The sequence below is a fragment of the Sciurus carolinensis genome, chromosome 13 (genome assembly GCF_902686445.1).
Source record: "Sciurus carolinensis chromosome 13, mSciCar1.2, whole genome shotgun sequence".
NCBI lineage: Eukaryota > Metazoa > Chordata > Mammalia > Rodentia > Sciuridae > Sciurus > Sciurus carolinensis.
Genome location: NC_062225.1, coordinates 54,152,973 through 54,274,868, shown reverse-complemented (window position 1 = coordinate 54,274,868; position 121,896 = coordinate 54,152,973). Strand labels below are relative to the sequence as shown.

At 39.5% G+C, this 121,896-nt stretch overlaps 1 protein-coding gene across 1 annotated transcript; it reads right to left on the bottom strand.

Annotated features, from left to right (window-relative positions):
* Positions 1-1,209: 1,209 nt before the first annotated feature.
* On the bottom strand, positions 1,210-54,851 carry Lhcgr (luteinizing hormone/choriogonadotropin receptor). The gene is made up of 11 exons (XM_047523408.1): positions 54,682-54,851; positions 36,627-36,698; positions 34,283-34,357; positions 31,249-31,323; positions 29,153-29,227; positions 28,987-29,064; positions 18,734-18,802; positions 13,672-13,746; positions 10,350-10,535; positions 6,731-6,811; positions 1,210-2,362 (listed from the first exon to the last, which is right to left on the bottom strand). The coding sequence occupies exons 1-11, from the start codon at positions 54,849-54,851 to the stop codon at positions 1,210-1,212; spliced, it is 2,109 nt and encodes a 702-aa protein (XP_047379364.1).
* Between the last annotated feature and the right edge of the window lie 67,045 nt (positions 54,852-121,896).

Below are 121,896 nucleotides of genomic sequence, written 5' to 3'. Positions count from 1 at the left end.
TAGCATAAGAACTGAAAGCAAACTCCATGTGCTGAGTCTAGTGATGTTTAGATATGTATATAATGAAATGTTGAAGAAGACCTGAAATATGGAAATAGCCCAGATATCCATTGACCCGAAAATGCAAACAATCTTATTGTCATACACTGGAATACTAATCAGCAATGAAAAGGAATGAACTGATTCAGCAGTAAGATGAATGAATAGCAAAAATAGTATGTTGAGTCAAAGAAGAAATACACAAGAGTGTAAACTGTATGATTCCATCATATGAAGTTCTAGAATAGGCAGAACTAATCTATAGGAACAAAATTCAGATTCATCAGTACTTTTAAGGGAGGGGATGAACTGACTGGGAAGGGAGGTAGGAGAATTTTCTGATGGTGATATTGTTCTATGTCTTGATAGAGATGTATACACTTTTCAGAACCTTTTAAATGGTACATTTAAAATTTGTCCATTTCACCATATGTGAATTTTACCTAAAAAACCAAAATAAATAATGAACTGCTGTGAATATGAGTGCAGAAGTTTTAGGGCTGACAAGTACTGATGTCCTCTGCAAATTAGTTTGAAATCCATAAAAAATAAACTCTTCTGTGATGATGAAAATGTTTTGTATTTGTGCTGTTTGATGTAGTAATTACTAGTCAGATGTGCTCATAAAGCACTTGAAATATGGTTAGTGCAACTGTGAAACTACAATTTTCATGTAACCTTAATTTAGTCACACATGACTACTGGCTAGCAGATTGCACAGTGCAATCTCTTGAATGTGTCTTTCTAACTATCTGGGGAAAAAAGACCAATTACTTTAAATTTTCAATCTGTTATGCACTACTGTTTTTATAGAGTGCAATAAAAATTAAAAAAATAAAATGAGAAAATCAAAGACATGCAAAATACCATCTCAATCTTTCTTAATATTAGATTTAACAAACAAAATCACTCTGTCAAAATCATTAAAAATATCTTAGCAGCCTCTGAATTTTACATCATCACATATCAATGACAAATATTTCCCAGATTGGCAATGATCATGGATCACAATTTGAGCTAGGTAAAAGTCTCTTGACCAACATACCTAAGAATAAATAATTTCCTAAAACCAACTCTTTATATTAAAGTTACTGGTTCAGGTAATTTACTGGTTTAGGTAATTTTTTTTTCAGACTTAGGTATAATTCAATAATGCAGTTACTGATGTAATTAACATTCTTTGTAGCAAGTCTTGTCTAGGACAGCTGAGTATTGACAGTGCAACGTGGACAACTTCAAGGTCGACTGAGAAGGCTTATTTGATCCAGGGAAGCCATTTTTGCAGTTGGAGGTATAAACGGAAAATTCCTTCCTTCTATAAAGTTCAGCCCGACGTTTACAGCAGCCAAATTTGCTCAGCAACAGAAAGAAATCCCTTCGGAATGCCTTTGTGAAAATTGCATATAGAAATGGGTTGGCACAAGAATTAACTGGATAAAAAAGAACCAGTAAAACTTTAGAGTTGGTTACAGTGATCAGGGGCACTTTGAAGGCAGCCGAGATGGCAAAAAAAGAGATAGGTGCCATGCAGGTAAAGTCAGTGAAGATGAGGATTGCCATTTTCTTAGCAATCTTTGTATCTTTGTTGGTAGCCATCTGCTCTGGATTTTGAACTGCAAAATAAATTTTAATGTAGCAAGCACAAATGATGATAAAAGCTACCACATTGAGTATCAGGATGGTTAATATGTAGACTTGCGAGAGAGTGGTTTCCACATCCATGGGGAGGCAAATGCTGACCTTCATGTAATTGCTGACACCCACTAGGGGCAACACAGCAATCAGAGTTGAAAAGAGCCATCCTCCAAGCATAATTGGAATGGCATGTCTCAATCGAAGCTTTTGGTCCAGCTGAACAGCATAGGTGATGGTGTGCCATCTTTCGAGAGTGATGACTGTAAGGGTGTAGACAGAAAGTTCACTTGCAAATATTGTGAAAAAGCCCGCAGCACTGCATCCACTCCCTGTCTGCCAATCTATGGCATGATTATAGTACTGGCCTTTTGTCTGGGAATCAACTGAGGCAATAAGGAGCAGATAGAGCCCCATGCAAAAGTCTGCAAAGGAGAGATTGCACATAAGAAAACGGGGCACTGTCAGTTTGTAACGACTGGTCAGGAGAACAAAAAGGACAGTCAAGTTTCCCATGATGGCCAGGATGTTAATCAGCCAAATCAGAACTCTAAGGAAGTCGTAGCCCATAATATCTTCACAGGGATTAAAAGCATCTGGTTCAGGAGCACATCGGAGTGTCTTGGGTAAGCAGAAACCATAATCATAGTCCCAGCCACTCAGTTCACTCTCAGTAAAGATGGCAGAATAACTGTAAGAACAATATTGGCTTGATATAAACTTAAGAGATGTTTCTGTGATTCTGAATATTGAAAAAATTCATGAACCATTCTTACTGTGTTTTTAAAGCCTAGAAACAAAGACACAGCACCCTCAGCCTTACATTTATTTGTTAAATTATCTGATTTAATAGAGTTCCTTAAAAAGGGAATGAAAAGCCAATTAGACTATATAATATATGTCTATTTAACACATTGATGCAAAGACTTAAAAACTGTTTACAGAGGATGATTTTCTTTGGAAAACAAATTTAGAGACATAATATACACTTGCTAAATCTAAAATAATCTTTTCTTGGCATTTTCTTAGCTATTTATCTCATTTAGTTGTCGACCAAATTGCTACCAAGCTTTTTATAGTAGGACACAAATGAGATAGGAAGGCTTTCAGTGTTAAAATCTCAGCTACTGATGGACTTGTTTGCACTCAAGTCCCTGGCTAATCAAAATGAGGAATAGAAACCAAGGACAGATTACTAAAAACCCAGGAACAGAAGAAGAATAGTCATGGACAAAAGGAAGAAGTAGTGAAAATAGATACTTCTTAGGAATATGAGGCAAAGACTATTCCTAGTGGAGGAACAGTATTAATTTGGCCATTCCATTCCAACCACATTGTGACTCCTCAAGTTCATGTGTTCATCCTCTCTTATGGGGCAGTTACATTACTTTTCCTCTTGACATCCTTTCTTCAACTTTAGTCCTCTCCCTATTCAAGTCTGTATATACCTCCTAGAGTGACCTTTTCTAAGTGACCTCCAAGGTCTGGGTCTAAATTAGTTCCTTGGTTTGGGTTCTGTCTACTTCTTCAGTTTCATTTCTGAGAAGTAGTCATGCTGTACAATTCAGAGCATGGACTCTGGAGTGAGATTGCCAGGGTTCAGTCCTGGCATAGCTGCTTCCAGGCTGCAGAAACCCTAGAAAGTTAATTAATATCTCTGTGCTTCAAGTTCTTCATTTGCCAAATAGGCATAATAGTCATACCTTCTTTGTTAGAGTTATGCTAAGAATTAAATGCATTAAGATAGGTAGAATGATTAGAAAAATTATTGACATAATACCAGGAATACCTATAATTATCACTTGCAAATCTCCTGTGCACTTTTGATCGCATGGAACTACTTGTAGGTCCCTGAATGAAGCAGTTCTGTTGTTCATTCCTCTTTGTATGTGTTGTTTCTTCTTCCTGGAATTTTTTTCCTCTCTGGTGATTTCCTCCTCATGCTTAAAGCCAGGTTCCTCTATGAAGGCTTTCTTGATTCCACTCCCCAAGGAGTTTATTATCTTTCCTCTCTGCTAGGGTTGCACTTAGTACTGTTGGAGTTATCAAAACATATTGCAATGAACTGATGATACATGTCTGTCTTAATAGTCTCTTAGTTTCTGGAAGACAGAGGACTAAGGTCTTATTTATTTCTGAAATAACAGTGTTTAGCACAGTTTTGGCTCAGTGTCCTTTCAATAAATATAGAGTGAATAAATCTAAAGCACAACAATCCTGGCTCTGGAAGGAATTGATAGGTTACAGGGACAATGAGCATATCCTGCATGATGCATGTGGGCTCAACAAATCTTTTCTTTGATCACACTCTGCTAATATAATCTTGAGAACTGGAAAAATGGGTATAATTTTTCTGTGAAGGCCATTACAAATATGTATTTCACCTTGGGGTCTCTCACATTAAAATTATTTTTCTCTACTCTTCAAACTTCTTATGTTCTGTTTTATGAAGTATGTATCTAATTTAGTGAGTGGTTGAAATAATATATTTGAGGAATACAATACTAAAAAAACAATAAAAAATCTGTGACCCATAACTCTGAAAATATGTGAAAATATCATGAAGACCACTTTGGAACTAGAGAAATGCTGTTTTATATAGAAGACTGCACAGAAACCTTATCTGTTTTATTATTAAATATCTTTAAAAACAGCACACTTGTCTTCATATGACAGGCATCAACATAATTATTTTTCATCTCTAAAGAGAAAAGATGGTTATAAAGAACTATTAAAATTAGCATTAGGCCCTTACACACCATCTCACTGAACCCTCATTTAATTAGTGAGTGACTTACCCAAGGTCCCACAGAGGGACAGTAGCAGCATGGGGTCCCACATCCACTGTCTAGAGGCCTTTCTTCTACACCTCACTATCTGTTAGTGTTTCTCAAAGTGTGGTTCTCAGACCACCTGCATCAGAATCACCAGGATGTTTGTTAAACTGCAGATTCCTAGCTTCGCTCTAAGCCCTTCACTCTGGGCTCTGTCTCTAGAAATTCAAATTTCTAGAGACAGAGCCCAGAAATACGCAATTTAAGCAGGTTCTCTGGATGATTCATATAAAATAAAGGTCAAAAATCAGGTAAAAATTTTTCAACTATCACTGCCTTGATTACCTTTACTCCTAATCAAAACTATTTCAGCTGCTAGAAGAAATAATTTAAAACTTCTACAAATTCTGCTATGATTTCTGAATAAATTAAAATCAATAAAAGTTTCAACATGTTCCCTTCCCCCTTCCTCCTTAGTCCTCTGCCCTTTCTTCTTTTGCCTTACCTGTCATATGTCCAGCAGTTTTTCTCCTTAGCAATTTGTCTTCAGACCAAATACCCACCTGCTGCTACTAACACGTGTGTGTCCAGAGATGGCTTCTGAGGGAAGCCTGTTGCCTACTGACAAAGCCCAGCATGGAACTGTCTTTAATACTGGAGGCCATGACAAGGAATGTGAAAGGACTCACAGGGGCTTTGTAGGATCCCAGTCAGAGGAGGCAGAAAGAACAGTAGCACCACTGTTCCAGTTACAATTAAGAAATAAAGGGAAAAGGCGGGAATTTTAGGACAATGGGGTCAGCTACAGCAGTGAGTACCAATCTTATCTTGGAAGAACAGATAAGGTTTAGTGACTGACTTTAGAATTCCTAAACCCCAGAGACTGGCTGTCTGGTGAGAAGTGTGAAGTAGGGGATTTATCATTAAAAATGTTTTCACAGGGAGCCATTTAACTTGGATTATATATGAATTTTGGGTAGTTTTGGGGATGCTAGAAATTAGGGGATTTGTCTTAAAGCAGCATTAGCATAATAATTTGAGGTTGCATGCTTATTTGGGAAAGCTTGGGGTGGGGGCTGATGAAGATTATTGAGCATGGGTGAAAGTTTCTCTTCTCCCTTTGTGCCACCATTGACTGAACCCAGAAATGGTTTCCCATTGATGAGTGAAAAGTCATGCATTTGCCAGAGTCATGTGGAAGGTGTGATATTGAGAAGAGTGGGACCAGTGGGGGAAAGGAACATGGGAGGACAGTGTCAGACCCAAATGAAAGGAAATGAAGGAGACCGAATAATATGAATAATAATCTTTCCTAGGTGTTATCACATTCTTTTGCAACTCCTATCACTCTCATGGTTCTAAAAGCCAAATAATATTTACATTGTTTTTCATAGATGAGGGCACAAGTCTCAAAAAGAAATTTAGTGTTCAGTCGTCCCCTGCATTGCAGGAACATTACTGCCAAGGAGTCATATCCAATTCTGAGGAACCTTGAAGCTTAGGCCTTCCACCATACCTCCCTGATGCCTCTGAATAATTCAGAGATTGATGGGGGTGGAGGAGAGAAGAGAAAATAATAGAAATTGGCAAGGTATCTTAGAGGGGCATCTGGTTTTGTCTAAGGACACATGGGAGGACTAATAATATTTCTAAATCTCAGTAAGTATGGCATAGGGACACTGGGATTGTCTTTTGAAGTATGCTCTTTTACAGTTGAAGGTAAGTGAAATGCCAAGGCAACCAGTATTTAAATCAGGAAAAATGTTAAAAATTAGTAGACTAGAAATATAGCTGTCCAGTGTATGATGGTGATGACATTGAGATTAATTTAATGCTCATGAGCATAATGGTCAAGGTAGCTTAAGTCTCTTTGATGGGAATTGGTTACTTTCAGAAGCTATGTCTGCAATCAGTTTATCTTTGTGGAATGCTGATCATGTGACTAGTGAAAATTCCTACAAATGAAACATTATTTAGACCAGCCTTTAGTGACATCCAAATACCTGCAAATAAAAGTAATTTTTAAAAAATTTAGTATAAATGTTTAGAATGAACATTTAGGTACGTTTTAAAAATAGGCTTTGTTTGTAAAAAATAAAACATTTGAGATACCTGTACAACTAGATGCTACTTACAAAAAGAATTTTCCATTTTAAACTATTAAAAAATACATGGCAAACATCCCCTAATACTTTTATCAAAAGAAAGTCATTGGCACTGATAATAATAAGGCCTGCACAGAGCAAGACATGGCTTCCTGAGTTTCTTTGCATGCAAATACTTACAGTGTTTCATTATTTGGTTTTCTTACTGTGCTTTCACATTGTTTGGAAAAGTTTTCAAAAATGGAAAATGAAAAATTCTGTCTGAAAGAGAAGTGAAAAAAAAAAGTTGAACTTTTGGTCTTTAAATTAAACCTAATCATGTCTATTTATGCTTTGTTCATCCGAGTTCTTTACCTAATACACCAGGGGACATGTTCTGCACCATTGTCCTAACTGAAACACTTCCTGAGGAGAGTCAAGCCTTCTGAGTTGTCATTAGTGAACCTCCAGCTTAGATTGAGTGCTTCTGAATGCTAAATGTTTTGTGTGGGCTCTAGAGATGAAAACTCTTCAAATTGTCATAGTGGATCATGAATTTTTTAACACTTATTAAAAGCTACCTTTATGGTCTATTAAAGTTTGCTCCTTACCAACTCTCCTGTCCATATTGGTCTTGATTAACAATCATTCAGAGTTCATGGTTTTGAATTATAACAGGGACTCTTCTTGTAAGGATTTGAAGATGTTGACATGACATTACAATGTGAATTTTAGACTTTTTTTCTTATGGGCAGAAACCTTTGTGGGTGCTGCCTGCTCTTCCATCTTTACCTCTAAAAAGTTTAGCTTATGGAAAGGGGAGAAATGCCAAGAAAAACCAAAGAACATCTGAACCCTCCTAAGGGAGTATTTACCTAGGGATGAAACGTAGGGGAGGTATAAAAATGAATGAAGACTTAGGGGAAAGGAGAGCAGGCTCCTAGAGCATTAACCTTCACTGAGAAGAAAGGCAGTTCAAACTGGACATTTCTCTTATGTTATTCTTCTGCAATATCAACGAGATAATTCCTTGTAGAAATAACTTTACACGAAAGCAGAAAGGTGGGGGACTATGTCAGCATTATTTGATGTACCAGATTTTCAAAAAATCAACTTGTTATTTTGGACTAGGATTATAATTCCTCAAACTTGTATCAAATTGTGTGTGTGTGTGTGTGTGTGTGTGTGTGTGTGTGACAGAGAGAGAGAGACAGAGAGACAGAGACAGAGAGACAGAGAGATGCTGGCTTTGAGTATCTGACACTTAGAGATATTTTGTGGAAACGAATCCACAGTTAACAAGAAATGTGCATATTCTTGGTCTTCAAATGTTAATACTGGGTGCTGTCCACTCCATCTTCTTTCAAGTTTTAATCATAGATACCAAGGAAGTCTTGGGGGCCATCTGCCCAGGCAGCTGTGAGTTATCCAGGCAGAGGGATGACTCAGAGTTTGCACAAACATCTCACAGGCCCAACTTGAGGCTCTCCATCCTCACTGGCATCCAAGGCTTTAAGCTTCAGGGGCACAGAGGGAGTTAGTTAAAGCTTGTAATTCCAATCAAGACAATCTCTGTGTAACTACGTTCCCATCTTACCCTGATGCTGACCCATAATTGTGTAATCCTCCCCCCACCAGAAGTAGTCTCTTTCGTCTACTGTAGTAAAAGTTTTTAAGTTTTACAATTTGATAATTTCAGAAGGGATGTGACTTCTATCCCATGTAGTGTAGGTATCCAGAATCAGCTTTACCATATCTCAGCATCTCTGTTTTCTCCTAACTGGACACTCACCAGCTTTGCTCACCTTCATCTCATCCTTCACCCAGCAAATCTGAGTAATCTTGCTTCAAATTCTTCATTGCTTTCTATCCTCTAAACAACTTCGACTGGCACTCAGAACCCATCATGGCCCACCTCTCCCTGACTTCTCTCCTGACTCATTTTCCTCCACATACCCATAAGTCTTCTTGTTCTGCTTTTTCTGAATGACAATTCATCTAGTGTCTCATGTGTTTGCACTTTTATATGACAAATTCCATCTTCTTGGCATGCTTTCCCCCACATCTGCTCTCCAAGGCTCAGCACAAATCACCTTCTTTAGGAAGCTGTCCTTAAACCCTGCTGCCATTTAGAAACTCTTCCTCTGTGCTCCCAGAGCACTCTGCTGTATTCTCAACTTTTTTATAACATCTGCTATTTTTGTGTAGATACTGGGTCACTTGTGTATTGTCCCATACTCTGAGAGTTGAACTGAGCTCTTATTCATCTTTTCATCTTCAGACCTGATCCAGTGTTTGGAACACAGTAAATGTTCAATTAATGTTCATTGAAGCTCAGTTAGTGGTGCATAACTCTGAACACAGCAAGTGTTTTGTCTTCTCAGTCTACCTGTGCAAGGCACACTTAATGCATGCTGATTGATTAGTTATAAGTTGATTCCAAACAAAAGCAGTAGCAGCCTGGTGTTACTCTCTCAGTGCCTTATCTAATTAATTGGGAATATTTTCATAGGCTGCAAAAATAATCCTTCAGGGGAGTGGTTTTTTTATTCCCCCACTGTGAGTTGTGTCCCATTAGTGGGTCATGTAAACAATAGAATGCATCAAGACTGGCAGTGAAAACAAACATGAAATAGAATGGAGTATGACAGGAAGTATCAGAATATGTCACAGATTTAAAAGTTAAATATTGCTTTTTTAATTTCAGTTACACATGTGATAAAGTGCAGTGGGTGTTGCAGTGCATTGCATAAAAGGTATTTCTCACCAAGAGTCTCAGTCAAAAAAAAAAAAATCTGGTAAACAGTCCTCTAAGGAGAGAATGAAATCTTACTGCCCTGTCACCTGTTCTGGAGTGAACCGAATTAGTAAGATGCCCTTTAGTGAACATAAACTAGCCAGGAGTGCATACCCTTTCTGTTTGCATGCTAAGTTAGTCCTTAGGGAATTTGACTTTCTTTTTGAAATGAACCATGCTGTTCAGTAAGAAATAACTTAAAAAATCCCCTTCTATAGTTTTTTTTGGTCCATTTTTACTAAAGAACAAGATATTAGTTAATTTTTGCTCTTCTTAACCTCCTTCCCCCAATTCTTTAAAAATGATGCTTTCTAATAAGAATTAGGACGAATTGATCTTTGAGATGCCAGTGTTAACACTCCATTTTGTAATTGCTAAAGTAGGCCATCATTCAGTTAGCCCTGAACTGGCTATGAGGGTCTTCTGGCTACAGGATCAGTCAGTGATTTAGCAGTCAGTGATTTTTTCTTTTCTTTCTTTCTTTTTTTTTTTAAACCAGGGATTGAATCCATGGGTGCTTAACCTCTGAACCAAATCCCCAACCCTTTGTATTTTTTATTTTGAGACAGGGTTTCACTAAGTTGCTTAGGGGCTTGCTAAGTTGCGGAGGCTGACTTTGAACCTGTGATCCTGCCTTAGCCTCCTAAAATGCTGGGATCACAGGTGTTTGCCACCACACCTGGCGGCAGCATTTTTGGTGAGGAAACAGGGCAGCTCATTTTCTCATGTATCTGAAAGTGACCCCACAGTTATGGAGCTGGCCTGGAAGGCAGGGAGTAAAAGGGGAAGATAAATGCCCACTAGAGTTGACCGTCTTGAGATCAGACTCTCTTGCCCCAGCTGGGTTGGCTTTACCTTTTGCTTTTTTTTTTTTTTTTTTTTTTAATATTTTTTCAGTTGTAGATGGACACAATATCTTTATTTTATTTATTTATTTGTATGTGGTGCTGAGGATGGAACCCAGTGCCTCACATGTGCTAGGCAAGTGCTCTCCCTCTGAACTACAACCCCAGCCCTACTTACTCTTTTGCTGGCACATTCCTAAAAGCACAGCAGTGGCTGGGGTAAGTCAGTGTGGCATCCAGGAGATTGGTGAATTTTTCTCTCGATGGCATTTTTTTTAGAGAATAGGATGACGTGGCAATTAGCGTCTGAATGGACTCCAGGCCATAGCTAGGCAGGGCCTGTAATTTGGTGGAAGAAATATCCCTGAACAATAAAAAGGGAAAAGACTTTTTATTTATTTATTTTATACATTTTATTAAGAGAATGAAACCTCCCCTTACCAGTCTGTCATTCTAAGTTCTTAGAACTCTTTTCTCCATTTTTGTTTTTCCTTTACTTCTCTTAGTTACTCTCATTAAGATCTGAATTCAAAAAAACTGTTCTGTTTTTTTTTTTTCCTCATATGCACTCCATTATTCTTTCTAAGGTTGAGTGTAATTCCTTGTACCTGCCATACATTCATCAGCATTTCTTTTTTTAATATATATTTTTATTTGTTCTAACTACTTATACATGACAGTAGAATGCATATTAACACATCCTATATAAATGCAGTATAACTTCTCATTCGTCTGTTTGTACATGATGTAGTTTTACACAGGCCACGTAATCATATATGCACATAGGGTAGAGATAAACCAGTGTTCTCATTCTGCTTTATAGAGTTAATATCTCAGGTGTGTTAGGGATTGAGCACAGGGCTCTTTGCAGACTTGCTGTTTGTTTTTTTTCCTGAGTGTATATGTTTAAAATTAAGATCTTAGAAATGGCAAGGCCTTAGTACAGAGGATTACCTCTGATAGTAGATTTTCAGTTTCAGTGACAGATTGGGGTAGGGGAATTTGGGGGGTGCATAGAAAGGACCCTTCCCAATCCTGGGGGTGCAATGAGAACTCTTTCTTGGGAATGATGAGACCTTGGTCTGGCTCCACTGTTCTGGAAATGATAGCATAGGCACCTGCAGTGCCCATAGTCATTCCTAAGCAACCCACCAAGCAGTTCTTCAGGACTGTCACTCAGGGCTCTTCCAGTCACGCTAACTTAGTCATGTTCTGTACTGAGCCAGATGCAGCACTCTGTCCAGTGGCCGGTGGGGGGTGTAGGATGGAGAGTATTCAGCTTGCCAGACTGGTGTGCTTTGAACATGAGACATCTAGAAAAGATCTCCTAGGCCTAGTGGCCAGAAGCTGGGAGACATCGGAGAAAGCAGTAGGCAGCAGGCACAAACTAGAGGGTGCCATAAGCAGGTAGAAGTCATGGGGTTGAACACAGTTAGGATGGATTGCGGCAGCAGTCAGGGAACAGAAAGGATCAGGAATTTTAGAGGTAGGTGTTGGGAAGAGTCAGAGGTTGATGGGGGCAGAAATTAGAATCAGAATGAATAGGCCCTGGAGCTAGGAGTGGATGGCACCAGGAGTTGATGGTCCTGGGAGCTAGGCAGTGGCAGGATAGAGAGCAGAGCAGATAGCAGGTAGGTGTTTGGAGGTGTAGACTTGACAGTGGGAGGAAGTAGGGAGTGGATAAGAGTTTGGGGGTTATGGTGGTAGGAAGTAGAGTCCTGTGTTGATACTGGCAGGATCTAGGATATAAAGAATAACTCAGACAGTTCATATCCTTCCTCTGATCAAAATTATGATGCCTCCCCATCTCACTCAGAGAAAAAGTTAAGTCATCTTAGTGGCTACAAGACCCTATGACCCTGCTGTTTGTCACCTCTCTTGTCTTTATGTTCCCTTACTCTCTTCTTTGCTCCCTCTACCATGCTGGCCTCCTTGTTCTTCAAACATACAAGGCAGAATCCTGCCACAGGGCCTTTGCTCTTGCTGTTCTCCCTCCTGGAATGCTTTCCTTCCAGATACACAACTTGCTCCCTCACTCCTTTCATACATGTTTGCTCAACTGATATTTTTTTGGGTAGTCTTCCCTGACCATCCTCTTTAAAATGATAACTCTGCTTCTCAAGAACTTCTCCCCTGCCCACCAACTGAATTTTTCACCTCCACAACTGACACCATTCTGTGAAGGAGAAAATGTTTGTTTTATTCTATGCTAGTTCCCTATTGTGTAATCCAGTGCCTGGCACATGGTTTGGACTCATAAAGGAGTTATTGAACAAATGGAAGAATGATCAATAAATAAATCAAGTTGCCCTGCTTTTTAGCACTTTTTTTTTCCCTTTTTTTAAAATGACATGCTCATTTAGTGCTTTGCCTCTTTGTTGTTGTCTTCCTGTGTAGCTGTAATCTCTTTAAGGTCAGGGCCCAGAGCTGTTTTGCTCACCACTGTCTCTGCATCCTGGTGCATGGTGAGCAGGACAGGTTTGTGAATGAACAGCAGCACACTGGTGGGAAGTACTGGGCTGTGCCTCTGTGGAGAGGGTGAAGTGGTCTCCTATGTCAGAGCTGTAGAGTGTCTGGAACCCTGTCTCTCTGAAGCCTGCTTGCAGCTGCAGTTCTCCTCTGTAGGATGTTTCAGGTTCTTCAAGGCTTTGCCAGGAGACTACTGATTCACTTTCTTCTTCCTCCTAGTTTTCCCACATGTCCTTACCCTAAATCCCTATTAACTGAGGGGTTTTGCACCATATGAGAGTGTGATACACCACATGCCAGGGGGGACAAGTCAGAACTCTGGCCTTGGATTCCATGAGTAGATCCCAGGCAGGTAGCCATCCCCTCTGCTACCACATGAGACTACCCTCCATATTTGGTGTTAACGGATGAATTATGGTTCCCACAAATTCCTATGTTGAGGTATTAACCCCAAGTACCTCCAAATATGATCTTATTTGGAGGAAAGCTCTTTATTTATTTATTTATTTATTTTTTTGGAACTGGGAGTTGAACCCAGGGCTTGTGAATGTGAGGCAGATGCTTTGCTGCTAAGCTACATCCCATATCCCAGCCTGAGATAAGCTCTTTATAAGGTAACCCAGGTAAAATGAGGTCATTAGACTGAGCCCCTGTGCAGTATGCCTGTGTCCTTATAAAAAGGGAACATTTGAAGTCACACACACATGCATACACACAGAATGCCATCTGAAGCTTGGAGTTATGCTGCCGCAACCAGAAAGAACTACCAGAAGTAAAGAGAGAGACCTGGAGCAGATTCTTCCCTCACTGCCCTGAGAAAGAACCAAACCTGCCGACACCTTGTCTTTGGACTTCTAGACTCTAGAGCCGAGAGACTATATGTGGTGCTTTATTTTTGGCAGCCCAAATACCTTTTCAGCTGCAGAGGCTGATGCCCTGTAAACCAGGCTGGGCATGATGTGGCTGAGCACACTGCACAGGCCTGTCATGGTACAGTGGGTGGGAAAGGGAAGCAACACCTCTGTACTCACAAGATACTGGGCCCTGTGGCCCCCTGGAAGGCTCCATTGTGCATCTTCTCCAGGTGTACATTTTCTTTTAGCTCCCTGTGGAGAAGAACAGTTTCCTTAGTGGAGTTGGCACCTTATGTGTACCCACATATTTGAACAGGGTGCACAGTTAGGAGGGGGGAAGGGAAACTGTAGGAAAAATGGAAAAAAGACATACTAGGCCTTGCTGAAATTGTGAAATTGCTGGTGCATGTGTTTGGCCCCACCTTTTCTCTGCAGGGTCTCCCTCACTTGTCCTACAATTCAGAACTCACTCCTCCTGTCCTGGAGTTGTGAGTTTGCTATCAGACAGATGGGTGAAGCTGCTCCAAAAGGCCAAGGCTGGAGGGTTAACATGCAGCCTGCTCTGTCAGACTAGCAGCTGCAGCGATCTTGGAGGTCTCATAGTTTTTCAATAGTAATACACTGAATTTTGCAAATACTTAAAAAAAGTAGGAGCCTATTCAAAGTCAACCTTTTCATTATGTAAGTTGCATTCTTTTTCTTTCAGATTTGCATTTCTCAGGGGGTAAGCATGGGGGTGGGATCACAGCCTGAGGAGACAATTGCCCCATACTCTGGGTGCCAGTCTGTACTGCATAGACAACCAGGTGTGTGTGTATTATGCAAACAGCAGTGCCTAGGGCCACTACTCTGAAAGCTGTGGATGAATCCCAAAACTGCCAAGGCAGTAATGACACAAAGACTGTGTCCTGTAGCTCAAAGCAGCTCAGGCTAAATTAGCCAGGAGCAGCACACCCTGGTCCTGCTGAGAGCCTTCCTGTCCGGGCTCTGATATGGGGGGTCTCTGAGTACCAGGCTCTTTGCTGGTTGGACAAGAGACTTATAAGAGGAGGCCCTGGGCTCAGGCCTGTGAACCTTCTTTTGAGTACTTTTTTCCTTTAAGAATTGTGTCTAAAAGAACATTTTGGAAACCTTGGATAGTAGGCATAGTGTTTATGCATCCATTGTTGGTGTGATGACTTGTACCATGGGAATGAGTCTTCTGCATTATCATTACAGTGTGACACAGCAAAACAAATACAGCAACAGCCACTACCTCCCCTGCAGGGAGACTGGGAATCACCGGTGAGCATCTCACAGCTTTACATCTCCTTCACCAACTTTCTGCATGTTTCCACATCATGTCTGCCATTTAGAAACTGCAAAAGCCCCTGTATCTCATTCTTTAGATGATTGTTTTCCACATGCTTCTACTCAGTCTTTTCCTCGGAACCCTCAGCCTTTCATCAGAATGCACCTGTCAGTCTCTCAGCCTCCCATCCCCTGGGTGCACTTTCACATTCAAAGAGATGAGGTTGTCAGAGTCAATTGCTGTTTAAAATCTAAATCAAAAGAAAATTTCCCTCCTAAACCTCCATGGTTCTTCTTCCTGATTCAGTTTGTTTTAATTATGTTCGGTTATTGTTATAAATCGTTGAAATGGGGCCCAGTGAGCAGATAATCCTCATGTCAGCCAGGTCAAATTAATTGTTTGAATTTCAGGACAGAGCATTTCACATGTTTTATTAAAACTCAGATCTTTCTGTGTACTGGTAACTCTGCCTTATGTTACTTTATCAAAAAATAAATCTATTTAGCATGTTTTCCTGGGGGTCACTTTTTTGAGGATTCTTCCAAGTAACATGACCCACCGGTGTGAGAACCAGAGACAGGATGGTATTTTGAGGCACAGTGTGAGAACTCACAAGCTGCACCAAAGCCTCCCAACTTGTGTGCTCTGAGAATGGGAGGGACAGACTGCCAGATCCCTGCAGGTGTCTGAGGTCTTATAGAGTGTCTTGCTCTTCTCTTCCCTGGCCATGCTTAGTGAGTGGGTGTCTGAGCATGTTGCAGATTTCCCTATCATTGCTCTGAACAACTCTGGACAGGCTTATATATGAGGGAGGTGTTAGAAACTGGACTGAATGTAGAGTTTAAAAATGTTGTTTTGACAGTTTGGAAAACTACTTCCTCTGCCCTGTTTAAACTCTTCATTGTGTGTCTTTGTTCTTGGAAGAGATTCACACTCCTTCCCCTGGCCCCCCAGTTCTGCAGGACTTGCTTCTGCTATTTCTCCAATTTTCATCTTACTGAAGATCTTCCAGCCATAGAGGCCTCTTCTCAGTTCTTGGTACTTACCAACTTCTTTTCTTTCCCAACTCTGGCTCTTTGCATACAGTGCTTCTGCTTTCAGTAATATCGTTCTCCTCACTATTGCCACAGTGACTCTTGTTATCCTCTAGGCTTAGCCTAAATATGTTCTTGATGAGGGCTTCCACAACTGCCTTGTCTAAGTCAGTCACCTTCTGTACTTTCTCAGATCTCAATAATGGGTTGTTTCCTTCATAGTGTATATCACTACTTTTAATAATTTTATCTACTTACCTGCATTTTTGTCTGATTCCTCTACTAGCAAAGACTATTCATAAAGGCAGGGACTGTGTCCACTCTTTAATTGTAGCCCTAGCACCTAACAGAATGTCTAAGATATTGGTGGTGCTTAATAAATGTTTGTCGAAGAGTACATGAATAAAATCAATTTGTGTTCTTGGCAAACTGATCTGTGTTTTTGGGTTTCTTCTTTCTTGTTATATGAGGTACAGGAGTATATGGAATTTTGGTTAATTGGACAGTCCCATTTGGCACCTCTGTGACAACTGAGACACTATGGAGCATATAAATACTTCTTCCTGCTGTTTACCCTGACCTCCCAAAGCAGTGCTCTGCTGGTTTTCCTCCCACCTCTCTTTGATCTTGCTCTGGCTTCTCTTCCTCATCTCTTGTTTCTCCCTAATTGCATGTTCAGTCCTCTTATTTTCTCCCTTGCCTAGGTGACATCAGTCATAGAGGACTTCAATGACCCTCTATTCAGGAGGCCCCAGCATTTGTGTCTCTAGTCCTGTCCTGTCTCTTCCAGCCTTCTGTCCTTCCTGCTAATACATGAATTTCTGTAAGCCCCCTTCTCATAGTTCCCATCTCAGAACTTTCAGTGCCTTCTCATTTCTACAGAAGAGAGTCCAAATTCTTTACTCTGCCATCCAAGGCTCTTCTTTCTTTGACCCTAATTCATATTCACAACTTTCTACACAGTACCATTCGTTGGGTTACGAACACATCCCTTTGCTTCCTTCTTTTCTCTGGGCTGTTCTTTCTGCCTTCTGCCTGGAATGCATTTGTCTGCTGTCATTGCCTGCCCAAATTAGACCCAGCTTAAAGCCCACCTCTCACCAGGCTTGCTGTAACTTCCTTTCCTCCTGTCTTTGAAATCTCAGGGGACTCACCTCTATCAGCTCAGGCACCACACTTGCCTTCTGTTTTAGCTATTACTTAGTGTACAGATTATGTACCATTTGGAAATGCCTCTTCGTTGGCTGTAAATGCCTGTGGGCCAGACTCCAGGGATTATTCATCTTTATTTCCTTTCAAAATATAGCATGTTCCTCCAAACACAGCTGATGCCTGCTAGACCCTTGTTGAGTGAATGGCAGAATGAGGCCTCTGAGACTACTGGACCTGGAGAGGCTATACATGCCTCTGATTTGTGTTTCGTAGAAACAGATTCAATTGACCAGAGTGAATCCTTCATCAACTCCAGGGTCTTATTAATCAACCCTTCATTAAATGAAGCCAAGAAGAAAATGAGGACAGATTCAGTCCATGATTGAAAGGAAAAATTTTTAAAAGCTACCATGTCATGAGTACTTAGTATGTACCAGACTCTATGCTGAGCTCATAAAAATATAATCTAATTATTTATTCATCACTAATTATAAAATATAATAAAAATTAAATAAAGGACATACTATATGCCAGGTACTGTGTTAAGTACTGAGGATACAAAGCAAACCTTCCATTTTGTTGGGGGTATCCTCAAGTCTCTTAGCAGCTCAACTTTACTAATGAGTATACTGCAGTTTAGAGGGGCTCTGGAACTTGCTCAGGCTTATAAAGCTGATGAATAGGGGGGTTGGAGTTTGAGTCCCAGTCAGTGACCCTTAGGCCTGTTCTCTTAACCACCAAATTATATAGTATCAATGCAATAGGGCCTTTGGTTTAATATTTATAGTTAAAATAATTAGTGTATCATATAGAGTTGTGCTACTTAACTTCAAACTGGCAGAGCCAGCATCTCCTGGGAGCTGGTTAAAATCGCAAATTCCCACACCTCACCTAGATCCACTGAATCAGTGCCTGTTGGGTAGGGCCCAGGGAATCTGTATTTTGAACAATCTGCAGGTTATTCTCATGTGTGTTCAAGTTTGAGAAGCAATAGTAGTTTATAGAAATGACTTCTTTAAAAGCCTTTTTTTATTCTTTCTGAATTTTGACTTCAATCTAGCTTTTCATGTGCTCTTAGGTTTTGCTCTGCACAACTGTGTGGTGTTTGGCACCTCACCCTGTACCTGTGATGGGTCACATTTCCCTATGGGATTGGGCATGTGCCACTCTTCTGTAAGAGGAGCCACAGGAAAAAAAAAAAAAAAAAAAAAAGAGAGGTTGAAAGGATGAAGGGGACAATGAATGGGATCATTTCTCCTGAGGCTGTTAGACTGGGGATTAGGGTGGGGTGAGTTCCCTCACCTGGGAACAGGGGCTTCCTCCTCCTGAGTATGTGGAAGACAGCTTCTCTGGGAGGGGCTGTTGTGGCTAATTAGGCTGGTAAATGATGTCACCCTATTTCTCTGCAGTGAGGCCTGGGGAAGAATTTCCTTCTGAAATCATACATCCTCTAACACACCATCAACCTGAGCCGAGGGGGCTAGAAGGGGAAGCTGTGCAATGGAGGAGGCATCAAGTAGGGTGTTGAATATTTCAGCAAACTGTCAACTTCAATGTATTGCGGCTGCATCTGTCTTTGAAATCAGGGTGCTCTGGGGTTTCCAGACAGCCGGTTGCCTAGTAACATGTGTGAAACACTGAGGACTAGCCACTTGAAAGTTTATTTTTGCCCTGAGTTAGTTGCTGAAGATTGAATGTGATCTGGTAGCCAGAGTGATATTTCATTTTTATTCATGAGTTAGGGAAATAAGCACATACTTACAGTGAAATTAGCGTCGTTCCATTGAACGCATGACTTTGTACTTCTTCAAATCCATTTCCATATAGTTTGCTGAAGGAGGGAGGAGAGAGGATTAGAAATGGGAAGGAATTGATAGAAACCCAGTTTGGAAGCACACATTCTTCCTCCTGTGACATTTATTACCGAGATAATCACTGGCATTCACAATATCTAGCTCTGTTCCTCCAACATTTTAGATTCTAAGGGCCTGCAGGGAAGAAGCTGTTCTTTGTGCTCTGGTTTCCCTCTACCTCCTCCATCCCCACCACCACTAATTTATTAAGTGTTTATTAAGTGCCAGATACTCGACCAGCCATTGTATGCCTATTTTATGATTTAATTTTCATCATCATTTCCGTCATCCTGAAAAGAGAGCCAAGAGTCAGTGCTGCTGTGCAGCTTGCTTATTATAAAAGAGAAGTGGTGGCAGAGCTGGGATCTGAGACCAGAGCTGACTCAGCCTTTGGATTTGTGGCCCTGTGTGGGCTGTTGACTCTCTCGGCTGCTGAAAGCCAAGGGCAGAGCAAGGCTCAAGCATTGAGCCACTTCTTCTCTTTCTTGGATGAGTATGTCGTTTTGTGGATGCCAGAGTTGGTTCTAAGGCCAAGAAGATGTAAACATCTGTAAACAGTTCTGTGAGACCCAATAGTGGACAGTGAAATCAATTTAGTTGAGAGCCATCAGCATGGTAAAAAGTGAAATAGAGTAGAAGAGAACAAATGGAAAACTTTATGGTGTATTGTAAGTAGTTAGGGTAGAAATGTTTATGAAATGTCATTTTCACCATTTTTATGGCATACACGAGAACATGCTCAACACATGTGCGTACATACATGCACACACTTCTACCCAGACTGACATAAGAGAATCCTTAGAACACAGACATTGACAAGTATGAGAACCAGAAAGGGTCTGGAGGGACTCAAGAGCACTCCCTCATTTTATAAAGAAGGAAATAGGCTCCGTGAGGGAAAATAACTTCTCTAAAGTCCACAGTTGGCAGGAATGGGACCAGAATACACTTTGTCTGGGGCCACTTCCAACACATCAGTTTTGCTGGTTGTTTTTGCCTCCCACCCCTAAATCCTGAAGGTCTACTTGCTGTCTTCCTACAAGACTGAGTTCAATGTCATATTCTCACCTTGGCTGCTCTATTTAAAATACCAATCTCCCATCCCCAGAATTCCTTATCTCCCTTCCCCAATTTATTGTTTTCATTATCTGACCTATGATGATAGTTTACTTATTTACTTCTTCCCCACTATAGTACAAACTTAATGGAAAAAATAATTTTAAATTGCTTTGCATCTAGCATATCTTCCACATTCATAATAGTGCTTGGCATCTGCAGTATTAGAATAAATATATGTTAAATGAATTGGATGAACAAGTGGGTTTATGTAAGAAGGATCTCTTACTTTTGATCATAACCAAACAAATTGGAAAGCCACTGTCTTACATGTGATATTCATATGGGTTCTTTGTGAATGATGATGTAAGAACTCGGGTGAGAAAAGACTGGGATGCAATACATGATTAAGCATCCCATGTCTGGCAAGATCTAGCTTCTTCTCCAGGGTTGCTGGCAACTGGATGACCATTTTAGGGAATAGGCTTAGGGAGTGACTTGAGAAATGACTTAGACACATGCTCCGCTCTACCCACTCCTACTCCAGGTGACTGCTGTCCATGGGGTCAGGGTTTTCTCTAGACTTTGTTAAACAAAACGAACAGGGATTTTTACCTTGAGCTATATATGAATATGTATAATGTTTATGTGCGTCATATGTATATACACATGTAATGTAAGTACGTTTGATTTCTTCTCTTCATATCACACCTGACAAACCAGCAAATAAATGGAGGTGGTACTCATGTTGAGGTATGACATTTGAACTACAAAATTCAGAAAATATAAATCAGATATTAAAAAATGATTCTGGAATCCTTCTCATGAGATTGAGTTCAAAGAGAGCAAGGGAGCTTATTTATTTCTTAAAATCCCCTTATATATCATAGAGGTCAAAAAAGGGAACCTGAAGGCTCAAAACATAAATGATGAAGAAATTGAAATGTTGATTATCCTGGTTTGATCAGTATACATTGTATACTAATCATGTATTGAAATATCACACTATACCCCATAAATATGTACAATTAATAAATGTTAATTTAAAAAAAAAAAGAAAAAGAAAAACAAAAACACAAACCTGAGGCTTTACATGCTGCCTGGTACCTGGAAGGAGCTGTCCGTGGTCTGGCCGAAGCAGTAGCTTCGCCCTTCCATGGCAGGGAGAGCCTCCCTGGTTTCCCTTGCTCTCACCTCCTCTCCTGTAGGATTCCTGAGTTTACAGCTTCACACATTAACTCTTAAATATGATCTGCATTGGATTATTAGATGCCATTTTCTGATGGTTTTCCTCAACTTCTTTGAAAATTGATTTTTTAGCATCTAGGCCAGTATTTGTCAGAGCATTCTTCTGCATCCACTGAATCAGAATCACTTGAATTTATTTGTCAAAAATGCAGAATCAGGCCTATTGACTAGGGGCACTCCAGACTCACTGAATTGAGGTCAGGTAGTGGTATTCAGGACTATGCACATTTGTAACAAGTGCTCTCACTGAGTGGCAGCCATACCAATTTGGAAACCCTCACCATAGAATATGTCATGGTATGATGCCGTTCTCATTATTTCCAGGGTGCAAATCAGATGGTCTTTTGCCCAGTATTAAGTCTACTTAATTCTTTGCTTTCTCTGCTTTTAAGTGATGGAACTACATTTCTAGTGAATGAAGAAAAAGTAGTTCTTCCTCTGTTTTGCGTAAAGCAAAGCTGCTTGCAGTTGTCTGAATGGCCATTCCCCTTCATTTCTGTGTGCTGCCCTGATCCTAGTTTTGATACATTAGGTTACCTTTTTTTTTGTTGGATTCATTATGTCATTGCTTTAAGTGAAGCCTCATGGTTAAGTCTACAAACATTGAGCTCAAATGCCTGGGTTTCAATTCCAGCGGTGCTACTTACAAACTGAGCTAACTTTTGGCAAGTTACTCACCTATCTGTGTTTTAGTTTCTTAATCTTAATCTGTTTTGGAGGTTAGAGGAGTAAACATACGTAGAACACTTAGAAATAGGTTCTGGGACACAGTAAATGCTTAAGTTGGTCTTATTATAACTGTATTTTTCAGTGGTCTCCAGCCCTCTGACAGGAACAGAGGGAAAAAGTCTCCCTTTCCATTCTCTGGGCAGGATTTGCATGAACTTCAGGCAACCTGTTTAATTGAACTGTTTTTTTCTTTCTTTGGGGTAGGTACCATTTTGTTCTTGGGTAGAGCAGACCAGGTCAGTGACTAGGGCTGCTCCAAATGTCTTCCTTCTCTGAGGGCCCTCAAGTCCCTTTTGTCTGAGCTAGTATCATGGATGCTTTTGAATTTATATGATTTTCATGTCCTTTTCTTTCTTTTTTAATAGCCCAGGTCCTGTGTGTCCCAATTTTCCAAAGACTGGCTCACTATTTCCTTTTCAGCTGCTCCTCCTCTTTGTTTTCCCAGTAGCACACAATGGCATGTGCTGCCTTGTTTTGATGAAGAGAGTGGCTTCCTCTCTTAGGAGGAATTACACATGTGAGTGGGAGCCCTTGGGCTGTCTGGCCAGCACAGTGCCTCCAGTGCTCTTTCAGAACATCCAGAGATACTTCAGATAAATTTTTTTCCAAGACCTTATGGTGTCAGAATGAAATGAGAGGGGCTCCCTTTGCCCAGAGGATTCTGTCAGGGACATAGAAATGGAGGTTTCCCTCTCACTCCTCTATCACAAATAGCTGCCCCTTGCTTGGAAGCATTGTCTAATTGCAAATCAAGCAGAGTGAATGGCATCTTTTTATTCAAAATAATATTTGGGCTTTAGAAATTAATCACAGATGATATCCCACTGCTGAATGCTGCCTTATTACCAACATTATTCCCGGGTTCTAGAAGCACTTCTGGGATGCGTTCTTCTACATTCTGCTGTAGTTTCCTTTTGGATCTTGTAGTCACCTAGTTTTGGGATGATTTCAAAGAAGGATTAATTTATGTTTCAGGTCTTTGAGGTCTCAAAAAGTGGCCCTGTTGCGGAAGGACAATACACAGTGTTTTAGAAAACGTGTCTTCTGTTTGGATATCTATAAACAAATTGAATCAAACAACTGTATGTAGCTTCTCAGGTGGCATGTTGCTGAAGACATTCTGTGTCTGAAGTGTTCCCCAGGTATGAAGAAACTTCTCTAGTAGATGTATTGGCAGTGGTTGTGTGGTTAACTGTTGCCCTGTCATTGCTATGTGCTGCCATGATGCTAGCTCTGATTGTATGTCAAGGTGCCCCCTTTTCTTTTTCTTTTCTTTTCTTTTTTGCAGTACTGGGGACCGAACTCAGGGCCTTGTGCTTGCGAGGCAAGCACTCTACCAGCTGAGCTATCTCCCCAGCCCAAGGCACCCCCTTTTCTGTGAGTGTCGGTATCTCTGTAGCAAGGAAATTCTGTCCCTGACATAGACCAGCCTTCTGTCTTTCAACAGCACTGAGTTTTCATGTTTTTCTTCACCTTAGCCAAGTTCATGCCAACTTATATGACTTTACCATATATAGTAATAAAGAAGGTGACAGGCATCAAAGAGAATGATGACAGTAATAGATTCTGATATATTGAATATATTATCTGAGAAATCCACATTCCATAGTAATATTTAGAAAGAGCAAGGGAGAGAGAGTAATAGAAACAACAACAAAGGAAGCCACATTTTTGTAGACATGCTGGCTAATAAATACAGAGGAATGCTAGGATGTAAAAATTACTATTTTGTAACTTCCTTTGAAATAACCTGAGTAATCAGCTGATGTCGAAAGATAGTTAGCCAACTGAAAATCCCAGCAACTCAGGGTATCCCACTATGGTTTACTTATAAATGACAAAGGGAAGAATGTGTTCTTACAATAGAGGTCTGGCAGTCAACATCTTAAGCAAGTAGTCAACTGATGGTATAGCGTGCCTTCTTGGTTTGATGCAGTGAGAGACATATCATTCCCTTTTCAGTGCTCTGATAGAACTATCTGGACTGAATCTAGTCATGGTAATATAGTCAGATGAATTGAGACAGCCTGAGCTCCTCAGCAGGTTCAGTGTCATACAGAACAGAGAAAGAAGTGGAAGAGGTATGGAAGATGAGGTTGAGAGGACTAAGTATCAGACATAACAGCAAAAATACAATGTATAAACTTTGGATTCTAAATTTTGAAAAACCTATACAAGACATTTTCACTTAAATATGGGTTGTAGGCTAGGTGATGTCATTAAATTCCCAGTGATTTTTTAAAAAATTTATTCTAATTAGTTATACATGACATCAGAATGCATTTCAATTCATTGTACATGAATGGGGCATGACTTTTCATTTCTCTGGTTGTACATTATGCGTTCATACCATTTGTGTGATCATACAAGTACCTAGGGTAAAGCTGTCAATCACATTTGACCATCTTTTCCACTCCCCTACCCCCTTACCTCCCCTCATGCCCCCCTACCCAATCCATAGTTCCTCCATTCTTCCCTTGCCTTCCCCCTCATTATGTGTCAGCATCCACATATCAGAGAAAACATTTGACTTTGGTTTTTTGGGATTGGTTTGTTTCACTTAGCATAATATTCTCCAACTCCATCCATTTACCTGAAAATGCCATAATTTTATTCTCCTTTAAAGCTGAGTAATATTCCATTTTGTATATATATCCCAGTTTCTTTATCCATTCATCTATTGAAGGGCATCTAGGTTGATTTCATAGCTTAGCTATTGTGAACTGAGCTGCTATAAACGTTGATGTGGCTGCATCACTGTAGTATGCTGATTTAAGTCCTTTGGATATAAACCAAGGAGTGGGATAGCTAGGTCAAATGGTACTTCCATTCCAAGTTTTCTTGGGAATCTCCATACTGCTTTCCAGAGTGGTTACATTAATTTTCAGTCCCACTAGTAGTGTTTGAGTGTACCTTTTTCCCCATGTCCTCACCAACCCAGTGATTTTCATAAGGATAAAGATACTTTGTGGAGGGGGGAGTTACATGCTAAAGTACTTAGGAATTAAATGTCATTATGTCTATAAATATCTCTTGGATGGTTTGGCAAAAGGGAAATGTATATGCTCTCATATAGAGATGGAGTAGCTGTGGCATGCTGGTAATAGTTGATGAATCTAGGTAAGGTGTATAGGTATATTAATCACACCATTCTTTTTATTTCTTAGTGGAAAGACAAATGTAAGGTCATGTGTCAGTGGTTGAGTGCCCCTGAGTTCAATCCCTGGTATCCACCCAAAAAAAGGAGATGATGAGACAGTGTTTTCAGTATGGTCTAAAAAACTGATCTGCTCTGGGTTACTGCATATTAATTATAATAATTGGATCTGCATAAGGAGGCATTCATAATTCCATTAAATAGACAGAGATGGAAGCACAGAGATGTGGCCTGACTTGGCTAAGAATGCTTGACTGGTTAGATGCAAAGCCAGGACTAAAACCTAGGCTTCTATTTCAACACCCACAATCTCTCTACTATGGCTTGTCATGGGTGCAGCCAGGAATCTTGCTTTGCTTTGCCAGACACCCCTTCTCCATGACTTTCCCTTGTCTTATTAGATTTCAGATGTGAATAAAGGTTGCCTCCTTTTTGAGACTGTATAACCAATCATCCAGAATATTTTAAAGGTGGTGCAGTTAAGTGCTACTCATTTGGAGTGAGGTGGGGTGGATTTCAAGGTGGCCTCTTCAGAAGATTTAATGAAAAGCCAAAGTGGCTATAAAGGGACATAAGAGTATAATGCATAGTTTTAGCATTAGCCCCACTGAGCTTCTCCTGCATCAAGTAAAGTGTTTTGTTTTCATTAAATGAGCTCACAGTTGGTAAAGATTTAGGTGGGGTGAGGGCAGGATAGGTTCCACTAAAAGCAAAATTTCAAATACTACTAATATTGAAAAGAGAAGGCTTGCTTTCATTATTTTCTAATTAAGGAGTTGAACTTTATAGCTGGGAAAATAAAGCTTTCCTCTTTAAGTGTAATACCCTTTATCCAGCAGAGTGCTCCACATGATCCTTCACTCACAGAAGGACCCATTGAGCTGAGAACAAGTGCCAAGCAAACGACTAATCACTCCGCTTCCAGATGAAGGACCAAGACTGAGAAGGGAGATGGAAGCACAATGCTTCAAAGGCCCTCTGGGAGAGATGAATTTGAAGTCCTCATTAACTTCAGAGGTGGGGTAATTACACTGGGCTGGCATGTATTATTCCTCTTAAACTCATAACCAACACAAGTTAATGTCCCTGTAAAAAGAATGCCATGCAATTCTTGTGGGTACACACTGAAATGTGGTGTCTAAAAGGACTCTTTGGTTTTTTCCTCTGTTTGTTGGGGTGGCCCTGTCTTGGAGCTCAAGTTCCCTGTGGATTATCCCAGCACAGGCCTCATGTCTCCGCCCTTTCATTCCTGCTTCACTCCCCTCCAGCCTCTGCATATTTACCAATGGTTCTTGATTATTTAGGATAAAATTGATGGGAGTCTTGAATATTTTGATCTTTGAATAAAGGCTACTCTATTGAGTGGTTTCTTCTTAATCTTTTCAGAGTTTCTTCCAAGCCTTGTGCTTTATCTTGGCACTCAAAACCCCTGCAATCCCATGTCCTCTCCACCCTAACCATTTATCTGAAAACATCTTCCATTCCTTAAGCAGGATGTTCACATGCAGGTGTGAGCCTCACCCTGCCCATGCTCTTGCTCCTGCTATTTCCTTACTCCCCTGTCTCTGGTCTCTGTAGTGGTACCACATAACGGTAAAGAACATCCCCCCCAAAAAAAAGCCAAATGTTTTCTCTGATAAGTAGATATCGATGCATAAAGGGGGGAGGGCAAGGGAAGGATAGAGGAACTTTGGGTAGGACAGAGGGAAGGGAGGGGAAGGGAGGGAATCTGGGGGTGAGAAAGATGGTGGAATAAGACAGACATTATTTATCCTATGTACTTGTATGATTTCATGAATAGTGTGACTCTGCATTGTGTGCAACCAGAGAAATTGAAAGTTGTGCTACATTTGAAAAAAAAAAAAAGAACATGTGCCAAATAAAGGCCGTAAATATTAGGAGGGAGGAGGGGAGTTGGTATGCATGGGAAGTATGGAATAAAAAAAAAGAACATGCCCTGTGAAACCAGATTGCCTGGTTCCAAATCTTGGTCTCAGATTAATAATTAAGCTCTTCATGCCTTGGTTTCCTTATCTAAAAGTGTGCCTGAAGGTCCTTACCACATAAGGTTGCTGTGGAACTTAAATAAGTTTTTAAAAGTACTTAAAACAGTCCAGGCATTTAATAGTGCTATATAAATATTAGCTACTCTTAATACAAATACTACTGAATCTATGAGGTACAATTCAAGTCTCAGCTTCACTATGTAGTCTTCTTGGAGTTCTCCAAACCAAGAGGAATTCTCTGAGAACTTATTTCTAAATACCACCATACACTTGGAGGGGAATATCTACTGACTTGTATTATTCTTTTGCTATTTCATGTCCCCCACCATCACTGAGTTTATAAGCTTCTTAATGACATGAATATTGTCATGTCTTGTGTGTTCTCAATAAAGACATTGTGAGACTCAAAAGTCATAAGGCATGTGGTTTCTCCTTACTCAGAGTTCATGCTGTGAATACCCTGTGGAAACAGGGGATGTGGGAATGATGTATAATTCCAAATTTATTATGCAGTGGTGAGTTGGAGACAATTTATAAACAGCTGGCAGAGCCATGGTGTTGTGAGGGAAATGGCAGGAGTTGAAAAACTGTAGAAAAGTATTTCTGGGATTCCTAGTGTTCAAGAGTTGCTAGTAAAAAATTTGAGTTATTTTGAAATTAGTGTTGGTTGCTGCTCTGTATCCTTTTATTGCAATATTCTGAGCTGAGGTGATGTTAATCACAACTTTGTAACACGGCGATTATATGTATAAATTGTAGCCATACAAAGTAAAAGTATCATACAAATGCAGTGTGCTATAGATACCAGTTTTTAAGATCCATTGCTATAAAATGGAGTTAAGATGATCTCTCCTCTTGCTTTTACATTTTTCTCTTCACTTCAGGGTCATTCCAATCCGTATTCTCTCTCTCTCTCTCTCTCTCTCTCTCTCTCTCTCTCTCTCTCTCTCTTTCACTCTCTCTCTTAAGGTGAGCTTATTTATTGCCTCATCACAATCCTGCCATGGGCTGTAAGCAAGGCAGAAAGAATGAGAGGGATGTGTATGTGGGGAGCAGAAATGAGTATGTGTCACTGGGAATATGGGTCACATGAGACATGGTGCTCAGGATGCTGCTTCTGAGTGGTGGGCAAGGGAGAGTGTCCTTTGTGGAGATGGATGGCAGGGTTCTAGAGTGAAGGAAGTCACTGTAAAAGGGATGGTACTTAGTACAGTGCCTCTCAAATTATGATTACATGTGACTTTCTTGGGATCCTGTGAAAATGCAGATTTTGAATCAGTTGGTCTGGATGGGTCTGAGAGTCTGTATTTCTAACCAGCTCTCAGATGATGCTGAAGATGCTGGTTTATGGACCATACTTTAAATAGCAGGTCCTTAGGAAACACCATGAAAAGGAAAGGGCCTGTGAGCCTGGTAACCTAAGAGTGCCTGTCAAATGAAATGGCATAATTTTTAAGTATCATGGAATGGAGGGCCTGGGCATTGATGGTGTTGCTTCAAAAATAAAGTAAAAAGGATCCAAGAGGTAGGTGAAAAATCAGAGGGAGAGAACAAGGTCCATTGATGAACTACTCTACCTACTTGAAGAGTATCCTTCCAAACTCTGCTCAGTTGAAACCTTGAAATTTCTCTGCTTTCTTTTAGCCAGGGAAGCCATACCCTTTTAGGCTGTGTATTACCAGCCTCCGAGCATTCCACTGATTCAGTGAACAATTTTACCACTTGGAAATTTAGTTCTGTAAACCTTCAGGACCCATTTGATTAATTTTAAACCAAAGTGATTTGTTAGTTGTCCTACACCCAAAAGCAATCCTACACCCTCCCTGGACCCTTGGCATTTTAGGTTGAGAAGGACGTCACCAGTCAGTGAAGAATGTGTTAAAACATGAGAAAGAGCTCACCTCAAGCCAGAAGTGAGAATATCAGGAGGCTGTGTAGCAGAATGAGTTTCTGGGAGTTTACTCACAGTGTTATGGATTCGTTATTCATCCCTTGGAAAGCATTTCCTGGTATGGTGGTTATGTATAAGTTATCACAAATTTCCCTTGAGGAAATAAATGAGAAATATTTACTTTCCCAATTTTAGCCGCAAATAGGAAACTGTTACGCATAGCAATCAGCCTGGTACTTACAGAATGAAATTAAATTCGGAGGAGAAGATCTTCGTAACATCTGGAAGCATTCGAATGCCTGTGTTACAGATGCTCCTGTGATTCAGGGCAGGATGGTGATGTGGGCAGAGAGTGGGTAAAAGTGATTGTCATTAAGGCAAAAAGATGAAAAGGTGTAGAAAGGCACTTTGCAAATGCTATTTTTCACATTAAATAACAAAATACTGAATTTGACTTTATCAGTAACATTTCTAGCTAATGAAGACTGTAAGAATTTAAAGGGCCCCTACTGCTCTGGAGCAGTTGTTCTAATCACACCTATTTAGAGATCTAGCGGTTGGAACCAAACTTTCAGGTCTTTTCCATTTGTATTTCCAACCTGTCTTTTCCCATTAAATCAATTGTATTTTCCTATTATATTACATTCTGTTTCCTTCTGTTAATTTGTTCTTTCCATGCCCTTGATAGTTACAGAAAGCATCCCTCTCTTTTGGAGCAGGTTTTAACTCAAACACTTCAGGAAGATTAATCTCATGTGAGAAATTCATATCCCTCATTATTATCTACCCTCATATTTATCTACCTTGCAATTCAGGAAGTTCTTCCTTGTACCTCATTGAAACCATTGTACATTCTTGTGGTGTTTGGAGCCACTCAAGACTCCTCTTCTTTTCCTCCAGTCTTTTATTTAACCTCCAAAGAAGAGAGAGGCTTAAGTGACAGGTAAAATTGAACTTTTTATTGTAAGAATGGACTCCTTCAGAGGCATGCAGACAGTTGGATTTCCCCCAACTGAGTTTTAAATTCACCAGACCTGGGCTCTAGACAACTGATAGGAACTTCTGGTACCCTGGTGACAATGAAACAAAGCCAGGTTTCCTTTCTGGCTCTTGGTCTCCTTTTTACCCATAACTCTTGAATGAATGAATGAGATAAAGAAGCTCAACCTGAATTCATATCCTATCTGTGACCTGGGATAGTAGCTTGAGCTAAGTTTGGGCAAGTAGGTTTGGATTGGGGGAACACCACACTTTTGGGTGAAAATTCTGTTTAATAGATACTAACTCAGTTAATAAGGGGCAGTAGTGGGCAGCAAATTTGGTTCTGGATTATTTTTATTTTCTTCCATGGTGATCGATACTGCAGGATGCTTACGTGCCTTCAGGTCTCCTGAAGTTGGGAAAAGCAGAACACCAGGGTTGGAATTGTCCATTGTTAGAGTTGCCAAAGGAGCTATGCCAGTTCTAGCAGCAGCTCCAACAGGAGGCCTGGGAGCAAGACAATGGTGTGGACCACCAGAGAGATGTCCCTTCCCTGCCCCTTTGTTTTTCTTTTCTTGGGTGGTGGTGGAAGTAGACTTTACATCCTCTGGGGTGTTTATGAAATTTAATTTTTTAAAAAGAAGAGAGAGGATTATCTATATTAAGAGGACTTAAATTTTTCTGTGTGAGGGAGGACTTCATAGGTGAGAAGCTCTGTTAGTGATCAATTTATAGACTGTATCAAATTTCAGGAATTTTGGCAATGTTGGCAAGGACAATTGCTGTTGGACTACATTTGTACTCAATTTATCATGCTAACCAGTAACATTGGTATGATTTAATGGGAAAAAGAAAATAATGATTTAGTTTATTTCTCACAGTGCCTACCTCAAGGCTGTACTTAAAAAGTTTTCACTTGACAAATGAATGAACAAATAAAATAAAGGAGATACACAATTCTCAACCAGCAACTTTGGCCAAATCAGAATTGCCTCTCCTATTTTCATCTACTATCCCTTCACCTTAGAGAGTCGGATGTACCCTTTTTGAAATATTGTGATCCCCTCCTATCCCATGGTCAACTTTGAAAATCACTGTAAATGGTGATGTTCTTCTCAGGTGTTTGGGACAAAAAAATTGTTGGGAATCACTTCCATGTATGCAGAAGAACCCAGCATAGTGGCCAATAAGAAATGCTGATTAAATCAAGTTTAAATCAGAAGGCTAAAGAGGAGGAACATGCAAATAATACTGGGTATATGGTTTAAAAAATATTTCTCAGCCTTTTAATTGTTTGGGTTTTCATCAGATGCCCATCTTCCCCTTCCCAAATGGTTAAAAAGGAAAATTTCTCACAGGTATTTTAACCGGGGAAGATTTGTAAATGCACCAGGCTCAATGTTTACCAGGTTTTTGGTGTTCTGGATCAGTCTGTAAAGAGAGGGGGAAACAGGAAGCAGTTTAATTGATGGGTATTGTTTGGAATGCATGAGACTGTGATCACCAGAGGTTGCTGCCTGAAAATGGCATCAACAAAATCGAGCAAATTTCATGTGCTCGAGAGGATTCCTGAGACTCTGGAGGTGGAAATGGTTTGGTGAGGACCCATTGGTTATTTCAAGGGAGCTCTGCTCAAACCTTCTGAAGAGGTGGGTGCAGGTATCATAGCGGTATACCTCCACCCTTACCTCCTGCTCCCCATCAGATAGCTCTGATATCCAGGACTCCTGGCCAAGTAGATCCTGTCCCATTGTGGAGCCTGGGTTGGTGAGAGATCTGCACTCAGGAGAGAACAAATTAGTCACTCTCCTCTGCAGGCAAATTAGTCCTCTTCATATTGAACTGGCAACCACACTGAGCTATTTTCCAGAAGGGCACCCAGTGTATGGAACAGTACAGGGTAGAGGCTAGGGGTTTGGATTTGTGGAAACTTAGGCATAGTGTATAGATAATTTGCTGTGTGATGATGCCCAGCTTCCCTTAGCTAGTGTTTGCTTCTGCAAAATTGAAATAATAATATGTCTTCTTCCTATCTCACAGGTTGGTGGGTTTTGAGTAATAGACTAGGTTGAGATAATCTGAGGCAGTTAATTTGAGCCATGATACCATAGTGGTGTTACTGCCCTTCCCCCTATTCCATTAATGCCTGTGACCCTGTAAGAAGTAGCCACAGTTGTTGAGTCCTGTCTACTTTGGATTTAATAAAAGACCAGTAAATAGCTATGGCTTTCTTAACCTAGGTAATAACCACCTGAATACATGATAATTACCCTTGTTCTATAGAGAAATAGAGTATATTGGTTAGGAATATGTACTCTGGGACCAACTGTTTTTTTTTTTTTTTTTTAAATTCTGATTTTACCAATTGTATGACCTTGGAGATATCATTTAAAGCTCTCTGTGTCTTGGTTTCCTCGTAGGGTATTTTTTGAAGAAGAGTAAATATGGGTGTCTAGTTCACAGCAAGGCCTTATCTGGTGTTAATAATTATTGTTAGAGTCAAAATTAGGAAGTTGAATGATTCATCCCTAGTCACACAGCTGAAAAATAGCAGAAATTGAGCATGACCCAATTTTCTGACTCCAAGTCTAGTGCTACAGTTATCCACCATTGGCATATATTTCCACATAAAAGATGGTAATAGTCATCTAATTTTTCAGTGTGAGTGATATTTTGTGGTAATTATTTTTTCAATAACCAACTCAAGTAGTCATGAGCCATAGGGCATTATATGGGTGAGATGGAAGAGATTTTTACCTCTTAAAGATCTCTTAGGGTCTTACCTTAGACCATTTATTCATATATTCATTCACTCAGTGTACATTTATTGAATGACTACAAGAACCATTCTAGAGACTGGGGATACAGCTGTGAAAAATGCAAAAAGAGTGTGCATTGAGCTAGCATTCAAGTTTCAGGAACTTCTTTGGGAATCCATAAATTTTACCTTTAGAGTGCTTTATTTTTCTTTGTGTTGATAAATGTTGCTTTGCATCACGGGAAGCTTTATTATCATTAGCTTCCCTGGTGGTTCTCAATATAGTATGTACTTCAGCATTACCTGAGAAGTTTGTTAAAACTACAGATCTCTGGGTCTGTAGAGCACTGTCATTTACAACTACAATGGGCCCTATGCATAATTCAGCTTCAAAACCAAGTCCAGACATTATTGTTTGCACTAAGGTGCCCATTATTTTGAATATTTCTGTAGTCATTTGGTGAGTTAGTATCACCACCCTGGCTACACTATCATCTCCTAGTGGATATTTGTATTTTAGCTCCTCTGCATTCCAGTGGTGCTTGACTCAGAACTGGACACATGGTAGGTACTCATATACTTATGGATTAATTATTCTTTTTAGGTAAGTATTCATGGGAGCATTTATAGGAAGACCTTGTGGTATACCAGAAAATACATGAGCTTTGAAGAAAGATAGGCTCAGGGTTGAATTCCAGCCCTGCCATTGTCTAAAGTTACATTGGTCAAGTTGTGGCACTTCTCCCAGCCCCCATTCCTTTATCTGGGCTACAGGGATAATTATTTTACTCTGCAAGGTGACTGTGAGAATTAATGACACAACCTAGGGGAAATGCCAAACACAAGAGCTCAAAAAATATCCAGTACTGCCACATGTCCCCTTCACTTACATTTGACACTCCTACACAGGGAAAATTGAGTGCTCTTTGCTTAGGTTGTTAAGAGGTCTGGTTTGGAAGTCATGCAACCCCGTTCCTAGTCCAGCTCTGGAATAACTTGCTGTGTGACATCAGGCAAGTTAGTTGACCCCTTTGGGTCACAAGTTTGTCATGTGAAAACTGAATTGAGTTGGACTTCTCCCATCCTCTTTTTGGAATTAAGAGAAAATGATAAATTGGAAGGGGTTACTTTAAAACGTTAATTTCAAAACATCACAATAGCACACCAGCAAAATACAGCATGTCCAACATACACAGGCTCAATACGTGGCTTTTCATGGTAGGTATTCAAGAAGCATTTACTGACAGAAAGAATATGCCAGAACAGCCCCCAGTGAACCAATTCATGATCTCTAAGCTCCTTTCCAAAATTTCCAACTACCCCAAGTACTCTATACCTTCCCTTCCATAAGGCAAGAGCTACTTGGCAGAACTTCACAATGTCAATTTTAATTTCCAACATTGTGTTGTGATGTTTCAGGGTTTATACAGCTCCCAGGAAGAAGCAGTTGTCACCATGGCAACCTTCAGGCCACTGCAGCGAGAGAAATTAGTGCCTGCCCAGACCTAGTAATTGCTTAGTCTTTTCCTCTTGGATTCCTAGCAGTGGATGCTTGAATACAAATACCAAGTGGGCTCCAGCCAGCAAGGGTAATAGTGTACAGCAATAAACTATCTGTTAGCTGATGCTTACATTTCAGACAAATTGAGGAGGTTGTCAAAGGCATTAGCTTCTATCCTTTCCAGGGAATCACTCTGAGAGATTTCTCTGGGGAGAGAGGAAAAAAAAAGTGAAAAAAGAGAAACATGAAAGAAATGATTATGTCTACATAATAATGAGGTATATGTGTGTGTGTGACCCAACAACTAGGTGTTTCATTGTGTCCCTCTGGAAAAGAACAGAATGTGCAAGTTCTGCTTACATCATAAAGTACTAACATTTCCCTTTAGAAGCACTGATGGGTGTCTACAACCCAGGTGCAGTTGAAATGTAAGTTTCAGTAACCCCCATTTATATGACAGGCTTTTCTCTTGTTTATCTATGAGTCAGAATCACAGATTTGTTAGAAGTGGATAGGCCCTTTGAGAAAAATCTAACCAGACTCCCTTGTTTTATAACTCTGGAATTTGGGGCCCTGCAAGGAGAGGCAGATAGTATTTATGTGGTTTACAGACTAGGATTAGGAACACTGGGATCCCAATTCCATCACTGTATTGAAGCTTTAATTTGGCTGAATTAGTTGTTTCATAAATTCTTTTTCTTCTTGGTTCCAGGGATTGAACCCAGGGGCACTTAACCACTGAACCCAGACCTTTTTAATGTTTTATTTAGAGACAGTCTCACTGAGTTGCTTAGGGCCTCAGTAAGTCTCTGAGGTTGGCTTTATACTCAAGATCCTCCTGCCTCAGCCTCCTGAGCTACTGGGATTACAGGTGTGTACCACCACACCCAGCTATTTAATAACTGTTAATCTTGATTTCCTAAAACCCTCTCCTGAGGCCATTGGCAATGGTTAACCTCTGCATATGGCATCCATCATGAATAATAATTATCCTTTTCCTTGACTATTTTTCTTATTCTGTGAGTCAGTCAAGGACAAAAAAAATTTTGATTCCCTTCTGAATCCCTGGTAGCTTCATATTGCCTGGTACATAGTTAGAGAATGAATGAATAAATGAATGGGCTAGTGAATAAACTTACTTTTTAAAGACACAAACATAAAGCAACCATCTTTGTCATATACCATCCCTAAGCATGTCAGTAATGTCAGTGTTACCCAAAATCCCAACATGAGCTATCATTTGCTGCCAGCTAAGATAAAAGTCTCAAATTCACAAATTGTACATTTGTGTATTTCTAAGGTTAATGCTTACTGAACGCTTCAGACTTGATGAGAGCTTTAGCTCATAGAAAGGCAGAGCCTAAGGCAGTTAATGTCTTTTCTGAACAACACAGAAATGGATTGCCTGGGCTGATTCATCTTATTCCTACCTAATGTTTGCTTATTTAACTGTGTGACTGCTTTTCTTAGTAGGAGGTCTTAATGCATTAAAAGTTATTAAAACTCAACATTTAAACTTGAGAGCAGGCAGAAGAACATGGGTTAGACTCTAACTGACATGTCTGAAACCTGTAGCAAATATACTATAAGATGCACTATTCTTGAGTTTATTTTTAATATTCTCACAATTCTTAGTTTAATATTCTCATTGCTTCTATCCTTTTCAGTATAGAATGTTAATAATTTAATAATGGGAATATTAAATGCCCTACAGAGCAGCAGAGATGCCCAGGGAGCTAGGATTAACAGTGCAGCATCTTCTTTGGAGATGTAAATCTGCCTGAAAAGTCCAATGAATTGTTAAGATTAGAGATGCCCTATAGGAACAAAATGATCAACCTTTGACTCCGGCTAGCATTAAGGAGGATGCTGGAAAGTTCTTCCTCCTGAGAAAATTCTCTCTTTATGTATAGAGTCTTTGACCCTGGAAGCTGAAACCCAGGGACAAATGATTGAACTTACCTCTGACAGGCATGAAATCACACTGCATTATCAGGCTGCTTTACACTTTTGATAAATGCTTTTTATCAATAAAGCTATAAATACTGTGTTTTTATAATATACTTATTATATTTTAGATACAAAGATTATCTTCTGATGCACAATAAACTTCCAACACATTTCTTCTGTGTGGGAGTTATCTAAAAATGTGACACTAGGGAATAGCTGTTCTAGTAGAAGAATTTTTATGATTGAAATCTATCTTCTTTGTTACTTAAAAAGTGTATCATCACTTATCAAAATGCATTCAATTCTTTGAACCAAGGTTAATTATCTGGATTTTAATGACTCTTGAAAATCCTACCTTTTCTTCAAAGGCTCCTAGATATTATTTGTATTATGAAGATAAAAATATTTGGGTGTCCTAAACACCATTTCTCTCCTAGAAAAATTATTCCTTTTTGATTGTGTTTTTTTAGGATAAATTCATTATTTCTATTATGAATGTCTTTTGATATGCAATATCTTACTTACATTTTTACGACCTCATTAAGTCCTCTGAAAGCTTGAGATGGAATTACTTTGACAGGGAGATAGGTGAGTGAGCTAGAAAAGAAAAATGGAAAACCAAGAGTTTAAGTTTTCAGACTGACTTCCTTAAGTTTGTAAACTAAGTGTGCATGTGTGTGTATGAGAGAGTGTGTGTGTATGTGTGTGTGTGTGTCTACAGAGACAACAATGACTAGATGCAGGTTGAGAATTCTAACATATGATTAAAGAGATATGCCATGACTCATTCTTGGTCTTCATCAAAGCATGTATAATTGGGTGGTTAAAATCATGAACATTGGAATCAGATACATCTGTGATCAAATCCCCACTGTCCCACCTCCTGATTATGTGACTCTGAGCATGTTCTTTAAGCTCTCTGTTTCTTTTGTCATCAACAAAATTGGAATAGCAATTCCCATTACACAGGATTGTAGTAATTAATCAAGATTACCCCTGTAAAGGACAAGGCTTGGCACCTTTGTAAACAGTTAATAATGGTTTTAGAGTGTTCTTTTAGGCCTGGTTGGGAGGATGAAATAAGAAGCTTTTTGGATACAGTGGAGAGGTGAATGGTGAAAATACAATTGGAAACCATGCAGGTAGAAGAAGGGAAGATTCCCTAAGGACATGCCCCTTTCCACCTATCCTATCTTCCTCAGGCAGTCATTTCAATATAATCCCAATCAGACCACTCTGCTCCTATGGTTTTATTCATGTGGGTATCTCATGTCATTTGGGAGAATGTCTATGAGAGCATTTACTTCAGGCATTTCCTGACATCTACAGGAACAACTTCAGTATTCATAAAATTGAGGTGAAAGCTGTATAAGACATAGGAGTTGGGAAAAGAGCTACACTTGGCAACAGGAAAACCAGTTCAAGATGACATGGGAAGGTTACAGATCTTGAGGTTAAGATGATGCATAAGAAAACTTCTACAAGTTAGGGATGAACACTCAACCATTTATTGAGCATCTCTAATGGTTCAAGATTTTGGTCTCAGGACTGGCAGAGAGGAAGGGAGTGGATCAGGACATTTCAAGTGGAAATCCAAAGACTATCAGGTTGTATGAGAACAAAGGGTGGAGATGCTGGCTCAGTTTTTCACATGTCTATGCAGTAATGACCACCTTAGCTCTCAAGAAGAAACAAGTCCTCTATGATGAGCAGATTTCAATCAGTGAGGTGTTAGAAGGAACTTGCTATGATGTAAGTCTGTCACACACACCCACCTATGACTTTATTTTATCCATGCAGTAATGGTGGGAAGGGATATTTCCCTTTTGATAGCAGAAGAAATTGGGTCAGACAGACATTAGGTACTGTGGACAAGGTAACAAGCAAGCAGACTCACTCTGAATGCCTTTTCCAGTGTGCAGTACTGGGCTAAATGAAGAAAGTGATTCCTAACCCATTGTCTCTTGGTGAGTAAGGTGGAAGGACAAGCACTCCATTCTTGCTTCTTTTGAAAGGAAGCATGTCACACTCTCTGTTCCTCTCTCAGAGCAGCTTACCAGCAATTCCTCTCTTGGAGCTAATATAGAGGAGTTTTAGAGATTTCAGAAGAGTGCTTTCATTCAACAGTTTCTTAGAAATGATACAGCCTAGAGAAAATAATCCAAACCTGGTCCTCTGATTCTGTTCCTGATGACTGTCCCACCAAGCACATTGGTCAAAACCCCAAATTATTATTCCCTGAGAAGAACAGGGACAGTGGAGGGAGAAATCTTCTTGCCATGGCATGTTTGCTTCCTATATTTCTTCTGGAATCATGTGTACTTGGCTTACTGATTAAAAACACAGTTTTATTGCTTTCTGCACTGCCAAGCCAATAAATTTCCAGAAGAGAAAGCTGTATTCTACTGTACCCCATGCAACATCAATAAAACTGACAGCCAAATTCTGATTCCAGAATCTTTATTGCTGGGGATAATGCAGTGCAGAACATATTTTGGAGAGTGTTTACATAAAAGCTTCAACCAAACCCTTCAGAGGTGTTTATTCATGTAAATGGAACCCAGAAGCTGGTGCCTCTCAATAGGCGGTCTGTGCCCCTAAATGGGAACTTGCTACTCCCAGAGGAGCACTTTGGTTCAGATTTACTTGGGGGGGTGGGGGGGCTGTTGCCTGAGCTCTTGACTGATGTATGGATGAAGAATGAGGAGCAAAGGTCGGACAGAAGTGAGAGAAGCTACAGATCATGCACTGGCTGTCCCCAGTGACTGTGGAACAGCCCTGGTGCAAGATGAAATTTTGTAGAGTTGATGTCTATGCTGCAGAGCAGGAAAGGCAGCTATGATGAGAGTAAAAATAAGAGTCCCCACCATAAAAGGGACACCGATCAAACAGCAGACAGCTCTGTGGATGTGTCTGGGTGGAGCAAGAGGCCTGGGACCAGAGAGTGGGGAGAAGAGAGGGGTGAGGCAGGTACATTGTGCTTTTCACAGCAGATGTGTCCCCATGAGGCACTATGGAGAATGTGATTCTGTGAATCCAAAGCATTTTTCCCATTGCTTAATACTTTTATTTCAGGAAATCTCGTTTCCATTTTTGATTTGTCTTCAACTGGAGCAGTACCTCAGCATTCAATTATCGTTTGCCATATTTAAATTTATTTGTGGTTGTCTTGGTTTTTTAAAACTGTATTTTATTTTTAAATAACATGTAGTAATTGTCAATATTTATGGGGTAAAGTGTGACATTTTGACACACCTGTATAATGTGTAATGACCGGATCAGAGTAATTGGCATATCTATCACCTCAGACGGGTACCTTTTCTTTGCGTTGGCAACATTCTAAATCTTATTAGCTATTTTGAAATTTAAATGAATTATTGTGAACCATAGTTAACCCACTGTGCTATAGAACATGAAAAGTGATTCCTCCAGTTCAGACATGATTTGTTAATAACCGTTGCAATATACTCCCTTTGTAGGTGCTTCCTTCTCTGATGGATGCCTCTTTTGTTCTTCCCATGATGCCAGACACTTTTAGCAATGTGAACAATTATTGATATAATCCTACAATTCCATTCCTACAAATACATCCCAGAGATATTTTTAAACTAATCCCTAAGAGAACCTATACAAGAATTTTCTTGACCACATTGTGGCATCAGGGAGTTAGGTTTCCCTTCCCAGGTAAGGATGCAGTTACAATGTACACAGTTCATACCTAACCAAATAGGTGAACGCTTGGAAGCTGAAGGCACACAGAACAGCATGGGTGGATCTTAGAATCATGGGATTAGAGAAACAACTAATGTGATATATATAATGCTATTTGCAGAAATCAGCTTCATGCACACCAGACATTGGACATTTTAGAATAAAACACATGAACTATATTAGGATTGGTTGTCTATGGTGAGCTGAGGAACAGAAGTGGGAGAAGGGGATAAAATAAATAATTAAAAGGTGATGAGGGCTATTATAATTTGGATCAGAAATGACAACCCCCCCACCACCAAAATAAAAGCTCATGTGTTGAAAGCTCAGTCCCCAATTACAGCAGTGTTCAGAGGTAGACATTGATTGGTCATGAGGGCTGTAACCTCACTAATGGATTTATAGCTGGGGGGGGGTGTTGGAAACTTTGGAGGTGGGTCTTGTTGCAGGAAGTAGGCCACTGGGCATGTCCTTGAAGGGTAAATTTTGTCCCTGGCCTCTTTTTTTCTTGTTCTTCCTCTCTATTTCCTGGTCTGCATGAGGTAAGCAGCTGTGCTCCATCACATGTTCACTCTCACGTTGTTCTACCTCATCACAGGCCCAAAGGTCATGGAGCCAAGTAACCATGGTCAGAAACCTTTGGAATCATGGACCAAAATAAACCTTTCCTCCTTTAAGGTGCTTTTCTCAGGTTTTTTGTCACTGTGACAGAAAGCTGACTAATACCAGGATGTTGAATAGACCAATGACAATGTTATTTGAATAAAAAAACTATTATCAACTTAACCCTCTGTACCTGAGACAAATAGAAAAGTCTTATTTTGATATGCTGCCTGACACCCTCCCCCATTCCTTCTTCTTTCTTTCTTTTTTTTTTTTTTTTCTTAAGTTAGGCATATACATATTCCAAGAATTCTGTGAACTTCAGGACTCTTGTGGAAAGGTCTAATCATTTGATAGAGAGCAGAAGCTAAGGAGAGAGAGGGGGAAAAAAGCCCAAAGGAAGGGCATTTTAGCAGCTCTGCTGTTCTCCATCCAAAGAGAGAATGCAAACTGTGCATAAAGCAAGGGAAAATAAAGGAAGGACACTATCTTTCTGTCTCAAGCAAGAGGGTGACACTCCAAACTGTACATCTCAGATGGGTGGCAAAGAACCAGGATTACTGGGCAACATGTGGTTGAACTGTCAGGGTGCAGAGTTCTCTCTTGAAAAAATAAATGGGATGGCTATGGAAAAATATAACTGTGGAACCATGGAACTACTTATATGTACTACACTTTCACAGTCCTTTGACAGTTTTAAACTTTGATTTTTAAATGAATCAATAATATGGTGCAGGTGGCACCTGAATTATGGCCAAACCCCATAATTCATAATTCATAATTGCCCAAGTGACTTTGCCATAGAGGTTGAAACAAAGGCTTAGATGGGATGACTAAAGCTGCCTTAATGTCATAAGCTCTGAGATGTCCAGCTACTCATTAATCCCATCTGCAGGTCCCCAACTCTTCCATTTGTGGACTAGAGTTGAAGAAGAAGCAGTCTCTACAGCTTAGGGTTGGAATGAAGTCACCTCACCCTAGTCTGGGGATCTTGTGTTTGGTCATGACTCTGGCAAATCCCTGGGCATGGTCTAAACTGGACCACAGGGAGCAGGAATGCACTGGCAGGGCTACCTCCATGCCATGTTGGTGTTTGCTTTTGCCTTGATTCCTAATCCTGTAGCTATCCTCAGAGTCCATCTGGAAGTGGGGCTCCAACTAGTTCCTGCATTCCGTTCTTCCCAATCACCCTATTCCCAATCCCTGCATCTCTGTTCCTAAAAGGAAACTGCTGCTCCAGACCAGTTCCTAGTTGCTACCTTGTTAGAATCAACCTAGTATCTCTCACTACTGATTTCAGACTTTCAAATTGGGCCCCCCTGGCACAGATAGGGACTTTGCGCTGGGACTACCTAGTATAGTTGGGTTAGTTCCTCTAATGGATGCTCTGGTGGGCTGCCAAAATTACCCTTTAGGACAGAGGCTCATTCTCCCAGCTTCTGGGAGAGTGGGTGGCAGAAACCCTTAACTGAGTTACTCTCCTGGAATTACACTTTCATCCTAGGATTGCTACCTCACCAAGGATCATGTCTTTTTTCCTGAGCAGCCCTCATCCAATGACCAATCAGTGTGTAGAATAAAGTTGTGACCCTCTTATTTTACGGTGGGATTACTCAAAACAATTCTATCTTCAAGCTCCTTCTAATAACTCCCTTCACCTGGGCAACTGACGCCATCCCCATTCTAGCCAACCCAAATTGCCAATCGCCTAGTGTACCTGTGCCAGAGTAGAGCAATGAGGAAATTTACAGGATTCAGTTGTCTAATTAGCTTGAAAATAATGTCAGTTTATGCCCTCCTTTGTCATTTCTAATGTCTCCTAGGTCCTCAGAGATGGGGCTTGGATCCTCCTTCTTTTTGGCACAGTGGACCATGGAAGGAGTCATTTTGTCCAGTTCACTAACTCGTTAACTAACTCTGAAAACTGGAGAGCTTCATTACTCTCCAGGAGGGCTCTTGTGTCTCCTCTTCAAGGAACCTGGTGGTTTGGAAATCTTTGCTTATAAAAACCTATCAATTGAGAGACATTTGCATTATCAAAGGGTTCTTTGTTCTACAGAAGGATTCACTGCGGGATTCCTTTAAATAGCAAACTCCCTAGATGAATGGAAAATAGGGTTCAATAGATACACACATTCTCTCTTTCTCTCTTTAAAGACAGGTATTGCATAAAGTAAATTATAACCATAGGGCTCTCACCTCCTCTTGGTTTCTAAGAGTGCAAACTGGTTCCCAGGGCAGGACCACCCTCTGAAGCCCATAGGCTGAGCAGCTCCAGAGAGAGAAGAGAGCCAGGGAAGACATCCAGTGTTCATCTGGAATCCTCAAAGCCTGGGTATATGTGTATCTTTGGTACCTTGCTTTTCCTCTGTCCAACACATGGCACAAGTGAAATATTTCTATTCATTACCTTCTAATTGTTTAAGAAAACCTTCTATATTATTGATTTAAGACAGCTACAAACATCCATCCATTTTCCACAGACAATTAGTTTATTGCCAGGGCTACACCCTGAATTTAAAACAGTATAAAAACAAAGGGAGGGAAAAAGAAATTTGAGAAGGTCAAAGCTTTTTTTTTTTTTTTTTCCCCTAATGAACTTGTTGAAATGGGAGGGATTTTGTTTGAAATTTGAAAGAATGGTAATATTTTTATATTTATTACATAAGATCTTATTCTACATTTAGCAGAGACTTACAAATTACTGTGTTTTTTTCAAATCTGTTCACTAATTATAATAAACCTGCTTTCATCTTGGAATGAAATAAAAATGACTTTCCCCTTTTCAAATGATTTTAAACTTTGAGCTCTCCTAGGCATAGATCTATTTAGTAACTTCATTATGGGGAATGTCTTCATTTATTAGCCTCTTCAGTATTTACCTAGATGAAGCTAAGGCTTCAGTATTAATTGAAATATGAAGTCAGTATAGATGGACATCCAATATGTTAAACTTTACATCAGAAAATTTTAGAATGTTCTTTAAAAATACAGCTGATGGTTTTGATTATTGGTTGAGTACAGCTTGAAGCACTGATTGTCTTAGGCTCATGGAGTCAGAGCGAAGAGGCTGCTTACAAGTCCTTTGGTCCAAGCCCCTATTTTACAGAGGAAAAATCTTAAGTGAGAAAAGGTGAAATGGCTTCCCTGAAACCACATGGCAATTTTAAGGGCAGAGTTGAACTAGATCAAGGTCACTTCTTCCTAGTCCAGTGTGGTGTCCTCTGCCAATCAAATCACATCTGCATGTTCACTTGGACTTTGTTGATAAACCCTATTACACAGTTCTTTCTTCTTCCTGTGAAAAATCTAGCCTCGGGTTATTGAGGGGATGTGCCCAGGTTTCAACTTGAGGATGCACGTTCAAATTTCTATCCTTGAATCTTAGGAGACTGCCAGAATATTTTTTCTCTCCTTATTCTGTCCTCCTTTGTGCTTAATGTCTACTGTCAACATCGGTTTTTCCCCTGCACTTATTTGAAAATTTACCAGGTGCTTATATAACCATGCCCTCTGTCCCACCATTGAACACTTGGTCTCTTGTGGATTCTGCTTTCTTGCTCTTGTTTCTTGGTTCCAGTTGTTTATTCCTTACCTACTGCCACTTCTGGCCATTCTTTTCCCAACGTTGACTATTCTAGGGCCCCTCATTTGTTTCCCTTTACTCCATTCTGGCTCTCCCCTGCCTGGTCTTGATTTCTCTTTCTGATAGCTCCCTCTATATCACTCAAGTCACTCAAGTCTCTCCCATGCTTCCCCTTGGCTCCTGCAAATGTCTGTCTTTCATTCAGTTCTCAATCTTCATTTGTCAGTTATATCACACACTCTTCCCTTCATGTAACCAGTATATTAGACTTGCACTGTTCAATGTGGCCAGTCTGAATTGAGATGAGCTGTAAGTATGAAATAAATACTAGACTCTGAAGAATTGGTGAGAAAAAATAATGTAAAATACCTTATTAATAATTTTTGCATTGATTACATGTTGACATGATAATATTTTGTCCATACTGGATTAAATAAAATATATATTACAATTAATTTCACCTTTCAAAAACTTTTCCAATGTAGGTACCAGAAATTTAAAAATTATTCTTGGGACTCATATCTTATTTCTACTAGACAGTTTCACTAGACAGACCATTTGTGCTTCTCAAACTCACCTCACATTTTCCTGCTTCATTCACACTGTTTTTACCTCTACGTGACACATCTCCAGTCTTCTCTGCTGGTCAAATTCTACTCTTAGTTAAAGGCCCATCTCAGGTTATGTACTTTGAGGAATATATCTTCCGTATATAAATGCAATTGATTTCTCTCTTGAGCAGTACATGTGCACAGAATGTCTGACTTCAAATCATGGCTTCATTCAAATCTATGGAATGTGATAAACCTATACATTTTTTAGCTTAAATAAGAATATGTTTATATAATACTGGTACAACATCTAGCATAAGATAGTAATTCAGTAACTAGTTTAATTCACAACAACTCATTGTGAAAAGTTTAAGCTACACCTCATGATGACTCTACTCACTTGGTAGGTGATAGGATAGGTAGGTGGGTTCTGTACCTTGGAATTGACTTTTTCATGAGTCACCTGTCAGCCTGTAAAGTACCTATGACTTGTCTCTGACTCTTGACTCCCACTGATTATATATAGGACAATTGTGAGGAAGGTTAGACATTCCCATTTGGTATCTTTCTTTTGGCTTAAGATAAGCCCCTGGTATCAATAGGCTCCTGATAGCCTTTTAGAGAAATGATAAAGAACAATCTTTCATTAATTATTTCAACTCTAGCAAGCCATTCTGCAGAGTTTACATTTGCTTATTGATTTTCAAAAGTTCCATCAGTTGAAACCTTCCCATTGAAAAGCACAATTCGAGTGACTCTCCACCAAGACAGCCATTCCAGAGCACCAAAGAAGCTGCTGTGTGGAGTTTGTGAATTGTCATGTTAAGAAGATTCCCTGGGTAATGGATTTTCCAAGTCATTTGTGCAACAACTAAATTAAAAGTATAAAGCCTCAGAGGAAAATGGTAAACATAACTAAGCCCTTACTCAAAACCATTTAAAGTTTTCTAAAGACACAAAGCAAAATAACCCACTCTAACCCTTAATTCTTCCAGCAATAATGTAACATGACAAGAATAACTCTGGTAAATAAAACTACATGTTGAATTCTCCCTGGGGAATGTCTGTGTCATTTGTAATGATTTCTCAAAAATATTTTTCAGAAGCAGAGAATATTATGTTGTCAGGGCAGTGACATTGCAGATACGCTTCAGGAAGCTCTTTCATTACAAGCTTCTTTGCTCGATACTTAAAAAGTCTGTTTTTTTTTCCTCCTCTTTTGAGTGAACATGTAAATGCTGGTTGCTACTGATATACCACGTACTTTTAATTAAAGGATGGGTTTGAAATACCTGAAATTACTGGCATGTGTGCCTTCACTTTTCACTAATTTATCTATTCTGGTAGACACCAATTTGTGTGGTTTCTTGGTTCAAAAATCTCCCTTCTTCCGGAAACCTAGAAAAATCTCACTGACTGAGCAGGCTGATTCTATGCTCCAGGCTGGTGTGTGTGTGTGTGTGTGTGTGTGTGTGTGTGTGTGTGTGTATGTGTGTGTTTTCTGGAAATTGAAAACTTATAATAGACAGGAGAAGTCTTTGGAACTGATTCATTTAAAAAGTGGAATCTAGAGAAAAGTTCCTGACCTCCTGTTGCTAGGATTCCAGATTCTCTCTGGTTCTTACTGGCATCCTTTTACCTCCTTATCCTTCTAGTGAGTTCTTCTCTTATGATTAAATTTGTTAGAGTTGATTTCTAGTGCTTGCAAACGAGAAAAGCCTTAACTAGAACCCCACACCAAATTTCCATGGTGTATTCTACTATTCCATCAATCATGTGTTCATAACACAGAGCACGTGCTGATGGTCAGAACAGATTTTGAACTGTGCTTTCCTAGCAACCTTTCTAAGCTGTATCAAAGGCCAGTTCTGAGTTTATGGGGTCACCACATTTGCTTGTTGGCTTGGCCACCTGCTGTGATAGGGTGAGCCTTGAAGAACTGAGACTCCGCTAAGTTTCCTTTATTGCTGTGGCTACAAGGGATGGCGTCCTACTCGGATCTCCTACCTAGTTTTTGGCCTTAGTTTTTATCACCTTCTGCATTTCCTGCAGTTATTTGAGAACTGGGCCTTCATCTCCTATGTTTGGAAGACTATAAGCTCCTGGAGGGCAGGGATAATGTCTTTGGATTCTGTGCATTTCAGAGCATAGTTCCTGAGTGGTGAGCAAGTCCGATCTGAAGATTTTTCTGTGTCCAGTCTGAGATTTAGTGTGGGGAATAGGAGAAGGAAAAGATCCAGAATGGGCTTGGGTGCCCTACTGTGAAGATAGGACTAAAAACAACCTATAATAGGTATTAGAAGGGAAGTTTCAGAGGCAATGCAGTTTGGGCTGAAAAGGCCAGAGTATTAGACTCCAGACAATAATGACCTCTGCTATTTTGACATTCTAATTTATTCACCCACAGGTTGAGAAGACCTAGTGGGTAATTTTCTCTAATTAGCACCTTCCAGGAACAAAACTCTTTTTTCAGGTTTGCCTCTGATAGAGGATAGATGTTACTGTTCAACCTTATATATGGGCGGTGGGTTTTTGGTCTTCTTTGCCTCATCAGATTGTCACATTAATACTTTGTAGTTATGTGAAACCTTTATTTCCTTCTACTTTTGGCACTATTGTCTTATTTATTCTCATCACAGCAGGTCCCCTTCAGAGGCAGCGATCACCATGCTGCTTTTAAACATGGCATAGAGGTTTTATCACCAGTGAAAACCTATACTGAAAATTAGGGAATGGCCTGGCGCTAGAACTCAGGTCTGCCTGGTATTTGTTTTACTGATCAATTAAGATAATTTGAGGCCTGTGTTAGACCCTACCCTCTCACACCTGAGTTCCCTTTCCCTGTGAGCTCAGGAATGTTGTGTGCTGCTTTTCATGAGGATTTAGGAACTCATTGCATCAGAGGACAAATGTAACAGCAGAAAAGGATAAAACCTTCATTCTGAAAGTTGAGTTTTATTTATAAATTGGGCTTTTCTGAGCTTAGCTCAGGTGGCATTACAGGGTTACGGTACAGGACCACACAGAGAGCAGCTGTGAGTGATGCTGCCTGGGAGGGGGGTGACATCTCCCAGTGAGGTGGAAACTGGGAATAATGAGGACCCTGTGGAGAAGTTGCTAGAAGCTGCCCACCAAGCCACAGAGCCCACCTGACTGGTGGGTAGGACTATTTTAATTTTTTTCTCTATACAGAAAAAGCTGGTGGGAAATTTGCTAAAATTGGCTTTAAGTGTTTGTTTTTTGTTTGTTTTTCTTGAACCAAGGGGGACTGCAGGAACAGAGCACATATGCCCCATGGAGCCCACCTTCTCAGGTTGGCAAATGAGCAATAGGGCCTCTCTCTACTACCGTGACTGAACTGGCTTTAAAACCTCACAGGTTCTGGGCATAGTTGTGTATGCCTCTAATCTCAGCTACTTCGGAGGCTGAGGCAGGAGGATTTCAGTTTTGAAGTCAGCCTGGTCAACTTAGGGAGACCCTGTCTTAAAATAAAAAGGGAGAAGGGCTGGGAATGTAGCCCAGGTTCAATTCCCAGGACTGCAACAACAACAAAAGTCCCATGAGTATGATCAGAGTTATACATGCACTGTTTGGTGCAGCCATTCTGGGAGATAATAGTTTGAAAAGAGACTCTGTTGCCTCATTTCAAGAAAGAAGTCAATGGTGGAGCATACTTATAACCTCAGCAACTCAGGAGGCTGAGGCAGGAGGATTGCAAGTTCAAAGTGAGCCTCAGCAACTTAGGGATAGCCTAAGAAACTTAGTGAGGACTGTTTAAAAATAAAAAAATAAAAAGGACTGGGGATGTAGCTCAGTGACAAATCGTCCCTGGGTTCAATCCCTGGCATAATATAAATAAATAAAGCCAGATCAAAGGACTTGGGAAGAAGATAGAGGTGTATAAAGGAGCAGAGCTGATCCCTGAATTAATATGATTTACTGCTTTTGTAATAAAAACAATAAGGAAGAAAAAGCCCAAAGAATCACTGCTCTCTAAGGGAGGGCTGGGTCCAATGCCAAAGGGATCTGGGCATGAACTTTTTTGACTCTATACTTCCACTGAGATTTTAGGCACTCTTGTTTGTTTTTTAGTGTCCTGCTAGTGGATATCATTCACTTTCTCCAAGAGGATGATTTTTAAACTAATAAAATTTGGTCCTTCTAAAGCTTCCTATAAGGAGTCTGTTTATTAGCACAACCAGGTTTAATAATTGCCTCAAAAACATGGCTGGGAGGGCCGAATCAGAACTGAGGTTCAAGATCAATCCCTACCTTGCACCTTTTTGCCCTGTCTTCCCCTCCCTCCCTCCCTTCCTTCTTTCCTCTCCTCCTTGCTTCCTTGCTTTCTACCAGAGGGAGTGAAATAGGAAAGTAGGACATGAACTTTCTGAAATTTGGATATATATATATATTTTTTGGTCTGGCCCAGCTGCAGAGAAGCTATTCTTCTTGCAACAGCTTGATAGGTTTCTCTCTGTATTATAGCTGCTTTCCTAGGGGCTGTTACCTGGTATCCTGCACTGGGAACCCATCTATCTTGATTCTGGCTCCCTTGGCATTTCTGTTTGTTTTGGTTACATTTTTTTTTTTTAAATGGATCTTGGGCTGGGGACTGAGCCTTCCCTATTGAGAGGGTTAAAAACAACCAACCAAAATTAAAACATCTAGATGGGATATACTAACAAAGGTAAGCTCCAGGTCTGCTTCTTTGCAACTGGTATGTCTGCTATTTCCAATTTAAAGGACAGACTGGGAGCCTGCAGATTCTAGGACCTGGATGTTGACATAAACAGTGACAGGAGGAACTCCCTCCACTTCCTATAGCACCCTTTCACCTTCCCATTCTTAGGATGGAGATTTAAAAAATGATGCTTAAATATGGTACCAAGTTAGTTAATACACATGCTTCCTTTTTGCATCAATTTCTTGTTCCTTTGTAGTTTTCTGCTTAGTTTAGTCATCATGTAGCTCAGTAAACACTTTAATCATAATACATGCAAAATTCTGGGAATCCTTCCTTGATTAAGACCTCTTTAAGTGGTTCTCACTCTAGTACATTGATTCAAAACTAAGGACTGAAGGAGGATTTTGCCCTCCAGAAGGTGTTTGGCAAATATCTAGAGATATTTTTCATTGTCACAATTTGGGAGGGCAGTGCTACTGGCATCTAGTGGTTAGAGGCCAGGGATGCTGTTGAGCATTCTACGATGTACAAAACAGTCCCCCACAACAAACAGTTATCTGGCCACAAGTGTTAAGGTACTGAGGGTCAAAAATCTGCTCTAGTAGAAAAGGTACACATTGAACGGATGGTTACATTATGGTATGTGCAAAAATATGTGCAAAAGTGCATGCAAGTACAGGTTATGAAAGCAAACCTATCAGGGGAGAAGCTGGAGGCTGGGAGTGGGGTATGGGGGTTCTGGGTGGTGGATATCTGGGAAGGCTTCATGGGGAAGTGACTCCTAATCATGGTTTTAATGTCTTTGCAACAGCCATCCAAGATGACTTCTATTGAAAATTTATTATTGGTCCAGAATTACATAATGGAATTTGTTTTCTCTTTGTACAGCCTTCTGAGAAATTATTCAAAGATTTCTGATGGCTTTTTATCTTCCCGTAAAAAAATGTCTTCCCCAGAGAACCTGGGAGAAGCATGAAGAGGGAAGAATCCATTCAACCTTTATTTGTTTATTTATTTAGTTTTTGCTTTTCATCAAGGTCTCTTCTGAGCGAGTCTTTTTCCATTCTTTCTTTCAAGGTTTAGCTTCCTCACACTTGGCCCATGAAGTCGTCCCTTGGGTTCGTCATTCTATGGCGATTGACCTATTCTCTGAATCCTTAGAGGCTTGTCTTCTCTCTTCCCACCTAGACTAGTCCCTTGGGCTGTGTTGCTACTCCAAGGACAGGAGCCACAACCTCCATGTGTGCATACTTCTACAGCATTGAGTGCTCTTTGGGACCCTGACTTCCACTGGAGGTAGAAGGAAGGGGAAGACACTCAGGAAGGATGTCAAGAGAGAAACATTTTCCTGGGACTCTGGACTGGTGGATACACACATTTTATCCTTGCAGAGTCTCTGGATTGTGTCTTATAATATAGTCTAAAGGTTTCATCTCTGTTTAGCAGGCACAACATTCAAAATAAAAATTGCCATAATTATTATTAGCATTTTCTTACTAACAGATTTTTCAGAAGCTGTTTCCATATCAAGCAGCTCAACCTTTCTGTTGTCATAGAGACAAAGATCTTTATATAACCATGTGCAAGGTGAGATTTTTTTCCCCCCTCTTCTTTTTCTCTTTCTATTTACCTGGAACTAATAAGAAAGAGAAAGAAAAGGAAAAATTTTAAAATCAATTAAAATAAGTGAAAATATAGGCTATTTCTTGTATCATATTTTAGATTTTAAATACCAGTGTTGTTAATAAAATATGGAAAGGGAGGAAAGAGATGAACAATTTAAGTAGTGCCATTTTCAAAATTTTCAAGCAGGGGGCCTGTCCAAAGACAAGCAATTATAATTCTTCTTTTAAAACCAAATAGTGAACTCTAGATGAAGGTCTTAGAAGATAGAGTTATTGAGACCCAAAATGACTAAAGCATAAACTGTCATTTACTGAGGGATGCTGATGAATTTTAATGTACTCTGAGGTACTTGCTTCCTCCAACCCCCAGATTCTAGGGTGGTCCCCTTCTCTCTGCAGAGCCAACTCCTATGGATAAGTAAGGACAAGACTATACTCTCCTCATAATTTCAATTCTTTTATTTTTATGAACTCCTGATAACTTGTTATTTACAGCATTTTTCTATCTTGTAATGATTATTTACTGTTTCATCCACTCATGATCAAGAACAGGGGACGTCAGCATGAACGCGTCCATTTTTCCTCTCCTTTGCCTTAATATTGAGTAATCCTTTATGCACCATCTTCATTCCTGTGAACACAGAGCTATCCCTGCTCTAAAATTAACTACTCCCTTATATTCTTAAATCGCTGCTTCCCTCCTTCCTTGTTGAGATCTTCCTCCAATAAATATGACTCTTCATCATTTGTGTCTTCGGTCTGTCTTCTCCATGGATTCCTTCCTCTGTTCCTCTTTGCATAAAACAAACTTTCCTCCATTTTGCTTATTTTCATCTCTCTCTGATTTTAAGGTTTTGATTTTATTGCCTTTTTGCAATAGGTAGGTGTTGTATATGTGGGTGGATGGGCAGAAGATTGGGAAGGAAAATATATGACTGCAGGAAGTTTAAAATATACTTCTTGCTCTCCAAGAAGATTATTATATATGAAGAACAATGCCTGGGCATGGTAGTACATATCTGCAATCCCAACAATTTAGGAGGCAAGAGGATCATTAAGTTCAAGGCCAGTCCAGCCACTTGGTGAGGCCCTAAACAACTTAGTGAGACCCTATCTCAAAACAAAAAATACAGAGGGCTGGGGATGTGGGTCAGTGGGTAAGTGCCCCTGGGTTAAAAAACAAAAAACAAAAAAACAAAAAAACAGACAATCCAAAAAACAAAAAACAAAACAAAAAAGGTTTTCAGACTTGAGCATGCATCAGAATCACCTAAGGGAGTTGCCAAAATGCAGACTTCTGTGTGCTACCTCCAGGTGATTTGGATTCTGTACATTGGAGTGGGGTCTGAGAGCCCAGGTCTAACATTTCATGGGTGCTCATGCTACTGGGCCAGATCACACTTTGAGAAACATTGCCTTGAAGTAATAACCTTCCTATTGCTTCCTATACATTTATCTTGTCATGTGAATGTTGTAGTCACTGTGTTGTACCAAAAGTTATCCTACATAGGCTCTGTGTCTATTAGATTCTCACCTGAAAGACACCTCTCAGTCATCTGGTCTACAGGAAACATGACCTTATGGTTACCATACTTGGTTCAAGGCTCTAAACATCTAGGAGAGGATGTTGGGAGGCCAGGGTAGATGCTAAGATAGGGCCTGCAGATGGAGGAAGTAGAAAATTTCTCTGGAATACCTTGTGGGTTGTAAATAGCTTCAGAACCTGGTGAATGGACTCCCGTTTGAGAACCAGACTTCCCAGCTATACTTTTATTGTATGGGTCTCCCACTTCTATGCCTCACTCTAGTCAGCAACTGTAAAATCTTGAGGGCCAACTGAGGATGTAGCTTAGAGGTATAGCACTTGCCTAGCATATGCCAGTCCCTGAGTTCAGTCTCCAGTACTGCAAAACAATATGATTCAGAAATAAAAGTTGGGTTAGGGACATAGGTCAGTGATAGAGTGTGAGACCCTGGCTTCACTACACACACACACACACAATCTTTTGATGGGTTCTCAGTTTCTTTCAACCATGCTGTGGAATAATGAGATAGAGTTTTTTTTTTTCCCTTCAGCTTTTTTTCAGGGAAAGAGTCCCCTCCTGAGGCCAATGTAAGTGTGGCAGCATTTGGGGGTGGGGGTGGGCATTGTGAGATCTCAGTGAAAAGCTGAATCCCAGGTGAGCTAGGATTTGTCTCACCCATCCCTTCCCCTTCTCCTGCCACAGACTTTTCTCCACCCAGTACCAAACTTGAAGAAGTTGAAAGTTTTTTTTTTTTTTTTAATTAAGGAAGAGTTAATTTTCTTACAAAGAGATCTAAAAAAGATAATAGATAAAGTGCTATCTTTGCTACTCTATAGCTATGGGACCTTGAGCAAGTTATTCTATCTCTCTGGATCATAGTTTCTTCTAATCTGTGGAAGCACTAGGCAAGTGGAAATGGCTATTAGTGGCACAGTCGTTCATAAGAGCAATTCAGGAGGCTTGTCACGGAAGGGCAAGGGCTGGAACTTGGAAGGCAGGTTCCATGGATTTGTTGATTGATTGAAACAAATTCTATCAGCATGGTCATCACCTTCAGGGAATGGAGCTGACAAGATAATTAATGGAAACTAATTAATATAAACCCCTCAACCCTTAAACTGTTTCTCTCAACCACAACTATTCCCAGAAGGCTATTAATTCTTCCACAGGGAAAAAGTCCAGCCCTGTGGGGAGGGCGAATCCCTCCATGAACAGACCCCTGGACAGGCAGCTGGGTCCCAAAGGAGATGGGGAGTGGTCTCTTTCCTTCTCCAACATAGAATCCAGTCACCGCAAATAGTTAAAACATATTGAAGACCTCCACTGGCCTGGTGCGTTTTGGATACCATCCCCCAACATTTCTTTCCTAACAGTTTTATTGGGATGTAAATCATGTAAGATAAAATCCACCGATTTAAAGTGTACAATACCATGTTTTTTAGTATGTTCATGTGCAAACATTACCACAATCTAATTTTAGACATTTTTCCTCATCCCAGACCCACACCTGTTAGCAGTCACCAGTTGCCCCCAACTTGTTCAACCCCTGGGAACTTCTGATCTACTTTCAGTCTATCAGGCCATTCATATAAATAGAATGATGTGATATGTGGAACCTCTCTCTAAATCGAAGAAAGTAGACCTAATGGTCCCCGCCTCCTCTTTACCCTATGACTTCAACAAACAGCCTCCTGCACCTGCTTGCTGATACATACGTTCCCTTAATCATGTCTGTGGGTGTGGAGGTGGGGGCATGCTAGGAACCAGACACAGGCTTGGTTGCTTAGCTTACTAGACTGAAGTATAAGAATACCTGGGGCAGGGGCAGGGCAGGGACTTGTATGCTCACCAGGATAAGGCAGAGGAGGTGGGCCTGCCAGCATCCCTGTTGACAAATCAAGTCACCCTGCCCTAGGGGCTGAGCGCTTCATTCTGGCACCACAGGGTGCCAGAGCCCACCGACCTGGCTGGCCCAGGCTCAAACACCTCTGGCAGAGACCACTGCTGATTACAGAGCAGTGCACCCATGTTCCCTTCAGCAGAGGCAGAAAGCAGGACTCCTCTTGGGGCTTCTGGACTGTTCCATACTCCCTGCCTGGGTCTCAAACATGAGGAAAGTGTGAGTCTGGACTACCAGGGGCACCAGGTGACAGACAACTCTTAGGAGTATCATCCTAAACGGGCAGTTTGATAAAGCATTTTTCTCCCAACTTCCAGCAAAGAGAACTAAGGGCAGGGCAGGTGACCTGGAGTGAGCGAGGGTCCTCCATGGAAGGGCAGCGCCGAGTACTCACAGTCGGGTGAGGCCGGCCCGCGGGCCGGGGCAGCGCAGGGCGCTGTCGGGCGCGCAGTTGCAGGGCTCCGGACAGTGCGCTCCGCGCTGCGCTCGGGACAGCGGCCGCAACATCAGCAGCAGCAGCAGCAGCGCCAGCAGCGGCCGCCGCGCTGGGGAGCGATGTCCCATGGCTAGGGAGCCAGAATGCCGGCTCCTGCGCCTGGGCCAGTGTCCTGGACGGCCCCCGGGGGCGGCCCGCGTCCGCCGCCCGCCCCTTGGCCTGCCCTCCCACCCACCGCCCCCTGGCCCGCCCCTGCTCTCCCCTTCACCGCGCCCCATCCCGAGTCCCTGCTCCCCCGACCTGGAAACCTTGGCGGATGCCCCATCACCGCCTTTCCGTTGCTTTCAGTAACCCGTCCAGTCCTCTACACTCGCAAATGGTCCCAGTTTTAGGAGGCAGAGTGATCTGTGGCGAATGCTTTGGGTGAAGAGTGGGCAGTTCTCAATTCTGCTCTGCTGCAGAATTGCAGTAGTGAAGTTGGGTGATCTGTGGCACTTCCGGAACCTGTTCCACTTGATCCGTGAGTAGGTCAAATGGATAATTGCAAACACACCTCGGAAGGGGTGAAAGTGCCTGCTCAGAAGCTTCTCCTCTCCTTCAGGCCCAACGCCAGATCCTTGTCCCTTCTCCCCCAAGTCCCTTCTCAAGGCAAGTTCTCACTCCTCCCAGCTTCCCCAGTGATTCCTCTGCATTTCTCTTGTAACTGCTGTCCCCCTTACAGTATAGCTATTTGTGACTGACTTACATCTCCACTACAGACTGTGAGGTCCATGAGAGCAAAATTTAATTCAGATTTATTTTTGTATTCCTTCTAGCTTCTATTAAATCCTCACATACCCCAGCTACCCCAGTGGAAGGCCCATTATAGACCCTGTGACAGGTGCTCTGCCTCACATCATGTCTTAAGCTTCATGTCAAATTAGCGGGACTTTTACAGTAAGAAAAACCGTGCCCTGAGAGTTAATGTGACCGCCCTGGGGGCGGGTGGGTGTGTTGTGTGGTGGGGGCTTGGTGGCGGAGAAAACACAACTTGTAAATAGAGAAACTCTGATTGAACTCTCAGCTGTATCTCCCACTGTCTCTCATCAATGCTAACACTGCCATATGTTTTACATACCAAGGGACTTTGAAAAGAGCTATCAGATTTTATGGTAACCCTGGGATGCATAATTTTGCCTCTGATTTGATCATTAAACATTGTTCCTTCCAAGGATTTTGTTTGGACTCTGAAAAATCCCAGAAGTTTTGCTTAAAGAAGTAGACTTTGAGAGCGGGGAGGGTGTCTAAAGCTCTCAAGACAGGAAGCATAAGAGCAGATTATTTCTGAAGCTGATTCTCAAAGATAGGCTCCTTCAGTCACCAGTCTCTTGGCCAAGGATGGTTGATTATTATTGTTTTAGAAAATAATTTGGCTTTGCTCCTATTGTGCTTAATGGCACAGAATCATTGCTTTTGTCTATAATATGGTCTTCTCTGGATCTTCCTTTTAAATTGCTTATCTGATGACTTCTTATACTTTCATACCTCTGCATTTGTTTTTCTTAATACTTGAAATGATCTTCTCTTCTTTTCCCATTATTCCATTAGATAGACTCCTGGTTGTACTTCTAGACTCAGGCTCAGATCTGTAGCAGATGCTTAAATTATGTGAAGAACTTAACATTGTTTGGTTTATTCTCAGCCACACTGGATCTATCTGCCTAAATATAAGTAATTATCCATGACTACTTTGGGGTCATATCGTCTTTTCTTTTTTAGCTTTGTCAGATTTTGGTGGGAAAGTTGAGGTAGCACTGAACTTTTCAAATGATTCCACTGTGTGACCTGAATAGCAGGAATGAAACAATGAGTAATTCAGGGTGGCTGAATGGAATTTATTTTAAGTCTCATGTTTTATGTGGTGTTTTCCTTTTACTCCATAGCTTATCCGTTGTGTATATAAAAAATGGATGCTTTCAACTACAATTGAATATTTGAGAACAGTGGATATTTCAGGAGGAATTATTTATGCACTCTGGTAAGAGAAGGACTGGGCACTAATTACACTTGAATTTTCCTTCTTGCTCAGTCATCTGCCATGTTACTTGATCTTTGGTTTCTTCATCTGTAGAAGAAAGGGATGATTTCATAACCCCTAAGTTTCTTTTATCTGTAAAGTGCATGAACTTAGGGAGCAACTCCTGTAGTATTGTTGAGGGGAGAAATTGGTATGTGTACATTAACTCCTTGTAGTTCGTCTTGTATTAAAATTAAAATCCTGTTTATAAAGAGGTGAGGTTGTTCTTGTGGAAGAAAACTCACAACTATAATGAGTTTTCATAAACTTTGCTATCTATGATTAATTTCAGTTGGATCTTAATTATCACCAGTCAATTCTTGCAATGTACCCATTATCAGAATATCACATCATATTGCTTGTTATATATTTGTTACAATGGAATTCACCTTTCCTACTCATTAATATGTGACCTACTTAGAGTGAGTATTTTTAAATCCGAAGGACTTCTGTTTTATATAACTATGCCTATAGCTACTTTTGTCACAGAACTTCAAAACAGCATGGCCCATAGGATCGCTAATTACATTTTACTGACAAAATGAAGTTCATGGAATTCACAAGAAGTTTATCCCACCTTAGAGAAATGAAGATATCTGACACTACTACCAGAAATCCTAATTAAACTCCCCAAAGTTTTAGAAGAGAGTTCATGTTTTAGGTTACAGAAGTGTCATTTACAAAGCTTAGACAACAGATTCCTGGGAGTTCCTGAAAAAGGTTCTAATTCAATAGATATGCAACGTATTTGCATTTTAATAAGCTCTCCCATGTAATTTTGATGTATAGGGTTCCCAGAGCACAATTGAAGGAACACTAAACTAAATTTGCCTTAGGAAGACAAAGTTCAAGAATCCTTATGAAGGACTTTGAAGGAAGTCTAAGTATTTTGATGCATTATTAAAGAAACATGCAGGTTTGTGTGTGTTGTGTGTGTTTAAATATTTAAAATTATTCAATTGGTTGTGTAGCTGAGATTTTTTTTCTTTGAGTAGCAGTCTATTTATTCTAATTTACTATTTATTTATTTTTCAAATAAACAATATACAAGATCATAGAATTATTTTCTTTATGTCTTTCCAAGTCAAAACTCAATAGCACTTGATGTTTCACTAAGATATACTTGTGTCATAAACAGCTAGAGTTGGAGGAAGTTAGCAAAGTAATAATAATAATAAATAATAATAAAATAATAATAATATTAATAAACACTTAAGTAGAATAGACAAGGTTTTCTGATTCTTAACACATACCCTGTTCAAGTACTAGCAATATGGTTTTACTTGTCTCTTGGAAGAAAAGGTAAATAAGGGATAAAGGAAGAAACAAAAGTATGAAGAAAGATAAATACATTCTACCTTTGAGCTGATCATCTTGCTATCGGGAACAAAATCCAAGCCCAAACAAGGAGAACAAAAAAGATGACCCCTAAAAGTTATACTCTGAAATTCCATGCAAGCTTCCTGTTGCTTGCTTGGAAATTTCTTCTGCATTTTACTGCCTACATAGCACAAAACCAGAGATGTGATCAATTGTGATTGATTCTTGTGGGAGAGGAACCTGGGGCTCTAGCCCATAAATACCTGGATCTGGTCCTGGGATTGGGTGGGGATTGGAATGTGATGACTAGTCTGGGACACAAGAATACTTCTCTGGGACTGATGGGGAGAGAAAGAACTGGAGAAAGGGCCTTGTCTTTTTTGATTATGTTGCTGGAAGAATTTGAATAAATTTGGTGCCTGCTGTTCTTCTTGTCTCATGGGAAAAGCCTGTCTGCCCTGGCAATGACTAAAGCTCTGGAGATGACAATACAGCTGAGAAGCACGGTGGCAAGCAGAGTCTTGATAATAATACCTTTGACCCCACGGAACTGATCATACCTGAGGCCAGTTCCACCTTCATGTTCAAGTAATGAACCAAAGCATTCTCCCTTTACTTAAGCTAGGTGGTAGAGTTGGGTTTCTGTCACTTGCAGCCAGAAATCCTGATTTCCCTTATCGGCCATGCTGTGATTTTATTTGACCTGTCTACTTTTCTCACCTCTTACCAGAGAGGAAAGAAATGGTCTTTTTTTTTTTTTTTTTTTCCCCTTATCTCTGTCACAGGACTCGTCACATCCTCAGTGAATTTTTCCCCATTGTATCATACTGGTTCTGGGAATAAATAGTTGAATGAGTGAATGAATGAATGAGTGATTGAGTGCACAAAAGGTAATATTAAGTACCATGTTTTTCCCTTTCTTTGGTAAACTGCATTTTACTAAATAATTCACCAAACATTCTTTTCTTTCTTTCTTTCTTTCTTTCTTTTTTTTTTTTTTTGGTAAGGCCTTTTAATGAACTGTAACCTTGATTTAAAAATTAAACTTCACAAGAAAAGAGAGAAAACTTTCTGAAATTATGATATAAATCACAGGGAAATAGGATTTGAATTCTAAAAACTTGATGTAGAATTAATCAAAGTGTGTACCACAGGATACCTAATGGTTCCCTGCCATGCTAATTGATAGTATTTAGGAAAAAAAAAAGAAATCAAAGCCCAAGAAAATTAAGGTAAGTTTAGTCTAAAAAGTTAAAGAAGGTACTTCACTAGAGAGTTTCTAATAACTTTTAATATGCATTCTTTTTCTCTAAGGTCACAGTACATGCAATGGACTGGTGTTTCTTTTATTTATTTATTGGCTATTTTTTCCCATAGCTTCATTGAGGTAAAATTGAAGTATAATAAAATGCACATATTTGAAGTATGAATTTGATCAACTTTGACATGTATGTAACCAATACAATTAACATAACAAGCATTTCCACTGCTTTTTTTAAAATTTGAAATTATGCAGACCGTGTTTCCTGCATGATTTATTACATTAGGACTCAATCCCTTAAGGTATATAGAACCCCACCCCCACATCAACTATTTCAAAATTAAATGGCACACATATAAATATCTCAGAGATCAAGGAAGAAAGCACAAGAAAAGTAAATAAAAAGTGCTTTGAACTAAGTGATAATAAAAGCCTATAGCTACTTTTGTCTCTGGGATGAAACAGTACTCAGATGAACATTTATAACTTAAGAACTTGTATCAGAAAGAAGTTAGAATAACAATCAAACTACTTTCAAATTATGTAGTAGGAAGGAAAAAAGAAGAGTAGGAGCAGAAATATATGAAACGGAGAAGAAATAATACAGCTGAAATTTGATAAACATCAAACAGTTCTAATCAATAAAAAAACAAGAACACAAAAATTAATATCAATGGAAATGGAGTCATCAAAATAACCCTACAGATATTAAAAATATATGAAGGTAATATTACAATTGTATGCCAACATATGTGAGAGCTTACATAACATGGTCTATATTAGAGAAGGATCTGGGTGCTGCTGAGAAGAAAGTGTGTTCAATCATTGATGGGTGAAAGAGTCTATATGTCTGTTAAGCCTAAATTATCAATTGTAATTTTTACTTCTGTAGCTTCTTTATTTAGTTTTTGTTTGGAGGATCTATGCAGTAGTAACAGAGGCATGTTAAAGTTACCCAGTATCATCTATTTGATTCTTAAAAATTGAGAAGAGTTTGTTTGATGTACATAGATGTTCCATTGTTTGGGGCATAAATATTTATAGTCGTTATGTCTTGTTGATGAATAATGAACACCCTTAAGCAGTATGAAATGGCCTTCTTTGTTCCTTTGATTAACTTTGGCTTAAAGTCTACTTTATCTAATATAAAGATAGAAACCCCTGCTTGTTTACATGATCCTTATAAGTGATATGTTTTTTCCCAAACTTTCACCTTCAGTCTCTGAATGTCTTTTCCTAGGAGGTGAGTCTCTTGAAGACAGCATATTGTTGGGTCTTTTTAAACAATCCAATCTGCCAGTCTGTGTATTTTGATTGATGAGTTTAGGCCATTAATGTTCAAGGTTATTTGTATTCCTGGTCATTTGTGTTTATTTCTAGTTTTTAATTTGAATTATTTTTCTCCTTTGATTGACTATTCCTTTAGTGTAGTTCCTCCCTTTGCTGGTTTTCATTTTTTTTTTAAAATTTCCTCCTCATGGAATATTTTGCTGAGAATGTACAGTAATGCAGGCTTTTTATTATTATTATTATTTTTATTTAGCTTTTAATTTTTTACAGACTGCATTTGATTCATTGTACACAAATGGGGTACATAATTTCATTTCTATGGTTGTACACAATGTAGATTCATACCATTTGTGTAATCATACATGTACATAGGGTAATGATGTCTGTCTCATTCCACTGTTTTTCATACCCCCCTCGCTCTCATTTTCTTCTACATATTCTAAAGTTCTCCCATTATTCTCTCATTCCCCACCCCCACCCCAATTATATATCATTCTCCACTTATCAGGGAAAACATTCGACCTTTGGTTTTTTGGGCTTGGCTTATTTCACTTAGCATGATATTCTCCAGTTTCATCCATTTATTTGCAAATGCCATAATGTTATTCTTCTTTATGGCTGAATAGTATTCCAGAGGCAAAAAACATACAATGGAGAAAAGATAGCCTGTTCGACAAATGGTGCTGGCAACACTGGAAATCCATATGCAGTAAAATGAAATTAAACCTCTACCTCTCACCCTGCACAAAACTCAACTCAAAATGGATCAAAGACATAGGAATTAGACCAGAGACCCTGCACCTAATAGAAGACAAAGTAGGCCCGAATCTTCATCATGTTAGCTTAGATTCAGACTTCCTCAATAAGACTCCCAAAGCACAAGAAATCAAAGCAAGAATCAATAAATGGGATGGACTCAAACTAAAAAGCTTTTTCTCAGCAAAGGATACAATCTAGTGCAGGCTTTTGAGTTGCAAACTTTTAAAACTTTTGTTTGTCATGAAGGTTTTCATTTCATTTTCAAATCTGAAGCTTAATTTTGCTGGATATAGGATTCTTGGTTGGCATCCATTTTCTTTCAGAGCTTGGTATATGTTATTCCAGGACCTCATAGATTTGAGGGTCTGGGTTGAGAAACCAGCTGATATCTGAATAGGTTTCCCCCTCTATATAATCTGATATTATTCTCTCACAGCCTTTAGAATTCTATCCTTATTCTGTATGTCAGGCATTTTCATTATAATGTGCGTGGTGTGGGTCTGTTGTAATTTTGTATATTTGGGGTCCTGTAAGCCTCTTGTATTTGATTTTTCATTTCATTCTTTAGGTTTGGTAAATTTTCTGATATTATTTCATTGGAAAGATTGTGCATTCCTTTTTTTTTTTTTTAATCTCTGTACCTTCATCTATCCCAATAAATCTTAAATTTAGTCTTTTCATGTTATTCCATAGTTTTGTAAGTTCTGCTCATGGTTTGTTAACATCTTCTCTCCGTGGTCAACTCTATTTTCAAGATTATATATTTTGTCTTCATTGCCTGAGGTTCTGTATTCCAAGTGGTCTTGTCTGTTGGTGATGCTTTCTATTAAATTTTAATTTGGTTTATTGTTTCCTTCACTTCAAGGATTTCTGCTTTTTTTTTTCAGAATCTCTCTTTATTGAAGTGATCTTTCACTTCTTGTATTTTTTCTCTGATTTCATTTTTTATACTGTTCTTTACTTTGCAGATAAGTTTATGTACATTCTTAACTCCTTGTCTGACATTTGTTCCACTGTGGTGTCAATAGATTTTGTTATTGGAGTATCTTGGTTTGTTTAGGGCAGTTTGTTCCCTTGCTTTTTCATGTTGTTTATGTGTCTACCCATGTAACAGTATGGATCTGAGGCAGTTGAGTTTCTACCCTGTGGGCTTATAGAGTCTCTGAAGGTTTCTAGTACCTAACTGTTTAGGGGGAGACAAATAATAATAACAACCAATGCCAAAAATATAGAGCATTAAACCAAATAGTTCCTACTATGATGTCTACAAGGTTAATTATCACAATAAACAGAAATGATATGATCAGTTATTACCTGCAATAAACAACAAGTTTGCAGAAGGGTTTGCAATTTCAAATGGTGGATAGGAAGAGAACAGAAGTGATATAGGATATGATGATTATGAGGGAGGAGGAGAGAAGAGGAAGTAAAAAATTAAAGGAAGAGTGAAAGAGAACAATAGAGATTGGCTGTTAGCAGAAGAAAGGAGAGAATCAAGGGAAACAGGTAGAAGAAAAAATATATAAGTAAAAATTTAAAAAAATAAAAATAAAAATAAAAGAATACAAAACAAAGCTAAAATATACTAATCAAACATACTAGTTCACAAAAAATTAATCCATGAAAAATAACTGGCTTCAAAAATGCAAGAAATGAGAGAAACATATGAATATACATGTCCATGTACCAATAAGGTCCAATTAAACAGAGAAAAAGAATTTAAAAAGAAAAGATCTTGATGAAAAGTTAAAGAATTCTTTCCATTGGAGTTCAAAAGATTCTTAATTTCTCTTCTCAGCAGTTTTAAGTGGAGTCATCTGGAGTTGAAGGCGCCACCCTTGGGATTGCTGAGTGAGAGAAGTAATCTCATAGGTAGAATTCCTGGAGGCCGGGGTTAGGTGTAGGTGGGCTCCAGGCTCTTTGCTGAATGCCAGTTGGTCTTGAGAATTTAAATCAGCACACCTCCAGCATGCTGGTCCATGCTGCAAGACTGAACCCCAGGGATCTCCCTTGGGTTCCACTTGTGTGGTGGGAGACCTAGTTCTTAGTCCCCTGTGTCACCTGTGGACTCCACATTTCTTGGTCTTGGGGTCAGTCTCCAAACAATCTGTCTCGCCCCCGCCCTTCTGAGTTCCTAGCTGGATGTGTCTCTCCCACCTGATCCTCCATACAGTCGGATTGGAGGGCGAGGGGTAGAACTGGTGGCTTTCCACGACCAGTGGAAACCTCTCTCCTCGTTTGATTTTCTCCTGATCACTTAAGCACACTCTATGTCATGCAGTGTGTGTTTCCTGGGCCTGAATTTCAGGCCAAACTCGGGTTTGCCAGGAATCGGCCCCCTCAGCTGCCAGCCCCTGTGCAGTGGCTGCAGAATGATTCCTTCCTTTGTCTTCTGCACACTGCCTAGAGAGATGGTGGTTTCTTTCCCAAACACAGATATTGTGCAGCATGTCTTTCAGGTTTGCTGGGCAATGTCCTTGATCTCTAAACACTTGGGACTCCCCACAAAATGCAGGTTCTTTTAATTCTCTTATCCCTCCACTGTGCTCATGAGGGACCACTGTGGCTGGTGCTTCCAGCCTAGCCATGGCAGTGTCTGTGTTGCTGGGGGTTTCTTCCTTATTTTATTATATCCAACCTCCTGAGTTCATGATCTGCTTTGAATGTCCAGTTTTAAATTCCAGTAAAGTCCACCCACTTTTTTTTTTTGTTCACCCAGCTTGCTGAGAAGCTGCTTGTCTGCTTTCTTTGTTTCACTTCATGGAGTAGCCAGGAAAGTGACCTCCTCTAGTCCACCATCTTGAAATTCTCCTGGACTGGTATTTCTTTGAGACATACTTTTAAAATATTGATTTGGGAATACACTTTGAGAAAATGGATTTATTCACACATTGCAGTTACCTGGGTTTTATGGCAAAGAACTCTTCCACTGGGTTGGAAACCAGAACTGCCCTTAGCATCTGTACAGCAGATCAATGTATAGACTTTGTGTTGAATGGTGGATCATTTGGATCCCTCTACTCCCCTTCTTCCCTTGATGTCTAGAAATTCCAAAGTTATCAATGTATCCCATAGGTTAAGAACCCCCTTTTCCAGATTCTTTTATGAAAATGAATATATAGCACAGGTGGCAACACTTTGAGTCAATTATATCTTTATCTGAATAATCTATTTTTAGGATAATTTTTGAAGACTTTCCCAGGTGATGTGGGGACACTGGACCTATGGAGATTAGGTGTGGGTCCCTGGGGAAGGGAGGAGTCTTCATTAGAAGCTTCTTCCCATCAGAGCTGTGCCAGAAGCAGACCCCATGCGTGACTTGCCCTCAGATGCATTCAGAATAGAGAGTAGGGAGAGTGAAAAACTGTTATGGTTTTCTTCTGGCTGTTTTGAGTGGATGCAGTGCCTTCTTCTCTATCCCTTTTCCTCTCATCCTGTTTGGGGCTGCTTGCTGTGGTCCTAGCTCTATTAGGGATGCACTGTCCCTCTTCCTGTTGCTGATAATATCTGTCACATTGAATTATGCCTTTTGGACATCATGTGTCATGTAGACAAACAGAGGCCAGCCATTACCCCAGGGCTTGCAAGGTCTTTATCAAAAGGGAAATCTCCAAAGAGTAGTTTTAGAATAGCAGGCAGTCCTGAACCATGCATTTGGGGCTGACAGACTGAAAGAATGGTACTCCTGTTTTCAGCAAAAGGGATATAGTGATAACTGCTTTGCAACAGGCTGAGAGTGCCTGCAAGGGATGGGAGGGACAGGAGGGATAGATGCCCAGGAGTGCTGTTTAGGATGCACAAAGTTGAGATGTGATCCTTGCCTGGAGATATCTAGGAGGGAGCTGAACCCCACTGGTGCAGAGCAAAGGAAACACTGAAATGGGAGAGACAGATCTGGGAATCCGACATCAGTGGCTGTCAAACTTGCTGTGGAGAAAGGGACTGGACCGTGTGCTCTCATCTGTGTGGTTTGTTAAGGCTCCTTTGCCAAGTCTCTCTCTACCTCTTGCACAGGCCTGAACTTCTGTTTCTGGAGGACCAATGCTTTTCTTTGTTCAAGGAGAGGCTTTGCGACCTTCGCACTATGTGCTAATGATAAGGCTGATTTCAATATCTGTGAGGGACAAAGGCTGCAGCAGGGGGAGGCTGAGTACACTGAAATCTAGCTCCTTCTTAAGTGCACTCAGACTGAGTCTAGATTCTCATTTTAAATGATCTCCATTGCTTACTTCTGAATTCTCTCTCTTTTACTGAAAAAAAAAAAATCAAAGGGCTGAAAGAGGCTGGGCGTTGCCCTCTAATTTATTCTCTTGCCCTCTATCTGCAACATCAAATCATTCCAGTGAAGTATGTCTGTCCTGTTTTTAAGCACCAGAAGAGAATGTTCTTCAACATGCCTCAATCATACATTCTTCATTTGACAAGTTCATCCCCAAAATACCTCTTCAAGCTAAACTTCCTAATTTCCTAACAATTTTATAGTCAGTTTCTTATTGGATTGCCACTACAGATTAAGAATTTTAATCATAGCCCTTTAGAAGTTTTACCTGAAAGCTCTAATTAGGTGGGGGATGATCATCTAGCCCTCTTTGATTGATGAAACTCAGAGGTCTAACAACATGCTCAGGGGCCTACGAACTTAGAAACCGAGGGCTACCCTTTGTAGGTCTTGGTTTGCACATCTGGAAAGTGAGGATCCACCTCTCTCCTCCTCACAAGGGTCTTGTAAAGGACCCAGGAAGATAACATGAAATAAATTCTCTGGGAATATAAACAAGTTCCAGGTATTATTTAAATATTTCTCACTTTTCCTCTTGAGTCTTTTTTGCATTTTTTAACCCTCTTCTTCTACAGCACTGGCTTTGACACCTCATGATATTTCAGTCAGAATGCTCACAGGCTTCCCTCTCTTGCCACCTAGCTTGCGACTCTGTTCAATCCACAGAGCAGAGTTTCCAGTGGTTAGGTCTAAGGGATGGACTGGCCTGTGTGGACTCAGGTTCCTGACTTTCTTTTCCTCCTTTATAACCTACTAAATCTACACAGACATGTGGTTTTCAATTGGGGGTCCTCCAGCCCCTTCCCCACTAGGGGACTTTTGGCAGGGACTGCAGTCATCTTTGGTTAAGTGTCTGGAGTCTATTTTGGTTGTCAATAGTGGTGAGGTGGTGTTACTGTCATGTAGTGGGTAGATCCAGGGGTATTGCTAAACATTCTACAATGCACAGGACATCCCCAGCACAACCAAAAAAAATTATCTGGCCTAAAATATCAGTAAATGTTGAGGTTGAGATACTGCTATATATTAAAGCTCAATAACTTCATTTTCATTTTCCTATTTGAAATGTTATCAGGAATAAAGGTATAATTGATATACAATAACATGCACATATTTGAAGTGTATAATTTGATGAGTTTGGACATCTCCACATGTGAAACCATCATTACAATTAAGAAAATGAACATATCCATCACCCCCAAAAGATTTCTCCTGTCCTTTTGTAATTCAGCCCTGCTCTTCCCACCCATCCACTTGCTGTCCCTAGTCAATCACCGATTTTGCTTTCTGTCTCTATTAATTAGTTTGCATAGTCTAGAATTTGATATCAATGGAATCATACAGCATGTCCTTTTTGTTTGGTTTCTTTCACACAGCACGATTGTTTTGAGATTATTCCATGTGTTGATAAGCTACTTATTCTTGAAATAAGCTTGAGGTAAGCTTATGGTTAAGAACAAAGGGTTATGACTTCTAGGTCCTTGGTCACCACTCGACACTCTTGATGATGTTATTTCCTGGATGGGATGCATCAATTACTGTTCCATATATTTTTATTTTTGTTTTGTTTTTATAATCACTTTCCTTATCATGGCCCTCATTAGTTGGCTGGTGAACTACCTCAGTGGCTCTTTACAGGAGACTTCTGGTCACTTGTGTCTGCTCCCTTTCATTCATGAAATTCTATTCTCCTTTCCTCAAAAGAATGTCAAAGATCTAAATTGTGGGGTACCAGTTTGAGAAGTGCTGACCTGACATAGATATTTTGTTTTAAAAATTCTATGTTTTACTCTTCATTATTGTATAGTACACACAGAGAGAAATAAATTGTGGGACACCATCTGTGGGCTGCACTGATTACCTGGATTTTTTCACTTTATTGCTCAGAATTTTTGTCGGAATGATATCCAGGTAATGGATAAGTGTTTAGTAATGGGATGGATTCTTTGACCAGAGACTTTATAAAGACCCTAAAAATATTAGTTGATAATAAGTGAACTCAGACATTTTAATGAGAATTATGTATATTTTACTACAAAGTAGACCTAAACGACTTCCGTATAGCAATGACGTAAGGTTTTGGAGTGGGTTCCTTGACTAAATCTCAAGTTGCACCTTTTAAGATACCTGGTAAAATTTTTATCCCTAAGAAAACAGTTCTCTTTGTTGTCTGTTCCATAGTTTCCTTCTCTAGTTATCCTAATCCTATAGGATATGGCCTACTCTTTTCTCTTCCCATGCTGTCAGTTCTGGGATTGGTTTATACTTTTATTGCTCATATTATTTTTCTTCAGTCAGATTTTGGTCTTGCATCTGCAAATGTCCCATGTTAATTTTGATATCAAGTATAACTAGTTTGCTGGGATGTTTTGTGCTCCTCCTGTCAGTGTATTACCTAGAGAAGCTCTGTTCTGTTGTGATGGTCATTAGTCATTTTTCCCACCTAGTATGCTCTTCATTTGGTAAGAGCACTATTTTCTGCAGGGGGCAGGGCTGGGGGTGGTTGAAGGGACTTTCCATTTTCTCTTTAATGTGTTTATTTGACCTATGGATTTGAGCACTCCTTGGCCTTCAACCCCTCTATCCAGGAGACACTGAGAACATAACCTGGGTTAGGCCTAGTAGATTCTCTCCTGGGAGTTTAGTTTTCAGTGAATTGACTTGTGGACAGAGGTGGTGGAGATGAGTCATTCTTCTTTCTTCTGTGAGATTCTGACTGAAATTCTGGGAACTGTTCTTTTCCTGTCCTTGAGGACTGATTGTTCAGCTCTTCCTTCAGTCCTAGGACATTACCCAATGTTCTTTCCTCCCAATAAATTATTATTATTTTGTCTATACTTTTTCAGAGTCAGTTTCAGTTGCTTTCAACCAAAGAACCTGATGGTTATAACAAAGTCTCTCTACTTTGCTTCCTGCATGTGGTCTTTTCTGTTCTTTGCTCCATTTCCCCAAAGTGGAAAGAACTACTTTTTCTTTTCCTTTTAGCAAGCAGATTGACTTCCTAATTGTGGTTCTAGTAAGAGACTGCCCTACCTCAACTGGCCTTGGTGACCTCATTGAAGAGACTCTGATGAATACCATTGAAAATAATAAGTGGAGAAGAAAAGTGATTTCTTTGGAGTCTAATAAGACACCATGTCTCGGGAAGAGTCAGTGAGAAAGTTCAGAAGAATTGGGCTCAGCAATGGGACAGCCCCTTGCCTAGAGTGGTGACAAGATTTTAGAGGGTGAAGGAGGCCTGACTTTAGGCCCTGGGATTCCAATGGTAAAAACTCCCCTTCTTCCAATACAAAGACATTAGATTTTGAGGGTTTCTTCCTCATGGGCTGGGGTGATGAGGTTGTCAGTAAAGACCATGAAGGAGAAGAGAACAGAGGTTTAACTCTGATTTTTTGAGCACTTGGAAGTCTCCTGGACTCTGGAGAGACCCTGAGGTGAAAAGAAACGCTAGTAATGCCTGGGATTGAGACTCTTGCAAACCTAGAAGGATAAAAACTCAAATGGAAATTAATTTGATTTGATGAAAATAAAGAATTAGATTTTTTTTCATATGCTTCAGTTTGTAGGTTGAGATTCATAATGTCTATAAGCACTTAAAAAATTCTTATCCATACAGTAATGAGTTTATTGAGTTCCAACTCTATTCCAAACATAAATAAGACTGTGGGTGAAGAAAAGATTTAAGTGGCCCTACTTCAGTCTTTCAAGAACACATAGCTTAGTTGAAAAGAAAAACCTCAAACAGCTAGGAGAAAGTTAATACTTATGAGAGATAATCATCAGCCTGACAACTTAAGAGGTACCACTTGGACCTAATTAGTAAATGAATGGCCATATTCATCAGCTATAACATTAAAGAGAAGTGGGAGAAATAAAGAAAACAGCAACAATAATTTAATAGCTTTTGTTCCTCTAAGGGTGAGTTTGTAGGGCTCATTGTTCTGAAGAAAGAAGTTTGTTTCTGCAGCTTACCACTTCCTAGGGATCCTGTGCTTCACTAGCCTATGGTTTCAAGGGTTCCTCTTCCAGAAGAGGGGTCAGGTCAACTCTCATGTCTTGCAACTCTCATAATGCGCTTAAAGATGTTTTGTACTTGTCCTTTCTCCTCTTCCCAGATATATAGCACTTGTCCAGGTCAATGTCAGAGGAGCTTATGTTGCTTTTAAGCAATAAGACCCAGCAGGCAGGGAATTGCTCAGGGATTAGGGAGACTCAAAGTGGCTTTGTGTGTCAGGGACACAGGCCTCTGCTTCCATGCCAATATCCAGCACAAGGTTGTTTGAAAGCCTTGCTTTAAAAAAATCTGAAGTTAAGCCCAACATGGAGCTCTTGGCTCTGATATAAGCAAGATGAAGAGATGAGATGACATTCCGTGGAGTCCCAGGCTGTGAGGCATAGTGAGTAGGAAAAGGATTTGAGTCAATAGTGTGAAATTAGTCCTAGGACATTCTTGGATGAGACATAATTAATCTTTCTGGAGTTGGTTTTATTACCATGACTTTGCAGTAAAGTGACTACAAGCATAAAGGTAGACCTTTAATCAAAACCAAACATATCTAAATATTCTACATTTATACATTAAGGAGTGGTCTGTGGCTTTAAAAAAAGAATTGTCACCTTTATAACAATTCACAGTGAAGTCCATTTATAGGGGCGTTGAGTTTTAATTTTAAAGAAGAGTTTAGTTAGTCAAATGTGATTGCATTTTCTGCTTTTAAGAACAGTGTTGGTTGCAGAAAGGGGATTCTGCATATCTTCTTGTTCATTCCTCTTTTACCCCTTTATCCACTCTTCTTTTCCCTATGAAAATTGTGAAGATAATATTTACATGGTGCTTAACAGATGTTTAAGATCTGAGCTGAAAATTCAGATTGATAACAGTTTATTGCTAAAGCCAGTTTCATCCTCCAGTGGCTAGTGGACTGGGTGGGGTGAGACCATGTTCTGATCCAGGTTTTTTCCTCTTAATAACTGTGCCCCTTTGGGCCAGAGTCAGAATTGTAGAGCCATGTATAGGAATGAAATTAGGAATCCTCTAGTTGGACCTTCTTTTGATGAAGGCGTTTCATCTATAGTATCCCCGATTGGTGAATATCTACTTTCTTTATTTCCTAGGCTTCTGTGTGTCCATCTGTACAATGAGGGGAATTGATCTCCAACTTGAATAACCTTCAAGGTGGAGCTGGGCTGGTAGTGTCCAGAAAGTCTCTGGAGCCAGGTCTCTGGAGACATAATGACAAAACAGTTAGGCAGAAGCCAAGCTGTAGATGTAGTGTCTAAGTAAGAATCTCTGGGAAATGTGACTCTATATATCTTCCTTCTTCATGGGTCCACCCTCTTGATGAATAGTGGGGAAAATTTCCCAGACTTTGAGATACTTGGATTTAGTGTGGATCTGCTGATGGCTCTACCTCAGTGTTTTTAAAGGAGGATAAAGTTGGGATGTCAAGTGAGCTCTCTTATTTGAGCTGAGTAATTCCAAGATTGTGTAGATTCCTGGGCTCTTTCTCTTTGCTTTGCATCCTATCTCCTTCTTCCCTCCTCCTCCCTGCTTTTCTTTTCTTTTTTAAAAATAGCATGCAAACCTCAAGGGCATGCGGCTGGATCTGGTTGAAATCAGCTGAGTGTTTTCAGGATTTATCTGAGGAAGAGACCTTGGGTCATTGTCATGGTAATTTTGATAATCCTGACAGTGTGCAGATGTGGCTATCCAGAGTGATCTGAGAGTGCTTGCCTTAGCCACTGCTTGGGGTAAATGGGGCCTGCTTACTGTTTTTTATAATCTGTGCAGAAAACATGTTCTCAAAATTTGTTATAAAAATTCTGAGTCAAAAAAGTTTTATCAAACACTTTATCTAGAATGAGAAAAATTCTCTGAAAGGGCTGGATGAGTCACTGGTAGGACTGGGAAGATAACCCATTTCTGAGTGTACTACATTTCTTCCTTACTCTCTTGGAGCACATCTATTCACCCTCTCCAATCCTGTGTTCCTCCCCCTACCCCTATCTGCGCTTATATCTAGAGTATGGGCTTCTCAAGGCCCCGAATCTTTTCCAATTTAGCTCTTGATGTCTTCAAAGCCCAGTGCTCTGCCAAGGCACTTCACAGGAATTCAGTAATGTTTGTTGGATGATTGAAGATGTTGGCATAAGATGGCAAAAAGTTGTACATGGCCACTCCTGGTGGATGGAGACTGAATAAATATAGGAATGAATAGCAAGAAAAGATGGACTTCCAGTTCAGATGCCAGGATGAAATATAGGCAGGAACGAAGCTGGTGGGGCAGGATGAAGATGCTGTGCTTTGAGTGTTAGCCAGGGCTCTTTAGCATGGAATTGGTACCATGAAGATCAATTCCAAGAAAACTATATCTTGTTTAAAGACCTATGAAGAACTAGGCGTGGAAAGAGCTTTGAAGCAGTGAGTCCAGAAATGGAGTGTGAACCTGCCTCTTCCAAAAAAGGGTAAGTCAATACTAGGGGAGTCCATTCTTCTGACTGGAAGCATAGTCTGAGAGCGATTCACATGCCTAAAGAATTGGTTGTCAACTTGTACATGAATGTTTACGGCAGCATTATTCATAATAACTAAAAAGTGGAAACAACTCAAGTTTCCATCAACCGATGAATGCATGAACAGTATGTGGTACTGATACACGCACAGCATGGGTGAACTTTGAAAACATTATGCTAAGTGAGTGAAGCCAGTCACAGAAGGCCACATGTTGAATTATTCTACTTATACGAGATGTTCAGAGTAGCTAAATCCATAGAGACAGAAAGTACATTAGTAGCTTCCAGGGTCTGGGGAGAGAAATAGGGAGTGACTGCCAGTGTGCATGGGTTTTGTTTTTGGGGTGATGAAAATGAACTAAAATTACATAATGGCGATGGATGTATAACTGTGAATATATGAGAACTTATCAAATAATGTGCTTTAAAGGGGTGAATTGAATAGAATGTAAATTATGTCTAAATAAAGTTGTTACTAAAAAGTAAGAGTCATCCACCTGAGCTAAGGTTTCAGTGTCTCCTAGCCTTTGGAGGAGAGACTGCAGGGATCACAGAGAATAAGAATGGGCCAATAGACCCTTGAAACACCTTGTCCACATCAGAAAATAACCTGTGTGTGCAAACCAGTTCACAAACCTGCAGGTGGACACCTCCTTTTTTTTTCCTTGATTCCAAATATAGGCTGGTCCACCCTGGGCTCTTGTTCTGTGTGGCTTAGGAATCCCCAAAAAGCACCTCTTACAGGTTTCACCTACTCTTCATTATAGTCCCTCATTCTCTAGGACTCATTCTATGCTGGAAAGTAATTTTGAGGGACAGACACTATTTTTTCTTCAAAATGGCTTCTCCTGTAAGTCCTAACCTGTGAAAAATCAAACTATGAGCCATGATGCCATTAAACTGAGAGGCATTCTTGGAAACTGCCAGTGCTTTATGTTAGTAGACCACGTTTCTAGAAAAGAACTTAAATAAATAACCAATGAGCCAGGACTAGAACCCCTGTCACTCTTGACTCCAAAGCAGGTGCTTTCAATCACTGAACTGCCCTATTTACCCTTAAATCATTCATATTAGTTCACAAGATCCCAGTTGAGATCCTCAGAAAAGAAGTGGCCCTAGCGAAGGGGCATCATGGATAGAATCAAGCCTAGAGAGTGGATGTCATTCTAAAGCCTCCACCATGACTGATTTCAGGGTACCAGTGTGATGTCATTGAACACAGAGTCGGGGAGGGAGAGAGGAGCATGATTGGTTCTTTATGGGAGGAATGAGCCCACTCTTCATACCATGGCTATCAGGTGTTTGGTGTAACCCCACTGGTGACTTTTCACTAACTCTTCAGACATATTCTGATGGGTGTGTCCTAAGGTATTCAAAACACATGAAATTTCTCTTTTTTTTTCTATATTCATTTATTTGACATTTGTGCAGGCACACAGGAGAGGGTTTAGTCATTTATGAGGAAACTATATACAAGATTTTTTTTTGTTTTGTTTTATTTTTTTTAGGGACTAGGGATTGAACCCAGGGGCTCTTAACCACCGAACCACCTCCCCAGCCCCATTTTATATTTTATTTAGAGACAGGGTCTCACTGAGTTGCTTAGGGCCTCACTAAGTTGCTGAGGCTGGCTCTGAACTTGTGATCCTTCTGCCTCAGCCTCTCAAACTGCTGGGATTATGGGTGTGTGCCACTATACCCAGCTATATACAGGTTTTGATATGACCAAAACCTACTAATAGGAATGGAGATTAGATTCTTGTTCCTAATGGACACAGTTTGATGGCTATGTAGTCAATTTTAGGAAGCATATGACTATGTGGGATGAATCCATATACATTTTTTATGGAGCTTAAATGTGAAATGATAGACTTCTTTTAAATATCATTAGTCTATTTTCTGTCACTATAATAGAATACCTAGGACTGGAAAATTTATGAAGGAAAGAAGTTTATGTATATCACAGTTCTAGATACTGAAAACCCAAGACTAGGTGACTGCATTGAGTAAGAGCCTGGTGCCCTTCACAACAACTTGCTTTTGTGGTAACTATTTCATTCCCACCAGAGAGTAGTATTGATTAACACTTGACTCAGTGTAACATTGACCCAAACACTTCTTACTGGTTCTACCACCTTTCAACATTGTAACACTGGGGAACAAATTTTAATGAGAGTTCAGATGTGGATAATCCACATCTAAAATATAGCACATATTCTACCTGCTTCCTGGTTTTCAACCTGATAGAAAAAGCAAAACTTTATTTTAGCATGCCACCAACTGTTTTTCTTATATTTCCATCCCTCCTCCCTTTATAATTAAAACTTTCTGAAAAATCATTCCATCAAAATTTAATTTTAGAACATTTTCAATAACCTTCATACACATTAGTGAAAACTCCATAAATCTTACTGGTGATTCTTCATTCTTCCTTCTCTTTCCACCCCCTTGACTCATTTTTAGGCACTAACCTACTTTTTGTTTTTATAGATTGACTTATTCTGGACATTTCATAGAAATGAAATCATATAATGCGTGGCTTTTTGTCTGTCTTCTTTCAATTGGCATAATGTTCTCAAGGTTTCTCTAGGTCATAGTATCTTAGTCTGTTTTTGTTTTTGTTTTTTTTTTTGCACTACCATAGAATACCACAGACTGGATAATTTATAAGGAACAGAAATTTATTCTTCACATCTCTGGAGGCTGGCAAGTCTAAGATCAAGTTTCCTGAATTTGGTAAGACCCACTTGCTGCTTCACCACATGACGGCAAGTGGAAGGACAAAGAGCAGGTGACAGAGAAAGGGCAAGAGAGGTCCAAAGTAATCATTTTGTAAGAAACTCACTGCTATGATAATGAATCCACTCCCCTGACCACAGCATTAATCCATTCATGAGGGCAATGTCCCTATGACCCAAACACCTCCCTTTAGGCCCTATTGCCCAACATCACAGAAATTTGGAGTTCAAATTTCTAACACACAAACTTTGTTTTTTTGGTAATGAATTTTTAAATTTTTTACTTAAAAATATTTATTAGTGCATTATAATTATACATATTAATGGGATTCATTGTTACATATTCATACATGCACATGATACAGTTTGGTCCATTTCATTCCCTGGTACCTCCCTGTTTCCTCCTTAACTCTACTGGTCTTCTTCTAGTTTGCAGGACACATTTAAGCTATAGCACATATCATGTATTAGGACACCTTATTCTCTTTTATTGCAAGATCATGCTATTATGTTATATAGATATACCTTAATTTTTTTATCCATTCATCATTTGATGGATATTTGAATTTTTTCTGTTTTTTGAACATTTTGAATAATGTTGTTATGAACATTTGTCAACAAGTGTTTGTGTAGACACAGGTTTTATTTTTCTTGGTTCTACACTTAGAATGACATTGCTAGGTTATGTGTGACTCTATGCCCAAGCTTTTTAGGAACTGTCAAACTATTTGCCAACATGTCCATCAGTAGTATCTGAGAGTTTAAGTTTCTCTATAACCCTTTGTTAGTCTCTCTTTTTTGATCATAGCCATCCTAGTGAATGTAAACTGGCACCCTAGCAAGTGCGAGTAGTGTGTTTTGCCTTTCACTAATAATTATTCATGTTAGGCACTTTTTCATTGCCATTTGCATATAATTTTTGGAGAAATGTCTGTTCAAATTCTCTGTCCATTTTTAAATTGGGTTTTATCATTTTTATTGGTGAATTACTGGAGTTCCTTATATATTCTGGGTAAAATACCTTGTCAGTTACATCATTTACAAATATTTTCTCCCATTCTCTGTGTTGTCCTTTCTTGATTTTGTTTCTTGGAGGGCAAAATTTTTTAATTTTGATGAAATCTAATTTATCTATATTTTCTTTGATTGTTGTGCTTTGGTGTCATATCTTAGAAACCATTGCCTAATTCCACGTCACAAAGATTTATTGTTACATTTTCCTCTAGGATCTTTATAGTTTTAGTTCCTATGTTTAGGTTTATGATCCATTTTGAGATAATTTTATGGATTGTGAGATATCCATAACCTTGGATATTCTCTTGTCTTAGCCCTATTTCTTTTTTATAAATTTTTTTTTTTTTTTGCAAATGAACCTTTATTTTTTATTTATATGCGGTGCTGAGAATCAAACCCAGTGCCTCACACATGCTAGGCAAGAACTGTACCACTGAGCTACAACCCAGCTCATAGCGCTATTTCTTGACTGTTCTTTCTCCTTTGAATCGTCTTGGCACGCTTGTCTAAAATAATTTGACCAAAAAAATGATAATTTATTTCTAGATTCTTAATTTTATTTTATTGATCCATACATCTATTATGTCAGTCCCACACTATCTTGATTACTTTGTGATAAGTTTAAAATTATTTTATCATGAAAACATGTTGGATTTTGTTAAACATTTTTTCTACAAGTATTGAGATGATCATGTGATTTTTATACTTTATTAATATGGTATATTACAATGATCAATTATTTAGGTGCCAAAACAACTTTGAAACTCTCTTTTGCTTTTTATAATCTGCTAAATCCATGAAAAAGTTGGAAAATCCTCGTTGCTCTCTTCTGTTGTTTTTTGACATTTGCTTTAGAATGAGGTTTAGCTTAAAGGTGACAAAGTACAAATATCTTGCCAAACCTAGTCTTGGAATTGGCTCCTAGGAGAAACTGGCATCTGACAGCTACATATCCATTATGAGATGGACAAACATCTTGTCCAAGCTAGCAGGGCTGGACCTGGTGTTAGAGTTGGGAAACCGTAAATGGCCTGGGCATCAATGGGAGTCACAGGCAGGTGTGCAGAGCTGTGTCTTGGGAAGGGATCAGAATGGAAGGAGAAGAGGCAGATTGGAGCAGGGCGTCCTGGGTGAGATTAGAAAAAGAGAACTTGAGACCATGTTGTTTCAGAGTTTCCATACTATTCACTTGGGACTGATTCACCAGATAGACTTTCAATAAACTGCGACCCCAATCTTTTATTTAATTTAACACTGAATTTGTTTTAATACTTGCTTCCAGTAACTGGGACTTTCTCAGTCCATGTATTTCTTTGTTGCTATCTTCTGGCAGTTGGACTTGTCTGTGGTTTAGTCAAGGACCCACTAGGTGGAGGCTACTTGTTCCAAGGCCCCAGGTTGTTGATGAGTCCAGGAGCTAGTCCTTCCTGCTGATGTCCAGCATGACTTGAATGTACTTAGAGTGGCATCTACTTTCTCAGTTTAATGTAGTCTGAGACAGCTCATGGCTTGGGTCATTTACTTTCTGATACATTTATTGCCAAGGATCTTGCGGACTAATGTGATTATGTTTGAGTTAAGTAGGGGCAGTCCAGTGATTAAGAGTACCAGCTTTAAGATTAGAGAGACAGGAGCTCTGCCACTTACTACTAACAATCTTTAAGTCTTGGTTTCCTTATCTGAAAAATGGAAATAGTTCAAATTCTTACCTTATAGGTTTTATATTTGATGTACATGAGTTTCATAAATAGTGCATGGCCCATCAGTGTTCAACAGTAACTGTTTCTAAAACTAATAATGATAATGATGGTACAAGTGCTCTGACCCTTTGCTATCCTCTGATGGTTATTTGATATTAGATCCAGGTCACTTTGGAGAGTATAATAAGTGACTCTCTAGCTTGGGGATTAGAGAGGGAAAACAATAGTAGGAAAAAGTTGTTGACAAGTTTGTGTTGAGGTATGTAGAAAAGGAGTTTTTGCATTTGCATTTTATTTAGTTTCTCCAGTTAAGAAAATGCTAATGAGTATGATTAAATGGTGTTACTTAATGCTGCAACTTAAGAGGGAAAAGAAGTCATTAGCAAGTTGATTATTATTATTAATACTCAAGGTAATCAGGCTTTTTATAGAAGCTGATTAAAAGTAAATGTCCAAATGAAAACACTGGGTTTAAATTACTGAAAGTTGAAGTCCCAAATATTTAAGATGATCACTTGAGGTACCACAATAAGATTAAGACAATTAAATTATTGGCAGTATTTAAGCAAGAACATGTGTATGTTTTGTCTGTTTCTCTAAGAAAGAATAGGAAGTAGAGATTTACAAGTCAGATACCTCAATAAAAGTTTTAGTTTTCTCACTTGGATATTCACAAACCATAGTTCCTTGATGGTCAATGCATTTATATAAGTTCTCACAAGAACTCATAGAAATGTCTCAAATGAAGAGACTCCTAATCTGCTTAACATCAGTCATTCTTTTCCAGGTTGTACTTTTACATGAGATTAAATACTTAGCACCAAATTTCAAAAGAGAGAGCAGATTCTGGCAGGTCACTAGGGCTCTTGGCAGAAGTACCTTGCCTAATTTTTGGCCTTCTTCCCTCTCCACTCTCTCTGGATGATATTGTCTGTTTAGCTCCTTTTTATGTCCTCTCAACATGTTGCCCTTCAGTCACCTGCTAAGACAGCAAACCCTTTAGTGCTGGCACACTTTATTTTAAGAAATGTGTGTTCTTTAGAAAATGAAGAATTGCAGGTTAACTATTTTTTGTGTTAGTCTGCTTTCACTCACTGTAACAAATTACCTGAGATAATAAACTTATAAGGAGGAAAATTTTATTTTGACTCATGGTTTCAGTCTAGGGTCAGTTGGCTTCATTGCTTTTGGGTCTGCAGTGAGGCAGAACACCATGGCAGGGAGAGTATGGTTCAGCAAAGCTGTTTACCTCATGGTGTTTGGGAAGCAAAAAGAGAAATAGGAAGGGGCTGGGGTTCAATATCTTCTTCAAGGGTACAACCCCAATGACCTAACTTCCTTCCCCTAGGACTTATTTGCTAAAAGGTTCTACCACCTCCCAATAGAGCCATGGACTGGGAACCAAGCCTACAACATATAGGCCTTTGAGGGACATTCAAGATTCCAACCATAGCACTAATGAAATGTTATAGGATAGCTCTATCCTTAAATTCATTAGCTGGTGAATTCTTTTGGCAAGAGCTGTCAAGTGTCCCTATTTCTTATGCCTTCTGTTGTTCACTTTTTCTTAATTCTTCCCTTTTTGCCTGGGAAGTTGCTTGGTACCTCCAGAATCCTAAAATCCCTCTCTTGACAAAGGGGCTCCTCATTTTATCCTTCCTTTTCACTGCCAAATCTCTCAAAAGAGTAGCTTGTTTCTGCTGGTTCCATTCACTCTCACATCATTTACTCTTCCCTCTCTAATACTTCACTGAACTTGCTCTTGAAGGGGTCAACCGAATCCTCTGTGACCTTCTTCTTGATCATATAGTGCTCTTTATTCTTCCTTTTTTTTTTTTTTCCCTTGAAATAACTTTGTTTTTTTTATGTTCCAGAACACTAACCTTTCCTGGTTCTCGTTCTGCCTTCTCCTGTCTCCTCCATGTCTACATTCCTCTTCCTTTTCCTGGCCTTCAAATGCAGGTTTTCTCCAAAGATTGGTTCTTTGCCTACTTCTCTCTTTACTCTCTCTCTGGGCAATTCTGTCTATATTCATCAGTACAGCTTTAATATGACCTTTGAACACATAACTTCACAACTTTGTTTATAGTATTGAGCTGTTTCCCAAGTTATAGATTGATTTTCTCACTGCCTGCAAGGTATCTCTTCCCAAAGTTTCCAGAACAATCTCAAATTTGGTATAACCAACACTAAAGTCATGTGTTCCTCATGTTCGCTGATGATACTGCTTTCCTTCCAGTCTCCAAACTTAAAACACCAGTGTCACCATGGGTTCCTTCTCCTTTGTCCCTGTTCATTCTCTGTCTTGCATTGCTAACTTCCCTAGGCCAGGTTCCTCATTACCATTCTCCTGACTTTTCTAGTCTTACTGCCTTCTGTCCCCATGGCCATCAACTAAGGGTAGCCCTGATCATATGACTGTCCTCATGAATGTTCTCCATTCATAGCTTACCACAAACATTCATTGAGTACTTTCTCTCCACCAGACTTCACTGTTTTCCCTGCTTATATTACCTGGTTGAATGTTCATGTCAGCTGGTAAGGTAGGATTTCATCAGCTTCATTTTAAGCAGGGGTTCCGAAGAGCTTAGTCTGCTGTCACCACTGGGTACAGATATGTTTGGGCCCATCTGGAGGATATGGGCCCAATCTACATGTTCAACCTCATATTCTGCTTTTTCTTTGTAGGGGAGGAAAAATATCATTTCCTCTATCCATTGTAGGTTAATTGGCTAGGGTCCCTGTAATAAAAGGCAGATTAATAGGAAAAATATGCAAATTTATTTAATGTAACTTTTACATGACACAGAAGCCTTCACTAACCACCAAAGAAGTGGTTAAACCTGAGTGTTTTTATTTGGATTGATGAAGTGTGGAGAGTTGTGGAGAAATAGGATAGGACAAAGGGAGTGTGAGCTAAGTGTAATGAACGTTGTGTGTGTGTGTGTGTGTGTGTGTGTGTGTGTGTGTGCATGTAGGGGGTGTTATTCAAATGCTTTTTGGTTTCCCCATGTCTTTGGAGATAAGTGGGCTCCTTTCCTCTGGGTATAGGAGTGACTCTCACATTAGGATCTTATGACATGATTCAAGAGGAAGTTAGAAAACACTTCCTATACGTGCCATTTCTCAAGATCTTTCAGTTTAAAATATTCATTATACCATGACACCATATTTGAGGGAGTGTTTCATAAACTCCGTCACCTTTGTACTGTTTTATTCTCTACAAAAATGAAAATCTTTCTTTGTCACACATGCTGTATATTCTTCTGACTTCGTGCCTCTGCTGGTCCTGTTTCCCCAGGCAGATTATCCTTCTCTCCTTATATGTCTAAAATCTAGCCATGCCTTTCTAAATTTTGACCACCTCAACCCATCTCTTTTTCTTTCAAAGGCCATAGAGTTTTATCTGTACCCTTATTTACTTAGCATTAAGGCACCAGAATCCTATGTCTGTGCTCTCCCGCTCTGCTATAAACTCATGGAAAGCAGAATCCTGTATTTTCCTTCTTGATACCTGCCCTGCAATAATGGGCACGTTGCCATGCGTGTAGTAGGCATTCATTAATCATTTATAGTATAAATGAAAGGATGAGTAAAGGCATGAACTAAGTAGGAGATTAGTTGTAGCATAGTTCTCTAAGCTTATGAAGTTATCAAAACTTACCTTTTGGACGTTTTGGTGCTCCTTGCTGGGCTCATTATCCTTTTCCACATTGTTTCCTTGGCACTCTCTGCTCCAAGCCCTACTGCCCTTTTACTTTCATCATTTCTACCAACTTTGTTATCCTAGGAAAGTCACATAAAATCTCTCAACCTCATCTTTCCAGTTATAAAATAGGCATGATGTTACTCATCTCCTAGGTTGTGAAAGTTAAATGTATTAATTCTACATAGCTATATGTATAGCATACCTAGCACAGCACTATGCATATAGTACACATTCAATAATTGTTTATTTCCTCAACCTTTTTCCCTTTTAAAAACTTTCATACAATAAGGATTTAAAGACAATGAAATTGTTTAATGAGGTGTTCTTTGGAATATTTGCATTTTAGTTTGAGTAAGCAGCTTAATCATTTATTCACTTATTCCATATCAATAGATACTTTTGATGGGTCTCTGTGTGTTCTGGAAACTATTAACTTTGACAACTAAGAAGTAAGCAACAAAATATTTGGATATAGATATTCTTGAAATTTTATTGAGTAGTTTGACTCTAAACAGACCTGATAAAATACTTGAATTGTCTTAGCAGTCTGTTATACCTTACATTACTAGGGTATCTTTCCTTTCTGAAGTTTTCTTTACTGGTGGAATGCCTAAAACTGGCTGTCAGACACAGCCAAATCAATGTTTATAGCAGCTCAGTTCACAATAGCTAAACTATGGAACCAACCTAGGTGCCCTTCAACAGATGAATGGAGAAAGAGAAAATGTGGCATATGTACACGAATTGACTATTACTCATCCATAAAGAAGAATGACTTTATGACATTTTCCAGTAAATGAATGGATCTGGAGACTATCAGATGAAATAAACCAACCTCCCCAAACCAAAGGTCCAATATTCTAATATGAGGATGCTAACACACAATAAGGGGGGCAGGGCAGAGAAGACTAGAAGTTCAGTGGATTAGACAAAAGTGAATAAAGGGAAGAGAGGGACAGGAATAGGAAAGACAGTGGAATGAATCTGACATAACTTCCCTATATAGGAATACACTAAAGTGAGTCTCCACATCATGTACAATTACAAAAATGGGATTCTAATTAGAATAAGATATACCCTATGTTTGTATCAGTATGTCAAAATAGACTCTACTGTTGTGTATAACTAAAAAGAACAAATAAAAATTAAAAAAGAAGAAATGACATATTTTGTTGGTACAAGAAACAATTCTTACATTTAGTTCTTTAAGAAAGTTTGTCAAATGATATTGTCTCAAAAACTGAGTAAATAAATGATATTGAGCTTTAAAAAAGTGGCTACCAGAGTCGAGTACTGAGTCATCTCTGAAGGCAAGGACAGGATGAGACTCAGGAAAGGCAGCACGCTAAGGGTCTTCCCAAGAGTTGTTGTTTTGTCCTAACAGGCATCTGTTTTTGTAGCAAAACTGTTTGATGGACATGCATTTGGCATAATTCTCTGAGGAGTCTGAATCTCTTGATAAAATGATCCTGAATATCCCATGGTGAGAGGCACTGAGAGGAGCCAGTGATTTCCTTGGGACTACTTTAGCCATAACAGAGATAGGACCACGTACAGAGCTAGGGGAATTCAGGAGACAAGACAAGGACTGGAGCTACAGAAGAGTGTGGATGATTAGAGCAGGGACACACCCCTTTCGGATTCTTGAGTACTTTTATCCAAAGAGCTAAAACATCCTCTAAGCTCTTTATGAAAGATTGTGGCTCTGCATGCATAATATCTATCACTTTGCAGGTGGGGAGCTAAGGAGCACAGAGAGATGTAAGGCAGCTGTTACTTGGTTTTGGCTTATATGTTCCTTTTTACCTGTAGTACCTTAGCCCCACCTTGTGTAGCTCTCAAGTTACCCTTTTTTTTTTAATCATTCCCCAATTGTGCCACGTTCCCCTCCCAACTCTAGGGTAGAAGAGGGAGGATACTTATCCCAATGTACTACTGAAAAAACTGCAGCTCAGAGAGATCAACCACCTTACTCAAGCTCACCTGGATAGGTTGAGTCATAATTTAGGCCCCCTGACTGCCCATCCATTTCCCTGACTTCTCTACCCTTTAAAACATAGGCAAGTAGAACTTCTAGGAAGACCCCTCATGCATGCTGAGCACCAGAATCGCAGACACAGCAGGTGGGAGAAGGGAGGAAGCTCTATCCATTCATCAAGCTCTATTATTCCTTGCCTGAGGTGTCTGCTCTTGGCAACTTAACCACTTTCCAGAGTCAGCATTTAGTGATAGTTGTAAAAACACAAACAATTTAGCACACAACACTCTGAACTGTAAACTTTGGTAAATAGGATTAGGGAGAAGATTTAAGTGGAAAGGACAACAGCTATAAAGACTTAACAAGAATTCATTAGGCTCCACAGATAAAGCAAATACAAGATCCATAACCACAGGTAGGATGTGAAAGGAAAATTCTAAATCATTAAGATGCAATGAGGTCCTGCCACAACTCATTAATCAGATCATCCTCAGGGGCACTGACTCTAGCATTTGAAGGAACCCAGAGAAGGAACACTCCAATGGCGTCTGTTTTAGAAGAGAATAAGTTTTACTGGCCTGCATAGTTTTAATATCATTGGACCAATACTAGAATTTCTCCTTTGATCATTCTCGGTTTCTGTATGCGATTATCTTCTTCCTAGCTCTCTTGTACCCTTTGCTCCTTACTTTATCCTCTTTGTTTTCCCCTCACCCTCCCTTAAAAACAATTCCTGTTCTTTTTCTTCTGTCTCCATCTGCCTCTGCCTTTACCGTCTCCTTCCTACTGCTCTTCCTACATGTTTATTCCACATCCTCCTCTGAGGCTCCCTTGACTTTCCTTCCTTCATTAGTCCTCATACTAGTCTTCTGTACTTGCCCTGTAGAATCCAGCAATGTCCCCAGTCTGCCAAGTGCAGGTTGTGTGTGTGGGCGGATCCACCAACATTCCTTCTTACATTTCTTTTGACATTTTTGCATGACTGAGAGAAGGTAGAAGGGCAGAGCATAAAATAATCAGTTAATTTGGTCCTAAATTGTTTGCTTTTATCATTAAATTAGATGTCCTCAGATTTCTCTGTAAAAACCAACCACAAGTGGGTTGAAAAATATCTCACTGTTTCTCCAGACATTTAAAGGGCCATGTTTGAAGAGAATAACTGTTATCAAAGGTAAGGTGCCTATTTTGCACCTCATGCTGATTAGTACAGATTTTTCTGAAGAAAATGCCGGTGCTGGCTTTCCATTCTCCTACTTCCTGACCTTCCCCCAGAAGAGACATAACAGATTCTCAAGAATTGAGCAATATTTTATTGCAATTTTTATACAATTTTTTTTAGGTAATTACTTGTAAGTGGAAATGAAGAACTAAAGAACTTTGGAGCAATGCAGTGTCACTTTCAATAAATCAAGATCGGGAGAGTGGGTGTTATTAAGTGACAGGGGGAAAATGCTCAGAGAACAAATTGTGTGGTGTTGTGAGTGTGTGTGTGTGCGTGTGCGTGCATGCTGTTTCTGTAGCATCTTGAAGATTCATTCTAGCCTCATGAGTTTTATAAAATTGCTGGTGAGATTGTGGGATGACAAACATCTATGGTCCCTTTCATAGTAAGGCTCTGACTGTAACCCCCCACCCACTTTTGGCAACAGAAAAAAGCAATTTTCCATTCACCAGGAGACTGCAATTTGAGTATTGTAATGATTAGTGGCTTCATCTAGTTGAAGTCGACCCCCTGCTCATTTTTATATATTAAATGTTAAAAAGGAAAGGAGGAAAACTTGAGAGTACTAGTTGATTGAAATTCCAAGAGGAACTTTCATGCCGATAAAACATATTGAGAGAAGCCAGGGTGCTGGGAATTTCAGGGCAAAAATGAGAAATAGGAAAAGAAAAAGATAATAATCACAATAGAGAGGTTCCTCAAAGTCTTTCTGACTGCGAAAAATGTATATATACTTTTTAGACTGTACGACGTGATGCTTCCATATCTAATGACTTTTCACCTCCTCTCCACCATTATGTTCCTTCTAACCTCTCCTTATTTTTCCAACCTGCCTCTCTTTCTCCCTCTCCCTCCCTCTTCTTTCCTATTCCTCCAGAAGGATGCTGTAAAATGTCTCCTGAGAGGCAGACTCTGCGATGGTGCTGGTTGTCATGGAAATACACAGATTCCCAAGGCCTTGAGTCCTGCCAAAAATGATCTAGGATCAGACCCCCGAATGGGTCAGAGGTCAAGACTGTCTCTAGGACTTCAGGTAAGGGAAACCAGGAAATGTAAGGCCATTTGAGGTATCGCTTGGTGTCTTCAGGGAAAGGCTAGAAAAATGGCATTTAAATAGCTGTTTCTTCTATTTTAGACCATTCATAATTACATTTGCTGTTAGGAATATAGATGAATGTGGCTGTCAGTGTAAGGGATAGAAAAATAAAAATAGTTGCAGTGGTTTCTGGTGTTTTCTTACTATTGTTATGAAATTACAAGGTTCATGTCTCTGAGAAATGGTCACAGTTTGAGGAAATTTTGCCAACTCTCCCATATAAGCATGGTGAGTTGCTATTTCAATAGAATAAAAAATCTCAGGTAGTTTTATAGATGCCAATATTTTCTTTCTTCTCTCAAATAAGTAACATCACATTTGTAAAATACATCAAATTTCACTCGGGTCATTTCATTTCAGCCCAGTATTTCAACCTAGGTAACAGAAGTGTCGCTTCTGTCTCAGACCAGATCGAGTGTAGACTAATTCATAAAGACAGAATGCGTCATGGTGGTTACCAGAAGCTAGCAATAGGGGAGAATGGTGGGATGTTGTTAAATGAGTGTAGAATTTCAATTTGGAATGATAAAATAGTTCTGAGGATAGATGGTGGTGATAGTTGCACAATAATGTAAATATACCTAATGCCTGTGAACTGTGCACTTAAAAATAGCTGAATGATAAATTTACTTTATGTATATTTCACCATAATAAAAAAAATTCTGCCTGTCCCCCACCTCCACAAAGAAAAGTTTGGCTATGAAGGAAAAAGAAAGGTATTTAGTGGTTCGTAAAAGGAGGCATGATGTTAAGGACTACACTTTGAATGCTTTCCATATTTCCTTTTTTCCCCCTCTCTCATTAAGAATAGAGAAGACTTGAGCATACTTACAAGCTGAGTAAAAAGAACCAGCATGGATCTGGGGTTCAATAGAGATGAGCAGAGGATAATTGGTGGGAGGAACATGTGTACCTAACAGGTAGCTGAGCCTGGTGATTGAGGCTTCCCTGCACTGGATGAGTTAAAGTTTGGACCACGTGTGGTGGTGCACACCTGTAATCCCAGAGGCTTCAGAGACTGAGGCAGGAGGATCATGAGTTCAAAGCTAGCTTCAGCAAAAGTGAGTCCCTAAGCAACTCAGTGAGACCCTGTCTCCAAATAAAATATCAAAAGTAGGGTTTGGGATGTTGCCCAGTGGTCAAGTACCCTTGAGTTCAACCTCTGGTATCCCCCCAAAAAAGGATTATACAAGCCCTCATTGAAATGTCATAGATGGGAACAATGTCTCCCCTCCATTCCTGAGGACCTTATACATATTCTGAATGCCTCAGAAAATCCTACTGAGAAAAATACATCAACCGACAGCCAGTCACTTAACATTTATGCATTCACCAGTCAACCTGCCTGGTGAACTAGTGGGAGGAAAGAGTATTTTAATATGGACTGTATGGTCAAATCTTGGAAACTAGACTGCATTTTATTGGTGGTGTTTTTCTAAAGGGTGAACTATAAACACTTTTCTAGAATGACTAAAATAGAAAACTCTCTTGCCATCATAGAAAATTGACTGGTTTTGAATGATTTGGGCTCTTGGCGTCCAGGATCATCTGAGTGCATTGTGAATGAACAACAGGAAAGTCCATTTAGAGGTTGAGAAGGGAACAAGAAAAGGAGAAAAGAATGTCTCAGAAAAATCTAAGGAGATGATTTTCCCCAAATTAAAAAGGGATCAGAGATCTTCTTGCTCCATCCTCACATAATTAGTCCATGCCTTCACCCACCAGCCAGGACAGTATGCAGTCACCTAGAGAGATGTTACCCCAACACCCTTAACACTGAGGCAGTGGAGGGAAAGCCCCATGCCTGTGTTTAAATTGAACAGAGAGGAGAACAATGTTCTGGAGATCTGGTCTGAGACGGAGGTGATGCTGAAGCATGCATCAGAATTTTCTTCCTTTTAAAGATTGTATAATATTCCACTGTGTGGATATAGCACATTTTGTTTTTCCATTCATCTGTTGATGGACACGTGTTATTTCTGCCTTTGGTTATTATGAATCATACTGATATGAATGTTGGTGTATCTGTTAAAGTTCCCACTTTTACTTCTTTTGGGTGTATATCCATAAGTAGAATTGCTAGTCTAGTCAAATTTTCTAACTATTGTTTTGCCTTTCAAAGTAAGCACTTATTCGTAGTTTTAAACATCAAATAGTATTATATGGCTTAGAACAAACAACAGCAGTCACCTGTCTTGCCTCTTTCTACCCTGATCCCTTCAAGAACTTCAAGTCAAGAACTTCAAGCTCTTCAGCTATTTGTTCACATTTTTGTATTTCTAAATTACATTGGGTGTTTACTGATATTGCCACGTTTGATATTTTGCTGATTTCTCACTATAGAGGACTGAGTCTTAATTCTCATGTATAATTATGGTAGCATGTCTGAAAAGGTGACCACAATAAATTCTTTCATCCCTGCATGCACACTCCTTTCCCAAGTGTCTTTGTAGTTCTTTCTAACAAGAAGTAGGATCTATTTCTCTCCCCTTTGGCTCTGGGCTGGCCATATGACATGCTTTGACCAACAGAATGTGTGGCAGTGATGCCGTTGGGACTTCTAAACGTAGATCTCAAGAAGATTTTCAGCTTTGCTCTTGTCCTGTTGGACCACTGCCCTGAGCCTGTCGTGTAAATAAGCCCAGTTTAACTGATTTGAAGGGCATTAGGCCACATGAAACACAGATGGACTTGTTGTGTCCTAGCTGAGAGCCTTGGACCTGCCAGCAACCAGCCAGCACCAGTCCCCAAACATGAGGTGAGGCCATCCTAGATAGCTTGTCCTAGTTGAGTCTCCCAGATGACAGTGGCCATGAGTGAAGAACTACCCATCTGAGCCCAGTCCAGATTACTAAGCAATACATAAGTAGGGTTAAAGTTGCTTTAACTCACAAAGTTTTAGAGTGGTTGGTTATACAGAAATAGATTTCTGATATAATCCATCACTCATATATTTCACCCCTCTATATCTATCTTCTCAATATAATTTTATCATTATTTAATAATGTCCACATTCACTATTTTTACAATTAATAACTATGTTAACATTGTTCAGTGCTGAAATAGTTTTTGTTCAGAACAGCCTTCCCTTTCTTGTTCAACTTTGGGTTTTCTTGAAGTTCTTTTTGCCTTTAAATTTTTTTTTTATATTTAGTTTTCTTCCAATCTCTTGCTAAGTTTCCCTATATCCTTCAATAACTGTGTAAAATGACTACAATCCAATTTTCCACGCTGTTAACCTGTCATAAGATCTATCACTTTTATTTTCTTCTGGAAACTTCTATCTCAGAGCCTTTTACTCTTCTCTTTTAATCTGGATTGGTTGTCCTATAAAATGGCTGCCTGACTGTTGTCATGAGATTTACTTTTTTCTCATTCGGGGGTCTTATTCACCCATTTTGCCCTGCATCTCATGTTTCATGACTCACATCTTCCTCTTTATTTTTTTCAGTAACCATAGTGTTTTACAGGGGTTTACCCTCCAGAAATTTCCTGACAAAGCATGCAGAGGAAGTAATTTTTTTTTGAGATTTTGCATATAAGGAAATACCTCTATCTTCACTCTTGATTCATAGTTTGCCAGGGTATGGAATTATAAGTTAGACATTATTTTCTCTGTTGACTTCACAGGCATATATCACTGTCCTCTAATTTAGAATGTTGCTATTGAGAAGTCTGTTGCCATTATTATTTCCAATTCTTCATAAGTCATTTGGGTTATTTTTTTCTTAGAATCTTTTCTTTATTATCAGGATTCTTAATTTAAAGTCATGTTATGATGTGAATTCTCTTTTTTTTCATCATTATATTAGGCTTTAGGACTTTTCAATCTGTAAGTTAATTTCCTTCAGAAATATTTTTTGTATGTTTTCTTTGATAATTTCCTATCCTATGTTTTCTCTGTTTGCTTTTTTAATAAGTCCTAATTTTATATGTTCTGTTTCCTGGATCTCCTAGTTTTCATTGATATGTTTTTCTGATTTGCTTTCTAAAGATATCCTTAACTTTGTCTTCTGGTTCTTTTCTTGACTTGCACTCTGAACCTACATATTCAGCTGCCTGCTTGACATCTGCATGTGGTTATTCTTTATACTCTTCAAATTCAACCTGTTCAGGACTAAATTCAATTTACCTTTAGCAAAAGGCTGTTGTTTTTTTTCTCTGCCTAAATGAAACTATTATCTTTCAAAGAAACTCAGCTATAACTGACACCATATTTACTCATCCACCAATCTGAATACTGTTTATCCTACTTCCTTAATGGTTCTTAAATTTATCCACTACTTTTAATTACCACTGTCTCTTCCCTGGCTTGGGCCACTTTCATATCTTACCTGTGTTATGTCAATTCCTCTCTAATTGTATCTCTGATCCTAGTGATTTCAGTCTGATTGTTTATACTGCAATCAAACCTTGAGATTAAACTCAAAGGTGACTTCCCCACCTTCCACTCCCATCCTACATTAATTACATACATTATTATATATTTTTTAAACCCTGGGTATTATATTTGCCTATTCTCTTGCTGTCTTCCACTCTCCACCCTGAGTGACTTGAGGGCAGGGTAATGGTTGTTATGCAGCAGTTTCATAATAAATACTTGTTGCAAAAACCTCTACTCTTGAGATAGAGCATTTTGTTTTTGGATAACAGTGTTAGAATATTTTTCCTTATACTAAGCTAGAATTTATCACCTTAGACTTTCTATTCATTTATTGCAATTATATTCTGTGAATATAACACCCAGATTTTCCAGAACATAATATCTGGTTTCAAGCACTACTGTCTTATAAGCTTTCTCAGAGTTCTGGAAATTTCCAACTCTCAGTATTCAAATCATGCACTGTGTATATTTCTTATATTTAAATGTGGCACAAAAACTCTTTGTCGTGTAATGTGTCTTGATTTTTGGTTTGGAAAGTGTAGGAACTATGTAGTAGAGAATCAATCCAATACCTTCTACTTAGTGCAGACTTTCAAATTTGGAAATCAACCTTTATGTCCCTCTTTTCCCCAAATTGCTATTTTTCAGACAGCATCTTATGGAACTGTCCTTATATTTACTTCTGGATCACTACAACCTTATTTAAGGTATGTGTGGTACCAGTTGGTACTACCTGAACAGAATAGACCAGGAAACCACTCCCAGCAGTAGATACTGACCTGCTTTTAACACAGCCCAAGTTTGCTTTTGCTCTCTTTGGAGCAACCATATTATATTTACAACTCCCAGTGTTTCCTTCCTGTGTTATCAAGCCATATCTCCTACATCTCACACTTAAGTATTGGGTTTATTTCTGTTAAAATACATCTGGTTAGGTTTGGACCATCATGCAATCTTATATTTTACTCTGGATACCAATTCTGCCACCCAGTGTATTCTCTGGTCCTCTCAGACTTGTGACATTAAAATAATGTTAGTTTGAATTATTGGCCTGTACCCAGTGTGGCTGGAACTTTGAAGAACATTTGTGAGAATTGAATTCCCCTTGCAAGTTGTTTTTCCTCTGATGTTTGTTTGCTTTGTGAATACCTGTTTATGTGTTTGAATTTCACCCACTGTTATATATCACAGTAGGAACTTGGGGTCAGAAAAGTATCTTTTGAGCTAACACATATTTAAGGAATATGGTTTCTCTAAGACCTTTTTTTTTCTTGATAGAGGCCATAGTCCTATTAAAATACCTATTCCAAAATTTGCTCATTGTTTTTCTGCCATGTAAACATTTACAGGTCCATTTGAGAAACAGACAACTTGTTACAAACATTCTTCATCTTAATCTGAATAGTTTTAAAAACTAGAGACTTCAGAGTCCTCAGGGGTTTGGTTGGTGTTTCATGCTTGCTGTAGTTTGGATAAGATTTCAGTGTCCTCTAATGATTTGTATAATGAAGCTTAAAGGCATAAAGAAGGTGGAAACTAAATTTGATTAAGGTGTTTAAAGCAATTAGTTTAGATAAAGTCATTAGGGCACAGCCCCTATGATAGAATCCTACTGGATTTATAAGAGGGGAAGAGACCAGATAGGCACACCATGGATGGATTCCCTGTCTCTTGCTGTTGCCGTGAGATGCCCACCACCTTGACTGCCAGCAAGAAGGCCGGCACCAGAAGCAGGCCCTTGGCCTTGCACCTCCAGAATTATGAACCCAAATTAGCCTCTTTTCTTTATAAAGCTAGTCTCTCTCAGGGATTTCATCATATATAAAACAGACTAATACAGTGCTTCTCTACCAGGCTATTCCTTTACCACCAAGAAAGTTCCCTAGGAAGACAAACATTTTTCTCTTTCCTATGTGTATACCTTCCTTTGTGCTCTCTCTTCTTTCTAGAATGGTTCTCATCCCATTCTCTGTAGGCTAAATTCCAATAGTATCTCAAAGCCAGCTTTAATTTCACATCCTTTGAGAACACATTCTCCAGATTCAGTGGAGCCTCAATTTTTCTTCACCTTGAATTCCAAAGGTACCCAATATGTTATCTACTTTTTTTTTTTTTTTTTGATACAGGCTTGAATGTTACATTGTTTTCCTATTTAAACATGTATATTCTTTCTTGAGCTGGATTATAAATTCACTGAGAGTAGGGGACATATTTTCTTTTCCTATAAGATTCCCTACTCTGGCAAAATTCTATGTCTATATTAATTTAGTTAAGTTGATATTTTGGAAAACTCAAGGAAACAAGTCTCAGAAAGCAGGGTTGAGAGATCATTACTTTTCTTTAAAAACAAAGACAGCAAAATTATATTTTCTTTTAAATCTTTAGAGGAACATTTCCTAGAGCTGCTGAAGTTCCTCACAAAAACATTCAAAGTCTAATTTGAGCATTTGTCATGATAAGAATTTCCACTTCCTTTCTATGGGGCCACAAGAAAAGGAAATGGCTGTGGAGGAGAGGCTATGTTGGATGTGTACAGGGCAAGACTGTGAAACTGCAATTCCCGAGACCTAGCAGGGTGCATCTGGAAGCTTTCTTGTTTCCACACAAGGGATGCATAGTTCGAGTCTTTATATTCTGTATTTTTTCTCTTTTCTTCTTCTCTCTTCTCTTCTCTTGTCTTCTCTTCTTGCCTCCTCCTCCTCCTCCTCCTCCTCCTCCTCCTCCTCCTCCTCTTCCTTCTTCTTCCTTCTTCTTCCTTCTTCTTCCTTCTTCTTTCTTCTTCTTCCTTCTTCTTTCTTCTTCTTTCTTCTTCTTTCTTCTTCTTTCTTCTTCTTCTTTTCTCTCTCTCTCTCTCTCTCTCTCCTTTCTTTCCCTTTGGCCAGGGAAAAGAAGAGAAAGTCCTTGGATATTTTAGAAGAGTTTTATCAGTGTTAGTTATATCACCCAATCATTTGGTTTCAAGGTAGCAAAACATCCTTCTACCACCACCCACTTCTGTCCAAACTAATCTGGGAGGTTAGTACTAAAAATTAGGTTTGTCTCTCTTTTAAAAAAATAGCACAGTTTAGTTTGCTTAAGCAGACCATTTTCCTCTCTCAGACCTCAATTTAAGTAAAAGAACCATCCATTTAATCTTAATAAATGTTTGACATTTATCAAAATTCTAGATAGTGCTGTTGAACTGAGCTTCACATCTGCTCTCAGGAACTCATACCTTTTAAACATGCCCCAGACACATTAAACATGTTTTTGTAGTGAAAAATTGAATTTACTCGATAACAAGGTCTCACCTTTGTCCCTGCTTTGTGAAGTGACTTCTAAATCCTTGGAATTTCCAGTGATAGGAGTGTCATTGCTATTGATAGTGGGTCTCTCAAACCACATCTGACCAGATAGTTTCTGATAATGAGTGACTCAGGATGGGGACTGTCCACACCTGAAAGAGCAAGCACATGATTAGAAGGTTTGGACTCTGACCAATGTAATAATCAGCCCAATCTCTCAGGAAGGGAGGGAGACTGGAGATGCTGTTCAATCAGGAGGACAATGATTCCATCAGTGCCTACTTCATGAAGTCCCCCCAAATAGCTGGACATTGAAGCTTGGGTGAACTTCCCTGGTTGGCAGCACTCCATGTGAATTGTCACACATTAATGCTGGGAGGGTAACAAGTCCCTGAGGGATGCTGGAAGCTTTATATTTGGAACCCTCTCATACCTGAGTCTATATTTCTCTCCACCTGGTTCTAGTTTGTAATCTTTTGCTGCAGTATGACAATAATTAGTACAACAGTTCTGTGACATTCTAGGAAATCATAGACCCTGAGGGTGATTATGGGGATCCCTGAATGAGTAACTGGTTGGTTTGAAGTGAGGGTGGACTTTGGGACTTCCATGCTTGCAACTGGTATCAGAGCAGTCTTCCGGGGACTATATCCTCAGACTCAGCTGTTTGTTCAACTCATCATAGTAGTTTATCAAGGAATAGAAAATCTAAAGATAACAAGAGGAAGGAAAGAAAACAAAAATATTCATGTCAAACAATGAAACCCAAGTGACTCAGGAGAATTTTTAAAAATACAATTTCTCCTAAAATGAAGTTGAATGAAGAGACAGGAGGCTCCATAATTGTCAAATAGTTGAGAGGAATACTTGCATTTTTTTAAACCTGGAGATCAAACATGGAGGGTGGAATTTCAACCCGCATTTGAGGTCAAGCTATAGATTCTGAGGCCTGAGAACTTGCTCTGTGGAAGCTCCTGCCCAGGCTGACTTCCATACCTCTCACTATTATTCTACATTCCGATGATGTTCCCAGGCTGCAGAAGGGGTTGTTATACTCCTTTGAGCATCCCTGGAAAAGAAAAACCAATTTTGCTAGCAGTATAGAGGGGTGACTATAAGAAGTTAGTGATTCATGAGTCATGATGGTCCTTAGCAATAGAATTTTGAGGTGACTCTTCATTTCATTCAGACTCAAGCTAAGGACAGGTAAAAGTCAGGCCTAGAGGTGGTAGTTCCTCTTGTGTGAAAATACAGGAGGGTCTGTGCTCCCTGGAGCAGCTGTGGAATTCTAGACTAGTTCACTGCTCCTCTCTAGACTTTAATTTCTTTATGCATTAAAAGAAGATGTTGAATTAACTGTTCCTTAAAGACCCTGTAAAGAAAAGCACTATGATAGTTAGCCTAGGGGTAAGATTAGGAATTAAGAAAGGTATTCACAAAAAATGAAAAATTTACATAAGGTCAGGCTACTCAGAGGCCCAAAATACACTATGTGTGGCCTGAGAATTTTCTTTGGAGATTATTTGCTTTAAGACGAAAGGAGACGTGCCATTCAGGGATCTCAAATCTAGCACCTTTTGATAGTAGGGTCCATGGAAGAAGCAGAAAGTGGGAGTGCAATTCAGTTGGTGAGGAGAAATGGACAACCTGGGTCATTCTTCAGCTTCCTCCTCCTTTCATTGCCGCGTAGATAACCTCCCCTGTGAAGAGGAGAAAGGAATCACTGAAACCTTAGATCTTTCCTACTTTAAGAGTGCACATTATGACAGCATTTTCTAACCAATAAGTCCATGTCCAGGACTGGTCCTCTGAAAATTGGTGAACAGGGTAGTCTTTATCCATCTTCAAACGTCTCTCACCTCCTTTTGTGACCTCTCCCTTTACATATTCTCAGCACTCCTCTGAAAGGAACCTATACTTTCCTAATTAATCTCAAATGAACCCCAGCTCTTCTGTAGTTGGCCCTGTATGAAGGAGAATCTCCTGTGGAATGGGGAGGGGACTGACCTGTTCATTAATTTTTTTTTTTTCCTTTGGGGGTTTCTTGGATGAGATCAGTAATAATGGTGATAGTGGCTTCATGAGGACTCTGAACCAAGTGAAATACAAGTGTCCTTTCCCTTGCTTCTCAGTAGTCAAACTGAGGCAAGATTGGATCTTCCCATGAGCAGGACTGGAGCAGACCTAACCCCGAAGCAGGATGGTAGAGTTGAGCTCCTGCCATCTGATATCCTTGGTTATTAGTGTGTTCGGGAAGCAGAGAGAAAGATTCTGATAGTAGAACTTAGTCTTTCCTTCATGAATCCTGGTGATTTAGCATGAATTCACATCATCATATTCAATCTAGTAAATCAAAAGTCCAGCAGTAATGGACTAAGGAACTGAACAGACACTTCACAGAAGAAGAATACAAGTGACCAATAGGTATATGAAAAAATGTTCAACATCTCTAGTAATAAGAGAAATGCAAACCAAAACTACCCTAAGAGTTCATCTCACCCCAATTAGAATGTCTGTTATCAAGAATACAAGCAACAATAGGTGTTGTCGAGGATGTGGGGAAAAAGGTACACTCATACATTGCTGGTGAGTTTGCAAATTGGTGCAGCCACTCTGGAAAGCAGTGTGGAGATTCCTCAGGAAACTTGGAATGAACCCACTATTTGACCCAGCTATCCCACTCCTCTGTTTATACCCAAAGGAATTAAATCAGCATACTACAGTGATGCAGCCACATCAATATTCATAGCTGCTCAATTCACAATAGCTAGATTGTGGAACTAACCTAGATGCCCTTCAATAGATGAATGGATAAAGAAACTGTTATATATATACACAATGGAATATTACTCAGCCATAAAGAAGAATAAAATTATGGCATTTGCAGATAAATGGAGTTGGAGAATATCATGCCAAGTGAAATAAACCAATCCCCAAAAACAAAGACCGAATGTTTTCTCTGATAAGTGGATGCTGATACATAAGTGGGGGAGGGGGTAAAGGAAGAATGGAGGAATGTTGGATTGTGTAGAGGGAAATGATGGGTGGGAGGGGGTGGAAGGAAGGAAAGATAATAGAATGAGACAGACATCATTACCTTATGTAAATGTTATGATTATATGAATGGTATGACTCTGTATCATGTACAATGAGAGAAATGAAAAGTTGTACCCCATTTATGTACAATGAATAAAAAAAAAAACCCAAATTCCAGTGTTTATTGGTTTAACTCTTCTTGGAAGGCCTGACTCTCAGGGTTCTTTCCCCATCCTTCTGAATAATTTTTGGTCAACATGCTTTCACCTTGAGAAGAGCTTCAGCGAGTATAATTTTCTTCCTTGCTGCATTTTTTTTGGCAGGGATATATTGAACCAAGGGGCACTTTACCACTGAGATACACCCCCAGCACTTTTTATTTTTTATTTTGAGACAGGGTCTCTCTATGTTGCTTAGGGCCTTGCTAAGATGCTGAGGCTGGGCTCCAACTTGCAAGCCTCCTGCCTCAACTTCCTGAGTCTCTGGATTATAGACACGTGCCACCATGACAGGCTCCTTGCTGCATTTTTGCTGGTGTTGTGGCACCTTCAAGAGAGGCCCTCCAGGAAGTGACTGAACTGACCTGATCTCTACCGAAAGCTACGGGCCAAGAAGCTACCATGGAGAGAACACTGGGAACTGGACAAAATGCTTGTCTCTCTTGAATGCAGGTTTTTCCTATCCAATTTTGGAGTATCCCTGGAAGAAGAGCCAGCTTTCTCCTTTTTATTCCCAGCTCCTGGTTTATATTTACAGGTGGGACATCACCTTTTAGTTTTATTTATTTTTTATTTTTAGTTGTAAATGGACACAATACCTTTATTTTTTCTGTGGTGCTGAGGTTTAAACCCAGTGCCTCACACATGCTAGGCAAGTGCTTCGCCACTGAGCTACAACCCCAGTCCACCTTTTATTATTATTATTTTTCTCACTTTTTTCCCCCAGGGATGAGGATCAAACCCAGGGCCTTGCACGTGCTAGGTAAGTGCCTTGACACTGAGCTAAATTCCTAATCCTGGGTGTTTTAATAAGCTTTTTTGCTGCTGTGACTAAAAGACCTTAAAAGAATAATTTTAGAGGAGAAAAGTTTATTTTGGGGCTCATTATTTCAGAGGTCTCCATCCACAGAAGGCTGGCTCTATTCCTTGGAGCTTGAGGTGAGGCAGAACATCGGCAAAATAGTGTGGAAGAGGAAAGTGGCTCAGGACATCACATTAGGAAGTATCTATGTAGAGAGGTCTCCTTTCCCCAAGGACAAATATATACCCCAGAGTTACACCCCCGCAATGACCCACCTCCTCCAGCCATACCCTACCTGCCTACAGTTGCCACTCAGTTAATTCCTTTTGGAGTACTGACACACTGATTGAGTCAAGGCTCTCATAACCAAATCATTTCACTCTAAACCTTCTTGCATTGTCTCACACATGAGCTTCTGGGGACACCTCACATCTAAACTATGGCACTGGGACATCATCTTTATATAAATTATCTACAGATGCCCACCCCTGGCATCGCGACTCTGATGTATAGACCTTTCAGCTCTGGTTTCTTCTTATGGTCTATCTTATGCCCCAAGTACTAGAAACTAGCAATGGCCTTTCAGGAGACCATACTACCTCCAAAGATGGCCTTTGTTCCTGCTGGTCTTTATAGAATAACCACAAGAGACATGCTGTCATGACCCCTGTAGTCAAATCACATTTGCGGTAGTGGGGAGCACCCCCGACAGCCTTGAGCATAACCTTGCTGCTCTTGAGCACCTCTTTATTCCTATTCCTCCACACATTGTCCTATTTACCAAAGACCATTTTTAAAGACGTAGGTCCTTTTATAAAAAAGCTCCTTAATTATTAGAAAAGAATGATGAGCTAAATTCAAGAAGCAATTTTTTGGCTAAAAATAGCTCAATGGACAATTCAGCTTTGGAGTGACAATATGTTCAATCCAAATGAGCCAAACTTTAAAGGTGGACTTCAGTCACTGTTGCAGACCAGGGAGACATTTTGGGTCAGAGAGACCTCCCTGGTTCAACTTAAATCACATATGTATGGAGAAGCTTATTCTACTTAGGCCTGCATGATGTTTGCCTTGCGGCTGGTCACTTAGTCTTCTGTAATAAAGTGAGGACACAGAAGTATGTTCCCATGAGGAAGCCTGCATTCCCCCATTAGTGAGCTTCTTATAATGGTGTGGTGTTATGCTGCAGTTTTCTTAAAGGTATTTAAGGCCTTTAGTAAGCAGGACAATCCTTGGATACTGAATTTTGTCTTGGATATTTGGGGAAATAGTTGCATTGAGATTATTTGTATTTTGTTTTTGAGGCTGTGAAGGTATCAGAAAGAATGAGAACTAGTTGCATTTTTCTGAATTCTGAGAAGACCCTTTATATTCTCTTGTTGCAGTTGCACTTTGAAGATAATCTATATTACTGGTGTTTTTCAAAATTCTCAACTCTTTGAAATTATGCTAGGGGCATGTGTATGTGTTCAGGGCTGTGGAGAAGAGGGAGATGAGATTCTTAGAAGCCCAGAGGGATTGGGGGGTGGTCTGTGAGGACCAGGTTGGGAGCTGACAGGACCTGACCCTGAGCATGGGACTCCATCCTCAGCAAAAGTCCCAGTGGTTGATCAGGGGCTTGGCAGGGAAGATATGAAGCTTCCTATCTCCCTAACTCCATGGGTCTTGCACAGCTGGTAAGTGAGCCCAGTAGTGTGACCAAAGCAAACCAAGAACTAGAGTCCCTTCCCCAAATACTCTGTCTCTAATTCCCTGGGACTTTAACAAGACCCCAGTGAAATAGATGTGGGATTAGAGTTACAGGATTGAATAAGACGAATTCTCACCAATTTGTCAGGGAGAGGAGGGGGCTTATGTTAGATGTAGTTTGCTTTATAGGAAAAAACCATCTAATATTTATTTAGCACTTGGTATATTAGTATTTTTGCTGTGTAAAAAATTATCCCCAAATTTAGAATCTTAGAACAACAAACTCAACATTTAGCATCTGAGAATAACAAACCCAACACTCTGACTCCGTTTCTCACAAAGGTGCACTCAAGGTATCAGCTGGGGTGAGGTCACCTTGATTGGACAGGATCTGCTTCCCAGCTCACTCACATCACATGACTGGCTTCAGGACTTCTCTGGATATTAGCTTGAGACTTCATTTCCTTACCCCGTGGTCTTCCCTACAGAGCTACTACTTAGAGAAGGTTGGGGGAGAAGATAGAGAAAGAGGAGAGGGGTGGGAAAAGTTAAGATAGATTGGGAAAAAGAAGACAAACTTGGGAAGCAGCAAAGAAAGAAAACAGGTTTAAGACAGAAGCACAGTCTTTTAATAACTTAATTTCAGAAGTGATATTCAAAGGCTCTGTCACATTCTATTAATTAGAAGTAAGTCAGTAGATCTAGCCCTCATACAAAAGGAGGGAATTTCATAAGATCATGGAGCCCAGGAGAGAGATCATTGGGAACCATCTTGGAGGCTGCCTACTACACCTGATTGCAATTTATTCCTTCTGTACATAAGCAAATGTGATTACATTTGTGGCATAGAGTATGCAGTTCTTGGAGTTCATTCATGGACTTGTAGTGGAAGCATTTGGGAGCTTTGCATTCTTATGGCTCTCCTTATACTTAAGGAATTGGCCCAACCTGAGCTTATTTCTGGAGGACCCTGGCTGCCATTTGAGGGACTGAGAAAAGATTGTAGTCAGGTGAGAAGGAAAAGAGCACATGTTTTGCTGAATACGGCAGAGGAGACCAAGGAGGAATAGACCTGGCCTTACTCTCAAATGTGACATGGTTTAATTGGGTACTGGGAAGCAGAACAAAAAATAGTGCTAGTCTGTCTTTAAGTCAATGATCACAACGAATGTTGTTTGTATCAAATATTATTGGTAGATGATTGGGACCAAGCACCGTGTCCAAGGGTCTAACCTAGTATTGAGGGAAGAGTTTGAAGAAAAGGGGATACTTGACCTGTGCTGGAAATTGTGGGGGTGGGAGTGGGGCAAACAATGTAGGTGGGGGCTCTGGAGCGGGGAATGATGTGCTTGAAAACTGAATTGGTTGGAAGTCAAGTTTATTTGGAGTTTGGATGCTGGTGCCTCATCTACAGTGGGGTGTTTCCTGCTCTGTGTTGAGTGGCACTGGAGAAGCAGAGCTGGTGATGACCTAGGAGAATGCCCATGGCATTCCTTAACTCCTTGTTTGTTGTCACACTTCACTATGTGATTCCAGGATGTGAACCTGAATAAGAAACCTTTAAAAATGTCCCCCCGCTTAATTTCCTAGGAGAGAGAGCTTTCTGGATCTAAGGGAAATTAGCTAGGGAAAAACCAAATAGGAAATAACAAGCTACCTGTTTTGAAATAATTAACTGGCTATTCTTTTGGAAAGAGTTAATGCACAAGGAAGGCAGTTATTTTTAGAATCCCAAGGAAGCAAGGGTTTGTTTGAAGTTCCAGATTGAAGGTAGAACCGGTGTTCCAAAAGGTGATGGGCAAGGAGACCCAACAAAGTTTTCTGTCTTTTGAATTTGTATGATTTGTTAGGAAGAAGGACTGTCTTATTGTGTTCATTTTATTCCCTGGCTGGCTTGTCTGAGCTTCGGTGCCACACTTGGGGAATTTAATGAGTTGGTGTTTTTCACAGGTTAACCTGTTAATTAATCTTTGCTTGTCCTTCCTTCTTGATCCAGAGCTAGGAGTATGAGGTCAGAGTTCTGCTTGTCTGAACTTCGCAGGATCTGGCACTGGGTTTTGGAGCAGAAATGGGTGCCCATAGGCTGGGCTTTTTTGGGGGTAGAGGCAGATGTTGAGAGGTGAGTCTGTCAGGACCAGGTTAACCTCAGCGAATTTTGGAAATTGTAATCTTATGTTTCTGTTAACCCAAATGAACCTTGCAGTTATTTTGTCCTTTTTTCTCCCCACAGTAAAAAGTTGGCTAAATTAGGAAATGATTTTTTAAAAGCATAAGTTAATACTTATCTACCTACCTGTTTACTTTCTCACTTACTTAAAGTAATCATTTTTATTTAATCTGAACTTTAAGGTGAACACCTATCTGTTGAGATAGGGCTAAGACTCTTTTAAGGACCTGCCATTGGTTACAATGCTGTGTTGCCTTTCTTCTATAAACACCTTCTCCAAATGCATCAGCATTGTTTTCTTATTTTAGGGTGTTAGTGGAGTGAAAAGTATGGGCATTATAAAGTAAAATCTTAATATTTTATGATTCCACCCAATATATTATGGTTGTCTCCCTCACATTTAAATCAAGAGCCATTTTTATTAACATGTTACAATGGAGATTTTTCAAAGTTCTCTGCTTTAGGTTTTTTTTTTTTTTTGGTACTGAGAATTGAACCCAGGGGGCACTCAACCACTGAGCCACATCTCCAGCCCATTTTTGTTTTTTATTTAGAGACAGGGTCTCGCTGATTTGCTTAGGTCCTCGCCAAGTTGCTGAGGCTGGCTTTGAACTCGAGCTCCTTCTGCCTCAGTCTCCCAAACTGCTGGGATTACAGGGGTGTGCCACCTCACCCAGCTACTCTGCCTTAATTTTGATAGAAATAACTCTTCCTTTTCATGCTCATATTTTATCAGTGTATACAATATTTCACTGAATTAGATACTTAGTACATGAAACTGACAAAACACATTTGAGAACCAACAATTTACCCTTGGAAAGTATACAACTAAATTGGTGGGATGCAAGGATGTGTCATTTATTACTTCCTAGCTTTGAGCTCAGAGTGCTGTTACATTTCAAAGGGAATAAAAGGTGTCCGTTCACCTAAAATAGAGGTTTGCAAACATTAAGGGCCTCATAATAAATGTTTTTGGCTTTGCAGATCATGTAATTTCTATTGCCAACTCTGCTATCATAGCACAAAAGGAACCATGGACGATGTGTAAACAAACCAATGGGTGTGATTCTGTCCTAATGAAACTTTATGTACAGAAACAGGCAGTGGCTGGCCTGGGCCGAAGGGCCCTGATTCATCAGTCCTGATCTAGAGTAACAGTTACACACCTTCTAATATCTCTTCTTCCACCTCCCAATCTAGCTATGCCACTTTTTTTGTTTGTCCTGTCAGTGTTATTCACAGCTGAGATGTATAGTGTCCTATTTTATCAAAGAACAAAGTGCTAAAAAAACAATTGGAAGATGTGCATGAGGGAAAGGGGGTTTGTTGGAAATGATGGGTGGATGAGGACTTAGCTATTTCCTTGGAAGACTTCTAAATGTCACCATCTCTAGTTATTTTTTTGTTGGGCTGGTCAGTTTCTGCACAGCAACCCTCCTATCTTCTGCCTGGCCTCCCAGAGTTCCAGAAACTGAGCAGAGGCGATGTCTCACTATTTAGGATGCCAACTTCCAATTTATAACTTTGTTGTTTCTGGTGATGTTTTTCTCATTTTAACAGATCAATTGAAGTATTATGGACACAACCCCCATAGTACAGCAGCCCCTACCTTCTGTGTTTTACAAGCCTCTCCTTTTCCTGTTCTGGAGGAGGGATCTTCAGGGATACACTGTGACTCCAGTTCTTAAGTTCTTCTGGGGTGGGCAGCACAAACACCACGCCTCTTAGTTTAGGTTTCAGCATTTTTGGTTCATTTACACATCTACCTTCCAGTTTCCACAATTTGGTCATGGCCATTATTTGGGAATTTGAGAAATGGAGAAAATGCACTTTTAATCTATCAAGTTTAACCAGAAGTCCTGTCAATTGTATTTTATCAACATTAATACCATTTTTTCCTACTAGTTAGATGTGGGTCCCCTGAACTATTTGGAGGTTGAGGGGACTAGGAATTAGGAGTATCCGTGTGCATGCTTCTGTCTCTTTGTGTTTGTGTGAGGTTCGAATATGTGATGTATGTGTGTGTATGTGTGTATGTGAGAGAAAGAGAAAGAGGGAGAGAGAGAGAGAGAGAGAGAGAGAGAGAGAGAGAGAGAGAGAGAGATTGAGAGAGATTGAGATTGTTTAAAATAAAAATAATCCTGTTAGCTGAGGAACCATAAGTAGACCTAAAGTGGTGAATGTGAAGAGAAGGGCAGAGAAGAGGAAGGAAGTCAACTTGTAAGTTTTGGGATGATGGGATTTAGGACATTCTACCCCAAAACAGTGTACCTTGGCATTTGAGGACACAGCACAAGCAGGAAGTTTTCTCTGACCTTCTTTTGACCCTATCTCCTGAAGGAATTCTCTGACTTTGCTCTGAACTGGATTATAAGACCGTCATGGGAGACGGGTGGTGCATCTTACACTTAAGGGAACATCCTTAACTCTAAAGTCAGAGGGACATGAAGAAGAATTTGAACAAACAGGCCTCGCTAGCTCCCCTTAGTTTATTACCACAAAATCATGCCTCTCTGTCTAGTCATACTTCTTCACAACTGTCTGTTTCTTCACTGAACTTGGCATACAACCTACTGGCATACAGTAGGTTTCTCCATTTCTTTGGGCTGTCATTTCTTCCTTCTCTTTCCTTCGCCTGTCCGTGCCTTTTTTTTTTTTTGGTATGGGGATGGAACCCAGGGGCACTCTATCACTGAGCCATATCCCTAGCCCCTTTTATTTTTTGTTTTTAATTTGAGAAAAGGTCTTGCTAAGTTGCCCAGGCTGACCTGAAACTTGGATCCTCTTGTCTCAGCCTTCTTGATAGCTGGTTTTATAGCCCTGTGCCATGATGCCTGGCTTGGATTTTCATTTCTGAAGGCTCCTTAGTCACTTAACTTCTATTAAATGAATTTGTATGTCTTTTTCATATCAATCTGTCTTTTATCATGGGGGCTCAGCCATGAACTTAGAAATGGGTGAGGAAAGAGATCTTTTCTCCCCTGCAGGAATAATGTTCTACCTCAGTGGGATCCTGCCTTTTCTTAACCTGGCTTTCAGCTCATCTCACTGAAACAGAAGCACAAGGAGCAGGGTTGAACCTAGGAAAAAGTGTGAGATTTAACTTTGTTTTCCTCTCCAGCACTCGTCAAATTGTCTATTACTTCATTTGGTTACTTTGAACTTAGAGCAAAGCTCCACTTTGTTCTTACTGTCCTTGTAGTGCTCTTTGCTTCTGTTCCCACAATGTACAGATACAAAAAGCCTTTTATTTACAAGCATTCAGCCTATCATTTAATTTCTCTATCACATTTTAAGGTAGGTTTAATTTTTTCCTGTGTAAGAGATGGAGAAACCAGTGCTTGGACAGATGCAATCTCTTTCTCAAACACACAGATGACAAGTATCAGAAACGACCAGTTGAATTTGGTTGCTCCGGTTTTAAAGTCCATGCTTTAACCAATACCCTACACTATATCAGTGTATTTAATTACATGAATATTCACTCATACTTCTCTGTGAAAATGTTTATGTATAATCAGGACACATATAAATCAATCTGATGAACACATAAAGGCATCTGATTGTGTCCAGTACAGTACAGATTCTTGCTAAGTCAGGAGTGCACCTCTTAAGAAGTCCCTGTCTTCAAAGAACCCACCTTCTGAAATAATGATATCTCTCAATGTCAGTATTTGGAATTAGGAAAGGCAAGACTTTAGGACTCCAGGCATAGTATAAAATTTGGTTTTAAATAGCAGCTGTGTGATCATGAGCCACATCTCTGGGACTCATAGGTGTAATAAGCAAGAGAATGGAAAAGAGGGATTTGCCACCACCCTATTTCATTAGTACTATGTAATAATATGTAATCACACCTATGTAAGTGACACAGTATCATTATCCATATATTAAATATAAGGAAAACAAGGATTGTGAAGCTGAATGGTTGACGATGGTGACATGACTAGAATCCAGTTTTCTGAAGGTCAGTCTAGGATTTTTCTCCATCTCACCTTTTTTTTCCCAGTCCTATATATTTTCTAACGATGTAACAGCATCCTTAGGAGGTTAGTAAAGCAGGTAATGTAATTTCCATTTTATAGATGGACAAACTGATGCACAGAGTTATTTTTTCAAAAATGCTTTTAGGATGGATCTAAATGGCTGCCCCAATTTCTAAGCAGATTGGCTTTATAAGATAGAAGGAAGAAAAACCAACATTAATGAACTTCTACTGTATACCAGATCATCAGACTGTTGATAAAGGGGTCCATTTCATGTAATGCATGACAAAGTTGATATTCAACTCTAGGAGTGTATTATTTTAGAGCACACAGAGATATGTGTTCATAACCTTTTCCTTAGTATCTGTGACTTATCTTTGAAATTTCTGTTGCTTCTTAAAACTGAAACCAAAGATAAACTTCTCAGCAACCAATTCACAGAGGTTCCTCTCATTTAAAGAGCACATTCTTGTCTTTTCCTCACTGTTCTGGGAGAAGGCTAAATCATGTGTTGGAGGAAATGTTTCTTCTGTGGCTACTTAAATAAAGGCTTTTCTCTTTCTCTTCCTTCTGAGTCCAGAGACAATATTTCTAATTGCTCTGTTTTTTTTTTTCTTCCTGCATTATAAAAGCCGTGCTGTGAAAGTTATAAATGTTAAAAATTTTATTCATCTGCTAAAATCCGTGCCTCAGAGTATGTTCTGTTGGTTTGGATTTACTCAAAAGTATTATAAATAAAAGATTTAAATAGAAAATGTGTTTGATATGGAAATTCAATAGTTAAGAGGGCCACAAAACTTGCCAGATATTTATGAGAGAAGCTAGAAGTTCAGGTGGGTAAGTATTTATTGCTTCCTAGAGAGAATGTCAGCTACTTGGGAGCCATGAAGTAAAAAGAAAAAAAAAAAGACCCTTGTCTGTAAAGAAAGTGGAGTGGCACTGACTTTATAATTAGAAAAACCTCACTAGATATGGGGATGCACCCACACACATCACTCTGCTGTCTCAAAAATACCTTTGGATTCTAAGGAAAATGACTGTTTTCTTTTGCTTATGATGCTATTTGCACTTGTGATGTCCAAGGGCAGTCTGTCCACAGAGTGATATAGCCCCCTCAGGACTGGTAACTCTTCATGGGCTCAGAGTTCTGTACTTCACAAAACCATCCAAATGCATTCCTCACCTTATATTAGGAACACTTGCCTAAATGCCTAAATGTTTCTCTCTCTCTCTCTTTCTCAGTATCTCTCTCTTTTTCTTCTCTCTCTTTCTGCTTAGAACACAGCTGGCACATTTTAACATATTGGCATTCATTGATACTCTGTCTACATTTTTGGGGGGTGGGTACTGAGGATTGAACTCAGGGGTCCTCAATCACTGAGCCACATCCCCAGCCCTCTTTTGCATTTTCTTTAGAGACAGAGTCTCACTGAGTTGCTTAGCGCCTCACTGTTGCTGAGGCTGGCTTTGAACTTGCAATCTTCTTGCTTCACCCTCCTGAGCTGCTAGGATTTCAGGTATGCGCCACTGTAACCGCCTTTCTCTGTCTAAAATTTGATTAGACACTGTGGAAATACAAAAGAAACGAAGTGATCAGCTGTATTAGAGTGACAGGATTAATACACTCAAACAATCAGAGGGGAAAATGAGGAGTAAGTACAACTGGACTCTCATGTTTGCAACTAGGAGGTGCTCAGCAGCTATTGTTGGTCGAGACAGACAGAAAACAGTCCAAGGGCGTGAAATAAACAGGAAGAGGTTCAGGAAGGAGGCAGGATTTAAATTGGATCTGAAAGATCAGCTGCATTTAGATAGATAAGAAGGAAGCCCTACCTAGCAGGGGACAATATTGAACAAAAATGAAGGGTTGAGCCCTGGCTTGAATCCTGAAATGGCAAGTTATAAGAGCTATCTGAATCAGAGCCATCTTGGGGAGAAATGAGGAATAAATCTGTCAAATCCATATAGACCTGCTTCTCTCCCTCTCACCCATCCCAGTTCTTGTTAGCACGTTTTCTCTTGTCTGTTGGCAATCCTAGGCTTCCAGGGCTCCCTGCCGAGATTCATCTATCTTATATATGGCAAGGTCAGAGACAGCCTTGTTTAGAAAAGTAACAACATATGAATATAAGTATCTTTGAATAGAAGTGTCATTTATATAGGAATATAAGTGGAAGAATTGTCTCTGAGTCTGAGAGGACCCGTGTATGCTAATGAAGAGGGAAGTGTTCTGTCCCTAACCCCTGGCTCCAGCCACTTGATAGCTTCTGTCAGCATTTCCTTGGCAGGAATTTCTTCCTTGCAGAGTCTTGCATTGTATTTCAAAATTATGTAAAGAGGTTTTTAGCAGCATAACAGGAATGCTTAGTTATCTCTTTATTGGGGAGTAATTTAGATGGTTATAAAGTTAAATAAAACCCAGAAAGTTCTAACTGCCTTTTCTTAAAATCCTTTGTCAAAACAAATAGCCTTGAAGTGAACATAAAAACTTAAATGGCATTGACTCTAATGAAACAACGTGGAGCCTAATGAAGCTGAAGAGCTGTGAGAGTACTGGGAGAGCAGCCCTGCTTTTATCTTACTGTAATGTTTATGTCCTTGCCTGTCTCCTAATCACGCTGTGGTAACGTCACTGGGAGAAAGGACTTTAGGAAAGATTGCTAATAAAAAACAAAAACGAAACATTCTTAAGTTAACTGTGCAGGCTATTCCAAGAAGTCAGACCAAATCAGTTGTTTAGGATAGAGGACCCTGGCCTGGAGCAACACAATTGGAGACATCTTTGATTTTATATCTTATAAAATATAATCATATAAAATCATATCTTATTTGATATGGTGAATATTTCGTGACATTGATAAAAGGACTCTCCACCGTTACTGAGATAGCATGTCAGTCTCTACTTGGTAACCAAAGTCTTCACCCTTCTCTCAGAAATCAGCTTTTAATGTACCATTCCTTGTTTCTATGAATAAGTCTTCATTGTTCCAGGCATCCAGACCTGGAGATTTCAATCATCTTTGGCTTATTCCTTTCTCCTCCCAAATCCCCAAGCTACTAAATTTTATCAACTCTTCTGTCAGGGCCTCCAGAATCCCTTCTCATTCCCTCCAGAGCTATAGCCACCAACTCCACTCATCTTCTTGATCCTCACCCTTGGACCAGGGTTTTTCTGACTTCAGGCTCATAACTTCCACCTCATCTTGCTCAAAGTGGTCAGAGGTATCATCCTAGGTCCCATGTTACCTGTCATTCATCTGAACACAGCCCACACAATCCTGGTGGTTAAGGCTCTTTACTGCCACATTCTACTGTTTCTCATCACCTCTCTTGACATTGTCTGTGTGAATGGGATCACTGCCATCAGCAGAGTGGCATGGCTCATTGTCCATTTTAACACAGCTTGTTCATTTCCTTATCATTCCCTTGTTTACTTGTCACCATATTTAGGATGCTGCTTTTCTTCCTCATTACTCATGCAATTTCTTGCAAAGCAGTGGCTTTTCACCTCATCAGTCACCCTTTGGAGAATCTGATGAAGGCCATAGCTTCATCCCAGTGAAATGCATATCCAAAGGGTTGCCCCACAAAACACCATTCTTGTACTCCTTAAGAAAACATTGGCCTTAAAATAAGAATCCCTGCTCAAGGTCAGGATGAACTCCTCAAACCACAGAAACTTCCCTAAAACTCTGGCTAATCATCATAGCTCCATCACTCCTTCCTCTGTCTTCTGAATTCCAGCACAGTTGTTCAGTTTATGTGGTACTCATTGAAACCCCACCCCCATATTGTCTGATTTGTTTTCTTTTTGTGCATGTGACCTATTTTCCCAAATAAACTAAATACTCCTTGAAGGTGAGGCCCTGCTTCTTACCTTTTGGAATTATATATAACTCAAAAACATGTTGCTTTGATTAGTGAAGTAATATAATCAGGATTATATAGAAGTCTAAATGGACTTTTTTTTCTTTTTTCTTTTTTTACTTCTTCTACTCTGGTTGCCATAGAACACATTCTGGAAAGGCCTGTGATGTATCCTGGGTTAGTTAGGACCTAAATATTCTGGAAGGTCTCTTGATCTATTCATGTTTACTGGGGGTGGTTACCAAAGTGATCACTGGTTCTGAAATTCCTGATTGAGAATAAGTAAGAACACTGGTGATGTTGGTATTTAAGGACTTTGGAGGCAGTAAAGGATTCATATTTAGTATCAGATCTTGGAAAAACTGAAGATGTGTGTGTCCTTGGTATGTCTACTTTCCTTTCTCTACTTTCAAAGCTTCTTCTTCCCTGAAATTATGTATGGGAAGTATTCCCTCTCCTAAACTTGAACCTGTATTCAGGAAAACTATAATATTTGTCCTTAGCCTAAATAGTAGTTTCTCTGTTCTGTGTTGGAGATTATTTATAATTTAAATCTTATTTCTAATTATAAGAATGAAAAAAGATTTTTAGTAAGGATAGCACAGGTATCTGATAATATCTAAGGATGACTCGTACTGTGTAGTTTAACATCTACACTATGCTTTTCATTTCAGTACACACACACATATATATGTAGACGCACACAAACATGGTTAGAATGGGCTTCTGTGTAACTAGTGTATCTGCAGTCTTACTGCTAGTCATGGATTGGGAAAACCTTTTCCCAAGTTCTCAAATATTCTGAGCTATGAAATCTTTACCACAATCCCTTTGTCTTCTCCTATAGGAAAAAAAAAATGCAGTAGAAGGAAAGAGGTGATGAGGAGCTGTATGATCAGTACATTATAGTAAGTTCAGGAGTAAGAGCTGAAATGGTAGTAACAGCTGCAGGAGTGCTCAAGTTACAAAGCCCAACAGCCACAACAAAGGCTGTCTGTATATTACAGGCAGCCAAGAGCAGTGACCCTCAAACTAATCTATGTGATGGAACCCCTGAACAAAATACTTTGCTTACACCATGCTGTTTATGGAGCGCCATAGAATGGTGATATATTTCCGCCAGCAGGCATGCAAGGAACATTGTTGCAAGCAGAAATCATGCTTATGTTATATGTGTGCAGTAAAATCTCACTATCAAAAACACACTTGTGGGCTGGGGCTGAGGCTCAGTGGTAGAGTGCTTGCCTTGCACATGGGAGGCGCTGGGTTTGATCCTCAGCACCACATTAAAATAAAGAAATAAAATAAAGGTATTGTGTACATCTACAACTAAAAAATATTTTTAAAAAACCCCACACTTGCTCTAACACAAAATGACGCGTGATACCTCCATGGGGTAGAGGAGAGGACAGAGATGAGGTCTGCAGGCAGTGGGCATGGCTGCAGTACTCCCAGAGCAGGGGCCCTGCATAGAAGGCAGATGGTGAAGTCAGTGGCTGTGGCCAACTTGAGGACAAAGTGCCCTTACCCAATTTTTGTAGAACTACATAAGCTTCCTGGTTCTTTGTCAACCAAGGAAACCTGGGGGCAGTGGGAGGGGGCCCTTAATAACTGTGATTAGATTTACTGTTCACCAGATGGGACTGAGCAGGATTTAAAACAATAAAGAAATGTGATGAGCCTGTAGTCTATCAGCTCATTCTTCATCTTTCTTGTCCCTGCCACCCCATGTTGAGGAATTTAGGGGTCAGCTAATAATACTCTTCTGTTCTCAGTTCTGAGGAGTTGGAAACATGAAGAACACATACCAGTTTTTTTGATAAAATGGTATTGAAGGATGCAGTTTGAACTTCCTGGCTGATAGACTTTTCAGAATTTTTTTCTGGCTCCAGTCTGGCTGTAGGCCCCCACCAGCTAGGGGCAGCACTCCTTCCTCTTGGGGAAGAGTAGACAGTGCATGTAGCCTGCAAAGAGAAGCGAGGAGACATTTAGTATGATTCTGAGCTGAATTATGTGAGGGTTTTCTCATCTCTAGTTTTCGGTGACAAACCGGATAATTCCTTTCCCCACTTTTCGATCATCTTTTCAGTAGTAAATTGATCTATTTATTTTCTGGACAACTTCTTACTACTTCCATTAACCTCAGTCTTCCTTGCTTTTCTTCCTTATTTAGGATCCCAAGGGCACAAAATAAATGCCAACCCCTAATATAGTGTTACTTAGAGTTCCTAACTTCAATGAAACATGACCACCTGAATGCTGAGGCCTTATTGGTCATTTATTTTGTGCAGTAGGACACTCTTCAGAGTCTTTTGCTGAGGAAGGATCTTGGCTCTGCCTAGCTGGTGCTCCCTGGACAGATGTGGGGAGGCCCTGTTTTTCAAATGCAGCCTACTCGGGTCCTTCAATTTCCATAAGAACATGTCTGATGAAAATGTATATGAAGAGATTGTTCCTTCTTAGTAGATTGTTGAAAGATACAGGTATGCATTGGGGTATCTGTACTCTAGATTCCTGCCAGAGGAATGACCTTGAACTCTGTTGTACAATTTTTATCAAAAACTCAATTGTGAGAAATAAAATTCTTAAGAGGATTGTTAGAAGGTTATCAATTATTCTAAGGACCCCGAAATCCATTGCCAGATCAAACCAGACCAGACCATTCACGAAACATGAACTTGGAATATATATATATATATATATATATATATGGACCCTTGCAAACTGTTTTTACTGAACTGGACATTGAGGTTAAGCAGTAAAGATGCTATAAGAAGAATTCTTGTGAAAGTCTTGTGAATGTTGCTTATTGTACTTTTGGAACCGGTATCAGTGAGGGTATTTGTTGTCAACTATATCCCAACATGCCCTGTTACAAAATCCATAGGAAACAGTCCTTACACTTGTAAATACTTGGACAATATAACTTTCTCCTGAATGAATGGATTTTGAATAATTTTATGTTCATTGTGATTCTTCTAATCAATAATGTTTTCCTTTTAGTTTTGTCTACCATGAACTTAGAAATGAATTTGGGACATTTAACATTTGTATATGACAATCTGATGCTCATTATTTTTTATAAATTTGTTTTAGTGCTATATTGTCATACATAATAGTGGGGTTGATACTCATAAATACATACTGACATATTCATAAATAAATATAATTTGCTTCATTTCAATCTCTAGTACTTCCCCTTTCCCTCCCTTTTTTCCTCCCCTGACCTCCTTTCTCTTGCCTACTTTTTTTTTTTCTATTTACTTATTATTTTTAATTGGTACATTATAGTGGAATTCATTTTGGTGTATTCTATACCAATTTGATTAACTTAATTCTTCCCCACTTCCCAGTTCTCCTTCTTCTCTGATTCCCTTCCTCTACTCCATGCTTTTCCCTTCTATTTTTATGAGATTCTCTTCCTCCTTTCTTTATGGAAGTCCTTTTTTTTTTTTTTTTTTTTTTGTACCAGGGATTGAACTCAGGGGCACTTGACCACTGAGCCACATCCCCAGCCCTATTTTGTATTTTATTCAGAGACAGGGTCTCACTGAGTTGCTTAGCACCTTGCTTTTGCTGAGGCTGGCTTTGAACTCAGGATCCTCCTGCCTCAGCCTCTGGAATCACTGGAATTACAAGCATGTGCCACAGCACCCAGCTGAATGTCCATTTTTGATCTACCAATTTTACTTATAGTTTCAAATACAATTCTGCCCTTGTTTTTTTCTTTGCTCTGATCCCCTTATCCATTTTTGGACTTTATTGAATAATCTTATATCTTGTAAACTCCTTTAAACCTTCTTTGTAAGGAAATAGAATATAATTAAATTTACTAATTAAAAAAATAAATACACCTTTCATATGTGGAAACTATAGAGAAAAAAGAAAAGAAATGTGGTGGTGGGGAATCTCATGAAATTTGAAGGGATATCAGTAGAATAAAGGAAAAGGACCAGGGTAGAGAGGAGGAAAAAGAAAGGGAAAATGTTGGGGAATTATATTGGTCAAATTATATTGTTATATTGTGTGCATGTATGAATATGTAACATCAAAGTCCACCACTATGTACAACTATAATGTGCTAATAAAAATATGGAAAAAAGTAAATACACAACTATTACCATTTTTTTTCACAAAGGAGAATATTCTTACCACTTGCCCACAAGTAATTTCTGGTCTTTTTATCTGGGGTCCTTTTCTGGTGGTCCTTCAGGCCTCTGTCCTTATTTCACTTTGGAGTGTGTTAGATTACCTCTCCTTCCTAGACTATCTCATCTCTATCCTAGGTTACCACCAGTCTTCTCCCTGGTCATCTCATGGCATACAGTCTGCGGGTGACCCCCAAATTCACATATTTAGACCTGATTTTAACTCTTTGCCACAAACCTGTAGATTATTTCACTCAAGAGCTCCAATTCAGAATCTGAGCTTTCTCCCCAGGTTTGTACTTCTCATGTACCCTCAGTGCAGGGAATAGAGCCACCACCCCTCAAGGTACCCTTATCAGAGAATTGGGAGATGTCCTACACTTCTGTCCTCTTCTGTTCCTTCATATCTAATTCATCCCAAAATCTGATTGTTCTCCTCTTAAATAGACTTCAAATTCCTCCAGTCTTCTAGAACTCCACATTAGTTTATCTCTCATCATTTCTAGCCTAGACTATTGCCTCTCACAGCATCACTGGCAGCCTATTCTCTACACAGCTTCCAATGAGATATTTCTAAAATATAAATCTGATTATATGGGCTACTTAAAAACCTTCAGTAGAATCCTCTCCTTGTGGGATAAAGTTGAAACTTTTTGTGCATTACATAAAAATGCTACCATAGTGTTATGGTTTGGATCCAAAATGCTGTCAAAGACTCTTGTGTTGAAGGCTTGGCTCCAGAGCAGCAATGTTCAGGGTGCTGTATCTTGCGAAGTGATTGAATCCTGAGGTCTTCAAACTCATCAATAGATTAATTCATTGGTAGATTCATAATTGATGGCACTTTTGGGAGGTGGTAGAAACTGTAGGAGGTAGGCAGAGTTGGAGAAAGTGGGTCATTGGGGGCATGTCTTGGAAGGGATATCTTATCCTTGGTCCCTTCCTTTTTCTTCCTCTGCTTCCTGGCTGCCATGAAATGAACATCTTTCCCATGCCATGCCTTTCTGCCATAATGAACTGCCTTACCACAGGTCCAGATTGAATGGAGCCAGCCAACCATGGACTGAAACCTCTGAATCTGTGAGCCAAAAATCTTTCTTCCTCTAAGTTGTTTTTCAAGTATTTTGTTACAGCAATGAAAAGCTAACTAACACATAGTTTGTAAGGAGAAGGGTGGTCCACCACCCAGTCTCATTTCCTGTTAGCTTTCTCTTCCTCATTTTACTATTTTATATCTTTCTCTTGACTTTCTTTTTAAGGTTCGACTTCGTAGTGCCAGCTTTAAATAAACACCAAGTTGATAGTCTCTTAGCTCGCTTATGGTAGAACACAGGGATGAGGCATCCCCCTACCCTGATCCCATCATAGCGTTTAAGCTGCTTTGGAGGAATAATAGCTTACTCCTTTATTAGTTATAACTATTTGAAAACTAGAGAATATTCTGTGGCTTTTGGAGAAGTGTATTTTCAAGGGATCAGGTAGCACTTAAAAGTAAAAGGAATCAACTTATAGGTAGAGTAGTAACAATTTGAACATCAAAAATTTAATTTTTTTTAGAGTGAGTTGAATTTATGAAAGGCCATGTGTTCAGAATTGTATTCAAAAGGCAAAGATTTAATGTACCTCAACACTTAGTTACAATACAATAGAAAAATGAATATAATAGGGTATATGTAAGTTTAAATTTATTTTAATCAGCAGGAGAATGTGAATATTGATATTTTGGCATTTTGTTCCTTCTAATAGTATATTTATTACTATGTAGAAAAGTTGTTAAGAGTTAAAAATGTGTTCCCAAATAGTACTGGGAAAAATAGCAAACTATTAGGAACAGTAATTAGGTCAGTACCCCTTGTCTCACATAAAAATGATATACAGAGGGGGCCCAAGATTTAATTGGCACAGCTATCGCCCAGAGTAACTAAGCTGAGAGAGGTTAACAGTGTGTGGGTTTTAATTGTCCAGATGTCCTAAGGAGGAGAGGTAATTGCACCAACTTAATCTCTCATCTCCTAGGAAATGGAACCCCTGGATGGATTTACAAATCATAATAATATAGTAATTAGAAATATAAGATTTTCTAATAATACTAACAAGCTGGGTCACTATAGTGTAATGATAAAGACAAAGGTCAAGTGAAACATTGCAATACAGAATTTCAAGGGGAAATACTGTGTGAAAAGTCTGATCTTATAGTCTTATTGGCATAAAAAGCAAAATTTAATTCAATGGCTTAACAAAATACCAGGTCGGACCACCCATCCAACCAAACCAACCATCCCAAAAGACCATTGGATCAGAAACACAACACTTGCAAACTGAATTGACTAGTCTAAGAATCAGTTTTGATTGTGAGTGAATCTGATATGATTACTTACTATACCTCTAGGAAGATATAAAATTTAAATTAATGTTATTAGCACTAAAAATATTAATGTAAGTTTAATCAAGTGTAGTAAGTTTTTGTTTTGAAAACTTCTTAAGGTGTCTAATGAACTTATAAGAATTTGACATTAGATTTGTAATTGTAATTACAAAGTGAGGATAGTTTGAATAAAAAGTTGTATATTTAATGTTTGGACGTTTACGAAAGTCTAGTTTGTTAAACCAGGCATTGATTTATTATCTGTGTAATAATAATTACTAAATTGTAATTTTGAAGGCTAATTGATTCCTTAATATTTAGAGGAATGTTAAATTATTTTTATACACTTGAAAATGTTATATATTGGACTTTAAACGGTAGAGTGACAGTTCTTCTCCATTAACAAAAATCATGAAAACATCTCTTTTTATATAATGTTATAAGGCATAAATACTACTCTCAAGTTTCTTTCACATTTATTAGGTGCCATAACAGTAGTCAGCAAGTAACTGAGTTTAAGGCTTGAAGCAGCCACCATAGGCATTGCCATGGTTTGGATGTGAGGTATCTCCCAAAAGCTCATGTGTGAGACAACACAAGTTTAGAGGAGAAATGATTGGATCATGAGAACCTTAACCCAATCAGTGAATTAATCCCTGATGGGATTAACTGAGTGGTAAATGAAGGCGGGAAGGCTGTGACTGGAGGAGGTGGGCCATTGGGGATGTGCCTTTGGGGTATTTATTTTGTAACTGACTGAGTGGAGTCCCTTTCTGTTTCTTGATCATCATGTGAGCAGCTTCTCTGTGCCACACTCTTCTACCATAATATTCTGTCTTACCTCAAACCCCAAGGAATGGAACCAGCTCTCTGTGAACTGAGGCCTCTGAAACTGTGAGCCCCCAAATAAACTTTTCCTCCTCTAAAATTGTTTTTGTCAGGTCTTTTAGTCATACCATTGAAAAAGATGACTAAAATAGGCATCAAATAGGCAAAACCAAGCCAGGTGCTGGCTTAGACAACAAAGTCTTCTTTTTTGTTTGCCAGTGAGCTCTTGAATGATTGGGGAAGGGGCATTTTAAAACTCAGGAACCATTCAAAGGGCAGATGATGATCAGAGTGTGTAGTAGCTCATCAGGAGACTGATCTTGAAGATGGGTAAGATCTTTAAAACTAGGTCTGATGACTGGGCATAGTGGTGCAGGCCTGTCATCTTCAGGAAGCTGAAGTAGGAGGATCACGAGTTCAAAGCAAAACTAGTAAATTGGTGAGGCCCTAAGCAAGTAAATTAGTGAGACCCTGTCTTAAAATTTAAAAAATAAAAAATAAAAAATGGCTGGGAATGTGGCTCAGTGGTTAAGTGCTCCTGGGTTCAATCCCTGGTGCAAAAAAACCAAAACATATATATACGTATAAATATTATACACATACATTATATATATATATATATATATATATAAAACTATAAAACTTGGATTAAATTATAATTCTAACCATGCTGCTAAGTTTCCATGAGATTATTACAACTTTTTAATTTATGTTGTTGTTGACTATGACAAATGCTCTTACTATGGATATTTTTTTTGTTCTTCCTGGATCTTACTGGTCCTAGATACCTTAGGAAAATCATACTTGCTGCAAGAGAAATGGGATTCGTATCAATTTACAAAAGCTACTTGATGGTTTAATTAAACTTAAGACTTTAGAGCCTGCTTGTTCCTAAGTCAGGTGGCTTCCTGGGTAAGTAGGATTGAAGTTGTCAGTGATGGCCACAGCCCCCTCGGTAGGACCTGTAGAGTGACAGAATTTACCTTGCACAATGTGGGTTCTGTCCTAATATCTGCAGAGACATTCGGCCTTTAGATATGTACTAAGGAAAGAGACAACACCCAGTTTTTAAACGAATATGGGATGAATATTTGCACTTCTTTGTTGCAAAGGCTTTGGTTCTTGATTATAAACCTACTCTTTTCATCTGGTTTAGACAGTATACTGCAATGAGCGGAAAACTGTTCTACTACTCAAGGTCACAAATTGAGCAAGTGAGATTATGGAACTTTCTATGAAATGATCTTGAGATTTCTGATGAAACTGGACAGAATAAAATCCTTACCCTCTAGCCTTGTAGTTACTGTCTAGAAAGTTATTGATAGATTGCCTATGGAGTTTACATTTGTATCAAGTACATACCTCAAAATATTCCTCTGAGTTGTTTAGAGAACACCAAGTGAGGACATTGACATTAGAGAAAGATTTGACCAGGACTTTAACTTGTGTGTGTGTGTACGTATGGCATGAGTGCAGAGGTGAGGTTTGAATATAGGGCTCCTGACTGAATCCAGGGCTCCATTCACTCTGCTAGCACTGCCTGAGTCTGTGACTTTGTCAAGGGAGGGGAGCAACATATGACATATACATAGTATGCTGGCAATAAATGTTATCAGCAAACATAAAAATAGTACCAATATGGCAGCAATAATATATCCACTAATGTGGCCTGTAGTCAAGTGGGGCAGATGAAACAGACTTATCAACTATAGAAAGAAGAAAAAATCATATGAAAACAGTCTTAATTTATATATGAAAGAAGATAAAATTTCTGCTCTTTCAGATTATTGAAAAAAGACAAACAATATAACCCCAGAGTGGACAAAGAATAGCAACAGATATTTATCAGAATAAGATATTCAAAGGAATAGTAAAATGAAAAGATGTTCAACCTCACTGGTTATCATGGGAATGCAAATAAAAGAAGTTATCATTCTTCACTTATCAGATTGGTTAATACTTAAAAGGCTGATGATATTCATTGTGGGCATAGATAAATTGGTTGGAGTAGGATATGGCAAAGACTATGAGGAGGCTGATTTCTTACTCTCTTTTAAATTGTGATCATGCTTGACCCAGAATTCCAGTCCTAGCAATCTAAAGAAATCCTTGTTCATGTCTACAAAGATTTGATACAAGTATGTTTAGAGCCATGTGAATTTTCAGTAGTGAGAAATTGCCATTGTCTCAAAAGTTTCCTTAAGAGATTAAATAGAATCTGGTGCTTCCACACTATGGATACCATGTGACAATTAAATATAATTTTTATTAGTGCACATGTCCTCTTGTCCCCAATTCCACATATGAGAGAAAATATGTGATATTTGTTTTTCTGAGTTTAGTTTATTTCATTTAACATGATGATCTAAGAGTTCTGTTTTCTTGCAAATGACATGATTTTTTCTTCTTTATGACTGAATAATACCCCATTGTGTGCATATACCACATTTTCTCTATCCATTCATTGTTGGTGGACATCTAGACTAATTCAATGAGTTGGCTATTGTGAATTGTACAGCAGTAAACATCAGTATGCAGGTAGCCCTATGGTATGCTGACTTTAATCGCTTTGGGTTTACACTGAAGAGGGTTATAACTGGGTCACATAGTAGTTCTATTTTTAGATTTTTGAGGAAATTCCATGCTTATTTCCATAGTGACTATACTAATCTACATCTTTCCAGCAGTATATAGGGTTCCTTTTCCCCTGCATTTTTGCTAGCATATATTCTTTTTTCTTTTTTCTTTTTTTTGTATTCTTGATGATAGCCATTTTGACTGGGGTGAGATGGAATTTCATATAGTTTTGATTATGGCAATTAAATATTAAAAATAAAAAAATGTCTCCAAGGACAGGCATGGGAAGACCACTGAGTCATTTTGTTAAGTGAGAAAAGGCACAAAAATAATGTGCAATGATCCCATTAATACAAAAAATAAATGTGTACATATTCATATGTGATTATAGTACTTAAACAAGTAACTTGAAGGAAACCCTAAATTGTCAATCAATGGTTGCCTTTGGAAAGAGGAGTGTATTCGGGGGTTGGGGAACTTAAAGGGACAGTGTTCCATTTTATATAATATGTCTCTATAAGTGTATCTGTATCTATGTCTATACCTATGTCTATGTGTATGTTTATGGCAATGTCTATATTGTTTCAGTCTTTGAGTTCATATAGTTTTCATTGAATACAAATGATCTTTTACAGAAAAAAATAAAGCAAGTATTTCTAAAGTTCTGGCATTGAATGAAGAGGATGGCATGGAAAAGCTTAAAAGGAACAAAGGGCTGTTTCTTGGCCTTGGTTCCTTCTCTTATATCCCATCTTTTCAATATAATCTGTAGAGGTGAAGAGCATCTGGCTGCACCTGTGTGTGCTCAGCCAACCTTTTCCTGACTTCTACAATCAAAATACACCCAGGATTATGTCTCAAAAGTGAATGATGCCCATTCGAAATGTTTTTTCCAATGCCTAGTTTTCCTGTCTTGGCTGATGTCCCCAGTGCTGTCCAGTGTGCTTGCTCACTTTCTCCAGGTGGAATAGCAATCTGTTCTACACTTTGCTTTGCATTTGTTTAGTGGAACCACAATGGAGAATTTCTCTTGCTGGGACCAGGACCATAAGACCATGATCTCTAAGTCTATTTTGTTTATCAGTTGGAATAGTTCTGCCAAAGGAATCTGTTGGGTATGTTGGCCTTGTTTCCCAGTTTTTTTTTTTTTTTTTTTTTTTTTTTAAGATAACGAGCCTGCTTGGAGCACTTACAGTGCAGTGCTCTGTATTGGCTTGGCAGATTAGAGGCTGGTGCTGGCACGGTACCTGCACCTATGGTGACACAAATCACAGTTCCCTCACAGGCAGGTGCTGCACCCTCACAGGTTGCTCAACAGAGAAACCAGAAAGGGATTGGTCCCAGAAGCTGACAACTGTTCCCCTGACTTTTCCATTGGTTATTCATTTATTTAGCAAACTTTGGTTACTTTCTCAACACTGCTCTGTCCATGGAATACGTTTTGTGGCACATATGAAAGCCCACGATATCTATGCTTTTCTCACATTGCCCTCTCCCTTGCCTGATTTGACTGGTTGTTCCTGGTCTTCTTTCTTTCATCCCTGCTTCTGCTTCTTTGGTCCTGCACACTTTTTCCCTTTAATGAGTGTTTCAAGACTCACTTGCTGAGGGGCTCCTAGATGCAGTTTACCTGCCCTAACCTATAGCTGTCTCTGGACTGTGATTTGTTTTTGTTTCTTTGGCTTCTTCCTAGTCCATGGAAACAAACTGTGCTTGGTCAACCCTTTATGACTTTCCAGGCAGTGGAGGGACCAGATAATTTTATAGCCAGGCATTATGCTGGGGAGCACGTTTAGGGGTGGGAAGAATTAAGTCTACAAAGACTCTTTTCACTAGATCCTGAGGCTGCCCACTGTTAGATGGTATGGATACTGAGATTAAGAACAGAAATTGTTTTCATTTTAATAGTAAATCACATTTTCTATTTGGAAACTTCCCATGGCTTTCCATTACTGCAGGATTAAACCCAACCACATTGCTGCACCATAGACAGCCCTTCAGTCAGGTGCTGCTGCCTCACCAATGCCTCTCAGCTCCCTTCCTGCCTCTCCACACTTGCACTGCCATCTTGAGCCAAAGCAAACTTGACCATTCTCTGAAGATATCATGAGGTACACTTATTAGCCCTTGCCCATGTTAGTCTCTCTACCTGGAAAACTCATCCTTTCAGAATCAGCTGTTCTCCAGCTCCCCCAGGTAGTGAGCTGTTCCCAGTCAGCCTTGCCATGACCTCTGTTCCATCATGTCTGAATGAGATGATCCATGTGTAGTGCACTAAGCAGGAGTCTACCTCTAGTCCTGAGTCCTTCCTACTTGTAGTGACTCTTCCTCAGCTCACTGGCAGCAAAAGCCGAGATCCCCCAAAGCACTATGGAGCCTGCGCCCTGCAGTCATCCATTCCCTCACTGAGCTTATAATCCCTGTCACCTCCCCTCTTACCGCTCACATTGACCTTCTCACTCTTCTCCATTTCACACTTTCACCTCAGAGCCTTTGTCTAGAGATCCTCTTTCCAAGCAATCCACAAGCCTGACTGGCTCACTAATGTTTTCTGAATGAGGACATCTCTGAATCCCCTATTAAATTTTTACCTCTCTTCCCACCATAGTACCTTTATTCTCCTTATATATTTTATTTTTCTTCAAAGTACTTCTCAACATCCAACTATATATTTTATGTATTTTTAAAATTGTCTGTCTTTTGAATGAATGAGTGAATAAGAACTGGGACTGTGTTTCCATTTGTCGCACAATCTTAAATTTCCTAATCTGTAACGTGGAAATTTTATCTGCTTCATTGACCTTACCTGTTTGCTCTGAGAAACAAATGAGATAACGTGTATGCATTTTAACCTGCAGAGCATTATGAATCCTGTTTTCATATTCCC

Excerpts from the sequence above, each read along its gene's own strand:
- Lhcgr (XM_047523408.1), bottom strand. The coding sequence starts at position 54,851 with ATGGGACATCGCTCCCCAGCGCGGCGGCCGCTGCTGGCGCTGCTGCTG. Across the intron at positions 31,324-34,282 it reads CTCCTCAATTTGTCTGAAAT|ACTGATCCAGAACACCAAAA; the intron begins GTAAGCATCAGC and ends CTCTCTTTACAG. Across the intron at positions 18,803-28,986 it reads AATAACGAATCCATAACACT|CAAACTATATGGAAATGGAT; the intron begins GTGAGTAAACTC and ends TCCCTCCTTCAG.